General features: G+C 38.7%; 2 protein-coding genes and 1 long non-coding RNA gene across 5 annotated transcripts; 1 reads left to right on the top strand and 2 right to left on the bottom strand.

Moving 5' to 3' along the window:
* Positions 1 to 9,052: 9,052 nt before the first annotated feature.
* MNT (MAX network transcriptional repressor) lies at positions 9,053 to 60,536 on the bottom strand. Of its 2 annotated transcripts, XM_072429813.1 has the most exons (6): positions 60,243 to 60,536; positions 40,995 to 41,598; positions 38,656 to 38,697; positions 37,414 to 37,525; positions 10,797 to 10,989; positions 9,053 to 10,274 (listed from the first exon to the last, which is right to left on the bottom strand). In XM_072429813.1, the coding sequence occupies exons 1-6, from the start codon at positions 60,316 to 60,318 to the stop codon at positions 9,562 to 9,564; spliced, it is 1,740 nt and encodes a 579-aa protein (XP_072285914.1). In that variant the 5' UTR covers positions 60,319 to 60,536; the 3' UTR covers positions 9,053 to 9,561. The 2 variants fall into 2 exon arrangements, with proteins under 2 accessions (XP_072285914.1, XP_072285921.1); XM_072429820.1 differs by lacking the exon at positions 38,656 to 38,697.
* A 19,881-nt stretch (positions 60,537 to 80,417) lies between these two features.
* On the bottom strand, positions 80,418 to 121,552 carry METTL16 (methyltransferase 16, RNA N6-adenosine). 2 transcript variants are annotated; one of them, XM_072429842.1, is made up of 10 exons: positions 121,447 to 121,552; positions 119,014 to 119,148; positions 117,324 to 117,523; positions 104,715 to 104,855; positions 99,919 to 100,034; positions 99,044 to 99,186; positions 94,884 to 94,953; positions 93,175 to 93,264; positions 87,217 to 87,390; positions 80,418 to 83,198 (listed from the first exon to the last, which is right to left on the bottom strand). In XM_072429842.1, exons 2-10 carry the CDS (start codon positions 119,139 to 119,141, stop codon positions 82,593 to 82,595), a joined length of 1,668 nt encoding a protein of 555 aa, XP_072285943.1. In that variant the 5' UTR covers positions 119,142 to 119,148; positions 121,447 to 121,552; the 3' UTR covers positions 80,418 to 82,592. The 2 variants fall into 2 exon arrangements, with proteins under 2 accessions (XP_072285943.1, XP_072285936.1); XM_072429835.1 differs by having other exon boundaries at positions 121,393 to 121,502.
* Positions 121,553 to 127,395: 5,843 nt separating this feature from the next.
* Positions 127,396 to 136,093, top strand: LOC140322666 (uncharacterized). The gene is made up of 3 exons (XR_011919227.1): positions 127,396 to 127,455; positions 129,277 to 129,494; positions 135,764 to 136,093. It is a non-coding gene; the product is annotated as an uncharacterized lncRNA (long non-coding RNA).
* Positions 136,094 to 137,327: the final 1,234 nt, after the last annotated feature.

The following is a 137,327-nucleotide window of genomic DNA, read 5'->3' on the forward strand; positions in this document are numbered from 1 at the left end:
ATTACAGAAGCATAAATGTAAATCGTGGACTTGAAATAAAAGGTCTTTTCAAAAAGATGGTCCAAAATATTATCATTGGCACTATAACAATAAAAAAGTCTCCAAGTGACATTGCCATCAGCACGAGGATTGCTTGTCTAAAAAGGCTCTGACTGTACATTATTATGAGAATGTTACAAGCTGATTGCTTTTAAAGCTGGGCTTGGCCATGTCTGGATTTCACCATTTGGTTTGTTTTTTGGAGGTTATCATAACACTGCGTACTTGCCAACATTGACTGATTTGCCAGGACACTCTTGGGCTCTGATGACCAAATGAGGAGAAAATAAGCGGGTAAAGTTATTAAAACTGAATAAAATTAGGGTTGATGGATGGAGATGGAGACAAGGCCTGAGCTACGCCATAGTCAGCCATGTTGGATAGAATGTTTCTAGTACAGAATCAGTACCAGCAGTGAATGTAATGAATACATTACTTCCATGACTATTTTACCTCTAAATATGTACATTCTATACCACATGCATTCTATCAGTTCATTTAGTGCTCACACCAAGGTTAACTTCACTCACAGGACTTACAAATATACCTATAGAAAACTAAATTAGAACATCCTACAGTGAACATTAAATTGGTACTAAATATATTTGCTATTTATTTCATAAAAATGACATTTTAATTTGTATTTCTATTTTTTTTTTGGCAGAACATGCCAATACTCTTACATATGTCACATAGCTTTAGCAGCAGTTTTAGGTTCAGCATTAATGTAAACATTTTTCAGTGCTTAGTAATATATCAAAATGTCACAGTTGTTTAGAACATATGTTGACTCATATCTAATGTATTAAAAAAAAATTGCATCATGATTTCAGAATTGGGCGGGGGGGTATACAGTGAAGCTTATTGAGTACAGAGAGGGCACATTTTTTATACATATATATACAAAATTAGGGAGTGCTTTTAGATTGAAAAAGAAAAATGTAGTCACCGTATAATAAAATAGCACCACTATTGTGTTGCGATACCAATCAAGGCATCAATTACATTGATAAGATTACGTTCATACCATATTGACCTGTCATTTACATTATTCCCTTACAGTGTGATAAGGATACTTTAAAAAGAAAATAACATTTTTTCATCATTTTTTCTAATTGAAATATGCCATAATCCTCTTAATGGCTATGGGTCAGCAATCAGCTTATTTAAAACAAAAAATCTAATTTGCAGTTGTGTATTAGTGAGTGATTAGTTTTTTTTATATATACCTTTTTTTGAACCATGTAAGGTTTTAAAAAAATGTTTAAATTTAAATAACTTAAATATTTAGTCTTGGAATCTTAACTTTATTACCAATCTTCTAATGCTAACCCATAACCTAATCATTTTTTATAACCCCCACCTTGACCCTTATCTTGAAATCCATCTGTAAATCCAACCATTTACAAAACTATAGACAAGAATGGGGGGCAGGAATTATAAAAAATAACTTGTAATTAGATGTTAAGGCACAGCAGCGGGTTTGTTTTTAAAGCTAACTACATGCCCACCTTTCTATCACTCTGCCACCCCTCCATTCAGCCACTGTGAGTAGTGGACAATTACTACTGGGTATTGAGAAATCAGATGTGTTCCATGGGGGTCATATCAGCTCTTGGTACATCCTGCATTTTGTACAGCCTACACAGAGAAGTCTTTCTTTATGCCCCACAGCTGAATGGAGTAGTGGATGAGTAAAAGGAAGAGATGCTCGGGAAACAAGATCTAAAGTGAATCTGTTGCTACATTTTAGGGTTACATTAAGGGTTAGAAGAGACTAAGGGGTAAGTGTCAGCATCAGGTTAGGTGTTCAGGACTAAGTTTTAGTTCTTGGCTGAGGTTCAGGTTAACTGCTGACGACTAAATTAGGGAATCCTGCAAGAAGACACTTCAGTCCATTGCAAGAGTGTCTTCTCCTGAGGTTTGTTCTGCTCTGCATTACCTAGGATCCTGCCAGAAGGAGCCTGACATCACTCTGGCCAAGGCGCTGCAAGCGGAAGACAAAGGTAAGGATAGAGGTAAATAAAAAATCTTTAATTTTTTTGTTTATACAGGTTCCTTTTGTAAATCTGATCAGCAGAATACTTTCACAAGGGGAAGCTGTCAGAACATTGCAAGCAAACCTTGCATTTTAATACAACTCTTTGGAACTAAGGATAGGAGGAATCTTTATTTCTCCACTTGTACTCTGTGCTGAAAAACCCCATTTCAGAGAACTACCCGGTGCCAAGATTTTGATCATTAAATTGTACTTCTGTTGTTTTTAATTATTTAAATAGTGAGCTGTCAACTGCCTGCAAAAGCTATTTTAACAAGCACAGGCTTTCTGCATTTTAACAGCTTTGAAATGACAATTTTTTGTAACATATGTTATTTTTATAAAAATACCTAATGTGGAAGTGTCAGATTTTGTGCACTAAAAAGATGAATCCACCAATATGTAAAATGGAAATGGATGTTGATACAAAACACAAAAAAAAATTATTAATGTCAAAATAAATACAGACTGTAAATAAATGGTTCATTTTTTAAGTAAGCATAATAATCTACGGCATTTTGACAATCCGTGGAATAGAAAACATTTGGAAAATGCATGAAAGAGATCAGCTTTCCCTTTCTTCTAAAAATGTACCTAGATTTTTAGCAATAATACGTAACATTGCAATGAACAAACATTCACAGTAAATATACCAAACGGCAAGAATGATTTACAATTAAAAAAATATTTACTAATTATTTTCCTATTAGACACTGAGTACTATGTATGTATACACACATATGTAAATGGATAGTACGACTATATATCTAAATCTATATATCTAAATGAGAATCAATCAAAACCGAGCTCATGAAATAATTTTAACATCCAGTCCTAAATCATTATTAATATGTAGCTTACCCACTTCAGAACCAACATATTGAACCCCCCTTTTCACCAGATCGCTTTGTGATGTGATTGACCTTAAATAACTCCATGGGCTGTTTTTAATAAAACAGGGAATCTGACATTCCCTGGTTGGAATCAACCATTGAAACATGTACCTGGAAGATTTCCATGAGGGAATGTCGGAGTCCCCGTTTTATAAAATGAGCCACGTTTTAAAAGCAGCAACTGACTCTCCAACAGAGAATTTTTAAATTAAAGTCAAATTCACTTTATAAATAGACCTCGGTTTATATTTTTTTTTTTTTTTTTTAAGAACAGATTTTGAAACTTTTAGGTTACAAATATATAACTATATATAATTTTAACTAAAATGTGTACAAATTACACATTTGACTATACATAAATATGTACAGCTTTACATCTAAATGTAAACTACTTTTTACATACATATATGAAAAAAAAATATAGATCACCCTAATCACTAGAGTGAAAAAAAAGTTCAAAAACATATAGGCTATGTAGCTCTAGTTAATACTGGTGGTAAACATTAAAATCGTGGATCATATATTTAGATAATTTGTTTTGACTAATAAGAAAAGAACTAATTTAGTTGAGTTGGGTTGGGTTGTCCAGTTCCCCAATGACGGTCTCCTCCCTTGATGATAAAACCAGTCCTTTATGGCTCATAATGATCTTAAATTATTAAACCCTGGAACATGGTTTAGCTTAAAACAAAAATTATTTTGAATTATTGTGTAATTGAGTGTATTGTCATCATTGCCAATGAACAAGTTACTATCTTTATGTGTTTTTTACACTTTGGCATTTGTTGGATTCAGAAGCCACCAAACACCTGAGGATGCCCTCTGAACAGAATAGTTGATGCTATTAAAAATAAAAATGCTGAACCTTTTATTAGTATGAACTCACAATATTAAAAATAAAGGGATATTTAGACTGCAAACACACAGTTATGACTGATTCTCTAACTCATTTTTGACTGTTGGTGCTATAGTGTTACAAGAGTGAAATCTTATTAAAATGGACCTTCTTGATAGCTAGACTGATAATTCTTAAATATAAACTTATATATCTATTACTTCTAGAAATCATTTTGTTATGACACACGGAGTGCCTCTTGCTGAAAATTATGTCACTGATAAATAGCTATTTGTTAGTAAAATGCTGGTTTACGAAGAAGACATTCTCTGTGTATGGGTGACAAATCCGTCCAAAGACCAAGTTCTCGTGGCACTTTTTCAATTTTCATCAGTAGCCTAATGGTAAAAACACTAACCAGCAATTAATTTCCTTTAGCTTGGTATTGTTAATAATAAACAGTATTTATAGAGCGCCAACATATTATGCAGCGCTACATTAAATATGAGTTTGCAAAAACAGACAGTGACACAGGAGAAGAAGACCCTGCCTCGAAGAGCTTAAAATTTAGGAGGTATCTACCAAATACTGCCATATCACCTATAACGAACTTGGTTTATACTGCAGAAACCTGTAACCTGAAAAGCCGTGTTAAACACAGTGGTAACATACATGTGATATATGACTATAGTACACATTAGAATGTGAGCCCCTTTGAGGGACAGCTAGTGACATGACTATGTGTGATATGTCTGTGGTATATAAACTGAAGATTGAATAATTCTGCAATATAGCTGTAGACTAATATATTGTAAAACATGATTGCTCAACCCAAACTAGTATAACATGATTGTAAAAAAACATAATTGCTAAATTTACAATAGAAGCATGCTTAATAAAAAAACAAACAATGTCACCTGAAATCTAAATATGCCACAAACTGAAAATAAAAATTAAAAAATGCAGAGACAAGAGGGAACCAGAGCCAAGATTCAGACCTGGATCCATAGAATAGAATTTAGAAGTGGATAATATATCTAAATAATGGAGACCTTTCTGGCTTTAGCAGAAGCAGTTCTTTGATATTTGGAGATTACGGATGGTATTATATGGTTACTTTGCATAAATATTGTTTGGATACATAAAAAGTTCTGGCTTTAATGAAGCGAGTCAGGCTCATTTGTACACGTCAGAACTTCATGGTCATTTTCCCAGCTCACAGCATGTGGAAAACACTTTACACAATACCATAGACATGAAGGTGGCTAAACAGTCCATGTAGAGAAAGCCTTAAGGCATAATTTGCAAAAAAAAAAAAATTGTTTTACTGCAGACCAAACCATACCAATATTAATACAATATATATTACAATCCGTAATATTATATATATATATACACATATTTTTATGTGTTTGTGAATATTTGAAACCCAATGTTTTAAAATGAAGAACAGACAAAAAGGACCCACTAAATGTGACCAGCTGAAAAACATCAAAAACATTGCTAGTATGGTAAAGATAAAGAATAAGAGAAGGGTCAAGCTTACCATCGATAGAGAAAATGCTCCCTAGTGCTGCTTACATAACTAAGCGTTGGCACTAAATTGTGTGATCTCTGTATGACCTCTATATGAGCAACACAATGTAACCTGAAGCAAAATATTTTCCAACAGGGAGGCAAGTATTTCATGCTTTGCAACTTTGTTGCTTTTGTTTGTTTTTTCCAACATCCATTGCAGAATGATTTCAATAATAGTTCACTTTAATAGACTGCCCTTTCATCACCCTCAAAATGGCATAGTATTTGCAACTATGCCTGCACTATTCCTTAACTTTATCATGCATTCCATTACAGTTTAGACCTGCAATTGACAATTTACCCAATTGTTGGTAATCACCCTAATTTTATCACATAATTTCAACATAATGCAGATAGATGAATTTTAAAAAGAATAAAAAAAAAAAAAATAAAATAAATAAAAAATAGGTGCTTAGTGGCATGTTGGAAACCAGGTAAACAATCAATATCTGAAAGATCACCATCATTTACCTGCTTGAGCATCTATTGACCAAAATATGATCAGCATTAGGTACCTCAGTAACCCTAATGCCTATTTCGTGTTTGTAGCCTCTGTGGCATAAGTCCTTTTTAAAATAAATTTCCATAAAAATCTATTTGAGCACCCAGTGCAGACACAGCTTGCAGTAATGTGGATTTCTGCTGGAGAGGCTGTAACAATGGAGAAGGCTCTGGTAAACTGAGGCGAGAAGGTTTGTTGCACATTAGTTCACAAGGTATGATGGGTTAATTTTCATTTTACAATTACAAATAGTTTAGATACCAGCTCCAGAGCAGTTGAAATTCCTCCTAAATATGGTGCTATTTTTTTATACAATGAGACTTTCTATGGCCAATTTAAATCCACACAATTTGACTTTTCAGGTTCAGTGACATAATAAATTGGCCTCCAAAAACATTTGACTGCCCCATTTGAGAAATCTTGATGCATCAAAAAAAGAAAAGCCTCTATAAAATAGATAATATGTATGAATTCAAATTATCTGTATTTGGTATAATAAAACCAAAAGAAAACACATTTCTCACATTTAACACATTTCAGATAAAATAATTTGCAGTGCATTAATTTGTAATACACTATCATGCCTTGACACAAAGCCTGAAATTAATCAAAAAAAATTTTTTTTTACAACATTTCCAGAGAATAATGCCTTTATGTACATAGTTTAATATTCTAACATCTCAAGGCAGGTTCAAGATGACACATCTGAACCCGAGTGAGCTTTATATAAAATTTGGAGATAAATCTATTAACATGAGTTTAAAATGGTTTAGTTGTCAAATGAAAAAATAATACAAATAAATAAGTTACAAAGAACGTAATGGCACAAACTCCATGGTACAGGTCTTCCACATTAAAAAAAAAAAGGAATTTTCAGTGCTTGTAGTTAAAATTCATATGCTGATTTAGGATGCTGAATAAGATTTTCAGCGTCACTGTGTTATCATGATACGCTTTATGCGGTATGCATATTTTTCTTGGGGTGAGTATGCTGCATTAGTACTTCACTTATCTTAAAATTATATATATATATATATATATATATATATATATATATATATATTAAAAGAGGATGCAGAGCAAAGCAACAGGTTCTGTTTTTCTGTTGTTCCCTAGCGGCACATATTCACCTTTCTTTCACTCCTCTGTAGTTCCATTAAGCCACTGGGAGTGATGGATATACCAGTTTTATCCAGGCGTAGAGGAGTACGTGCCCACTATGATGTTTGGCCAGCAAAGTTACATGGGCAAGTGGTGACAGTCGACCATGTATAGGTAAGGAGTGAAAAGCAAGGTAAGTATATGTTCCTAAGGGTAGGCAAGAGGTGTTGACTGTTGAACCTGTTGCCCTGAAAAGGTTTTAAAACAAGCTGCTCTCCAACATATGGAGGATTACTGCTAATGCATATCACACCTATGTACAGTGTGATTGAGGTAAAAAAAATGTCTTTTAGGTATTTTCAATACATAATATGCTGGTAAAATACAGACAGTCGTTTTGAGCAGACTGTGAGACAAAACAAATTGGGCTTATTCAATAGCTCAGAAAACAGAACAGTGACAAAGTGCCATATGGTAAGATACCTCATCAATGTTGCCGTTTCTGTTTTTTTTTTAGGACAATCTGGCTAAACAAGACTGTCATAAAATTAAAACTTTTTTGTAGGCCGATTGGTGTAGCAATCTCTTTCTGTGTGATGTAAATGTAGCTGTGAATCACATGAATTGCACCTGTTACTGATGGAAGACATTCATTCATTGTTCCATGTGTTAGGAATAACAATGTAGCACTGAGACCATTCCAGGTAATCACCAATATCCCAACAGCCAAGCCATTTACTTTTTTCAGTTATGGGACATTGACTCTACAATTAACCAACAATGGTAAGAGAAAAGTAAAACGTGGACAGAGGACACTGGAACAACAGTGATCAACCTGAATGAGTGCAAAGTCTAAAGGATGCCTAAAAGATTTCAGCCTCATGTTATTGACTCCACTATTGTGAGCACAAATCTGCTTCCACAAATGGATGTCACTGTACTGTGTATAGGACAACATATACCATATATAATTATTAGGACAAAATTTAACAATTTTGACATTCTACTTGGTAAATTGTTACATTATTGGAGAAAAATAATAAAATCAAAAACAGTAAATTTAAACCATTTTGTAATAAAAATGTATTTTGCTTTTGCTTCCCATGCTAGTTACTAGCTGTAAACATCCTAATACATTGCTGTATTTTACAATACATTTCTACTGCAAAATCAATCAGGAAAAAAGCAACAGAACATTGACATTCCAAGTTATGAAAACCGGCTCAAAGGGAAAGCACTGTTCTTTAGTAACACTAGTACAAAAACCCAAAGAAGCAGTCAGGACTGAGTGCTGCTTGGCATGGTTACACTAACAAGCTGACTGACCGACATGGGTAAGTGCACTTTAATGCTTCTACCAACATGTTAGCAGATAAATCCCAATGGCATTACACAAATCAACAATTCACAGGTCTACTTTTTTTTTAATGAAAACCTATTTGTTGATATGAGAAGTACCCTGCTTTTTGTCTGAGCTAGCTTTAAACCCGTCCCTTAAAATAAAAAAAATATTTAGCAAACAAAAATCAGAAAATGAAACATTCAGCAACTATGAATCCTAAATGGTTGATATAAAGAAGAAAAGCTGAATTGAATTTAAACCTTAGGTTTCAGTTTTCTATAGTAATCATTCCTAAAGTGTGGCTTTAAAGGCCTTAAGAAGGGCCGGAAACATAGTTTTAGTCGTGGACGATACTTTTTAAAAAGTTAATTTTAAGTGTTAAATAGAAGGCACTAATCCAACAGAAATTTAAATACCAAATGTTTATAAATAAGATAGTAATTGATTTCCCTCCCCAAGTTTGACTTGGAGGCTGGAAAATAAATTACAATGGATTATTTTTTTATCGTTGTTTACTTTGTTCTTTTTAAAAGTCTTTTTTTTAATTCCATTAGTGTATACTTCCTGCAGCTATCCCCTCAGTGAAGTTATAAACCGACATTATGCTTACTTTAGAACCATTTCTTATATTAGAAAGAGATCATTGATTTGTATGTTACAAAGGTACACAAAAAGACAACACAATAAAAAATTGATTAAAAAAAATGTAAGTGAAGTAGCTGATAGAAATTAAGAGTCTTGTTTAATGTTCTCTGATTACTGGTAGAGAGGACAAAATGAAAAAAGTCTTTATGAGCAGCGGCCACGGAGACAATGAACATGGTTGAAATCCAGGGCACTGGGCCCTTTGTGGTAAGACAGAGGCCTATACAATGAAGCCTGACACTTTTTCAAAAGCCAATGAAGATCAACACCTTGTGACTACGCAGCTCTTCCTTGGAAAATGACTTGGTAGGAATGTATGGAGTTTTCACTGTCCAATGGATAAATTAATTTATGTAACTAAAGGGAACCTTTCAGGGAGGCCGTAACCTAGCACAACCAAAGCTTCCTTCCATTACGTAAGGCTGCCACCACCCAACTCCCAGGCAAGTCCCTGGTATGATACTATAGATGGATCCCCTGCCTCAGGAGTCAAAGAATGGCTGTCCCCATCGCTGGATAGGAGTTGTGGCTGTGACATAGAACAAGACGGTTTCCTTTTTTTAAAAAAAATATTTTTCTAGTTGAGCATTAAGCTAGCTTTAAAGTGCTGACAGGGAACGATGGCATAGTTACCATAGTCACCGGATTCAGGACTGTTTGCCCAACTAACTGGGGATGGTGGACCACCTGGGTTCCCACAGCTGGCTTTGCCATGACAGCAGGCTGGCCAAGGTTTGTGGTTCCATTGACTTGTGGGTGGGAGATGGTGTGAGCAATGTGGCTCACCATGGGCTGACTGACTGCAACAGACTGCGGGTAAATGGGTAGCTGCTGGCCAAGATGGGTCATGTGATTAATGGCAGCTGGGTGCACAGTGATGTGGCCAATTGGCTGAGCAGCAGTGGTTAGCTGTACAGGGCTTGACGTGGAAGGTGCAATATGAGCAATGTGCTTGGTCTGAGGCCCTGGGATGACATGGTTTAGAGTCTGAATAACGGACGCATGAGTGGTGGCTGTGTGGGCTATCACAGTTGACTGCACTGTGGAAGCAGCCACAAGATGAGTCTGTGCTGGCACTATGGCCTGAGGCGGGACCAGTGCTTGGCTGGAGAGGGTCTGTGCGTGGGGAGAGGGAACTTGTTTCTGCTGAATGGAGACATGTTGAGGCAGTACAGTGGAATGGTGATTGTGGGAAGCTGCGTTGGACGGTACCATCTTGAGAAGTTCAGGATTCTGACGTTTTGGTAATGCATTTACAGGTCTGTCGTCATCCATGTCTTCATCTATGTTATCTTCCCCCTCTGAAAAGTAGAAAAAAAGTTCAAAGTTTAGGCAACCACAACTATAAAATAAATATATATCAAAAACTTTCCATTTAAAGGCATATTTCTAGGCAAAATGTTTTTCTTTTAGTGTTGGCTAAAAGTTTTAACTATACATACTTTAACATGCAAATAAGAAGCATCTCAGGGGCACTTCAGCTTTTGGGCTTACACACGTTATACAAAAATTACATAATGCAACCTATTTAATTTTTAAAACATTAATGATTGTCTTCACCATTCTAGAGCTCCTGAATGATCATTTTCAGCCAAAGACTGTAAAAACCATGGCAATGGTGAAAGCATAAGGTCCACCTATCCCTTCTCAAACATGAAAAAAATTATAGAGCTCAAACTGTAATAATCAAGAACAGACTGTAGGGGGCAGCATTAGTTATATATTATTTAAACAACAATGCATACAAAATTGATTCTCTTTTATTCTGTAACCTAAAATGAAACAAGACAAAAGACCAATCATATTAAAACCCAAAAAGTTACCTGAGGCTGTGGAGGTTGAGGCTTGGTCGTCCTCTGGCTGAACAGTTTGACGTACAATTCGATCGATCTCCATCACATCCATCCACTGGCTGAGTTCATTCTTCAAGTCGGCTAATCGCTGCTGTGTGGCGATTTTCTCCCTTGCCAAGCGTTCCATTTCGTGCTCATATTCTTTTTCTTTCCGTTTTAGACTCTAAGAAAGAAGGAAAGATTGCTTTTCAGTTTCCACTGACTATGCAGAGCTTGCTTACCTTGGAGAGGATTCACGTTGAACGTTCTGTTCTTATTCCAGAAAAGCTGATGATATAGCTTATACTAACCTAATAAATATGTGTTAAGAGAATGGCATGAAGTGCTCATGGGCATGCCATAGCTTTCTGCTACATTAGTATATAGACAAATGAACTGGCTCCAACTATACGGATGCTAGTCATGTCCTGCAAAAAAAAAACCCCCAGCAGCTCAGTGGTCAGCACTCCGGCTTTTGCAGTGCCAGGTCCCAGGTTTTGAATCTCAGCCAGGACACTATCTGCATGGAGTTTGCGGGCTCTCCTCCCACATTCCAAAAACAAGAAGTTAGGTGAATTAGCTTCCCCCCTAAAATTGACCTTGGACTGTGGTAATGAGATATGACTATGGTAGGGACATTAGATTGTAAGCTCCCTTGAGGGACAGCTAGTGACATGACTATGGACTTTGTACAGCGCTGTGTAATATGTCGGCACTCCATAAATATTGTGTAGTAATATTAATAACAATAACAATATTAAATATTACAGGCAAATGGTTAATCATAACTGGATTGAACAGTGGAAGAAGTGACTCTTGGTCAGCCTGTATAAAAGGATATAACCTCATCTGTTGTATAAGCAGTATGGAAGTCACCCAAGTGGGGTCTGTGGGAGTGACGCTACATGTAGTGCCTGACCTGCAGTCACCCAGGTTCTTTAAAAACCAAGGCAGTGGTGGACACAACAGAGTAGTGTTTTTAAAGGAAAATAAAATCTTGTTTTGCAACCTAATAGTCCAAAGCTGCAGCAGCTGCATTCATTTTATTCCTTTTCGGGCTTTGTTTTCATGTTCTTCTTCTGTCAGTATCCCAATTTATTGTACAGCGCTGCGTAATATGTTGGCACTAAATAAATCCTGTTTAATATTATTATTAATAATAATAATAATAATAATAATAATTACAACAGTTACTATACGAAGAGGAGAAAACACTCTTACCATGCTGTATATCTATGGAAGAGCTGCATTGCCATCCTATGGCATTACACTACTACTACCCTACTACATTTTGTATTCCACAGAACTTTACACAATGCTAACTGACAACAATCATCCAGCAAGGGTCACATAAGTTTTGGAACTTCTCAAATGGATATAAGAAAATGTCTTCAAAAGAATACCAAACTGTGCAAAATGTAGCAAGTTAAGATTTAAAATAAAATCTGGAGTTTCATTTCAGAACTGTTATGCTGCACATAGTTTCTGGGAATGACATAACATTGTTTGGTAGGGATTCTAAGAAGTAAAGTTCAAGTTCAAGGCTGAAGTAAGGCTTCTAACCACAGAGTTCCACATTTTTGCCATGGCGGAGCAGCGCCTTTAAGAAAACCTCCCCCTCCCTGTCTCCTCAGTGGGTCAGACACACGTGTCAGCAAACACGTCACACTTCCCCTCACAACTCCCCACTATTCCCTCCACCTTCTTCTCTTTTTTGCCAGGAAATTAACTGGCCTGGTTCCAGGTTTGAAATCCGCCCCCTGCCAGTGTGCATTCCATTTAAGGCTTACACAAACAGCCTGCTAGCAGCTTTCCTCCATGTGCTCAGAGCAGCATGCTGTGTGTCTGTCTGGGGACATTGCATGTGCACACACACAGGATCCCTGGGATTGTAATCTATTACAGACATAATCTGCCCAGATTGGACAAGTGACCGTGATTTACAGAAACAAAACCAAAGGCTTTGTGCATATCAGACACAATTTATGGTAATACTAAAGGTGCGTACACACTTCCAATTTTTATCGTTCCAATCGAACGACGAACGATCGATTGGGCAAAAAATCGTTTGTAAAAAAGTAACCAACGACGCCGACGAACGAGGAAAGTCGCTGGAAACGAACGACCGGACCGACGGATCGGATTGGACGACGATCGTTGAACATCGTTCGTGTGTACGGTCATTCGTTGATCGTCCATGTTCAGAGCATGCATGATGAACGAATGTCCGTTCACTTTCCTGTCGTGCACATAGTTCCTCTATCGCTCAAACGATCGTATCTATTGTGTGTACAATATCTACGAACGATCGTGTCGTTATCTCTATGTGCAGGATCGGTGCTATATGATCGTTCATATATATCGTGCATGAACGTTCGTCGTTCGTTTTCCAACAATAATAATTGGAAGTGTGTACGTAGCTTTAGTCATAATCGGATGTGGATAGTTCAGGTACAAACTAAAAATAGATTTTAATAGAATGGATAGCTGTTCGGGACCCCAGATTCCAAAGGAAAGAGAGAGGGGTTCAAAGCAAAGTCCTATAAATTCTGCACCGATATAGGAAGTCAATTTTATCTTTGCAGGGGTTCAGACAGATCATCCTATTGTCTGTTCTATCCCCACCTCCTAGATTGTAAGCTCTTTGGGGAAGGGTCCTCTGCTCCTGTGTCACTGTCTGTCATTTGCAAACCAGATGTAATGTACAGCGCCGCGCAATAGGTTGGTGCTATATAAATACCGTTTAATAATAAAAAAAATCTAATTTTGTTTTGATCCCAATGCAAAGGCATTCATACATAAAACACAAATTAAATGTAGCTATGTGTTCATTAACAAACAAGATTCTAGAATTAAACTAGTGTAAGTACTTTGATCTGATATTGGGAAGAACTGGGAGCCAATTGGGCATTCTGCATGCAGATGCATGGACAAGAAACATGCAGATTAAAGGGACAGAATGGGGTGAGAGGAGGGATTTGAGCATTACATTCAGTTTTGAGTCAGAAAGCTGGATGTAGAGTAAGAACATACAAATACAAATCCTATTATAAATATCGTATCTTTGTATTTAGCAAATTGCCTTAAATTTAGATTTAAAATGATCAACAATCATTTACATTTCATATGCACACTTCCTGTACATGGAGCAGGTGTGTAATGATCAGTCACCATCATAGGAGTAATTGGTACAGGCTGTTGCCTTGCAGCAATGGATTCCCAGGTTCAACTCTCAAACAGGGCAGTATCTGTCTGGAGTTTGAAAATTTTCCGTTATTGGGCTGGTCTCCTACCATATCCGAAAAACATACTGGTACATACTGCAAAAGGAATGGTACACTAAGAGTAGGTTAAGGACATTAGATTGTTAGCTCCTCTGAGGGAGTGTATTGAGTAAAGTGCTGGGGAAGGAGTCACCTTTTTGCAACTACATAGGAGTAGTTTTTTGCATGAGATCTTATTCAAAGAGCAAACACAGCTCTCAACACCGACCCTTATGCATGGTCCAATTAAACAAGATGTTGCCCCTGAATTATGTTGGTTTAAAAAGATATGCCATTTCCAAGTTGGTATCCTGAATCGTATATGTATGGTGTCTCCAACAGCCTAGTGCAGTGCTCAACCCCGAATTTTTTTTTAAGCCGGGTGGGAAGAAATCGTAGGTGGGTATTGTGACCAAACTCTTTAGTAACCACCCAAAAACAGCCGGGTGGGTGCTGAAAAGTGCCGGGTGGTGCACCCAGCTAAAAGGGCCTGGGGAGAACTCTGCTAGTGCCCTATTATATTGATACATTTTTATTTTACAAGGAAATGATGTATGACCAAACAGGCTATCGTAGCAAGGAGTATTATTTATACCTTGTAGTCAGGAGTGTACAATGTGGAGGATTATACAGAACCTGAATGCCCTCGGTCATGTCTCTCCCAGCAGCTTACATGGCTTTTAATTAGTGGGGAACACTTCTGATACTGTGCAAATCAATGGACTGTGGTTTTGGGTGCTTACGAGGTGGTGCTGAGAAGTTCCTGGCTTTGCGCCCTTCCAGATGAAATAGAAAAATGAGTGTGGGGCATATGACAGCCTAATATCTTAGTATGTAACTGTGCAAATATCAGGTCTTTGCGATTCTTAAAACTGTTTTTTCTTTTAGTGAGAAGCTGTGATGGCAGAGGCACAAGCAAGTTTCACGTCGTTGTAATTATGTCATGAAGTTTTTGTTTCTCCAGGGAAAGTCAGCAAAGGACATTCACACTGAGATGTCACAAACACTGGGGGAGAAGTGTCCTTCCTACACCACTGTCAAAACCTGGATATCTCGTTTCAAGACTGGGCATTTTATCGTGGAAGATGAGCACCGCAGTGGGGCCCCCCCCCCCAACCTCAACTGACCCGGCAACCTGCGATTATTGGGGACCGGGGAATATCTGCAAAAAAGCCCAGGTACTTGACATCTCACGGGAGCGTGTTGGGTTTGTTATCACCACTATCCTAGACATGCCCAAGCTTTCAGCGAAGTGGGTGCTGAAATGTTTGAACAGTGATAAGAAGAAGGAACGTGTTGAAGCATCCAAAGCCATTTTGGCCCATTTTGAAGCTTCACAGGTCTTTTTGGCTAGGTTAGTGACTGAAGAAGATACCTGGCTCCACATCCATGATGCTGAAACCAAGGAACAGTCAAATTAATGGCGCCACTGCATGTCTCACGGCCGAAGAATTTCTGAACCCAGAAATCAGTCAAAAAAGTCATGGCGTCCGTTTTCTGGGACAAAGACGGTATTCTGTTGGTGAACTACCTACCTCAGGGCTCTAGTATCACCGGACAGTATTATGCTAACCTCCTGGACCAGCTGAAGGAGGCAATTAAGACGAAATGCAGTAGAAAGTTGACCAAAGGGATGGTTTTTATTGCAGGACAATGTACCTGCACACACGTCCAACGTTGTGGCTGCCAAATTGAACACCCTGGGTTTCCTATTGGTCCACCATCCCCCCTACTCACCTGACCCCTTCGGACTATTATCTGTTCCCAAATTTTAGGAAACACCTGAAGGGGCAATGTTTTGAGGACATTTCTGACGTCAAAGATGCTGTTGAAAGCTGGTTTGCGGCCCAAAGGACTTTTATTTGAACAGTCTAGAAAAGCTGCAACTATTGCAGCTGCAACTGAACAGTCTAGAAAAGCTGCAACTAGAAAAGCTGCAACTGATCACTATTAGGTTGGGGTGACAGTGGCAAGTCTTTGCAAACTTATAATAAAAAAAAAAAAAAAAAAATGTATGTTTGCACAGGTGCTCTGCTGGATTCTGGTTGCAGCCTTTGTGAAAAGTTATGAGTAGAGGTTTATGCAATCTGCTACAGCTTTTTTAGTTGTTTTCATTAGCTTTTCCCCAAAGGGTTACTTAAAGCACCAACAGCAATTACCTTTAAACCTTCTAATAAATAAAATGTAATCAAATAATGGTATGGTAATAAAGCATTTACATTCATATACTGTTTAATATATATAGTTAAACATTTATATCCTATTATAATAATTTGCAAGCTAATAAAATCAAAAGGGTTTCACCAACACAAGGCACAGGGCCGGTCTGCATTCCGAACACTGCAGCACGCCAAGCTGCCTATTAGCTGGAGGTATACTAATCCTGCAGCCACGTGAGGGCTCCTCGTTGCAACGTTTTGTAACCCATATTTTGCTAAAGTAATTAGGGTAATCTGGTCTGTACCCGGGGGGATTTAATAAACTTGTTATAACATGCAATATCTGGCAATCAACTTATTATCTATCTGACCCCCTGTCTCCAATACCATACACAAGCCAAGCTTATTAAGTATGACACTTTTCTTTTCTTTGCTTAGGAGAAGTCAACTAAAAAGTGGAAAATGCTACAAAAAAAAAAAAAACAAGGAATATACAGAGAAAGACAATCCAATATTTCTTTTTTTTTCCCTTAAAGAAGTTTCAGAGCACAAAAAAATGTAAATCATTCCAAGAAACAACCAGAATAAAAGAATTGCAATCTAAACTTAATTTAGGGAGTGTTGTGATTTGTAAGGGAAACACATAGCAAACTACAGAAAAGAAAAACTCCTGGTCACATGCAAAACCAGTAAAGCAATTTATAATATCCAGAAATCTTGCAGTACCGCAAACCCAAAAGTCCACTCTATTTCCTATGATTTCAATGTCATAAGCTAATGCAGCTGCGTTTTGAAAGGCTACAGGACAGCAGCCTCCTGCCACATACTCCTAACCCAACATATAAAAGGCCTGATTACTTTTGTTCTGAATTATGCTTTGCTCGATGATCCAAAGGGAACTACCAACTCCTGTGTACAATTATCACTATTATGAGAAACATGAAAATGTTTATAAGAGGAACATGTGTGAAAATAGTGTTCTTGCCATGGCATCAAAACATGGCGACCCTCCACCAAATTATCAATGAAAATCTGTACATGCATTTTTTATAGAACAATCAATATTCATGTTTTATTAAACAATGGCTACAATCACACTGCTATTTATAGAGCCTGAATGAGCTTTCATGGTGCTATCAATAATGTGTGCAAATACTGTAGGCTGTTTCTGGCTATATATGCAGTGGTGTTACAGAGAACAGGGTAATGTAAAGCAATCAACTTTGCAACATGTTTACCAGTCATCGTTAATCTTTTATTCTCAATTCCAACTTGTCATAGGTAACCATGCAATAGTTCAATTTTGTGATTTCATCTGTTTCTGTTAAGGAGCGTGTTCGCCTTTTGGACAAGTTAAAATACAACTTCGGGAAAATAAAACAGAAACAATGATTATGCAAGTTCTTGCAACAGATTAAGGCCTAAAGGGCTGGTCAACCCAAAACTGGTCATTTAAATTTACAGTTTCCAGCTCCACCATGGAGGTGGGGGATCCCAGTTGAAGTTTTTATAACCTATTTGGACCCGATTGTTACGTGACCATACACTTTATTATTAGATGTCAGTAAAGAGGAGTCTTTAAATGTCATCCTTAAACGCCCTGTTGTTCCACATCCCCAGGTGCAGCTTTTATGGTGTGTACAAGGCAGGGAGAGGCAGGTATACCTGTGCTGGTATTATATTTAAGAAGCTTCTGTTTCTCCCTATCAGGTTTACTAACATTTAAGGAGCAGAACGCTTTATAGAGCACGTGCAAACAGGTGTCTAAAGTCTGCACTATAATGTATTCATCCACTGCAAAAGAGGCCTAAAAATTACTGATTTTATTTGAAGGAAGGTGGTCAACTCCCCCCCCCCCCATCTTGTAAACCCCCCCCCCCCCCCCCCCTGTTTTTAACCCCAAGTTTAATTTAGACATATCAAAACCATCATCTGAATGAGAATATGAATTACTATGAAACACCCCCCCCCCCCCCCTTTAGTTATAGAGGTAAATGACCTTCACCTGTTAAATAATGTAAACCATTCTGATGTTTCGACAACTAAGGTATTAACCACAACTATCTGGGAAGTTCAGAAGTTCAAAAAAAAAATTACCAAAAAGAAGTTAGCACATTGTAGCCTTTTTTCTGTTCTCAATCATCCTATAACTTATTCTGTCTCCAAATATAATCACCCATTAGGTATTATATCCAGGAATGACTGCAGAGGAACATTTATGCACCATATAAGTCAATACTGGTTTGTTTCTATTTACATAAAAAAAAAGGTTTTTAAAAAAAATAAAAATAAACAAAAGCATTTTCAGCAGACATTGGTTCTCACACTCCCACACTCCCCCCCCCCCCCCCCCACATCAACTACACCCCCCCCCCCCCCCCCCCTGTTTTTAACCCCAAGTTTAATTTAGACATATCAAAACCATCATCTGAATGAGAATATGAATTACTATGAAACACAGATGAAAAAGGAAAAATTCTATATCAATGAATAAAAAAATACTGCACAAGAATTTGATACTATCTAGGAGTACAATACCAGGCTTTGAATTCGGTCGTTTCAAAGTCAGACACTTTTTTTTTTATTATTTATACACTGCAATGATGATGTAATGTACATGTCTGATAACTTGCAAATGCTTTCATATTACAACACAATGCAATGGCATTTAAGGTCACTCCATGTCTTTACCGGTTTCTGTATGCTGAACTTTCAGCAAGCTACTCTGGGCTAATGTTAAATGTACTGTCTGCACTGTAACATTGCATACACTGCACGGACAGAACTCCAACATTGTTCAGGAAGAAGGTGATGATTCCAGAGCGATCAGAAACAGTGGGGAACGCTGGCTACAGGGGCAATGAAAAATAAGGTTAAGGTTTGTTGCTTTCTTTCCAGTGTAGGGGAGACCTCACTGTATGCGTAAATTTAGCCATAGGACAAAGTGGGAATTTGAAAGAGGACTACCTGCTCTTAAAATATTTAAGCTGCTACCTAGACATCCTCCTTCTGAAAATGCTTGTTCAGTGTTCAACCAAGAAATTTATTTTAGGCTGGTTGGGAAAAGTTGTAGGTGGGTGGCAGCCCCTGTATTGTGACCAACCTAAGTCCCGGATGCTGCGCCCGGCTAAAAGGGGCTGGGGAGAACACTGTAGTTGCTTGATTGTCATGCTAGTTCAATGGTTTCAATAAGTTTGCCAATCAGTGGTTATGATTTCATGCCCTACCTGATTGTTGCAGAACGCGACCCAAAGGACTATATTAATAATTGTTTAAATCATAATCTCAGCTATTAATAAAATGACAGGCGAGGGCTGATCACAAAGGCAAAAAATCCACAATAAAGTCAATGGTACAGAAATGATTTGCAAAATAGTACCAAACGGCATCACTTAGAATACGTAAAGCCAACAAGTACAGAAAAATAAATGGTATGACAGGAATGCACCAAGCCCCAAAGCTTTGTTATGGTTTGACAAAACACATTTTTGTGGACCTAAGTGTTAGCAACCCTTCCCAGCATCTTTTTACTGTACTACCGTATTACTCTCAGACTCACGTCTCTATAAAGTAAGGGGGAAAAAGGGGGGGGGGTTCTTTAAGTTTTGTCCACCTTATGCTTATTAAAAGCCACATTCCAGGTTGACTTCTTCTCAGCAAGATTTAGGCTTAACTGGATGCTGCAATGCAAAGTTATCCCATTCATGAGCTGGTTTAGCATATTTTTTTTCTATATTTAATGTGAAATATGATTTTGCCCTCCAAAGCAAACAGCATGATTAATGAGGAGAGGAAATCTGCTTTAGGCTCTGTGTTTATGGAGGAGAGGATATTTCAGTAGTATTCCATTAACATAACTACACCTGACAAACCATCGCCTTATACAATCTTGCATCATAAAGCTGTAAAAATAACCCATCATCTCAGACACATGCGTCTGCTCTAGATACATCTTGTCTATGTGGCGTTTTCACTGCTAATATATGTCTGGCTTCAAAATGTCTGGTGTAAAAATTATCTTTGTACGTTTTATATGGCAGTGAAATATTTTAATTAAGAAACTGATCAATTACATTTACATGAAGGTTACTGCTCATAACATATAAAACATTTTTTAAAGGAAAACATCACATTTCATTTATTGGTTCAAAATACCTCTTCTACACTTTAAACATTCATCCTATTACAAGATTCAGGTCATCTGCACAGGTATCACAAACATCTCCTTGTGTGTCATGGTCATGCTAGCTCTACATTTCACTACTGATAGTTTCAGTAGTTGCCATAATATTGTTTAATAATATTAAACTGTGTTTATATAGCGCCAACATATTACACAGGGCTGTACATTAAATAGGGGTTGCAAATGACAGACAGATACAGACAGTGACACAGAAGGAGGAGAGAAAGCTGCACAGAAGAGATTACAATCTAACAGGTGGGGAAGCAGCACACAATAGGAGGGGGAAATGGATTGGTGGGTGAGTAGTGAGGGTTTAAGAGACAAAAGAAGAGGGGTAGGCAAGTTTGAAAAGATGGGCTTTGAATACTCTTTTCAATTAGCAGAGAGAAGGAACAGAATGGGACGAGGAAAACCTTTAAGAGAGTTGGGGCAGCTCTAGAAAAGTCTTGTATCCGTGCGTGTGATGAGGTTATGAGTGAGGAAGTCATTAGTCGATTATTGCAGAAGCGAAGAGAGTGGCTAGGGGTGTTTTTGTTTTTTACCAGGTCAGAAATGTAAGTGGGACAAGAACTGTGGAGGGATTTGAAGGCAAAGCACAGGAGCTGGATTTTGATTCTAAGGTGAAATGGAAGCCAATGAAGAGAAGTACAAAGAGATGTAGCGGAAGAGGAGCGGAGGGAAGGATGGATGAGTCTGGCTGCAGCATTCATAATAGATTGTAGAGGAGAGAGTCGGGTTAGTGGAATACTAGAGAGGAGGAGGTTACAGTAGCCCAGACGAGAGATGATAAGAGCATGTACAAGGAGTTTGGTGGTCTATGGGGACAGGTAGGGGCGGATTTTGGAGATGTTGGACAGGTGACAGGACCTGGAAATGTTCTGAATATGGGGGGGAGGAGAGGGCAGAATCAAAGGTGACACCAAGACAACGCTCCTGAGGGTATGTGAATCTGTAAATGGGCTAGTCCTCTACAGATCACAAGTCACGTTGGAAAATTTTGGAAATGGGAAAAGTAGCGATTTGTTGATTTGTTAAAAAAAAAAATCATCAGGTTTTCCTAATATGCAGGATAATTCACTCCTCTTATATTTTAATAAACAGAACTAAAGCAAAGCTGTATTTGTATAGTTGATAAATTGACACCTTCATGTTCACTCGTATGTGCAAAAAGTAAACAAAATACTGATATTCCAGACCTAGAGAAATATCTGTGCTATCAATTGCTTCTTGTTTTCAGCTAACGACTTTGTGTGCAGAAATGTAAATCCTCACAATGCGTCTATAGAGACCATGAAGTTGTATTATATATTCCATTGGAGGAATCCCAGCGTGTTTCCAGGGAGACAGAAACGAGATATCGCCTTGGAAACTGCCTCGGCTGACTTATTTCTTACAGATAGTGCATCAGTTTGGGTTTCCTTGGACCATCATTGCAGGAAAATAAAAGGACCCTTCTTCCCTAGACAAGCTATGGAGAGACCTTCAGGTAAACCAAATGACAAATAAACCAAAATGACAAAACAGTCATATTTGGCTAGTTTATAAAAAGAGGATTTAATAATATTTCTGACCAAATATGTCAGTGTTTTAGAAACAAAAGATATTATAAACTAAAGTCTCATAGCAGGGGAATAATATTTTCCAAAAAACAACTAATGTCATAGCCTGGTAACCCCCTAGAATCAACCATCGTTCCACTTTTGCTTGCAATGCTTACTTACATAACACACAAACAAATTGGATAGAAAATGTGTTTAAGGTTTGCGGTTTTGCAAGCACAGTTGGAAATGTTATGAACCTATTTTATTCTATCAGCTTGATTTTCAATCTCTTTCATAAAATGGAATTAGTTTGTGATACAGAACCACTTTAAAGCAGTCCTAAACTGGCAAGTTCCTTTATAAATAATAAAAGCCGTCATTAGTGATGGTGCAAACAAGAACACAAAAATGGCTCCCTGAACAACCAAAAAAGTGCAAAAGTACCCATTATGGGTCACGTGATTTGAAATGCCGCAAAGATAAAAAAACATTCAATCAAAACAAATGATGATGGTGATGAAAAGCTGTAGGCATGCTGTGCGTGTTGTATACCACATGACTTTTTTTTTTTACAATGGTTGAGTTTGTTTTTTCCTTTACACCTGTTTGTTTGCTTGAAGAGGAAGCCATGGCCCTAGAATAAATTCTAACATCAGGTCATAAGATCATGTGTATATATTTAAAAAGAGCCTTAGGAGAGGGATTACTACAGGGGTCCACGCTGGTACCAAATGATATAGCAACATGTTCTGTTCTGCAAATCAGTCGCATTGATTATGTATTATAAGATACAAGATGAACTGTACTGTCGGTCAGATTTTTGTGAATGAATGGAGAAGGTAACATTATTGGAGGGGTTTCCATTCTAAGCTTTGATGGCAATGGAAGTGACAAAATATCCGCCATTTAACTGTTGTGCCACCACTACAGCCAAAAGAAAATGATACCATGCTCACACAAACCAGATTTAATTCCTGGGAAATACAGAATGATGGCAGATGAAAAATAATGCAATCTTAAGCTGCGTACACACTGCCAATTTTTGTCGTTGGAAAGGATCTTTCACGATCCTTTCCAACGACAAGGGAGTGCACGATGCATGAACGGTGCTGTGGAGAGGGGAGGGGGAGAGCGACGGAGCGGCACCCTGCTGCGCGCTCTCCCCTTCACTTTCATTACGATCGGCTGTCGTCCATCGTCCGTGGATCCGGCAGGTCGGTCGTCCGGACGATGGACGACACCGACTGTACACACGGCAGATTTTCGCCCGATAATTGGCCGATGCCGATTATCGGGCGATAAAAATCTGACGTGTGTACGTAGCTTTACATTTCACTATTCAGTAACTATTCAAGTCTGCATGAATACAATGCAAACATGTAATATAATATGCAGCAAAGTATATATTTTATTGAATACAATCCTAGAGATCTCAACAGGTGACTTCTACACCAGTGATTACTCTAAATGCAACATTGTAGCAAGTCAAAAGAAGAGGGGAAGTACAAAGGTTTATCTGTGTCACAGAGTAGGTCACAGCTGATGAATCTGTGATTCAACACAATGGACTAAAGTGAACCCGTGCTTGGCCTGTGAAGGTTTAACTTCCCCCTTCCCTAGAAGCACACCTTCATTCCATTACACAACCCACTAGACAGAAAGCGCTTTATAAGCTTCAAGTGATAACATGGAGCTTACACAGGGCTGAGAATTCTCCCTGCTTTATGACAGTACTGGGTCAATCTTGAGTCACATGTAAAAAAAAAAAAAAAAAAAAAAAAAAAAAAAAAAAAAAAAAAAAAAAAAAGAACTGACAAGGAAACAAAACACAAATATTGCATCCGAGGACTGGTAAACTGAAACGGTTTTGTCCCTGGATTTAGATATCTTTTAAGGAGATCTCTGGTTGAAAAAGGACATTGTTTGCATTCTAGAAAAACAGGAACAGCATTCATGAGACAATACAATATATTAGGACAATATTGTACAAAATGTGCCAAGCATGTGTGCAAGTATTGCATGGGAGAAATTAACATTTGACTTCTAATTAATGTGGGGGGCCGATCAGCAGCACAACCACTATTATTGGTATGGAAGACAGTTGAGCTGCAAATTAAAGCAAATTTTACAGTTACCTGTGCAATTGATTTTAAAAACAATGTAGTGCTTCAGGGAAAAAATAAAAGTGCCAAAGTCAGCCGGCGGATTAATCATTCCGTTGCTAAGCATCTGAACAAATACTGTGAGCTCCCTGACTTGAGATGGCCTACATTAAAGACCGATAGCTACACTCCTGTGCCTGGAATAGCAGCACTTTTACCACACTTGTGGTGCTAAAAACTGCTGCTCCTTACTCAGAGTATACTTACCAACTCAAGATAAATCTTACCTGTAAGGTAAGTGCACCTATTTATCACCTGAGAACCTTCATGTCCATGTCTGTACTCACTAAAGCTGTGTACACACTTCCAATTATAATCGTTGGAAAGGATCTTTCAGGATCCTTTCAAATGACTTAAGCACTGCATGATGAAGAGGGGTGAGCGACAGAGCAGCACCCCGCTGCGCGCTCCCCTCCTTCCCTTAAATTAAGATCGTTCGTTGTTCATCATCCGTGGACCCGCCAGGACGGTCGTTCCGATGATGAACAACGTGCGCTGTACACACTCCAGACACACTCAGGGCTGATATCGGGCGAGAACCATTGGAAGTGTGTACCTAGCTTTAGTTTAAAAAACAGATACAGGCCAGACTGACTGATTATATATGCTCAGACTTTGACAGGTGAATATACTGGGTTAAAATTAGCCAGAAAACAGAAGGAATAAACACTGCACATGTTCAGAGAACTATAAAGTCTTTTTTTCCCCATGGAGGTATATACCGTGTATACAGCAGAAGAAAGCTTGCCATCATTTGAGCTTTATTAATCCTTACACACGCCAACATAAGACAAAAATATTGCACAAGCTGACCATGCTTTTCAAAACAAGAAAGTGCATTGTTTGTATGAATGGACCATCAATTTGAAGAATGATTTACCTGTTGGAATGTTCTCATGATGGAGTGTCAACAGATCAATAAAGGTCAAGTTTGTCTGATGGTGGAGAGTGTGGATTCTATTATTTTCCTACAATATATTAAAATGTTTATACTATTGGAGTGGGGAAATTCATAAAAGCTCGTAACTACCACCTAGAACATTTTATTTTATTTTATTTGGTAGAAGCTGGAAGACTCTGTTTTTTTTCTGAAACTGAATATTTTGTACAAGGTGAAATGAAACAGGACGCTGAATTACTAAACACTACATGCTGCTTTGGTATCGTTCAATAGAGATGACTACAGCCTTGCCAGTTAAATGAGAATAGATCTTGGCTTTGAGATGTATAACTAGGCCACTTGCAGCCAGGGAGAGCTTTTGTGTACTACCTATTGTAGTATACGGTTACAGCAATGCCCTCTTTTTTCCGTCATGGACTGGGTACTATAAAACCATGTCTCTGCAATGTTTTACCCTACAAGGACACAAACTGAACAATCAAAGCAGGAAAATATTATAAAGGTTACGCTCTAATGAATAGAAGAAAAATAATGCTGCTGTAATGTAAAACATTTTTTCTTTCTCAGTTTGGAAGAGCTAAAGATTATCAATTAATTGTTAGACTCTGTTAAAGGGTCCAACAAGACATTGTTGCAACTCCCACAATTCTTGTTGTAAGAAACAGCTTTCATTGCTCCCTGTGGTATTATACCCTGGCTTGTAAAATTCATCCCGAGACATTTGCTATGGGGTCACTACCTTCAGATTCAGAAACGCCCAATGAAGGGCAGCTTCCTACACACATTGTCTATGGGCAGGCTCCTGGAAGTCAAGGCAGTAGCATGGTTTTGCTAGTTAGGAAATCAAAGTGAGAATCTGCAGAACAGTGGAAAGGTGTGTTGATAGGCAAAGTTCCATAGTCCAAAGCCAGGTGTAGTGCTGGGTAGAGCAGCAAATAGAGAAGGGATACAGTTTCCAAACTAAAAATCAAAAAACAAAAAAATGTCTTGTAACTATAAAAGCCTAAAACAGCCTATAAAAAAAAAATCTCTTCCCTTGTAATAAACAATAAAATGGAGACAGCAAAAAAGGAAAATATTTAACTGCAGGAACTCTCTGTTGTAACTGCAGTGACCCAATTATTCCCTGCCCAATGTGCTGATCACATACAATCAATAGAACATCATGCTGTCTGTAAACACAAGGCACATGATCTGTGCAGTGCAGCTCTGAGCAAAACCACTGAGAAACAGCAGGTTATCACAGCCATCCTACAGTGCTACCTTAGGCTGAAAAGTATATGTAAACACTGGATGGTCACCGATAGCAATGCCAATGGATTGGTTCTGAAACCAGTACACACCTCAGACCAACCCCGACTACAGAAGAGGAATGGGCATGTTAGGCTACGTACACACATGAGATATTACTCGTTTGATATTCGGACTATTGGACTAATTGGAATATCGGACGAGAAACTGGCGTGTGTACCCTGTGGTTCACGGATCCGTCTTTGCAAATCCACAAACAAATGATCGCAGGGGAAGTGAAGGGATGAGAGCGCACCGGGGTGTGTCATTCTCCCCTTCTCCATAGAGCAGAACGGCGCTGAATGTACATTGCTTGTTCAGTCTTTTGTCATTGAAAAGGATAGTGAAAGATCCTTGGCAATGACAAATATTGAACGTGTGCATGCAGTTTTAAAAATTAAAAAGTTTACTTCTTCTAACTAAAAAACAGAGCTATAAAAGCCTTATACAGTACATAAACATGATTACTCATTAGATAGTATCAAGCAATCACAGTCTGGTCCTAAAGCGTAATCAAAGTTCCACATTTAAATTCTAATGATCAGGCAGGTCATTACTGCAGAAAGGGACAGGTGATGTCCCATCTGCAACAATCTGTCTTATCTGCCTGATTGCTCTGGGTTTCTGGCAACAAAACTGAGCTGCACATGGGCAATATCAGCAGTGGATGCCAGGGAATCCCAGCAATCCCGCTTCCCTTGCGTGTGACCAGGATGAAGGAACCCCGGGTGCCAGGAAAGGAGTTATGTCATCCTAGTATGACCAAAAAAAAGCAAGTGGTTTTGAGTGCTAAAACTGCTAATAAAAGCTTCCAGTTTGAGCGTGTCCCTCAATTGTCCCATACCTACCTCTTCCATTCATTGAATTTTAAGTCCTTTCAATCATGGAAGCTCAGCATAACATGCAGGACTTACCTAGAGTGATCTGCATGAGGTAGGGTGATCTTTTAATAAGGAGGAAAAAGGAGCCAGGGGAAGTGAATTTTTAGCTGAATAAACTTTTGCATTAAAGAATATCCAAAGTTATTACATATATCTAAAGCATATCCTGCCTATGTCCTAGCTAGTGAGATTCATTCAAGTGATTACGGTTCTGGGAGGCTTTATCCATCACAATGGCACCAACAATTTATTGACTGTCAAACTTATGACATGCTAATTGTATAAATGGTTCCATTCTGTGGATCTGACTGAAACTCAATAGCCATTTGTGTTTTCTCTGACCTGTGGATTGACAAAAGCAATCCTAAATCTGTAGATTAGAAGATTTTTAAATAGCGGTGACAGGCTAAAGGTTTTGGTTGACACCCCGCACTAGAAAAAAAAGAGACCTTGAATATTTCTGACATGTAAGCTATATCAGGTGGGTAATGAGAGTTCCAGATTTATTATTTATTTCCCCCTACTGTAATAAAAAGTTCGAAGTCTTCCTGTGCCTGATCATTCCGAAGACTCTGTGGTGTAAGGAGAGAAGAAGAGGCCTGGCAGATCACCAGATATTTAATACAGCCACCCACGCGTGCAATGAAACTTTTTACTGTTTATGCAAACAGAACTCTGACGCCATATTACACTGGGATCGGATTTTCTACTAGTAAACAGAAAGCTGAACGCCAACTTCCATGGCACATGCTGCAACACTGCAGACCACACACATTCAGATACACAGCCGCTGCTGCACTTTAACAGTTATCAGAGGAATCCCATCTATGTAAGAAGGAAAAAACAAACAAACTGGGATTTCACAACACTCACTGTGAGATCTACTCATAAATGCCTATAGGAAAATAAGAGTAAAAAATAAATAATTGAAAAAAGGTGTTTGCCTCAATTTCTCAATCCATACCAAAAAGATTCCTGTTTGGACTGCAATATTTGGTGTATATTGCAGGATGTAAACTTTAAGGCCTGAAGAATATCTAAACCAAGGAGCTAAAACATAATATATTACAGATTACTCGTCCGTAGATGTGGTGGCTGCATTTGCAGCAAGTACTGTATACATATACCAGTTAATTTAACCAGAATCGCTATTTCAGTTCAAAGAAAAGGAATACTGCAGTTTAATCAGCCTTCCCAGCTGATCTACAGGACTACCCCAAGCCCCAAAGAAAGCAAATGCAGCCTCCCCATCCAATAAATGATAGGCAGCAATATAGTTAAAGTTTTGTTTTTGAGTTTTAATACTCTGTAAAGGAGATCTAACGAATATACATGTGGGCTGCCACTGAACACCCACGTGTAAAATGTTAGGCTACATACACACGTCAGATGATTCTTGTCCAATATTCGTCTAAGGGGTGATATTGCATGAGTAGCTGGCGTGATTACAGCTATCGTCCTCCGAACAATGGTCCTAGCAGATCCCCGGGAGACAGACGATCATAATAAAAGTGAAGGAGGGGGGGGGGGGGGGGGGGGGGGGGGGGGGGGGGGGGGGGGGGGGCGCCATTCCGTTGTTCCCCTCTCCATAGAGCAGAACAGTACTGTATGTACAGCACTTGTTCATGTATCGTGCAGTCATTTATTGTTGGAAAGGATCGTGAATTATTGCACATGTGTATGCAGCCTTAGTGACATGGATCTAAACATATTAAGACTCCGACCCAGAGCAAGCATGTAGCTAGTAAAAAAAATCCTTTAACATTCTCCATTGTATTGTCATTTGATCAGCATGATAGCCAAGTAACTAGGCTTTTCACAAGACAAGGTCACCAGTGGAGAAACCTGTATTTCTAAACAGTTCCAGTATTCTTTATGGACAATGTAAAAGCTGAAATTCATGGCAACCATTCCATCTTTAAGTTACTAGAACCAGAACTAGTGAAAGATGAATGCCACAAGTCAACTAAAACAATATTTCATGTATTCAAAAAATGCTAGGATGTAGAGATATGCAAAGCTTATTCTGCCTTTACTGCTAGTAAGCTTTTATTTTGTGTAATCTTCACATACACCGTGTACAACAGTATACTTCTATGATATGCATATAAAGAATGTAGCCAGGTGTCGGGATATCGTAACTCCAACGCATGTATACAGGAATTACATATTTAGTGGTTTTTAGCGGACCAGGAAGACAAAATAACCAGACCAGGAAAAAATGAAAGTGGGATGTGGACTCTGCATTGCAGTACGGGGCCACACTAGAATATTGCAAGTGTGCCATACTGTGCAACCAAATACCTGCTTGAATATTATGGCAAGAAGCCACCTTACTCCGTGACTACAGCAACAAGTAAGGCTTTTTTTTTTTTTCAAACTTGCCTACCCATCATCTCCTGTCTTTTGAAACGGTCACTACTTCCCATCATTTCATATCTCTCTTACTACTGTGTGTTACTTCCCTCACCTCTTAGATTGTAAGCTCTTCAGGGCAGGGTCATCTCCCTCCTGTGTCATTGTCTGTATTCGTCTGTCATTTGCAAACCTTATTGAATGTACAGCACTGCTTAATATGTTGGTGCTTTATAAATCCTGTTTATTAATAGGAATAAAAATAATAATATTAATAAGGCTACGTACAAAAGTCAGACGATTCTCATCCAATAATCGGCTCAGGGCTGATATCATACGAGAATATGGCATGTGTACAGCGCTCTTCGTCAGTTGTTTTGACAACAGTCTTGGAGGACTCATGGATGACGAACGAAGAACAAATGCAATGAAAGTAAAGTGGAGAGAGCACAGTGGGGTGCCGTTCTGTTGTTCTCCCCCCTACCCTCTTCATTGTATGTACAGCACTTTTTCATGCATCATGCAGTCTTTTGTTATTGGAAAGGATCGTCAAAGATCCTTTCGAACGACAATAATTGCACGTACGTACCCAGCCTACCTAGAGCAGCTGTAACCAAAACTACATGAACATCAGTCCAGAAGAGCAACTGCAACAAACAAGATTGGGATGCAGCACTTTTCTTACTTCACTAAGCTGATCATTTTTACTTTAAAAAAATATACATTTCTGTTAGGGGTTTACACAGAAAATGCTTCTAAAGCATACCCCGGAACACATCAGAGGTGTTACATATCTGCATCAGCCAAGGAACAACATAGCAGCACCACCACAGCACACGGATTGCTGGAAATGTCATATATGACATCTTCCTAAACAGGCTGGGCCCATAATGGCGGCTCACCTGACTACAGCTACACCATGACCCCAATACATTTATTACATGAGGCCAGGTTGCTATTGATGTGTCTGTGATTGAGATCCAATATGCACAGTGGAGAGGCACAAAAAGTAGTCTTTAAAAAAAAAACAATTCAATTCTAAAAAAAAACAAACTGAAACAGATGGCTCTATAACAATGCCAGAATGAAAATCAGTGAAAAGGGAAATACAATCACCTCTACCAATTCAGTCTAAGCATAGTTATACTTTTTTATACGTTTTTTTTAAATATTACCATCATCAACTTTATTGTAATATGTAAAGCTGCCTCCTTTTCAGGAAAATACAGAAGACTATGGTAGAAATAGGCCAGGTGGTAATCCTTCCTGTGTGTACTACCAGAAGAGGTTTACTTAGCACCATGTGAATCTTATATTAAAACGTTTGTGATTATAGTTTAATAATAATTAAATCTCATTTTATTTGCACACATGACATCAGAATAGTATTACAGCTTCCAGATCCTTGTTCATCCTCTAGGTGGCAGCACTACATCTATGCCAAAGCAGAGAGAATGAGTAGCCCCGCCTACACACTGACCTCAAACACAGCAGCACGCGCTGCGGATCTCATGCAGCCGCTCGCGCCGAATCCCCCTCCCCCCTCCTCGCACCAGAGAAACTCTCAGACTCACAGGGCGGGGCTCGGAGCCTGAAGACGTCACGGGCTCGGAGTAGCCATGTGCTCTACTCGCACGTGGACTTGGGCGGAGATCGCGCACGCGCTGCAGTCCACTCCTCGCCTCCCATTCTCGGGAGCGCGCACTCGCGTGATAATGGGGCGGGTCAGGCCTGAAAGACATCCAGGAATCAGAGTGGCGGGAGAGGAGGGGGCGTGGCGTCTAGCGCAGTGTAACGTGGAAACACAACACGCACTGTCACAGCACATACACACCGAGGGGGAGGGGGGATTAACTCTTCGTGTGCCTGCCAGACCGTCCTGAGGAGACGGGAACAGGGAATGGAAGCTTTTATTTCACGAGAGAAGCCAATTCCTCTAATGGGTTCTGTCTCTGCTGCTGTGCAAATAAACCCTGCCTGGAAGTGCTGGGACTTGTAGTTCGACAATGGCTGCTCAGCCACAATAAATAAAAATAGTTGGAACCCTTTATAGTAACTAATCGCTGCAAATTGCTCAGGCTGGATATACATTGTGCTGAATAATCAGAGGCCCCGTTTATTATCATTGGTGTACAAGGGGTGATAATGGAACAAACTGCAAGAAAATCTGTGACCTGCATTGTACATTACATGCAGAATACAGCAAGTCCCCGGGTTACATACAGGATAGGGACTGTAGGTTTGTACTTAAGTTGAATTTGTATGTAAGGCAGGAACAAGCACATTATTTTAATAAATGCAATTAGGACAGATGTTTGTCTTAGCATATTATTAGGCAGTGTGGTGTCAGTTACTGTATAAAATCCTCACTGAGTTATAATTACAAAGCAAAAAAATAAACTTTATGGAGCCTAGACATTCATTAACTTCTGGAGCAAGTTGTGCTTTGACTTGGTCATTAAAGATTACAAGATGTTACAGATCAGATCACCTCTTAAGATCACCACAACCTCAGCTGTGTTGTAAAAGGCAGGTTAAATATTGCAGAAAGGGGCATGCAATGTCCATTCTGCAATGTCCTGCCTGTCTGATCGCACCAGCTTTAATATTGGCATTAATACTGAGCTGTGCATTATTATTATTAATAAACTGGATTTATATAGCACCAACATATTACACAGTGCTGTACATTAAATAGGGGTTGCAAATGACAGATATTGGAGGAGGAGAGAACCCTGCCCACAAAAGCTTACAATCTAGCAAAACCAGGCAAATCTGACTTCCTTTATATGTGATTGTAAGCTCTTCTGGGCAGGGTTATTATTAATATTAAACAGGATTTATATAGCGCCAACATATTACGCAGCGCTGTACATTAAATAGGGATTGCAAATGACAGACTAATACAGACAGTGATACAGGAGGAGAGAACCCTGCCCTGAAGAGCTTACAATCTAGTAGGTAGGGTTCTCTTGTCTCCCTGTGTACACTGTCTGTATCTGTCAATTGCAGCCCCTATTTAATATACAGCGTGCTGCATAATATGTTGGTACTATATAAATCCAGTTTATTAATATTAATAATGCACTATTATGAACAAATATACCATTATCATTATTATGCATTGGGATAAATGAATGAATGAATGCTCATGCGGGTGTTAAGTCATCTCAAGATCATCTGTAGGAGAAAGAAGAGAAGAAAGATGGCATTGCCCTGCATTGGAACGCAGATAGGCAAGTTGGGCAGATTTAGTTCTGCTTGAAGTGCTGTAGGTGAAGCATACACCCAAGCATTACACTTTCCACTCCCAAATAACAAATGTCTAGCCCGCTGTGATCACTTGGCCCAGAAATAATCACTTTGAGTATCTTTCCCTTAAAGGACCGATGAATCCAGGACTGATGGTTTATGTTTTTGGAGGATTCTGCAGAGTCAAAAGCTTTCCATTAGAAAGTTTTTAGGAGTTGGCCAGGGCCATTAGGTTGGCCAGGGCCTCTAGGAAAATATGCAAACTCCATGCAGATAGTATGCTGGTCAAGATTCACACCGGGTATCTTAGCACTGCAATACCACAGAGCGACCGTGCAGTGTTGAACCAAGAAATGTTTTTAAACTGGATAGGATGGAATTATATAGGTGGGTGGCAGTCCCCTGTATTATGACCCAACTCATCAGTAACCACCCTAAAATAGCCAGGTGGTTGCTACTGAAAAGTGCTGGCTGGTGCGCCAAGCTAAAAGTGGCTGGGGGAGACCAATATTGTGCATACTAAGATATCTGAAAAGGAGATGGCAAGTGGCAAACTGGCCCTCCTTTTCACTGAGCTACAACATATGGAGAACACCATCTCTTCTCAGATAGATAACCCCCTTGCTTTAGTCCTAGTGAATGTTAGTGGTTAGCAGAGCCCCACTCCCATTAAGTATAGGAGAGGGATGTTATTCATCTAAGAGGAGAAGGTGTCCCAATTCAGATGTAACCCATCCCTGCCGCATGATCTTTCATATTTATCCCCATTGTCCCAATTCTAGTCATACACAACTTGGGAAGCTCCATATTTGCACTTTATTCCTGTTGGTAACTTTACTTCAAGATCAAATAAACCCAACACACCCTCTTTATACTCTGCCAAGCTTATAATCCAAAAACAAGAGAAGAATTGCTGAAGTTATATTGATCCCATTTAGGTCTATTTCTTTTTACATTTATACAGACCTCTAACAGAAGACAGTATTTATTACCTTGATAAAGCGTGACTCAGAAAGCATCCTTGGATAATTAATTTCTACCCCCGCATAGCTGTGTATTCAGAGAAACATGACAACTGTCAGCGTGTAACACAGTGCTAGGTTAGCTATTTATTTTCTTCCGAATTAAAAAAAGGAACATATAGTTCACCACAATAATGGAGAAATGACCGTCCAGGGCTCAATTACACTGCAACAAGCATTTTCATTAAACCTCACTGTACGGGCCAGTATATGTGCGTGTTGTACGGAGATGTGATTACACCGACATAAAAACACAACCTGATCTTTCGCCTTAAAATCCCACACTATAAATTAACATAATAAACACCACATAACTATATCTGCATCAAGAAAAAGGGAGGCAACGCATTTACAATTTTTGGGATATTTGGTAAATTGGCAGGAAGTAAACGGATGCCTTTCATAGCAAGCAAACTAAGGCCACCAGAACAGGAAATGAAAGCAAACAATGGACAAACAAGGGCAAAGCCTCCACGTCTCATTTCCTTTTTTTTTTTTTTTTTTTTTTTTTTTTAAATAGAAGAAACTAAACATCTGTCTTCCAACACCAGACAGGCCTGTCAGAAGAGATAGAAAGCATCAAGTGTTTCCATTTATTGTATTGTAAAGCCATTCCCCTTTAAACTATGCACCCAACAAAAGGCAGAAAAGTAATAGCCGAATACACTCTCACATACTATTGTGGCCAAAAAGTCTGCTGCATTTACTAATTCTCGCATGAATGGGAGGAAGTGAAAAATCTATTTTATTACAGTAAACCACACCAGTTTATGGATCTGATTTTTCTTCAGCATTTTCATATTAAAAAAACAAAAGTATTTTCTTTTTTTTTTATATAGCCCACATCTATCTTAAAAGGCGTTCACCATTACAAGATGTTGATGTACTTGGCCAACAATGTTAAACTCAAATGAAACACACAATGTCAAGTTAAAGACCTAAACCCAGACAGTTTGTTCCATTTCAGTTGGAGCAAGAAAAAGTTTTTGTTTTTTTTCACTGTACATGATGTCATTTAGATTGTCTCCTAATTCCCGTCTCTGTGACACCTGGGAATAGGGTAAAGCTATCGCTGGAACAGGAAGACAAAGCTATAAAACATCGACAGACGTCCATTCTTAAAGTGAGGAAAATATACAAATATTCATAATAAAACCATGTGGTGCTAAACCATTGTAAGCGCCCTGCTGCAGCAGTGCATGGAGGCCGGATCAGATCTCTCCTGACACTCTCTAGTCCCCACTCCCCTATTAATGAGGAAAAATAAATGAAGCCACATTAAATAAAATCATATTAAGATTAATTATTAACCACAGATCCAAGTCTCAACAAAATTGGTGGATGCTCTGGGTGACAATAGCTTTTTTTACTGTGTGAGTGTCAAACACTTACATAAGCAAGCATCTTACCAAAAAAACCCTGTGAAAATGGCGCCATTATGGGAGCCCACCGCATTTACTGGCTGATGAACATTCTCTAGCCCTTTCCGTCCCAGCCAAGCCCCTTTCTTTGATTGGATTTCAGTCCTCTCATGGAGGCTCAGCATCACATTAGGGGTAACACAGCTACCCATTTTAGGAAGTTATGTACTGCACTCTATTAAGCTTCTCAACCTGTGTTGAACTGTGCATTGCAAATACTTAGTGATGTCACTGGATTTAAAGTTGGGTATGTAAGGGCAGAACAAAGTTTTTTTTTTTTTTTTTTAGTACATTCATTAGCATTCTTTTGAGAATAGAAAGAGGAACCAGTTATGGTTGAACTTCAGCTTTAAATTAAACCTTTGAACACATACAAAGCACCTCAAGTCCAAAGAAATATTTACCAAATTTCATTAAACTCAGAAACAACAGATATAGTTGGGATGATCAAAGCAAAACTAGATTTGCAGCTGTAACCGTATCACATCCAAGCATCCTGAAAAGGCAGCAACAGACATTTTAGAAGGCAGAGCGAGCGCTTACTAAAGAAACACAACCTCACACCGTTGTCACAATTCAAGATTGAGAAGCCAGAACAAGGACAGGCCTATATACAGCTACTAGAGCATAGCCTACTCTTTTATGGCCACAGAATCCAAGCTAGATGTTGTTACTTTGTATGATATATACAATATAAAATATGTCTTTTTGCCGTTTCCTTGTGGTTACACATTAACGCTGGAACAATTCCAAACTGGTCATGAACTTCTAAATTCTAGATTTCTGGGTTATGTACCCTACCCTCCTGTTAGACGTACTGTTGTTTCTAAAGCATGTGATTGCTGTGCCAGAGGCTTCGTCTCACAAGACTATTGAAAGGTTGTGAGAGAGCAGCAGGAGACATGGAGAAGCAAAGAACTGGTGAAGGTGAATTCAGAACACACTACCACAGTTAAGAGTTAGTTAATAATAAAAAATGCCAGCAGCATTGGCAGTTGAAGCTTTGCCAGATTTCTGGGTGATTGTGTGTTTAGCTATTGTATATTCTGATACAGTTCTGCATACCTTCAAAATCAATTAGCTGGGGAAAAAAAAGTAAACTTCAGACAAAAAACTGAATACACAATTTAATGCATGCAGGTGAATTTTTATACTGCCAGAGGAATTCAAATACTGTTCTGATGGTCTTACGATCAAACTACCACTGCCAAACAGCACAGCCAGATAAAATGAGCAGATTACACTGAAGTTAAAATAACCCTTAATGAAAGAACATGGATGATTAAGCTCCTTCTGAAAATGTTAGGTTCCTGGCAGGCAAACTGGCCCTCTGTATTTTAAAATCACTGACCCAGAACGGGTGCCCCCTGCAGAATATAATTCTAAATAGATATTGAGATGATCCTGCACTGCATACTTGGAACATGAGCATGGCATTACCTACATTTCTCTATGGATAGGTTTCATTGAAGCATAAATATTTTGAAGCATATTGAAACAAATATATTTTAAAATGCAATATTGTATCTGCAAGTACAGAAATCTAGATGGCGAGTTCTGATATTCATGGACATAATTAGTGGAGTAATAAAGAAGAATACACACATTCTATTGATCTCTTCCTAAAATAATGGCATGCATGGCACTGGCATGTCAATTTTATTAAAAATAGAAACTGTACACAATACACCCAATTTCACCCTCACACAAATATTCGCCTGTAACACCATCTTACATCAGAATATGACTACCCTGCTATGTAATGGGTAGGATTTAACACTCATGTTAAAATACAATTAGAAGCATGAAAAGAACCAGTGAGGTCAGAAAGTACTGGAGCTGCCAAAACCGCTTTGCAGGCTCCAAGGTTGCCTCCCTGATCTCAGCTTCTTTATCTAAGTGAATCAATGACCTGGAAAAACATGCTCATGCTAGGGAAGTCTAAAAAGTCTAAAGTCAAAACCTTCACCAGTCCAAGTGACTCAATAGCACATAAAGCCAGAATGAAGAAGATGACAGCCATAAAGCCTGACTTTACAGAAAGTGCCCCCTCGGCTATCCTTTCTCTCCCCCTTTAGGTTACCACACTGGCATACTTTGATTCAGTGCAGTAAAGTGAGATCTTTGTACAGTAAAATGTTCATTGAGTGTCAATAGAACTGTCAACTATAGCCATACCTGGATGAATCTCAGAGCGCTTCTTAATACACTGAGGTTTGATGTCTTCTTGTCATCTACGTTTGGGATGTTCTTCTTTAATGTTTCAAAGCATTCCTTCAAGTGTGCCCGTCTGCAAGAGTTAAAGGCACACTTTAGTTGGTCAGTAATAAAGTATACACTATATACTCAATACTAAACAAAGCCCTATGTACAATGTGAAATTCAATGCTACACAAAATGCTAAACAAAAGTTGGCACATCATACTACTAACTTGCAAGCATACAAGATACAAATAGAATCAACATGGTTTGTTATTATTAAATTCCAAACAGACCTTGTGTGCTAATGCCGCATAGCAAACTACAGTTTAAAGACATTGCAAACAAACAGATTTTTTTTTTTTTACTACACCCACAAGTGCGTTCTAACTAAGGTTAATTGATCTAACCCCCTTCCACCATGCTCAACTACTGCCAATGTGTACATGTCAACCTGACCAGTCTTCCCCCATACATTAGATCATGATGGCGATTGCCCAACAGCCATTCTAAGAAATGTATGCACTTCATGCACTGTTGTAGTGTGATGAAAGGTCTTTACACTTGGATTTGTTACTGTAGATAACTTTATGTAGGGGGTTGGTAATCTAAATATTCAATGATAATTAACATCTTTGCAGTATGTTAACACAGAAACCTCATGGTAACATGCACTGCAATATGGCTGCCTAAGTATTTTATTATTTTTACACACAAACAGGTTCATATGCTGTTTTTACGACACCGTAATGCAGCCCATACATATATGGTGCCCTTCAATGCAGGTGTGTTGGATAAGGTGCCATTTTGAATGAATGAATCTGCATGGCACCAAGTTGGGGGGAAATTAGAACAAGGCTGTTGCTCCATTATTTCCTATCCTGCTGACTGGGGCGGATACTGGACTGGGTTGCATGGTTCAACCACAGTATAGCATACAGTGAAGTCTCAGACCTGTCATTGCTGTTTGGCACCTAAAATCACATGACACGTTGACCAAAATTAAAATACTTACAATTTTAAGTATTACAAATAACATATAAGCATTTCAGCTGTTTATGTAAAACATCCAATTAATTGTAGTTCAGTCTTTTTATACACAATTCTCATTCAACATACAACGAGTGCTGCATATAGCCAAAACACAAACTACACAGACCTCCGAGAAATTCATTAGGGGCAAAGTTATTGAAAGAAACAGTGCCTGGATTACATACATACCTGTTCTTCTCCAGCTTATTATGGACTTCTCTGGTACCAGCCCTACACGCAACAGAAAGAGAAAGCAAACAGGATGCTATTAATACAACAGAGTAAGATCTTATTAATGGAAAAATCTAATATAACTAAAGCTTCTACAACCTAAAAGCACTCTGTTGTAAAGTTAGAAGGTTAATACACATGGACGCAAGACTGTCCATGTGGGAAACTTGCTTATGTCTAAAAAATGTATGCTTTCATATATTAAACACAAGCAGGCTATAGCACAAGGTGACATAATTCCTCTTTCTCACAGCTAGCTCTTCACCCTGGTTATAATGCATATGCTTAATGCACCTATATTCATACACACTGCATATGGCAATTTACAACTGCCAGCAGTGGCTAGAGTATTCGTCATCTCTCATCGTGTATTAAAACCAGCAAGTCACGAGTAGACCCTGAACAGAGATGGCTATGCTTGGTGCTCAGCAAACACAGAAGAAAAAGAATGTGAACAAAACTAATGCAATGCCACTGTGTTTGCAAGAAAATTCTGCAAGGTGATACAGTATCACTTTCAGGAAATTTCTATTATCCATAAAATGCTTTTTTTTTTTTTTCCCAGGAAGTTACCTGTGCCTTGAAAAAATGTCTTTCCATACCTTTAGTATGCAAAGGCCAAGGCCATTTACCTTAAAGGTAAGCTGAGCTGTAATGGCATTCATGTGTGGATTTTAGGTAGTAAATTATATTTCAGTGATCACAGAAACATTTCTGTTTTAGCTGTGGGACACTTGTTTGCTGACTGTCTCTGTATATGCATGAGAACCTGCAGCTTGCAAGATCAATTGAGGCTGTTCTATAGCATCAGATATGTCAGGGTTGTAGGGGGGTTAATGGGTCCTAAGATGCAGGCATCTTTCCAAGAGCTCTGCATAGTCAAAGTCTGCATAGCTGAAGATGTTATTATGATACATCTTTTCTGCACTATATTAAAAGCATATATCAAATATATTGAACAATAGGCAGTTTCTAAAAATATTCTATTTTTAGTTCTAATTATGCCCAAAATGCTTTCTCAATTTTTTTAAGGTGTTTTTTGTGCATCAAAACTAGATTTTTTGGTCAAATTTTATACAATGGTCTGATCCAATGTGGGGAAAAAGGAAACCGTGGATTGCACATTTTGCTTTTGGTATCTGTACAAAAACTGATACTGGAAACTGACGAAACTTTGTTTTATAGCCCACTGCTCTCTTAGCTTCCATAGCAAACAAAAGGGATGCATCAAAATCACAGAAGGTGTTTTTCATGAGATTACACTACAATAATGTACATGTACTCTGCTGTACATAAAAGTAAAAATACCCTTTATTTTAAAAAACCAATCTCTGCCAGCTCCTCCTACCCTAGCTGACCTCACTTTTGCCTTTAAAAAGCATTGAAGTACTATTTCTAACAAGTGATGATATGGGGAAAGGGTCATATCATGGGATTAATATTTCTCTAATTTAAAGTGGTGATGACCATCTGGCAAGTGTTATGAAAGCCTTTTGCTTGGTCTGTCAGAGACTTGGCTTGACAGCTAGCATGGACAAGAATGTATTTATTCAAACACTGCCTTTCATTGTAATGTGCAAAAAATAATGTCAAGTAAAGCACTGCAACGTACAGAGCAAAGGGCAACACACAAAGCAATACTGCAGCATCCCTAGGATCACATCTAACATATTCTCCTAAATCCGAGTCGGTCTCTTCAGTGTACATCAGTATGTAGTATAATGCTGTGTTTAAATACTACATGACACTATTGACACGTTCCTAATCAGTATAAGAGCTTTAAACACAGCGGTCTTGACCTATGTAGCTGCTTTTAGTGTTATGTCTTCTCAAAGATTATCAAAGATTACAACAATCTAAAGATTGTTACAGTTGGCTTCTAACCATTAGAAACATGTGCTCTTTGATTACATTAAAGGAATGCAGCCTGCCAGGATTCTGTCCCTATAGGAAAACTAGTAACACCTCAGTGATCTCAAACCAATTGTTTGCAATGCTTACAGATAGAGACACTAGACAGTTAGAGCTGTTTTTAAAATGATTTTACTATTTGTTCATAATACATTTATAGGTATGTAGATCTGTTCACCGTATTACTTACAGTCTGCCTTGTTAGGAGGGATTTTTTCTATATAAGCCATCTAACTGGAGATGACAAGCTTGACCTGTCCATTCAAGAATCTAAAGTCATCCGAAATAATAAATCAAGCCTTTTGTGTTATGCAGAAAAAGGTAATAAAGTTATACATAAATATTTAGTGGCAATCCTTAAGAGAGCTTATTATAAACATTCTTACCCTCCAGGCCGCCTCCTCTGCTCATTAGGCCTTCCATCGTCTGGAGTCGACAATCTCAGAGCACCAATTGGCTGTGGTGGAGGCTGCTGCGCGTGTGGTAGGGCTGTTGGCTGGGGTTGTATAGGCTGTTGTGGTGGCTGTTGGTGTGGTTGATGTTGCTGTTGCACGAGGTGGTGGTGTGCTATTGTCAGAACAGGGGTTGAATAATGGTGCAGCTGCTTTGGACTTCCAACACTCAGAGGTGCAGTTTTAATTTCTTGAAGTCCTGGGGCTAGCGGTCGCTGGATAACAGGAGCCAGGGAAATATCTTTGCTGATAATAGGTGGGTTAACAACAGGTGGTTGACGTGAAACAACAGGAGGTGACAAAGATGTTGGAACTATTGGTTGAGGGGCGCTGGTTACCACTGGGAGAGGAATGACAGCTACTGGAGTTGGTAAGGGAGGAGGTGGGGGTGGAGGAGGTGCAGGTGCTGGTGGAGAAGCAGGATCTGCTTTGACCTGGTTTGGTGGCTCTTCTATTTTAACTATGATTTTCTTGTCGTCCTCTTCTTCCTCCTCTTCTTCCTCTTCCTCCTGTTTCACCAAAACCTTGTCATTTTCCTCTGTAACAGAAAGAGGAAAGAAAAAAAAAAAAAAGACTGAATGAGATCAATGCAACCTTTTCAATGTTACTCCTAATCAGCCGTGTGCTTTTAACCTTTTAATAATTCAAAGCAAGTACCCACCAATTATTACCTCCTATTGTTTTGTTTTTAGAACAAATTGGTAACTGTGATAGCCATTCTGAATAAAATAAAATTATTTTTAATCTATTAACACACTTATTTTGGTGGTGCAGATTTTAGTATATATTTCTTATATTTTTAAATAAAAATAGCTTTATATAGGGTTTTAATATGTATTCAGCAAACTTAGGACTTTGCTACATGAGCAGTTCTTGCCATGTTTCCTTTTATCAGAGATTTTTCCTCTAACTTGAAGAGATAACCTACAAGTGATGGTTTCTTGCAAATTAGACATTTATTTGCAGTATCTTTGTTCATAGGGACACAGGGTATATACTAAAGTGAGTTATTTATATTAATAGTAAACAGGATTTATATAGCGCCAACATATTACGCAGTGCTGTACATTAAATGGGGGTAGTAAATGACAGACAGATACAGACAGTGACACAGGAGGAGAGGACCCTGCCCCGAAGAGCTTACAATCTAAGTGGTATTAGGTGAATCTGCAATGCCCTTTTCTCGTCAAGGTCATAAACTATATTAAAAAAAGAACTTTTCAGCCACACTAACCATCCTAACACGATCTGGCCATGACTGGTCTAACACATTATATACTATATTTGTAATTGTATGGGTCTTAGTACTTAGGGACCAAGCACTACATTTTGTAAGGCTAAGGTGTTGTCAGAAAGTAATAGGCTATGGTTCAGATTTAATTTTTTTTCAATGTCAGATCATGGAAATATGAATTTAATTTGATAGATGTTTGCAGCTTGGTCTTTACCTTTTTAAATCAAATGAGGTGGACACAAAGAAGACATTGTAATCTGGATGTTTGGCTACCACAAAGGTCAATAAAGTGACTTCTTGTTTAGCATATGCTGTAGGATTCCCCATACAGTTTGCCAACTGATCACAGAGCAAGAATATTATAACTACAGCTACAAACACTTCTTCTTGAAGTCTTGATAAACTGCTTTAGTCAAATAAGTGGAAATTCTCAAAGGTTTTATCCATTCAAATAAAGTTTTGGAAAGATGCCAGCCAATTTGAATCACCCATTGATTTCTTGTAAAGCCCTGATATTTCTAGTACTGAGATCCCTGCACCTGCAGTGGTGTCTAGGCCTCATATATAGAGGAATAAAAAGAGGAAGTTTTTAAGCAGGCTGATCAGACCAGAAAAAAAAAACAGATTAGGAACACACCACATCACAGAAATTATGCCAAGCCACACATGCACCAAGTGCAGGCGTGCTGTGCATTTGGCTTTGCCAGGTCAGATATTCAGAGCAGAGTGGAAAAATTTTCTCTACCCGTTTCAATAAACGTTGTCCTACACATTTCTCAATGAAGAAGGCAGAACCGCAATGTCAGTAGTAATGGTAGAAATATCCCATCAGTCCAGTTCCTCGCTCCTCTAACAGTTAATACACGGGTTTATTTATATAGGCTGTGCTCCACTTCAGCAAGCACTTAGTCATTGGCATAGTAACCATGATGTGGTGGGAGGACTAGTTTCAGAGATTCCCTTCTGTCTCTGCTAATGCATAACACATGCTTCTCTCAAAGAAAAATGGAGCGGTTTGCCAGCAAAGCCATTTGTAGTTGTTCTTTCACATGCAATCTGTAAATGGTTTGTGCACGTGGAAGAAGCATGAACCGGCATTGCCAGCATGGGCGGCTTTCTAGCGCAATAGTATTTCCGCAAAGGGTTACCTAGTGATTCTGAACAACGAGGGTGATATATATCTGGGCGCCTTTACAAATCTACCTACACGCCAGCATTCTAATTACAGTCATGTAAAAAAGAAAACTCCCAATACAATTCTAATGTTTTATATGTCATGCCATAGCCGGGGGAAAAAAGTCATCTTGTCCTTAGCAGGTCATAAAATTTGGCAAATACAACCTCTGATTAACAACATTGCATATTACACGGTGTTACGATTTACTTAACAAATAGCAAGTCAAAATGCAGAAGCATTTGTAAAACTTTAGCACACCTTTACCTTTCTATAGGAAATTAGTGGGTACTGCTAATCAAATGCCATTGACTAATTTATAAATCGGCAGAGGTTCTGGTGGTTTGCTGCTCAGGAGCATTCAGATGTGGTTAACACAATGCCAAGGAAGAAAGACATCAGCAACAATCTTAGGAAACAATAGTTGCTGCCTATCAATCTAAAACGATCAGCAGGATATTTTTGTTCCTGTGAGCATTTGTGCATTTTTTAAATATACATAATCCCCATCAGGATTTTTTTAAGTAAGTGATCATGCTGACCCCTCTTGCTTTTTCTTTGTACTTTGTTTTGAAATTTTTGATTTACACCAAAAAATTAAACACACCACATTTTTAGTGCAGCACCGCTGAAATGGAAATAAAGATAGAAGTATAGAGCCCAGTCATGTTTCTTGTCAAAGTCAAGTGACCAGCCTCTCCTCCAATCACAGCAACTTTAGCAAAGATAACTCAATGGGGCATTATAGATTTTACATGGGACATCAGGATCTGTATCATGCCAAATACTCCCAATGTCTCTACACTGTGGGCATGATTTTCTTCGATTCAGATTCATCGACTTTCAAAAGACAATATAAATATATTTTTTTACAAAGCTTCACAAGTGTAGAAATATCTCTTGCCCTTAATGACTGCAATATAAAACAAGCTACAATCCAAGATATTTTCATCTACCATTGTACTGTGGAAAAACTTAGACAGTACAATATAAAATAAAAAGAAACGTAACATGAAAACATTGGCTTCACAGATATCATGTATCGCTGGCAATAGTTTCCCACCTTGGACCATTACAAGCTACAAGGGAGCAAACTCCAATGTCAGTTAAGTCATATTTGGGGTGTTTTCCCAAAGTTAGTCTTCCCCATAGTGGTTCACACCCTGACAGACCATATAACTCTGAATTCAATGTATTATTACATCTTGCATTTTAAAGGTTGTAAGGAAAGATGTAAGAAAAGATGAAACCTCCCAGATAAGGACATTTACCTTTAAAGTTAAGCTGCATTGATGTCTTCTGCTTCACTCACCCCCCTTATCAAACACATAGCTTAAAAAAACAACTGACCAATAAAGACAATAAAGGCATTTGAGTAGTTTTGATGGGCGCAGTCAATGGGAAATAGTCATCACCCAAATGGGTGGCAATGGGAGAGATGCTATAGGAGTGAGAGCACTGTTGGTGGTAAGTAATCTCCCTAGCCATCCTTAAAAGCCTAAGGCTGGGTACATATGTGCAAAAATTGTCATTGGAAAGGTTCTCTCACGATCCATTCAATGACTAAAGACTGCACGATACACATACAGCACCATTCTGCTCTATGGAGAGGGGAGGGGTGAGGATGACAGAGCTGCACCCCGCTGCACTCTCTCCCCTTCACTTTCATTACGGCCGTTCGTCGTCGGTGGATCCACCAGGGCAGTCGTCACAACAATGGACGACAAGCGCTGTACACACGGCAGGTTCTCGTCCGATATCATCCCTGAGGCGATTTTCCACTGGGAATCATCTGACCTGTGTACGTAGCCTAAGTGGAAACCCAATATGGGAGAAACATTGCTTTTTCTACAAATGTTAATTGCTTAAACCTCTGTGTGACTCTCCAGCTTCAGTACTATGAGTCAGCAACCCAGAACAAGCATTAATAGGGACTCCTTTTCCTCCAGCTTTCCTGGATATACTTGTTTCAGGTCAGTCTCAAAAGTAATAAAGCCAGAGAATCAGTATAAAAACCAAATAACAATTTTCAGGATACCAACATTGTCCGCTGATATTTTTTTCATGATAGGACACAAATAAAATACTCAATAACTTGTCTGTAGGTAATGAAGTATAGTCCGATTCCCTTCAGTAGGGTTTACATGAAATCAATGACCTAGTAGGTCATTCAACCTTCATTTTCTGTTTTCATTGGACTGTACTTCCTATTAACCAGAATAACAATGGGGCAATTCATCTGAAACCATCCATGCTGACTCATTTGATCTATTTGTATAACTAACTATTGAGGTTCTCCACCCAAACCCCAACCTGTGTACCATAACCTTTTATTTGTATTTTTATACGTTTTTCCTTCCTCCTCTTTCCCTGCATTATAAACCATGGCCTTTTGCTCCTCCAGAATTGGCAAAGAGCTCTGTAAAGTCACACAAATTCGGTGAGTCACTGACTTGGCACATAAGAGTCAGTCATGGTCTGAACAGGGAACAGGGTACACATTCTTATAAGATTTAAAGAGCAACTATAAATTGGTAACACAAGAACTGGTGATGAAACAAACCAAAGTTTACTCATTTACATATAAATATAAAAAAAGGCAACATCTTAAACAGGATTATGGGTAGGGAGAAAATAGCAGCTGTGCTCTTGTTTCTCACTTACATCGTCATTCACTTGTCTGCCATTTTCCAATGTGAAGTATATGTCCCCGCCATAAATATAATGAGGTACAGTGAAAGAAATAGATCACATTATTTTCCTAAAGTGCAAACAATCTGTCCTCACATTCAATGCACACATTCAACCCCTGTTGCATGTTTTAACACTTCTGAAGCATGGAAAGGTCAAAATGTGAAAAGAAACACAAAGTAAAAAACACCTGCAGCTCTTATAAGTTGTTTAAAGTATTACATTGATACACATTGGCTCAGAGGTTAGCACTCTGTCCTTTGTAGCGCTAGTTCCCAGGTTCAAATTTCGGTCACGGCACTATCTGCATGGAGTTTGCAGGTTCCCCCTGTGTTCTTTCCTCCGGGTTTTCTAATTTACTCCCACATTCCAAAAACATGCAGTTAGCTTAATTATCTTTCCCCCATCTTAGACTGTATTAAAGACATATGACTATGGTAGGGACATTAGATTGTGAGCTCTTTTGAGACAGCTAGTGACAGGACTATGAAGTTTGTACAGCGCTGCGTAATATGTCTACGCTATATAAATAATGTGTAATATTAACACTTCCAGCACAGGATGGAAGTTTCTACTTTATCGTTACGTTAAGTATCCACCTAACCACCCTGTCATTACAAAGGCAGCCTATGCAGTAAAGTGGGCCGGGTTTCAATTGAATTGTGGGGGGAAAAAGCTTTATTGAATCCTGCATAGGCCTACTCATCTAAAATATGGCAAGGAAGAGGAGCAGATAAAGAAAGCTACAAATGCTGTATCTAGCATTGCATGGGTCACCTGTGTTGGGAGAAAATAAGACGCGGTCATTGCTATGTTCCTTTTGAAATTGCAAATCCAAGGGCCAAAACTAAACAGATGGAAAAGGAGCACCTTGGCCACCCAGTGAAGAAGGGATTTTGTTGGTAAAACTGCAGGCAAAATAGCGTTTACCTCTGTATTGCAGGGTAACCCCGATGCAGAGGTAATTTTCGATTTAAATGAAAAGCTTTCTTTATGTTCCTAGTAATAAAATCAGACAACACTCATACAAGGGATTTCAGATTACCAGCTCATGACCTACATGGTGTCAACAATTGGCAAACCAGACTGATTAGATAAGCACAGTCCAATACAAAGAGCTGTGGAGTCACTGTATGCACAAAGCTGGGCCAAGAAAGTGATAATAGGCTGAATTCACAAATTTACATTTTAGACTTTATCTGGCCTAGGCAAAATAAAATAACCCAGCCAAATACAGCGTAGAAAGATGTGCTTAGTGGAGCCCATTGTACTGAACAAGGTCAACGGAATACAACAGATATTTGACAAGTACATTGCCACAGCTGAAGGATGGAGTGCAATGCTTTGTACAATTAGTGTCTGTACATATGATTATGACATTAATTACTACACAAACATATTTCATTATATCCTGTCCTGACCTTTCCCATCACTGTACTAAGGATCATGCAACAAATATGCTGTACCTCCGCATTATTCAGCACTTCTGCAACTTGTAATCCTCACTTGGAATACTTCACTTATACGATCTCAAAACTTGTGCAGCATTAGCAGGTAATTTCCAGGAGCCAAGCTAACTGCTAAACTTCATCACCCATGATTGTCATTGTGCACACTCTTTGAAAGGAGCCGTTGTCTTCAGCAATCAATGCAACTTAAAAGGCAACTTGCAGGCATTCAGTGAAAAGCAACAGATGCAGTCTGCTTACTTCTTTACACACACATTCATCAATCAATGCAATTTGGTATTTGCATAATTCCTCCTAATAGTCAGGGCATTGCTTGCATCAAGTCTGAGTACTCTTGAGAGAAGTACCGGGGAAGGGTGCTGTGATGTTTTCAGGAAGCTATGAACAGCCCCCTGCCAACCAGCCAAGTAATGCCCATGTTGATTAGAGAAACTCAGTAGTTCCAGTTAAAAAAAAGCATGTATTGCAATCAGAAAGGTTTGTTTCTAAAAACGAAAGAATGTTGATGAGGTGCGTAGGTAGAAAAAAATGCAGGGTAAAGTGGCCATAAATCATATACTTTATGTTTTCTGTTTCTCTGTCCCATGAGATGCAATTGTACAACAAACCAACCAATCACTAAAACCACCAGAACTTTGCCTAATATTATTTTTACACAGTATTTATATAGCGCTGACATATTACGCAGCGTCCTAATACTGGCTGTCCTTTAAAGGGGCTAAAAATCTAATGTCCCTACCATAGTCATATGTCTTTAATATAGTCTAAGGTCAATTTGGGAGGAAGCCAATAACCGTAACCAAAGCACATGTTCGTTAATGAAGGTAGGAGGAATCAAGCACTACAGAAGCAAGAGTGCTAACCTATAAGATTTTCTGATGTGGATATTGTGTGCAAAAGGGATCTTACTCAATGGAAGAAATACGGTGCTTCTTTATTGACTCCAATTGCTATACTTTTCACAATCTAATAATAGCAAATGTGTAATACTACTGATTATGAAATTCTAGGTGTAGTAAAATGATTGTGTGTTTCAGAGTCTTCAGATTACTTAACGCAGAGCAATGTACCAATAAATACAACACGCCCAATGCATTCTGTCAGAACATAGCGTTATAGTGTGTATGATCGGCTTTGTGCAAGTTAGCGACAGCCTGATAACAAAAGCAGAGAGACAGGTTACTTAGGGTTCCTCTTAATTGCTTTGACCTAGTTGGCTATATGCTGCCCAAACAGGGAAGTGGATGCATCTTCCTCCTAAGGCAGACCCCACCTTCACCTTTCAGGCTGGATTTATTACAACCAAACTAGGCCACATCACTAGAACAGGAGGTGTGCGGCTTTCTAAACAACCACACCTAAGGGTTGCCTTTGCCCAGGAAAACAAACACAGCAAGTCTGTAAATGTAAAAATCCGTTACGAAAACCTAATGAATTCTTTCATTTATATTTTCCTCTGAAAGCCAAACTAGGTAAGGGTGTGAATGTATGCAGGGCATATGCATGTATGAAATACTAGGAGATCGACAGGTGGATATCAAACAAGCTAGGACAAACTGAAAGACCACACACGGTTAAATTTTTTTATCCCAATATTCTTCTTTACTAGGGGTAAAGAAGACATATGCACCTTTTAACCACAATTCATATAAAGAACATGGTTCGGTGGCTAGCACTCTTGCCTTTACTACTTTAGAATCTGTATTCGAATCCTAGCCAAGACACTATTTGAAGGGAAACGTATGTTGTACTCTTATTTGCGTGGGTTTCCTCCTCTGGGCATTCCGGCTTTCTCCCACATCCCAAAAACATGCAGGTAAATGAATTGGCAAAAAAATTGGCCAATCACATATGGCTATGAGACGTTAAAATTGTGGGCCCTTTTGAGGGACAGTTAGTGAAGGAACTATATAATATGTTGGCGCTATATAAATACAAAATATTATATATATATATATATAAAATTGTATGTATGTATATATGTGTTCCACCATCACTCGAAAACGCATGGAGACATTTCAACCAAACTTGCTATACATATGACTGAGACTCACGTGAGTGCCCCTGTCATATTTGTACAGCGCTGTGCTATGTCAGAGCTATATTTGGGTGAAACGCATGGGGACAGTTCAACCAAACTTGCTATGTTCCACTATCACTAGGAAACGCATCACCAAACTGCTAGACAAATGACTCAGACTCATGTGAGTGCACCAGACATCTTTGCACAGCGCTGTGGTATATGTCAGAGGTAAATTTGGATGTATGTAAATGTATATATAACACAGATGTGTGTGTGTGTGTAGGTGATCACTAGGAAATGCATGAAGGCATTTAAACCAAACTGCTAGACATATGGCTGAGACTCATGTGAGTGCACGGATCTTTGTACAGAGCTGTGGTATATGTCAGAGGTATATTTGCATCTATGTACGTATGTATGTATGTATGTATGTATGTATTGCTCAGCACAGTGTGCCCTATATGCTTATATTTTTACATACTTTTTTTTGGACTATAATATAAAATTGCAATAAATAAATAGCCATGCAATGCCGGGTAATCAGCTAGTAATATTGTTAATAATGCTCAAGTCCAGCCAAAAGTTTTTTTGTTTTGTTTTTTTGGAATGGTTAGAACTTCTTGCAGGTCTGTATCCTCCCGTGTGACCTCACAGAGAGGTGTCTCTTCTTTTTCTGCCAGATGATGAGAAAAGAAATGAAGGGAACAGAATTCCCAGTTGTACTGAGAAACTTCCCATCACGCCTTGTACCCAGAATGTCTTGTTATCATAAAAGGAAGTGATGTAAAATCTCCCTAGTGGCAATGAAAATCTATTAGAGGCTTTAAAACTTTCCAACTCAATCCAAAATAAAGTTAGGCATTATGCCAATGTCATATTGCCATAGTACAGTAACAGACTTTGGATTGAAGCAGCACATTTGGACTTACATAGTTACACAGTTGGTCAGATTGAAAAAATCCATCTGATATTCCTTGAGTTTTTATGTATCTTTTCTTCCAACACAATACACCACAACACATGCAGTGTTTTGTGCATTCTGTGCATTGCTGTATGCTATGAACATGTGATGGGGTAGGAATCACATGTAGGGCCATGTATCTAGACCTGAGCACTAACCTATATTGCGGTAATGTAAATGGGACACAAAAGTAAACTTCTACGATACAAACTCTATTTGCTGGCAGATAATCACTGGTGTAGCCAATATCTCAGTGTTCCCATGCTGTTGGACAGATTGACCACTTGGCATACATCCCTGTGCTGTGTACTAGGACAGCCCAAATAAACAGAATCCAAGTATGACACTGCATAGTCCTTGCCAGACCAAGTTGTAATCTATTCAGGTCAGCAATCAATGCTCATTCACAAAAAACATTCTAATGTGACCCCCTTCATACATTCTGAATAGACTGTAGGGGGCTGTGGCCTTAGTTACCTAAAGTTGTAACTCCCTGCTGGTGTGAGGTTAGAGAATGTGCTTAAAGATGGACATCCATACTCAATATGGTTAGTACTCAGGGGAACCCAAGTTTTTTTTTAATAAGGATTTCAACAGCAGCGGTATCAAATCTAACATCTGCAGAAAGTACACTCGGTGTCTCCATATTACCACTAAGTAACCTACTTAAGGAAAGAATCAGTTTATCCCCTGAAATAATCAAGAAACAATCGTACAGCATTAGGAAAATATATAATCAATAGAAAGAGCAGCAGGAAATATTTTACCAAGTAATTACTAGGAGGAAGTGAGACTGACTTAGCCTTGCTTTGAAAATGTCTAAAACTACAATTGTCTGCTGTGACAATAATGCTAAACACAGAATCATTTTTTGGGATCTTTTTGCAACAAAGACACTTTTAAAAAATGTCCTCCTGCATTAAAGGGCAACTCCAGGAAGGCAACTAAATTCTGGAGATAATTTAAAAAAAATTTGTGACCACCTTTAGAATCGCTAGTGTTCATGGCTGTTCTCATCTACTGCCATTAAAGCAAAACCAAATCCTGGAGATACTCACTTGTCCCCTGTCCCGACGCAGCTCCACTTTAAGTACAGTATTCAAGGAAATCAATATAGAGAATACTGCAAAATTCTTTCATAATTGTGAATTGAGAATAAAGGCTGGGTACAAACGTGCAATAATTGTCGTTGGAAAGGATCCTGAAAGTCCTAACGAGCTCTGTACTCGGTGGCTCAAAGGGAAGCACTCTTGCCTATGCAGCGCTAGGCCCCAGGTTCGAATCTTGCAGGTTTTCCCCGTGTCCACGTGGGTTTCCTCCCACATCCCAAAAAACATGCAGTTAGGTTAATTGACTTCCCCCGCAAAATTGACCTTAGATTGTAAAAATGACAGATGACCATGATAGGAACATTAGATTGGGAACCCCTTTGAGGGACAGTTAGTGGCACGACATACAGTGCTGTGTAATATGATGGCGCTATATAAATACTGTGTAATAATAATAATAATAATATGGAGAGGGGAGGGGGGAGAGAAAGATGGAGCGGCACCTCACTGTCCGTTCTCCCCTTCACTTTCATTATGATCATTCATGGATCCACCAGGACAAATCAATAAACGAGGAACAACGAGCACTTTACACACGCCTGATTCTCGTCCGTTATTAGCCCTGAGGCGATTATCAGACAAGAATCATCTGACATCTGCATGTAGCCTAACAGTATTTAACAATATGGTCAGTTGACAGTCAGGCAAGCAAAACGAGGAGGGGGGTAAAAAAAAAAAAAAAAAATAGATATGAGATCTGGATAGTTCTGCCCTCCCAAGTAGTGGGGCTTCAATGCTTATACGTTGTAAATGATCTTTCATGATTGCTTCCTGTGAGCACTGTACACATCATGCCATTCAGTTCTATGGGAAAAAAGGTGATGGACAAACAAGCGTTGGTTGTCCCCAATAAAGAAGCACAGCAGTCATTCTGAATAGATTTTTTTAATAAACCGTAATAGTAGATTGATGGACGACCACTGGTACATATGTCATATTTTCATGAGTACAACTGTTTGCCACGGGTGAGAATACCAGTGTTCTCCCCGACCCCTTTAGCCAGGTGCACTTTTAAGTAACCACTCTGCTGTTTTTTGGTGGTTACTGATGGGTTGTGTCACAATACAGGGGCTGTCACCCACCTTCAATTTCTTCCCACCCAGCTTTAAAAAATCCTGGGTTGAACACTGGGTGACAATCATCTGATGTGAAGCCCATTCATTTGGGTTACCCAAAAGCGAACACAGCACCAAAAATTAAGCATGCTGCACTGCAGTGCATTGGGATGTCAATAGGAATGAATCGCAAAGCAGCACAAAATGACCTGCGCATAGTCATGTGCTTGTTCACACAACACACTAGTGGGCCCTTAAAACATTACTAAATTGCATTTTTTGTGCATGAAACATAATTGAAACAACTGTTCTTTATTAAAATACCAAGGATTTAATGTATTTTGTACAATCAGCTTCATTGTATCTAATGTAAAAGATGCCTAAAGACAAAGAAAGATTTGTAATGCTGGTTTTGGATGAAAGTTGCAGCCATGAAGGTATCAGACACCAGTGAGCCAGAAGCACAGCCAAAAATCCAATACATACTGTATATCTGAATAACTAAAATTCATCTGCTCCTTTTTTTTCAGAGACTTATCACATTCTCCTCCCCTAAAATTCACTGCAAGTCTACGTTCTGTGAAAGATCATTCAACACAGCTTACATTAACAGAAAACTTTTTTTTAGATGTAAATTCCAAAAACGTTCCAACTCTACCGACTGACTTTTGTGCCGATATCCGCTAATAGAATCTAACTGTTGTTTGAGAACTTTTGCCATCTAATACATTTGTTTTGGCCAGCTTTTCTCCAACATCCATGAACACCATCCAAGGAATTCACACAAGACCCCTGCTGACCTGTCAGAAACAAGTGAACTAAGTGGAAGTAAAAGGACTCCAATCAATGGTTGGAAATAGCTGCAGGGCATGACCCAAGTGAACTGATACAGACTGTAGCAAATGATCTGCTCCCAGACAGCAAGGGTTATCAGTGTCATCAGAAAAGCCATACAACAGAACTTGTGAAGTAGGCACTTCAAGGACATCCTGATCTGTGTGAAATCAGAATGCAACACATTCACTTGGTAAACACCCTTCTTGTTCCTTGATCATGTTCGCTACAAAAATGAAGAAGCACTACTGGGATTCTACTGCAAAGTCGTGTCCATGTTGACCTTAAACAAATGTAATAAATTTGAGGAAATTTTGTAAAGCTGTGCAACTGTTTGTATCACTTTGTAGGAATTTGTCCTGTTGTCCAACATAAAAAATGCAATGAAGCTCATGTCAAGAATGGCGGCGAGGCTGCAGTGTGGTTACCATTTTCAGATGCCCCTGAACCTTTTTCTCAAATCCAACTCTGAATGTTGCGCTTCACTTTTGGTACCATATTGAAATTGGGAGCAGCACAATGGCTGAAGTTAGCTCTGGGTCCCAAGTTCCAAAGGAGTTTGCAGGTTCTCTGTGTTTGTGTGGGTTTCCTCCAGGTACTCCGGTTTCCTCCCACATTCCAAAAAACATGCAAATAGGTTAATTGGCTACCCCCCAAAACTGACCTTAGACTGTTTTAAAGTCATATGACTATGGTAGGGACATTAGATTGTTAAGCCCCTTTGAGGGACAGCTAATGACATGACTTTGGGCTTTGTACAGCGCTGTGTAATGTCAGCACTATATACAGTGTAATATTAATAATTGAGTAGTTCAGTACAGACTACTCCATAATGTACGAAGATTCCAGGTGTAGGAAGCGGCATTATAGCCATGAGCATGCCAAAGGATCAGAAATCAGGTATTTCAAGTAGCAAATTTCTGCCTGGATTATTACTTTCCTGATGGACAGAAGTACACATAAGGGCAGTTGGATAAAGGGGCCCGATTGTCCATAAAGGATTCAATATACACATTCATATGGCAAGCATAAATCACAGACTTGCAGCCTAAAGCTACGTACACACGTCAGATTTTTATCGCCCGATAATCGGCATCGGCCGAAAATCTGCCGTGTGTACAGTCGGTGTCGTCCATCATCCGGACGACCGACCTGCCGGATCCACGGACGATGGACGACAGCCGATCGTAATGAAAGTGAAGGGGAGAGCGCGCAGCAGGGTGCCGCTCCGTCGCTCTCCCCCTCCCCTCTCCATAGAGCATGAACGGTGCTGTATGTACAGCACCGTTCATGCATCGTGTAGTCCCTTGTCGTTGGAAAGGATCATGAAAGATCCTTTCCAACGACAAAAATTGGCAGTGTGTACGCAGCTTTAGCACATTAAAAAGATCCAAACACAGCACAACGGCTAATATAATCCAAGTCAGCCATAAGTTTCCACCACAGACAAGGAAAGGGAAGACATTGTAACATAGCTGTGGACTTCCTGGTCATTGTCCAATCTGGAAGCAACTAAAAGGATTGTGAAAAATCCCCACACAACAAAAATGAAACAGATCAAAAGCAGCCAAACATGCCTGCTTTCAGTTTTACTTCGAGACACAACACAAAGCAAATTTGGTACCTGAAAACCATAAGATCTTAAGATATACAAACCGATATGCAGAATTAAACACAAATAACTTTGGGCTAGTTTACATTGTGAGGTCGCAGTGCAGGTAACCGCAGTCACGCGCTTCAAGCATCGCCCCACCCGCAGAACCCCAAAAAGGATTATTGGGGGAGTCTAACAAATGCTAACTGCACATCAAACTCCAGTGTGAAAATGCAAGCAACCCGGTGTTGTCTGATAAAGATATTTTTATATACGGTGTTTATTGCACAGTAATACTAAAACCACTTCTACACAGTTGTATCAAACACAGAATGGCGGGCTCTAACGCCTTAACAGTATTTTCAATCAGTTTAACAATTAAGTATTATTTATAAACAGGATTTATATAGCGCCAACATATTATGCAGCGCTGTACATTAAATAGAGATTGCAAATGACAAATAGTGGCACGGGAGTTGGATAGGACCCTGCCCCAAACAGCTTACAATCTAGGAGTATCCAAGTGGCCAAAAACAAACAACCAAATATTGATTAAAGCACTTCCATTGTCATTCATATTTTTGATTGAAATTTGGCCAAAATGTTGAATGAAACTACCATTCTGAATTGAAAGCCACTTTGTGTGTTCCAATCTATATACAAAGTAAAACAGATCACAATTAAGAGAAATTGTTGAATAAGTGCAGTGTTCTTGCCAGATCCTTTTAGCTGGGAGCACCACCCAGCACTTTTCAGTAACCACCTTGCTGTTTTTGGGTAGTTACTGAAAAGGTGGGGCACAATATACCCAGCTGCTGCGCGCTCACCTCCTTCACTTCAATTAAGACCGTTTGTCACCCATCGTCCGTGGATCCGCCGGGACAGTCATTCAGACGATGGACGCTGTACACACACCAGATTCTCGTACGATATCGGCCCTGAGCCGATTATCGAACGAGAACCATTGCAAGTGTGTACGTAGCCTAAGTTTGATGCAGATTTTGATTTTCTTGTAGAAGTTTTGTTCTGGACATCAACAAACTTAGTGATAAACCATTAGAGCTCCAGAGCTTTGACCTTGAGGGTGGCCTAAACAAACCAGGTTATCACTTATCTCAGAAAGGTCAGACAGACAATTATTCTTCTACAAAACTTCTAGGTCTGAACCGGATGTACCTTTATTATATAAATCAATACCTATCTATTTACCTATCTATTTAATAATATAAGGGTTGCTGAAGATCATCACCTTAAAACCAAATTCTAATTGCACAAGCTGAAAAAGGAAATCTTTTCTAGGGAAACCTGAATGCTGCCATTTCCAACGGCTCCTACAAATGCTAATTACCTGGGTGTATCTAGCTGTATAGCCTAGGTTCCCTTCACAACGTGGTGTATACTTGTCTTACCACATGCACCTTAATGTCTGTTGCATTAAGGCAGCCCCTTCATTTTCATATGTGCATTGTGGTGTGCTGCACCCTTTGCCTTTATAGTGTGCACAAACACCTATCCCCAAACCACTGATACTTGTATACATCAGAGCTGGGAATCTGTGCAAAGTGCTAGACCTGACCATGTCACATTTTGCATTAGGTTGGTTATCTTCCCAAGTGTTCAGGCTTACGTAAATTGCATTCTGGGAGGTGGTCATGTGCTCCCCCATACCCTGAAGAACTTGGTATTTTTTCGTGGTATGCAATGGAGAAGTATGGGCATGTCTAATTGGGTCAAAAAGGGGCTGCTAATCGTGTGATAGATAGTTATTGCCAACTTTCTAAAAGGTGCAAGTTTCTTCTGTCATGCTGACATCACTAGTTACAAAGTCACTGACCTGAAACAAACATTCTGATTAGCATTTCTCACTTCACTGACCCGGATGCTTAAAGTGTACCTAAACTCAGCCTTTTCACTTTACATAAAAGGGTAGACGAAAGAAGACCACGGAAGAATAGAGAGAAGATGGCGACGCCTAGGGCGCCAGCCCGAAGATGGATGGCGGGACAACGTGGGACCCGATGGAAGACCCCATCAATTGAATGCTCTGCGGGATTGAAGTTAACTGTATTTTTTTTTAGTTTACTTTCTCTTTAACTGCTTTAAAGTGGTCATAAGAAACTAGGGAGTTGTACAGACACCGGAGCTCACCCCAGCCCTTTTTAGCTGGGTGCACCACCCAGTACTTTTCAGTAACTACAGGTCAAATGAACCTATTGGTTTGAGAATATTCCAAATTGATGAAATTGTTACAAATCCAAAAGCTTATTGACACCAGACAAGTCTGAAGTTCATATTTAAAAGCCAACAGTGCTGAATTCGAAGTAAGCGTAAACAGAAAATATAGATATAAGGAAGCCAAGTTTGAAGTGGTCTGTGGCTTTACACTACTATTTATAAATACATTTTGAAAGGTAAGCATGGTGGGGAAGTCCAAAGAACTGGGATCAGGCTCAGCTCACAGTTGCGTTCGGGGAGAGTTGGGCTACGTACACACATGAAAGAATTGTCATTAGAAAACAAAAGATTAACAACTGATCAATGATTATTCATGATTATTTTGAACAGTCATATTGTGCACGTCTTTGTACATGCTGTAACGATACCATCTTTCAAATATAATCCACCAAAAATGTACACAAACTAGATACGATTGTTTGAACGATGCAGGAAGTGACATGTACAGGAGAAAGTGTCTTACAGTACAATCCACGATCACTGAACGACCATACACACAATAGATAGCAGACGATCGTCCCCCAATCAGATCCGCCAGGACGGTCGTTCGTATCCAGCGACATTCTTCGCTCATCAGCATCATTGTGCACTTCTTTTGTTAACAGTTATCGACTGACAATCGGTCGTTAGTCATTCGTTTCCAACAATAATTATTGCACGTGTATGTAGCCTTAAACATTGCAGTCACATGGCTAAAAGGTGTTGAAGCAATGCGAATCCTTTGAATGACTGCTAGGTAAATCAAAATACAAAATCTTTTGTGTGGGATTGTAGTGAATGGTCCTATATTGGTTCTAGCTATTAATAAGGGAAAGTAAGTGAAAGCAGACAACTATTTCCAGAGCTGCCCTCACTATGGATAGGTCTTATTTTTACCTAAAACACCCATTACTTTATTTTTAGGATATCGCAGCCTGCTGATATAGCTTGGGCCTTTGTGGAAGGTATTCCTTGATGATAGCTGCACATTAAAAGTTGAATGTAGCTTGCAAAATATTCAAAGCTTTTAAAGGATATTAGGTTATTGGGAATAAAATATATTCCTACCATCAATGCAAATTTTTAGATAACACCTATTGCATGGAACCCCTGAGGAGAACTTTCCAGGTATTCAAACACAAATGTGTTGTGTAAACAGCCTGTAAAGCTGGCACAGGTAAGCCCTGGCCTGACCATGCAGCAATGGACATGGAAAACTCTCTGGTTTAATCACCTGGTGGCAAACATGGAACAATCTCTAATCCAGCTTTTCTAATCCTTTGTAACATGAGGGGAGACTTCTATAATTACTGTGTTCACAGCTTGCAGTAGATTAGCATAGTGATCAGTAGGAAGAATGTCTCTGTCTGCTGGTCAATGGGAACAATAGCCTTGCAGCACCCACAGGGGAGCCCCCCAGTCTGATCGGCCTTGCAGCACCCACAGGGGAGCCCCCCAATCTGATCGGCCTTGCAGCACCCACGGGGAGCCCCCTAGTCTGATCAGCCTTGCAGCACCCACGGGGGCACCCTTCAGACTGATACGCTTTGCAGCACACATTGGGGACGCAAACCGGTCTGATCGGCCTTGCAGCACCCACAGGGGAGCCCCCCGTCTGATCGGCCTTGCAGCACTAACAGAGGAGCGCCCCCCAGTCTGATTGGCCTTGCAGCACCCACGGCAGTGCCCTTCAGACCGATACGCCTTGCAGCACACACTGGGGGCGCAACCCGGTCTGATCGGCCTTGCAGCACCGACAGGGGAGCCCCCCAGTCTGATCGGCCTGCTGCAGACAGTGAATCTCTGTTCTTGCACATAAGCAGGAAGTTGGATAAGAAGGATTGCCCTGTAGCAGTCGCCCATCCCCCACCCCTGTGCACTGAGCAGGGTTCTCCCAAGCATCAGACGGGGGGAGGGGTGTTCATGCACACTCCGCCCTCTTCTCTCCACCCCCCGCCTCCATCAACCCTGGAAGGCGCAAATAAACAGCAGAGACATCATCACTGCAATACGGGGCCTCTGCACCATGACAGGGACACACCGAGCAGCCCATCAGGCCGATCCCAGGCTCAGCGCACTGCAGCACCGGATAATGTCAGAGCCCGGCACCCATGACGGGTGTATACAGGGGGAGGGGATTTACACGATGGTTCTGTCCACACTACACAGCATTTGCTGCATTGTCACCTCGGAGGGAAATACCTAATATAAAAATAGACAGCAAAGCGCAGACCGTCACTGAGCGGGACAGGCTGCCGTGACAACAATACAGCGGCGCCGGGTATAATGGAAGGAGAGCCGCGCGCCGGGCCGCCTCTGACTGGGAGGATGTGAATCACGTGATTCATGCTGCGTGCGTGCTGTCCGGCTTAGCTCCGCCCCCTTTGTCTGTCTCCATGTCCCGCTCAGAGTCGCCCCGCCCCTCCCTTTCTAAGGGCGTGTCCCCGATGCACGTGGGGAGAGAGGCGGAGCCTGACACGTCATTAGACACGTGTAACCCGTTCCGTCCCGTCAGCCCCCACCCAAGCTGTCTGAACCGGGCGGGTTTGGTGTGGGGGGGCAGGGATGGCTGTCACTGGCATAGATAAGACATAGACACGGGAAGAATATTACATGTACGTGGTGATAGAGCGAGGGGGAGGAATGGAGGGGCAGCTAAAGGGTTACAGGCGGGGGAGTCATATGACAAGCCCATGTCAGGGTATTAAGCAAAGTGCTGCTGGAGCCATGCCACCGCCCTGCCATACCGACCACCGCAATAATACCCCCGGTACACAGTCACACCCCAGCCTGCTCAGCGCCCGGTGATCCCCGGCACACTTACCGGGCGTCCTCTGCTGCTGCTGCTGGGCTTGCCATTCCAAGAAGAGGGCTGCTTGTAGCAGAGTCTCCAGGCTCATGTCTCCGGCAATGCACAGATCAATCACACACCGGGGGTCCGTCTTCCGCTACTGGCCGAGATGATCCCAAATCAGACATACAGGGAAACCAGGGAAAATATAAAGCTGTCACCCCGATCCCCCCCACGGATCTTCCAGACAAGAAAAGGGCTGCAACAAGATGGCGATGAGTAACAGAAACACAACAAGAAAAAAAGGGACTCACAGGGCTGTGAGCTACTACACGGGCGGAGACAAAGCCCGGACACTGGAGGCCGGCTCTACGGAACGGAGTCAGGAGGGAGGGGCGGGGTTTGGGGGCGGAGCGCTGTCTCTAAGGCTTCAAAACAGCCTGCCCTGGTAACGTCCTCATTACTCAGCCTGTCACCGCACGTGTCTGCTGTGTTATCACTGGAGAGCCGGGAGCCCCGCCCATCTAAAGCAGCCATACATCCACCTATAGGGGCCATACACGGGCATAGTGGGCGGAGTCATACCGAGCGGAGGATGTGCAGTGTTCTGTATATAAATGGGGCTATGAAAGAGCAGATGCTGTGCAGTGTTCTGTGTATATGGAGGGTGGGAGGAGGGTAGGGAATATAAGATTCGGATGTTCTGTGTATATAGGGGGATGAAGGATGGCAGCGTGTCCATGAATGTTGGATGACTGGTCACCAGTAAATAGCTCTTTTGTGTTTGCAGTGCTGTCCTTATGTCCTGGTAATCTGTTGTGTGAGTGTCGATTTGTTAAAAGCTTTTATTATCCCTGATCTCCACAACTTACATGGTAATGTCCTCAATCTCATACAGGTAGAACTGCAGTCTTTATCTGTCTTGAAGGACAGTCCTAGACCATTTTTTGTAGCAAGGCTATGTACACATGTGCAATCATTGTTGGAAAGGATCTTTCACGATCCTTTCCAACGACTAACGACTGCACGATGCATGAACGAGTGCTGTACATACAGCATCATTCTGCTCTATGGAGAGGGGAGAGGGGAGGGGGGGAACAAGGGAGCAGCACCCCGCTGCACTCCCTTCACTTTCATTACCATCGTTCGTCGTCCATCGTCTGTGGATCCGCCAGGGCGGTCATTCAGACGATGGATGACGAGCGCTGTACACACACAAGATTCTCGTCCGATATTGGCCCTGCGCCGATTATCAGGCAAGAACTATTGCACATGTGTACTCAGCCTAAGTCTTCCATCCATAATCTTTTTCTGCAAGGTGATTTATAAAGGATGTTTTGTGCAGACCTTTGATAATGTCTGGAGCCCCAAGCTGTTCTAAAAAAAAAAAAACTAAAGGCTCCTGTATGATAATCTATACAAATACTACATCCAGATACTAGGTGCTGCATGAGCCACATAAGCCAAGACTCCCCCTCCCAGACACTGCAGATCACAGTGGGAGGGTTTTCCGGCTTTCAATGCAGACAGTGATGGGTGGGGCTGGGGTGTGGCTAGGCACTGATTGACAGGTCACAGGCATATGAATCAAGCTGATAGCAGCCACCCCTGAAACATATCTATAGGAGAAGCCAGCACAGGCAATGCAGATGGCCCTATAATGACGTCCTGCAGCATATAATATATATTTTTGTATCCCTCAACATACATGATTCCCATGTTAACTCTTGAAAAAGCCAGTAAAACACACCAATCAGAAGTCAGATAAAATGTGAAATATACTACATGTGCTGTCATGTAGTGCACTTTGTACCCTGCAGTATAAAATATATCTGTAATCAATAGGTTGCAGCAACCAATCAGGTTTTACGTTTCATTGCTGTAGAAGAGGGAACAATGAATGGTCGTTTCGGATTGGTTGCTGCACTGTGCCTGTTGCTTGTAGTAGTGATATTAAAAGTGACCAATCAAACCTCTGGAAATCGTCCCAGCCGGCAGTTAAAGGGTTAGCAGCCAAAGATCTGCACTGCACGTCCCACTGTCACAGCACCGGGTTAACCATTTAATGTTAGGGCGATGCTGTTGCTCTACTAGAAAATGGATATATTCCCCCGGTTTCCAGTGTTCTCTTCCCCGCCTACATATCGCTGCCACCGCATAGAGATTAGTAATTCTGGAACGCGGCACGTCCTCTCCTCCCCTCCCTCACTATTACTCTCACCTCAGCACATTCCGAACTCATCCAGTCCGGGTTCTCCATAAGCCACGCCCCCCTGCAGTGCGTTTGCATCTCATTAAAATATGTCATTGGCAGTCTAGCCAATCAGCGGACGGGACAACAAGGCATGGAGCAGCTCCACATGGACACCCTGCTCTATCTGACGCCGACAGCCAGCCATTTAAAGAGACAGAGCACCTTTCTGGCAGACAGACCACACTGAATAGGCACTGATTTTTTTTTATTTAGAGTTGTATAGTGATGTGGTTTTATTTGTGATTTTTAAACTGATGCAGAGAAATCTTTACACTGTTATATTTAATGATTATTATATATTAATATAATGTATAAAAGAAGAAATAGAATGAGGTTTCTTTTTTTTACATTATATATGATTGCTTAATGAGGTGGCCTATATTTAAAGTTATTGATGAAGAGAGGGTAACACCCTTAATCAACCTACTTTATATTAATAATTACATTAAAGATTAATAAGCATTAAGTCATCCCAGGAGTGATCAGATCTAATATTTTATATTCTAGCTATACTGCAGTGCCATGTACTGAAATCAGTGCAGGTGTTGTATTTCATGATCTGATTGTTGCGTATGAAATGTGTTTATATCCAGTGATCTGAATGTTTTATTATAAATGGTCATCAACTGTCCAGATCTGCAGAGAGATGAGAATAAATAAAACACTTCGGATAGAGAAAAATCTATCTTTATTCCTCACTCTAAATAATGAATCCGTCATTCCGTTCAATAATCCCATTCGTGTGTTATTTCCCCCACCTCCTAGATTGTAACTCTGTCTGTATCTGTCTGTCATTTGCAATCCCTATTTAATGTACAGCACTGGGTAATATGTTGGTGCTATATAAATTCTGTTTAATAATTATTCTTAATTAAAAATAATTAGGTGCACTGATGTAGACAATCCTTGTGAACTAATTAACTGAAGGCATTCTAGAATTTTATTATCAGGTACAAATATCAGTAAGTAAACCAAATGACTAAGATCTCAGATATGTTTTAATCTGCTTATGTAAGTTTGAAAGTTTTGGAATTTTTCATTTCATGTCTGCAGCTTGGAGGTCCTTGTAAAGGCACTTTGTGTTATAAAGTGACAATAATCTGTCCCTGTCTTCCAGTTGTCCTTCTGTGTTGTCAACCTGTCACAGAGTCTCCTAAAGCAGACCTATTACCAAATATTTAACATCACAGGTAGTCCCCGGGTTACATACGAGATAGGGACTGTAGGTTTGTTTTTAAGTTGAATTTGTATGTAAGTCGGAACAGGTACATTGTTTGAATAAATGCAATTAGGATAGATGTTTGTCTCAACATATTATTAGGCAGTGTGGTGGCAGTTACTGTATAAAATCCTCACGGTAAATAACAAACAAAGAAAAAAAAATCTTTATGGAGCCTAGACATTCACTAACTTCTGGAGCAAGCTGTGCTTTGATAAGCAAAAAAAAAAAACTGCAGTTTTTCTAGGTCATTAAAGAGTTACAAGAGGCTGCAGAAAGAGCTTAGTCTTTAAGATCACACATAACCTCTGCCTTGTTTAGCAAAAGATTTCTTCTCCAAGTCATGCAAACTGCCCCACCCCCCCATCAAGCTTCTGTCCTGCACAGGAGCGAGCAGGGAAGCGCCATTCGTATCTAGGAGTTGTCTGTCCATATGTCAGATGTCCTTAACCTGGGGACTAACAGTATATAAAAGGTGGCTAAACCCTTATAAAATGTAAAAAACGGTTTTTAGCCCTCAGCCTCCTGGGATACAAACGTTGCGTATCCCAGGAAGCTGTGGGCAAAAAATTGTCGATCAGACACATGTGCAGTGAAATGGGCACTTTTTTGTTTTACATTTTCTGGAAGACATGTCACTCGATCGCACTCCTGTGCAACATGAGATTAGGTGATGTGAGCCCAAAGCCGGAAAGACAAAGATGGCCGCATCCATTAATATTATTTTTATTTTTATTAAACAGCACCATCACATTACGCAGCGTTGTACAATAAATTGGGGTTGCAATTGACAAGACACAAACAGTGACACAGAAGGAGGGGAAGACCCTGCTCCAAAGGGCTTACAATCAAAGAGGTGGGGGAAGTATCACCCCATTGTCCTGTCTGCACCAGAAAAAAAAAGAAGAAGACAGAATGGGGTGAGTCCTGCTAGACTCTGGAGGGCTCAAGAGCTTTTCACCAGATTACAAGGGCCACCAGATTAGCTGGCAATGGCCTACTGTTGTCACCATCAGGAAATCTACCTTGAGAAATACAATTCAACCATACTTAGAGTATAAGCAATGAAGATGGGTAGGGACTGTGCAACAAATGAAAATGTGGGAAAAAAACATAATATGTTTTCATTTTAGCATACATGCCCTACAATTGGAGTTTTAAGGATGTGATTAGTTTCCATTGCTCGTGCCACCACACACTACTTTTTTCAGTCTTGCACACTGGAGGTATACCCCTGCTATAGTGTTGTAGTCAACATAATTTCCCTGATCAAAAAAATGGTTTTCCTGTATATATAATAACAAAATGCAGCAAAAGTCCAAGAGGCACTTAGATCTGCCCAGACCTTGTGGTGCATTATTGTACCTGTATGAGGGTCCATTTAAAGCATGTGTATTGTGACCTTCTATTTTAAATCATTCAATACACACCACAATGCAAATATAAGTTACTACACATTTACAGCATGCATTGCAATCAAAGTTAAATTACGTGACTGCAAATTTACAGGTTGACATGCATATCTGTTAATTCAATTGTAAAAAAAAGTCCCCAGTTTTTTTTTGTCCAATTACTTTCTGTCTTTGTAACAATGGTCACCAGTTCATATAAGAGAATTTATCCCCCCACCAAGGGGGGAAAAGAAAGACTTTTTATTTGAAGTATTACCAGGGGGTTTACAGTCTAAGCCTACCTGCATTATATACTGCACCCATATGCCTCACTTTGTGCACCCCAAAAGTTTTTTGTGTCAATACTTTGCTACAGACACACTGCCAGGATCTGCAGTAATCCCTCTATTGTGAATATTCCTTCCATTCGAGCAGTATTTTGTACTTAAATAATTAAAACCCCAAATTACAGCCTACAATCCAGATAGCTTTACCCCTAAGAAGCAATATACCACCTAAACCAAGGCTCTTCCAAGTACCCCCATAACCTACCTGCCCCAGGTAGGATTGGTGCATTGACACTTCCTGGCCTGAGCCTGCTCCACAAGCACAAAGCAGTGCTATAGGTTTTCCTGCCCCTTCTTCTGTTACTGCTGATCCCCTGTGCTGTGTTTCCACCACCCTCCTTTTCCAGCCCTGCTCATACAGATGTGCAGATGAATGGAAGCACCACGGTAGTCCAGGAAGTGATGTCATTTTCTGAATGCTAAAAGCTTGCATGGTGCAGCATCTTAGTAAATGCAATTGTTGCTGCCAACAAAGGCCCTGTCAACACATAGCAGGTGAATGTTTTTGTGGCGTATCAGCTGAGCTCATTGGGCATTTTATGGCCTCCTGAAGGGCCGGTCTAAACCTGTTGGATATAAAACAAATTGTTTCAAGTCTCTTCATAAATCTGCAAATGTGTCACTGGTACCCAAAAACCTTAAGCACCCTGATCAGCCTATTTTCCTAATAGCATTTCAGGCTGGAAAGCTTCTTCCCACTTTCCTATTTCCATGAAAGGCCCCCCTACCAGAATGATCGGTAAGTAGTCAAGCACATCGTTTGGACACCTGTACATGGCGCCTTTAGGTACCTATCCTACAGTGCCCTCTGCAAGCATATCTAGGACCTGGCCTGTCTGTAGTGGGTGCCTGGACCAAAACTACACTGATATACAAATAGTTTGGCAGATAAACCAATTATATGTGTAGTGATTGTGTTTTTAGCTACCGTATACCACATAGGGTTCAGTTTTAACATGCTGAATGAGATCAACACGTATGGCTCCAAGGAAGACTGTTCCTTCCGCAAACCGGGATGGGTCTGAGTGGAACCCTGTCTGTAAAGGTCAAATACACATCTGTGATTCTGTGTGAACTAATTTGAATAGATCACAATTGTGCGAGTTGTATGAAGACAAGTCCGTGTGTTTTTGATATTGCTTCTGCTTTATATTTCACACGTGGTAATGATTAAATATACCAATACAAGTGTTTTTCTTATAATATTTATTTGGTGCAAAAATACCCAATGATCCTAACAGAAGTCCAGATCTGTCCCGCATTCTGGGCACTCTGCAGTATAATCAGCCCTAGAGTTCTCTTTGCATTATAGAACTTCCCCTCCTTATGTTAATAGGATTGGGGGAAGATGTGTTCTGTAGTACTAGCACTTTCCTAGAGTAATCTTGTGCTACAGGAAGATACACCAGAAAAAAGGAAAGCTAAAAAATAACCAAATCTTAGGGCTTGTGAGCTGCATTATTTAAACTTTGTAACCCTTAGGTAGAGATGCACTTTAAAGTGAGTCACAGAACTAATCTCAGGGACACAAATGGCAATGAAAAGACTTTTTATTGCTATCTGTGTCCCTGCTGGGAAGATTTGTCCTGTGACTATTTTACCTTTACTGAAGGATAAAAAGAATTTAACATCTTAGGTTGTCACTCAAGGAGTTTCAGGAATATCTTCCAATGGGGGACACTCATTCCACTGAAATTGGGATATCTACAGCACAGCAAATAAAGGAATATTTGAACACACGTCAAAAATACCAATTCATAGGGGGTTCATCTATTCTCTGATCTGTCCCAAAGAAAAAGAAACTGTTTTAGATACAAATAAATGATCGTCAGCTGATGCAAGAATGGTCGGAAATACATTTTAACACTGTGATCTATATATTTTTAGAATTATATATTTTATCAGAATATTAAAATGAAGCCGCTGGAAGAATCTTAGCAAAGCTTCCTGATGAAACCACTGCTTCAGTATATTGAACGTTCTTCAGTACTGTCACATGGTGCATATAATATGTTCCACATTTCATTGTGAAGGGACCACGGCGCTCACTAAACATTACGATAATTATACAGTTTATTTTACATTCCAACCCCCCACTGGTTACATTTGGCTGTCTGACCCTGCACATAGGGATATTTAGTGGATGCAACAAACCAACCAAACAGAAGGTGGCCATAAATGAAGAAAAGATGGAAATTGTTTAATTAGTTGGTGGAAAAGTTTGGTCAACTCTTTTATCATCCAGATTTATGCATTTCAAAATTTTACAGCCATGTAAATACCAAGGAATTCTCCTCAAGGGCCAAGGATCCTATGGCAAGAGTGTTATACAAAGTTATAGTTTACATTCTCAAATAATGAACAAAGCTCTTTTTTTCTTTATTTGCACAGGAGGCCCCTAATGGCCTCCACAAAGAATAGGGGATGGGTACTGTTAGTTCTTGTTCCCCACCCTTTTATACTGATGCACTGTAGAGAGGGGCTGACACAGATTTCCAATCATGCGATATTTAATTAATGAGTCTTACCAGTCTATGTTATAATATGTTATGATAAATAAATTATAGTTATTAATGTCAAGATATATTTTAGATGTATGATGCTTAGAGACACCATGGGGACACCATAACACTTATTTACTGCACATACCTCATCACCAAATATGTTTGCTCTTATTTTAGCAAACAATCCAACACCATTGTGGGCGCTTACTATTGGGGACACCCCAGCACCATTGTGTGGTCCTACTACTAGAGACACCCCAGCACTATTTATTGGTGTTCTTACTACTGGAAATCTACAGAACCATTGTGCGCTCCTATTATTATTATTGATAAACAGTATTATATAGCACCAACATATTATGTAGCACTGTACATTAAATAGGGGTTGCAAATGACAGACAGATACAGACAGTGACAAAGGAAGAGAGGACCCTGCCCCGAAGAGCTTGCAATCTAAGAGGTGGGGAAGCAGCATATATTTTGTATGTCCATTTACCTTTCCACCTAGTAATATTAGTCAGGGAATCTATAAATCAGTGTGTGTATGTCACCCAAGCCATGAATAGGCCCCATAGACACAGGTGGGGGTGCTTTGCTTGTGTACTGTGGAACTACAAATCTCAGCAAGTTTCCTGGCCCATGCAGGCAGCACTTCTGAGCCTACCAAATCTATAAACATTTATACTTCTCCTGTAAAGGATGTGAGATGTGAGAATTGACTTCCCTTCACTTCTTTAGCACAGTAAAAACATGGAAGCTCCCTCATTAGTGTAGTGAGAACTCTCCCAGGTCACTGTATCACGTCCCTCCGGCAGTGAAGGGGTTACAGGGTGTGTCCCTGTCCTGTGATCGGTGTGTTGTCCCCATGCTGGGCAGGGGAGGTTCCCGGCTACGTTTCACAATCATCAGACCTGCAAAGGGGGGGGGAACAACGTGGAGGGGGAGGAGCCCAGCCTGGGGATTACACAAACGCGTGATAGAAGGCGTGGTCTCCTCGGGAATTAGGGCGGGAGAGTAAGTGAATGTGGGCGGTGTTTATATGGAGATGGGCGAGGTCTGGGAAGGACCATCCTGACTGACTGCACGAGACGTTGCTTAAAGGGACTCCCCGCCCTGCTCCGGGCTGCCATTGTTTGTCAGGTCAGTGTGCTCTCCTAGTAAAAGCCATACAAATATCTATTTATACCTATCATTCACTATGCTCTCCACACTGAACCTAATACGTGTTGCTGGTAAAATTTAAACACAACACTGCTTATAAAATAATAAAGCTGATGCTCCTGAGAAGCAAGGTTACTGCTCATAATTTCCTGGTTCACATAGAAGTAACATAATAATAAAACTATTCAACTTGTACCCCAATAAAACCGTCCTTCCCTCCTGTGCTGCTCAGTGCAATGCAGGCCGGGTCAGGGGGGCTGTGCATTGCTGTGCTGAAACCCAAATGTGGTCCCATGGCTGGAAGAACTAAAATCCAATGGATGACGGGCAGGCAGGGATAAGGGAATGCAGGAAATGCAGGAATGCTTGTACAGTAAGCAGCAGGTACATGTGAGGCAGCAATGCAGGCACTTATTTCACTGCTACCACCAGTGCAGGGGTATTGGTGCAGTACTGGTGGCCAATCCCCCCGGACATGTCGACTGTTATTCGGCCCTCCCCTCAGGCACGTTGTCTTGGCGTCACCTTTGATTCTGCCCTCTCCTTCACCCCCATATTCAGAACATTTCCAGGTCCTGTTACTTTTACCTGCGCAACATTTTCAAAATCCACCCCTACCTGTCCCCAGAGACCACCAAACTCCTTGTACACGCTCCTATCATATCCCGTTTGGACTACTGTAACATCCTCCGCTTTGGTATTCCACTAACCCGACTCTTTCCTCTACAATCTATTATGAATGCTGCAGCCAGACTCATCCATCCTTCCCTCCGCTCCTCTTCTGCTGCATCTCTTTGCAGAACTCTTCATTGGCTTCCATTTCATCTTAGAATCAAATTCAAGCTCCTGTGCTTTGCCTTCAAATCCCTCCACAGTTCTTGTCCCACTTACATTTCTAACCTGAAAAATACTCCCCTAGCCATTCCTCTAATGACCTACTACTGATTTCCTTCCTCATAACCTCATCACATGCATGGCTCCAAGACTTTTCTAGAGCTGCCCCAACTCTCTGGAATGGTCTTCCTCGTCCCATTCGGCTAGCTTACTTTCTGCTCATTTAAAAGAGCACTCAAAACCCATTTTTTCAAACTTGCCTACCCTGGCCATCCTCTTCTGTATCTTAATCCCCCTATCAATCAAATTCTGTCCATATTTCCACGCAAAAAGCATTACATTTTTTTGCATGGAAATTTATTTTACATTGTAGGCCTATGATTCTTAGGCATAACCCACCGAAATATGTCCAATATTTAATACACTTACTATTAAACTTTAAATAAAAAAAAACACAAAAACCCATTATAAAAAAATAGTGAAACGTAATATACAGTACAGTAGCATGTATTATATATATATTATAAAGATTTCTTTGTATTGGACTCAATATAGTTATTTTGCGTTGAATCCAATACAAAATTGTTTGAATTTCCCGCCACGCCTCTCACTCGGGATTACCGCTTTTTGCATGGGATAACTGCTTGGGGGTTAAACCCTCACTACTTCGCTCCATTCCATATCTTCCCTCTTATTGTGGTACACTTCCCCCACCTCCTAGATTGTAAGCTTTTCAGGGCAGGGTCCTCTCCTCCTCCTATGTCTGTATCTGTCTGTTATTTGCAACCCCTATTTAATGTACAGCTTTGCGTAGTATGTTGGAACTATAAATCCCATTGTGTGCTACTTCCCCCACCACTTACATTCTAAGCTCCTTGGAGCAGGGTCCTGTCTTCCCTCCTATATCTTTATCTGTCTGTCATTTGCAACCCCTATTTAATGTACAGCGCTGCATAATGTGTTGGCGCTATATCAACTTTGTTTATAATCATAACATCGTGTAATACTTCTCCAAATTCTTCTAATGTGTTTTACTATTCATCTGGGCAAGTCCCTTCTGGTCATAGTAAGGCTCATGAATCTGGAAAAGATCCCAGCGTGCAATAAATGTAAAGAAACATCTATTATAAAGAAACAATAAAATAAGTAGTGCAGGCAAAGTAAAAAGTTTACTTTTAATTTAGAAAACAGCAGCTCAAACTTCCCTTCACTCCCCTGTAACTGCATTTATCATTAGGAGTAAGGAGAAAAATCCCTGTGTAAGCTCCAAATATTAGATACGGTCTGAATGCCCATCAACTACCGTATTGTCAAGCACCAATGTTGTCCCAGGGAAGTCAGTGAGTCACATGATCTGCTATCCATAGATATATCAAGTGTGAACAAGAAGTGTCTGTAGGGATAGCAATTTAAGCAACTTATTGCTTTAACCTGTATGGGAATTACACATGATGAGATTTACTCAGAGTTCTGTTTAAACCATTGATGATAAATACAATTCATCTTCAATGTATCTAGATCAGTGTTTCTCAACCAGGGTTCCATAGAAGCCTAGGGTTCCTCCAGAAGTTGCTAGGGGTTTTATAGATACCAGTGATCTTTTTGGTTATCTGTAAGGGTGACATTCTACCCAATGACCAGCAATGTAAGAGGCATTCCTCCTAATGACCACCACACTATGTACTGTGAATTGTGGATATGGTAATTATAGCGGGGGTCCCTGAAGACCTGAAAGTTGTTTTAAGGGTTCCTGAATAATATAAAGGTTGAGAAACACTGATCTACAGAAATAAAATATTTGTTAAATCCAGTTAGGAATGATTATACCAGGCAAAGACTAAAGGCAGCCACAGACACATTCTGCCAGTTGTTCTCTGGGGAAACCAGTGATCAGCTAAAATGGATTCTTTTCAGCTCATTTCTTTTGTTTTCCCAATATAAAGCCAGGGCAGTAAATGTCCAGCTGCACATTCAATCAATACAGGTTTCAGTCAGTACCTTTCCCATCTGCACAGTCGTGTAGTAAAAGATATACATAGCAAGGCAAAGAAATAAAAAAGGCAGCAGATGTTGAAGGACCAAATGATGATGGGATTGTGGAAATACTGTCCTAAAAACGAAAGAAAAACAAAATGAAGAACTAACTGATAATGGGAGACATGAAATGAAGACAGTGGTGCTTCAGGGGCTTATTATTTCCATCCAACTATGATTAACATCTTTTATTCATGCCACAACTGATATCCCACCATCTGCATCCCCAGCAACTTTTTTTCCTATCCCATCAAGTAATGGAATCATAGCTTTACCAGCCACTAGTTACGCCAGATGTTTGCAGCCATTAACAAATCTGCCACCTAAGTAAAATCTCTTGCAGTGATATTGCTTACGATGTATAAGACAAACAGGTATAACGTCCTTCCTGAGTACAAAAAGGTACAAATCACAGAGTTAAAGACATTATTTTATATAATATTAATATTATTATTATTATTATTATTATTATTAATAATAATAAACTATATTGATAAAGTGCAAATATGTTACACAGTGCTGTACATAAGGGATGCAAATGACGGACAGATACAAAGACACAGGCGGAGGGGAGGACAATGCCTACAAAGCTTACAATTTAAGAGGTATTGACAGCAGAATATGAAAAAATGGTCTCCATAAATCCCACAAGCAAGTTTTTCTAAATGCATATATGAAATATCTAAGAATGATTATTACTCCAACTGCTATTGCATATGTCCTACTATCTAAATATTATGACATAATATAACCTAGACAATAGGGGTGGGTGAGGCTGATTGAAACCAGAAAGGTAGGATCTCTATAAGTATGCTGTTCTTTGCCAAATGCTGCCGTTGGTTGCTTGGTATGCACTCACACTTTACTACAGTGTTTCCCAACCAGGGTTCCTCCAGAGGTTGCTAGGGGTTTCTTGAGCAATGAGCAATCTGTGGCTTCCAGGTCAGTTTAGGAAACCCCCAATTATATTTTTGGCTAACTACAAAGGTGGCACCCTTCACCAACCCTTTTTATGTGTGTTTTTTATAAAGTTTAGGTCCGTGGAGCAAAATATGAACAAGGGCCCAAATCATTTTTCAAAAGAAGACATCTGACAGCACTGAACAACCCTTTAGTTGTTAATTTTAGCAATCTTCTTTTTAATATTTTTGCTAAAAATTTAAAAATATAGCGATTATATTTGCACCCCAAAACTCCCTATCAGCATAGACTCCCCAGTGCCCAAAGTTATCGGCATCAAGCTGCTGTCCTTACATGTGAGGCTTTAATACTATAATAAATGTGGTGTTTGCCTGGATGTGTGGTGTGACGTAGCTTTGTAAATCTTTTTTAAGTGCAATGAACTTTTACCATTAGCAATTCAAAAACAAATATTGATATAAACTGATCTATTGGGTTACAGCATTTTGCATATCAAAATATCGATATCAATAGTATTTTTTATTGGGTTTTTCCAAAGAAACAGAAACATAACAAATCATAAGAACAGAATGGAAAAAAGTGACAACAAATCAAATGAGATTAACAGGAAGAACAGGGAAATTTAAGGTAAAACAATGTGCAAACATAACAACTAGAGCATTACCCTTAAAAAAATAGTATAATGACCCTCACAAGTCTTGCACTTGCTTGAATAACATACAAACACAAATGCTATCCATCAGAAAACATTGGCGTCGAAGAACATCATATTTTAACACATGGTGTAAGTCAATGACCTAAAAAGTATTAAAGGTATTGGGTAGGCAAGACATGGTAGCTACCATTTATCCCCCACTACAGGTTTCCTTTAAAAGAAAACTATTATTTAAAGCTTCATCATGCCCATAGTGTAGCCAACATAGCTTTACCTTTCTTACCTTTAGTATCATTTCAGAGAGCTTTATAGTGCGGCCCTGTCTGGTGTCAAACATCCTGTGGGTCCTATGGTTGGGGGCAATAGCCATATAGATGGCCACCATCCTTATGGAGTATTTCTCTTCTTACAATCATAGCAGCGATACCCATCTTGTACATAGTGTTTCCTAAATTCCTTGGCACTCCGTGTTAATGTTTCACTGCTTTGTCTAAAAGCTGCACAGAGCTTAAAGCCAAAATCCAGGCATAGCCTAGAGTTTACTGCAAAGGACTGCATGCCTCAACTACACTTAAGATTTGGAACACTAGTTAATATAAAATCAGGCCCCTGGTTAACTGCTGCATCCGAAATCAGTGTTTTGCAAATAGGATATCTGCCAACAAAATGTTTAAACTCAGGCTTACAAGCCATTTAAATCTTGATTATAGTTAAGCACTAATTAAGGCAAGGGGGGAGGGGGGAGTCATGATACAACACTGGGATTGATCACATAATTATAATAAATGCACTGCAATATTTTAGCAAGATCAGCAAGTACTATGCTGTAGTCTTTCTCAAAGTAGACTGGGTGGGGGGTCTATAAAAGAGAAAACATATTCTAAAATTCTTTTTGGGAATGGTGCTTAGAGTATAACTGTCAGGATTTCCCTGTTATGTACCTAATCAGCCTTCTTTCTAATTCACTAATTCCTTTTAATAAAGCCACCTGTTCTATGCTAACAAAATGTTAAACTCATATGAGTCTCATCCTGCACTCCAGCCTGACACCATCACATTTATTCATTGTGTTATTGCAGGAGAGAGAGGTGTCATGTAGGAAGGATGAACAAAAATAGACTTCATAGATCAGATTCTTTTGAAAGATTCAGCTTCGAAAAAAGTCATTCTGGCATACAAAAAGTGAAAATGAAAATGCTATTGTGGTGTCATGGTGGCTCTGAGGCTGGTACCAGGTTTGAATCTTGGCCCAGACATTATCTGCAGAGTTTATATCCGTATATATACAATGGTAGGGGGTTTAGATTGTAATCTGTTCAGTGGGGAGTGGCATAAGCTGTAAATTGCAGTATATATATGTTGGAGCTATTTAAATACATAATATCTGTATCAAACTAATAAATACATTATTTCATGCACTTTTAGAATATCCATGAGACACCAGTTTTACAAAGCATCCTAAAGTGGAGTCTGAACATTAGACGTCTAAAGCCAACAAAGTGTAAAGTACATCACTGCTTCTTAAAGCGGGACTAAACCCTGGGGATAGTTACCTGTCTATGTTCTGTTGTGGGCGCTGCCATCTTCTTCCTTCTTCTCTTTCCCATTCTGATTTTGAATTGGCAAGTATTGCTGGCAATCAACGCATGCACTGCTCCGCAAATTTCGACTAATGAGCGACGATCAGGCAGGTAAGAATACTTATTGCAGAAGGAACATTTCCCTTTCTACAATATAGACCTACCTAATGCTAAATGTTTCCACATTAAATGTACCCCTTCTTGCCATTAGCCAGTATTAGAGACCTATGGAACTATAACTAATTTGAAATATAAACAATTTCAGCCACATTTGTTTGCAGGAGCTATATGTCATGCCGAGGTGCCTTTCTAGTGTACGGGGTCTGATTGGAGTATAGAAAAGCTTTGGATAAAGTGGTAATAGGTTCAACCCGCAGTCACTGTCTATGTCCCTGCTGGTGAGATTCATATTCACTCTGTCGTTTTTACCATTGTCACAGACACAAAAAAACTGAGGAAATACAAAATGTTTCTAGTTGTCTAGTTAGGGTAATCATCCAACTGGGGCACAAGTTTCATTGACAAATGTCAGTAATAACAATAATGCTCACTTTGGGAAGAATGCCTCAAATTTACTGTTGTGTCTCCATCACAGGAAGGGAATTAATTTTTAGCAGTACAGATTCAGAAACAGTTAACCTGATAAGGGTTACAAATTATAAAAAAGGAAGGTAAAAGCACAGGAAAATCAAGTAAAAGTTGAACCTTTTGATGTCTACCCAACAACAGGGAAATGACTTTTTTGAGTTTTTAGGGTTGAAATGAATGATCTGGTGTTCCCAATCACTTCCTCATTATATCATGGAGGGCCATCCTTACGTCAGCAGAACCCCTGTAAATGACGGAAAGAGGCTTTCCAGTATAGCAGCCTGTCATCTGAGAGTTCAATATCTGACTTGCAATCAGAGGGTGGAATAGATCTGAATCCCGATCGGAACTACCCAGCCATCACTTCTCAGATCCTTATTGCTAGACACGTTAAAAGCCTAACTAAACAAAAGCAAAGCAATAAAAAATGATAAGTAAATACAGCAATGTATAGAAGCAAAGTAGGCATAATATCTGTTTTTATGGGATCAATGTGCATGCACACTGCATTACAATTTTGTCTCATTTTTAAATTCAGCCAGTGGAAAGTCATTAAGATGCCACCTTGTAACACCCAAAGAACAAGAGATGCCAGACTACATTTGGAGAAATAAAGTTTTTAGCATTCCCTGGGTTCTCATTGACAGGAGGATTACATTGCTCCCAGCACATAGAACGATAAGTATAATATCTTCTTCCTCTTTTAGGCCTGTTTTTAAACATTATTTCACCGATTTTACCAAGGGGCTATTTAAAAAGCTGACCTTGCATAGGTGGCACATATTTTACTTTAAACAAAAAATATAAAAAAATCGCATGATCAGATTTTTGTATGACATATTGGTGTCCTGTGCCCATTCTCTTCACCAGGACCTGATTGTCATCAGTTAAACCTCTCTGAATATTAATGTTTTTCTTTTCCAAGTCCAATAAATTCTCCTTTTCATTCGCTGGCTGTTTTTGATGCCTCCCGTCTTGGAAAGGAGAGGGCAGATGTAACCTATTCTACAGATGTACATATTTAGGGAATGAGGTTGGAGATCAGATGGGAGCTCGGCTTCAGGCTGAGGATCTGTGACGCATACAGCAAAGTAGGAAAAAGCTTTGTGAGTCACACCTCACTGAAATCAGTGCTGCTGGTACTCCTGTTCTTTTTCCTATACACACAGGGTCTACAGATTTTTGGAGGACTGAATTGTTTTAGAGTGCCAACAGAAATCCTTTTCCTGTGAAGATCGCACAATCCATTTCCAGTGTCCATTGGAGCAGGAGTCAGGATATATCTCCAGTGGCACTACCTTTTGTACCTACATATTTATAATCTTCTAAAATTTTATTTAAAGCAGAAATCGTTCAAAAGCTGAAGACAGTATTACCATATAACTACATTGTTATATGTTATTGACCGGGGGGGGGTTAGGCTATGTTCACAATGGCTGAGGTTGCAGTGCGCTTATTGCTTCCTCATGGCAGGAAATTCAGCCTCTGGGGAAAAACTACAGGTAGCATCTCCCAGCTCCATAGAGAGCTGTATTTGTATCTCACTGCCATCAGCTGTCAAATGTGCAGACGCTGGTTCTTCAAGTACCAGCACTGTAATGTGAGCAACTGAGTGGGTAGTAAGGTGCCAGCTGCAGGGAGCCACGCCGAATTGCTCAATCCTGAAGTAGGTATGGACTTGCCCTTCACCTGCATATAATGTCAGGTAAAGCCTAATGAAACCCAAAACTGAACAAGTCTAATCCTTGCAATCATGTTGATTAGCATAAATTATAAGTATTACTTTTGAAACTGTACCTATCTAGCCATGACCTCTAGTGCATTTTATCTGCCAGTTAACAGGTTATAACCATCTAAATCCTGCCTTCTTATATAGACACATTTTTACTGTAATGCAGGGATGCAGAGAAATGTAGTATGACATCTATTGTTCACCATTCTTTTAGTGTCACATGATCACATCTGTTAGACTCTCCCACTGTATGAATTCAGAGATGATAGCAAAATGCAGTGTGCAAGCACATTTCCTCATAAGTCAAGTACTCTCTGCACCACATCTTCTGAACTCTGTTTGTATTTAACCTGTTTATATGTCAGCCTCGTTCCTACTAGAATCAGCCATGTTAAATTTTGGGTTTAGTTAAGCTTCAAAGCAACATATATATGTATAACTTTGTTATCTTGAGTAATTAAAAAAATTATTCCAGGCCCACAGTACAAATGTTTAATTGCTCTGCATAAGGGTGTACATGTAATGAATACAGAGCTGGATTCATTTGTGTCTTTTATACCTAAGTATATTCCTATTATGGGACTGTGATGTCAATCATTTCTTTGACAAATTAAAAGCCTGATGGGAATCATTGTATAGTACAGGATTGTCTATAAAGAGAGCCATCACGCACTGGCATCAGACTGACTTTGCCAGTACATATATATTCCACTTACTAAAAGATCTTTCTGTAAAGATACAGAGTGTTTATGGAAGAGAAGGGCCCATTCATACCACACCAAATGCTTTAACTTTGGCTTGCTGTACTATTCACTGTGAAACTTCAGAATGTTTGCAGCACAATGCGTTGGGGTCTATTTATAAAGCTGTCATACAATGAGATGCGTTTAATTTTAAATGGGCTGTTCATTGCAGTGGACTGTAGAAGAAGGCAACTTGGTATTAAAATGACCAAAAAATAGCAATCTATCACAAATGCAACTATTCTCTAAAGAAAAAGCAAATTATATACAAACCTGATGTCATTTTATCATTTGACTGATGGGTCACTTTTATGTCTGTGAGCACTTTATTCAGGAATCCTCCAAAAGGTATAGCTTTTCCAATGACAACTGTCAGAGGAAATTTACCTACTTGGAGAAATTTTCCCTCTATTCCTGTTGTGTGTTTGGGGACAGCACATGTATGAGAGTCTCCTCATTTGTTATAGAGACAGAAGTTTTGATTATTCCCCAGCTTAAGACATACTTTAACATGCATGTCACACTAATGATCTGCTGGTAAGGCAGCTCACCCTTGGCACTTCTCCCTGGTCACTCCTTTTCTAGTAATGGGGATCTTGCAGCATTCAGGACAGGAAAGCAGCGACATCGATAGGGAAGGTAGTAGCTTAATATCAGTGATTCTGCTGCTGGAAAGGTGTCGCCAATGTTGGAATGGCCCAAGTATTATGTCAGTTAGACTGATCATTCCATAATTGCACAACATGTTGTGTTCTAGTATTTAGAGACACATTTAATCATCACATTCTTGGACTATATTCAGATTGGGTTAGGACATCATGTTCATCAGTGATTGTAAAAATTATCAGCCACTAGCTACACCCCATTTTTTTTCTTTTACCTGAAATATGTCAATTTACATGGAAAATGGATACAACTTTCAAACACATTCTCATGTTAAGAAATGTGAGCTGTATGAGACGTAAAGTCCACAACACAGATCCAGTGCTCCAGCCATGTTCCATCTGCTGGTACTCCTGTTCTTTTTCCTATACACACAGGGTCTACAGATTTTTGGAGGACTGAATTGTTTTAGAGTGCCAACAGAAATCCTTTTCCTGTGAAGATCGCACAATCCATTTCCAGTGTCCATTGGAGCAGGAGTCAGGATATATCTCCAGTGGCACTACCTTTTGTACCTACATATTTATAATCTTCTAAAATTTTATTTAAAGCAGAAATCTGTCATATGCCCCCACACTTATTTTTCTATTTCATCTGGAAGGGGGCAAAGCTAGGAACTTCTCAGCACCCCTTTGTATGTAGAATGTTTTTTTTGCTGAGGAAGCAGCCATAACTACAAAACACGTAACCAATATGAGCTGAATAAGAAAGTTATCCAATCTTCCATTGTCTATATTGCCATATATAATGTAAACAGTGAAAACATCTGATGTAAAACTATATTTGAGGAACTGTAAATTCTATTTTATTATATATTGGTTGTATAATACTAATACAACATTTTTTATTGTTGATGATTAAAGCCTATTTTTAATATAGGAAGGATGTTTAATGCGCCAAACTAAAAACCTCAGAGAAATAAACATCACTGGAGTCTCTGCCTTAGATATTAAAATATTCTGTAGTAATCAAGAGTTAAATGATGGCAGACACTACAAAAACACTGAAACTTTGACTTAATATGAAGTACTTGGTACACTGTGACCTCTTCTGTTTCCTAAACAGACCTATTTTTTATGTTTTTTGATGTGGTATGCAATAAATTATAAATGTTATATTTAATTGTGGTGTGTATTATATATATATATATATATATATATATATATATATATACACACACCAATTCTTTGGTGCCAATTGAATGAATATTTGTAGAAGTGTATACCCCAATTAATAGAATCATGATGCCATCTCTGTATGTTGATATGTTGGCTGTGGAATAAAATCAAGTATACTCTATGTATAAGTCAATAATATTTTTTTTTGGCTTCCTTCTTCAGTTCTAAATGTGATTTAGATCAATACATTTATCATTGGAATATTAGTCAATGCTGACCCTATGTCTATCTGTGAGCTACAGTTCCATACATTGCCTTATTTTATTATTGTACGTGTTTTTTTATTGTTCATTATTTGGACTTTGCACAATCTGTTCATTCTGTGTATTTGATCTTTTTATGGCTTTGTTAGTTGCCATTAAAAATAGATACACTTAAAAAATAAGATGTAACACAATTACAAATGCTTTGGTAATGTCATGTTTATTTTTGTTGCCACTCATGTTATTAAAAATGCTGATTACATGTTTACTGATATTCATATGAAAGTTTCCTTATTTAACAGCAATATAAAAACTCCATTCGTTTAACAGACCTAGAACAACCATATAGGTCTCCGGTATTATAAGGGGCCTGGTTGTTTAGGTATATATTGGCTCAGATGTTTGGAAGGTAATTCTCTCATTTCCACAAACTTCTTTGTATCAAAAAATTTGACTTTTTACACGCTCAAACCACCTTGGCCTGTTGCTCCTGATGGTAAATCGACCCTTCTATATTGTAATACCATCACAGAACACACATTTATTAGTTAGCTATGCTAAGTCTTTTATTAAAATAAGACAAAGATGATAAAAAAAAAGAAAAAACGAAGAAACTAAAGAACATTATGTAGTCCCAGAGACGTATGTGGAAATACAAAGATGACATGAACCAATTGAAACACAGACAAAATGTCAAGTGTGAATACTGTTTCAATCATAATTAGCTAAAAAGCTTTTCATAATTGACTATTGGCAATGCTGATGCCCCAATGAATACCTAAACATTTCTAAAACTTAAAAAATGAAAAATGACCATAAAATATATTGTAACATGTTCTCCAATGCATCACTCAGTATCCCAGCAGTCAATTGCTGACCGAGAGTTGTTACATAGAGGTTGGTGAAGTGTGCACAGCTCTCTGTATAAGAGATCTTTTATCAGGAAGTTTACACAGTAATCTAGGAGGTATATCTCTATGTATCATATTGGGACAGGTAAGTATATGCTGAATTGGTTCACCACACAAAATGGATCATATTAGTATACTTAGCATATGCAAAGCTGAAGTGGCTGATGACATTTTAAAGAATAGTTCTGAACAGAAGAAGTAACAGAAGAAGTAGTGCATATGACCTGACATAGCATTTCTGCCATTCAAGATACAGCTGTCAATACAATGTTACAAAGCAAACAGCCAAGACATCTTTTATCCAGACCATTGTAAGAGATCAGACCTCTGTTTTTGGAATATTGGGCCATGAAAATCTGTTGTGTTATTACTTTTAGGAGGTCTTTGGACAACCCCTTCAAATTATTTGCAGAATGCTCAGACTTTGGAATTTTTTTAGGAGAACCTCCACTGCCCTTCTATTTTACCAGACAGAATATAAAGATAAACCTGACAACATAAACCGGTTAAGTGCAATTATGTAGATGACATGAACAAATGATTTTATTGTTCATATTCAAACCTGAAATATGAATTCTATCACAACACACAGCAATGTACCCTTTATCTATGTGTTGTATGTTTTGGTAAGATTTATTGTGATGGGCATCTCAATGCAATATACATAAGAGGCAATGCCCAACACAAAGTAGATCATCAGTCAATTTTCCTTGAAAGAGATGTATAGATATGTTTAGTATAGTTAGCATAAATCTGCTAGGTATGATATAATTACCTTTTAAATGTGGACTTCTTCATAAAGGTTTGTGTACACCACAGCACGAGCACAGCCAAACTCTGCTGGTAAGCCAACCTGAATAGCAATAACTTGTTTGCTGTGTGAGCTGAACCCTACAGGCAGTGTGTCTGCATAAACTTTACAGATGCTGCAGGAAGTAGCAGGAGGCAATAGTAATCAGCAAGTTTGTGGAGAGGTTTTCCTCAAAAAGTGTAATCAGTGAGTTGTTGTTACCTTTAATGAAATACAATGTTAAACGGAGTATCCGTCCATTATAATCCTAAACCTGGGAAATGCATATATATATAAAAAATAAGAAATATTTCCTTAAAATGAATGATTATCACTTGTACTGGGCATAGGTCTCAATCACAACTCTGGTAACCCCAATACTAATATTTTAAATACTCTATACTCCTGGTGACAATTTTTTTGAACACATTTTTACTGCTTCCATGGGCCTAAATGAGGCAAATCACATAAATATATGAAGTGATGCTTGATTCCTTTGCTAAAATCACATAGCATATGGCAAAAAATGAACTTTGGCCCAGACAAGCCGAAGAACATGGGAAGTGTAATAGTGCTGTGAATGACTCAATGGAATTTAATAACTGCTTTAAAAATGTCACAGATATAGAAAATTTACATTTGCTGCTCTGTCTGGATTGATTATGGGAAAAAAAGCTAGCTGCTTGCAAGTCTACAGAGTTGATTGCGAAGGTAGGTGCAAAGCTGGTTCATTAGGTCCCTGTTTTGTCCCTCTACCCAGTGCATCTCAACCAACACATTGGGAGCCTCTTCTTTCACATTCAGCAAGCATTTGAAAAGGAAAGGAGAACCATTTCCATGCCCTGGCTTTGACCCCTCTCTTGTGACCTGGTTCAGTTCTTCAGTGGAGTCATGATCATCATTTTCGGGATTCTGAAAAGAGGTGTCCCTGGCTTTGTCAGATAATGCCAAGGTCTCTTCCTCCATAGACTCTGGATTGGTATCTTCTGGATGTGTAGTGGGAACTGGCTCTGAGGATGCAGAAGCTGCATTGCTGGTGTCTGGAGTAGATTTAACTTTCTGATTGGGTGCTCCTTGTTCCTCTTGCCGCAAGTCTTCCTTTAGCGCTGGCTTCTCCATTGAACTCATTTGCATGAAATCCTCCTCAGGAGCACGAGGCAACTCTCTAAGCTGTCTCGTTCGGTCCCTTTTCTTTCTGCGGATATGGACCCAGGAGTTCTCAATCGCTGTAAGAAATAGGCTCTCTTCTTCATTCCCACAAGGCACTGGTTTATGCTGAACCTGTCCAATAAACCAAATGATTAAATATCCTAAAATATCATATTGTAACATATCCCCCCCCCCATCCTATTGTATGCTGCTTCCCCACCTCTTAGATTGCAAGCTCTTCTGGGCAGTTCATCTCCTCCTCCTGTGTCACTGTCTGTGTCTGTCATTTGCAACCCCTATTTAATGTACAGCACTGTGTAATATGTTGGTGCAATATAAATACTGTTTATTATTATTATTATTATTATTATTACTAATAATATGTGAAGGTAAAATGCAAAAATGGGGCCATGTTTCTCTGTTTCCTAACATTTTGGGCCCTTAATTCTAAAAGTACTGTAAATACCTAGTGATCCTGTCAGTACCTTACTAGTTTCTTGTCTCAGACGGAGCACACTAGCACAGATGTGGATTATGTCCTTTATTGCTAATGCAAAGCATGCCTGTATTCCTCTACTAAGTTGGTAACATTACAGGCTGACATCTAATGGCAGTCAGTAAGCACAAAGAAAGAGGAAACATGAAGGGGAATTAATTACCCCGCTTACAGAAAAGTCATGGCAGTGGTCAATTTTTTTTTTTTTTGTTGTCCCTCACCGCCCACTCACTGCCCAGCAGAACAGAGGTGAAAGGGGTACTTGGGGTCATTTAACAACTGGATTTAAATACAATTTCAGATTTTTGCCAGTTTTTCCACACCTCATAATGTTTTTAAAAATGAAATGTGTGATAGCTTGGTTGTTCCTTGTTAGCAGACTTCAAAAGGACTTTAATTTGATTCTTTGTCAACCCTTAAATAAGCCGTACGAGGCAGCTAAACTGACAGTCATCAATAAGATATTCTTCCCACAGCTGTGAGAACACAGTGATTGTTGTCTCACCAGGGTTTATTTAGCGAAAGTAGATTTTATAGAATTTGGCACAGCCTCTATTGTTCCTGTATTTAATCCTTTTAGTAAATGTTGTTACTACCTAAAATGCTTGCAGTACAACTTACAGGAAAACAAACGTTCTTGCTCTTATTTGTTCTTTATAAAGTTTATACATTTTTAAACTTTTTCTTTAAATTTTATTTTTTATAAAGATTACAGTTTTTGTTTTGCAAATAAACATTTACTGCATGACAAAAGGGGTTCAGAGTCCAATAGTTTATTGATTCTTAAAAGGAGAGAACAGCAGAAGCTTCCTGGTCAAAATACCAACTAAAGAGAATGCCAAGGCTGCTTGCCTAGAAGCTTGCATTACCTAATGGAAACTGGAGATGGAGCTGCCCAATATGGGTTAAGTCAGGCCTGTGATAAAGTCTATGTACACACCTCAGATGATATTATTCCAATAATCGGCTCAGGGATGATATCGAACGAGAATCTGGCGGGTGTACCACGCTCATTGTCCGTTCTGGCAGATCCACAGACGACAAATGACCATAATGAAAATGAAGGGGATAGAAAGCCCCCCCTCAATAGAGCAGAGGGGCACTGTATGTATAGCGCTCATTAATGCATGGTGCAGTCTTTTGTTGTTGAAAAAGATCAATTATTACACTCATGTACCTAGCCTTAGTCATATGCCCTGTAATCTAAAGCATGAGCTACGAAGTTCTGTATACACGGGCATAACAAGACTATGAAAATATGTGATAACCAGCCAAAAGCTTCTATGCCCCTTAAACTCCCTACCTTAAGAATATTCAGTTTGGCAAATACTCCAATAATGGTAAGTTCTCCAGTAGATCAAGTAAATAATATAATGCAAAATTGGGAGGAAGGCAACAAGCCTCCACTTGATTCAATACAGTCATAGGGGAACTGAAAATACTGAGAATGGATCCAATACCAATATTGTACAGTGAAAAGTTTTAAACACCACTAACACAGTACTGTATTACTGCAAGGGAGGCTGTTAGCAAAGTGTAGTCTAAGTCAGGGGCATTACTTTGGGGAGCACAAAAACATTTCAGATCATCAAAAGAATTCAGCCCAGTAGTCTGTCCTAAGAAATCAGGTGGAAGAACTTTCATTTAATTGTAATTGTTGGCAAACAAATCCCAAGAAGTCGTAATGAGCTACTAAGCCTTCCCCAAAAAGAAGCTGCACCAAGGAAATATCCATAACTTCTATAGGCCACGCCCAAGGAATCATAGGATTATGCTTAACCCTGACACTCAAAAGCAAAAGCTTGAACTGGCAAAATCTTAGCAAGAGCAAGTCCATGTGAAAAGAAAACATTCTCAGGTGAGCACTGGTGGTTCAAGGGCTTTACACTGATCAGTGGGATATGAAACTTCCACAGTCCCAAGTCTTCCAAGAGTCAGAGACACCTTATCACTATAGTGAATGTGATCTGGGTAAAATGTTAGTGATGCCAAGTTGGTGCATCTTCAGTACTCTTGGGCCTATGGTAAACCTCCTAATGCACTAATAATCATATAAGGGTAAATGCGTGCCACAGGATTGTCCAGTTTCTCTACTTGAAAATTGGCAAACCTGTATGCAGAGGAAAGGCCTTTGGAAGACAGAGAAACGTAAGTCCCCTAATTTTAAATCTAATTTTTGGAGGTATGGATGACACACAGGTGTGTGAAGATGGAAACAGGTAGAATAAAGAACCAAGCTGAGTCAATAAAACCATTTGCCTAGTTGTGGCATATTGGATGATGATACTAATGGTCGATGTGATGTCTGGTGTTGCAGTAATAATGCTATGATCTTGCGAATAAAATGTCTTAGAAGAGCAGGTAACAGATCTTCAGTGTAGAGCACCCTGCAAGAAGTGTTGGACTTTTGCTGGAAACAACTGCCAGACAATGGTCCTTAACTGCACACATTCGGGGAGCCACTGACAATAGAGAGAAACGAGGTATAGTACAAACATAGCAGGCAAGGGAAGCCTAGTAAAAGCCTGAAGTTAGAGGTAGAGTAAAGCACACAGACAGCAGAACACACGGTAACAGGTGCACAGGAGTATTTGAAGACAAGGATTATCTGGTACAACAAGGGCAGGACAGGGATTTTTGAAGAAACTTTGAGGATTCTCAGAAGATGCTGGAACTTGGGAAGGCACAGGGTCAGGGTCTGCAGAATGAAGTCAAACTGATTTTCAGACAAGAAGTGTTGGGTCTGAGCACAGATGAATAGCGATGTTGATTGACAAACTGGGCAGTGTCTCAGGGGGTGCTACTATATTGGCAGGTGAAACTGGCTGACAACTATGCCTCCCAACATCTTGAACAAAGCAAGCTGTAAGAAGGTAGGAAAAACCAAATGCTGATAGGACTACAAGTACCAGATTAGCAGCAGCTTTGCTACATGTTGGTAAGATTACAAGTTGCAAATCAGAATCAGCTTTGTGCTGATCTGTGACATAATTAGCAGAACCATCCAAGAAATGAGGCAAGAAGAATTCACAAAACAATCAGAAAACATTGAATTTAAATAAACTACCAAGGACTCTTGTTCTTTGTTAAGAGATTTAACCCCCACATCTCCACAGTCTTAGACAGCAACATAAAACGAGAAGTGGTGTGGGACAGCCAGCTGGAACTGGGATTTAGGGAGAGCCTCTAACTACTCCTCAGCAGAGTCGTCCCTACATGCTGAAACTTTGTAGAAACAAGCCTTTTTACGCCTGGGTCGGGTCGGATGACGTAGGATGAAGAACCAGGAAGAGGAGGAGAAGATGGGGGCACCCGGAGCTCTGGCTCCGGGACGAAGCAGGACCTGATGCAAAAAACCCCCGGATGGATCAGACTACCCTGCAGGATTGAAGGTAAGTGGATTTTTTTTTTTGGCAAGTTTTCAGTTTAGTTCCTCTTCAAATAGCTGGTATTAATAGTTTTTTGCCAGTATCCAATGCTTCTGTAGGTGGCAGCATAACACCAAAGTTATCAGTTTTCTAGGTAATCTCAATAGATGACAGAGAAAGCGTTGTTTATAATTGGAAAACGTTAGAGGAGGAAGCAATAGAAAAAAAGGTGCAGTGGAAGTGGGTCCCATTCATTTCAATGATAAGTATAAACTGAGCTTCTCACCTTCAGATCTGTAAGAATCTTCTTCAAAAAGAATATGACTACTGCCACGTAGCTAGTTGCTGGGTCATGGGAGCCATTTGATTTCTCCTTCAGCATGAGCAATGTTGTCTCTAGCACTGTAAACATCATGGGCTTGCGTGGCTTTTCTAATTTTCTTTTTTTGGAGGGTGGATTCTAGGAACGAAATTCAGAAAAACAAAAACATTTAAACAAACAGGCTTTAATTAATATATCAATCAGATAACAACCTGAAACCCTAAATGAATGTAGGAAGAATTTACTTTTTAACCAAAGTATTGAAGTATGAAAACCTCTAAATATAACAGGATAGTTCCTTGTTGTGAGTGTACAGTTATAAATGGGCCACTGAATGGTGCCAGAGAAAAGCATTTCATTCACATTTGTCGCTCTCTACACCCATTTCTTGCTACACACAACATGCTGTTTAAGCTGCAAAGACATTTCACATATGCATGCAAAGCAGAATAGCAGGCCATAAATGTGTAATCCAACAACAAATGGGAAATATATATTTTGTATTTTTAGAAGCTTTTTCAAAAAGGATGTTATGATCATTTCTTGTGGAAGAGAATTCAATAAATATATATATATTATTTTTCTCTTTTTTATCCTAGCCAGCTTCAAGACATATTTTATCAGAACCGCTAACCAAGATTTAAATATGTACTGTAGACGAGATCTTACTATTGCTATGTAAAAGGGCAAAATGATGCTTTTCTTCATGTGGAGCTTATGGCTCTGTCTATGAAAGGGTTTCTTATGATGTTTAGAAGCTGCAGATCAGAATTGTATGCCATCATTTGATACATATCTATTGTCTATGGGGACATCTAGATCTTTCCAGTTTCACACATCTCCCCCTGACCTATTATACATCCTTGTTGGTAGCCCAAACTGCATAACTTTACATTAGATAAATGTAAAAAGACAAAAAAAGGTTTTTAGTATAGTAAAGGAGAAGCTAAAACCTCTGTTCATTTCTATCTCACTTACAGGCAGTTTGGGTAAATCTCATTTAACGGACCCCCGTATAGCAGTAAAAAGCTAACAGAGATTTTAATCGTTACCTACTTCATTTAAACCCAGAAAAAAAAAAGTTTTGGGCTGGCATACATTTTAACGCATTCTTCCTGTGTGTTTAGCTCATCAAATAACAACTTTGCTAAAGGGTGAAAATATGTATCTTTCTTTCTTAGTGAAGATGCTTCTGGTCATCGATTGTCATTCAAGCTCCTGTGCTTCGCCGAATCCCTCCACAGTTCTTGTCCCACTTACCTTTCCAACCTGGTAGAAAAATACTCCCCCAGCCACATTTTCCTCCAATTACCTACTAATGGCTTCCTCACTCATAACCTCATTACACGCACGGCTACAAGATTTTTCTAGAGCTGCCCCGACTCTCTTGAATGGTCTTTCTCATCCTATTCGGCTTGCTCCTACTTTCTGCTCATTTAACCCCCCTAGCCGAAATCCCGAGTGTGACTCGGTGTGGATTTTCCATGCAAAAAGCGGTAATCCCGAGTCACACTCGGGGCCGCTTAAAACATAAAAAAAAAAAACACCTTATTCCGTTGGCATCCCCCGGCGTCCTGCTGGTCCCGGCAGCTCCTCCGGACATATCTTCTTTCTTCGATCTTCTCCTGGCGTGTGCAGAGACGAACTCCGGTGACGTTGGTGCGGGCAGGAGGAGCGGAAGGAAATAATTTTGTATTAGATTCAACACAAATAGCTTTATTGAGTCCAATACAAGGAAATCTTTATATAATATATATACATAACTATATTATATATATATATATATATATATATTATACAAGCTACTGTACAGTTATTTTACATGTTTACTTTCTTTTTATTTATTTTCACAGATTTTTGTGTTTTTCTATTTAAAGGTTAATATTACATATACCGGTAATAAATATTGGACATATTTCAGTGAGTTAAACCTAAGAATTATAGGCCTACAATGTAAAATAAATTTCCATGCAAAAAAAATGTAATGCTTTTTGCATGGAAATATGGACAGAATTAGAAAGCCAGGGGGTTAAAAGAGCACTCAAAATCCATCTTTTCAAACTAGCTGATCCATCTTCTTCTGTCTCCTAAAACCCTCACCACTTCCCACCACTACAACATATCCCCCCTCCTATTGTGTGATACTTCCCCCACCTCCTAGATTGTAAGCTCTTTGGGGCAGGGTCCTCCCCTCCTCCTGTGTTTGTATCTGTCTGTCATGTTTGTATCTGTCTGTCATTTGCAACCTCTATTTAATGTACAGTGCAATATATGTAGCTGTTTATTATTAATAATAATAATTATTATTATTATCTGTAGGGGAGAATAAGGCAATCTGATCTCCGATTCCATTTTTACAATCTCATGAATAAATACCTAGGATTGTAGATATGTGAACAGAAGAATTTTGATGCTCTTTATCCACCACAGCAAGACTGCTTGGAAAGGATATCATTTGAGGACAATCCTGAATTAAATAGACCCTATGTAAAGCAGCAGTTGTCTGTTAGATTTTTTTCTTTATTGAATAATCATTATCTTACTGATAAAGCAATGACAAAGTTGCTGATAACACAATTATATCTACACATTAAGAAGACACCCTTCTAATACTGTACAGCGATAAAACAAGCAAGAAAAGATGACAAATCAAAAAATAAATGTGTGACTTTTGCGCTTTTCCTTAAGCAGAAAACAGCCTTCAGCATGGAACAGTCAATACTTTGGGTCTGGGTAATCCAGCACACCTGGAATGAACCTGGTCCAGAAATGAAAACATTTGCTAGCAAGAAGCCAGTGACTTCGAAGAAATCCATTGCAGGTTTTGCCAGCTCACCCAGTTTCACTGATGAAAGTGTATCCTCTCCAGACTTAGAGATTTACCAAATCAGGCCTTTTGGGAGAAGTAAGAATTTTACTCAGTTTCTTTATGAGCTATTGTTAGAAAACCATGTTAGTTTACAAAATGTTCATGCTGCTTTTAATTTTACAGGAATGTCCAGGAGGAAATGGGCTCGGCAGAGTAAGAACACAATTGTATATTTTTGCTCTTCCCTCTCGTCAGCTGTTCAGACAAGAATGTTTGCTTTTAGTTGGTTTTGGTCCTGTTATGTTGTAGCTACATTTTGTGGTATAATGGAATGAAGCAGATCTCAGCACTCCGAGTAATTTGCTGTTGTAGCGAATTGTACCACAGAAGCAGGAGTTGATCCCACGAATACCAGGTACATTGAATTAGAGATCTGCTTCTGTATATGGAGACTACAACACTACTTAAACATGCAGTCATCCCAAGTTACTTTTTTGCTTTATTACTGCTGCCATATATAAAGAGGTTACTGCACGGCTTCCAGAAATTACAAGAAGAGAATGCTGGGAAATACAAAATACCTAATTGGTTAATTCTCTTACAGTTCCTGTCCCATCCTTTTCACTAAAAACTAATAAGGAAAAGTTATCTGAGCGCTAAAATGCGTTTCCATAATTAAGAATTAATATTTTTGTCAGGGAATGCACGTCTCTGTTCCTAAAAGATAACCCTGGCACCAGCATGAAACCATTGCAACATTTCAAAATAATTTGACATATTTGGGAGATTAGTAGGCCAGGGGGTCTCAGCAAAGGCTATTTAAATAGACTCCATAGATTTACAAGAATTTGTTGATCAAGCTGTTAATGGCAAAATCCATGCAGATGATCATCTTATGTCTATGAGTAGACTAAAGCTGAGCAGATAAGATGCAGGCTCAGATATTTATGCAAGGATTGCCCCCTGGACCAATCTTATTGGTTGATTTTGGAAAATGCTTGTACCAGCTTCTTTAGAAGCTTCACTTTCCTTTATAAATGCTGGGCCCTCTGGTAATTGTTACACATAACCCCAACTAGAACTTATCATATGCAGCATGCCAATGTTCTGCCACCATTCTCGCCGGACTATAGTAGTAACATAGTGGACAGTGGAAGGAACAAAAGGGTACAGCCGGAAGGTAAGAATCCAATACAGCTAGAGGAGTTTTGCTAAAAGTATCCAGGTAAATTCCTTCCTTCCAGCTTTTAACTGGACAGTGGAAGAAGAAACAGCACACTAAGGAGCTCATCTCTCTATCCCTCTGCTCACACCTCCTATTATCAGACCCCTTTTTAGGCACTAGCTCATTGTGCTTCCCCTCCCCTTCTCATTTTAGGCTCTGCTGAACAGGAATTACAAGAGGCTCAAACCCATTTAAATGCAGGTACTTACACTGTTTGGTTAAATTTACATTAAATTATGTATTAATAATACAGCAGTGAATTCATTTTTTATCTGCCCTATATTACACTAAAAATACATAATTAAATGTTCACTCGTTCCACTATAGTATTCCAGTTTCAGTCATTCTAGTATTTTGTTGCTTTGTAACCTTTCCTACTTATTTCATTGTCCCAGAAATCTATGCCTAAAATTGCTAGAAAAAAAACTCCAATGGCCCTTTTTTGTATGTGCACAATGGAAAGCATTAGCTGAAAGATAACAGGTGCACATTTTAAGGAACACCTTTTAACATCTAAATTATGCTGAAAACCTCCAGTATTACTGTGCGTCTTTTACTGATCCCTGTAGGGGTGCAGCTTGCAGACTGCAACCAATAACTATTTTATCGACAGCCTATATGCATTGACGCTACACAGCTAGCTTGTTATTATTCAAGTGGTCTCGAACGGTGTTTTAATATCCATTCTGTGCCACGTCTACAAAAGCCAGAGAGAGGGGGAAAAATAAATACAGCACTGCAGCTTTAAATGGCGAGACTGGCTGTAAAAACAATCAATTCTATCACGCCACGCTCGGCTTGAAATCACAGTTAGTCATCCTTTAAGACCTTTCACTGGCTGCTTACAATCATACCAATTTAATGCCAACTCTCTGAATTGTAATTGCCAGGCTAGACATCTGCAGTTAACCCCCAACCCACGTGAAGAAAATAAAAAAAGGCTTGAAATCGATAGACAACATAGTCTCTTAGCCTAGGCTACAAAAGAAGGTCTGACAGGTCGCCCTGGCCACGATCTTACTTTCATTGTTTCACACCAGCCCATGATTATGCTGATAGTTTGATAGAAGCTGTCAGTTAATGCCTTTTTAATTTGTTAAGCCCACAAAAATCAGTGTGCATGTCTAATCCTTAAGACAAATGGGCATTAGCAGGCTGGTCTGTCACAAGACAGCTCTACAAAAAGGTATTTATCAGACATAGGGCAGGAAGCATGCTCACCCACAGGCTACGGATAAGGACTTTTGTGCCTCCAAAACTCCAACACTGATGATATCATACAGGGCAAAGAGCACCGGCCTGTATAACCCCAATAACAAAGCAGAGAATTACAGATATAGCATCACAGTATGATGCTTTGTTTGAAAATATTCAAAGCCTTCAAGGGTGTTGTATATTATTTGTACAGCATTCACACCAAGGGACATAGCTATGTCAGGTGCATTAATAAGGACTGAAAATTATTACACTATTTATACTGTATGACATCTGAATGTGATACCTTTTTAGGGCTTTCAATATGTAGTACAAATATATTAATCTTATTGATTCCAATTAATTTATATTCAGTTACAAGTATGAAACACAATTGAAAATGATGCAATAATTATTAATATACTTTCACACATGTAACCTGTATGTGTGTTGTATTAGGAACTAGTGGTGATCACTGTTACATGACATTTGAACACATTTCTTCATAGGAACGGCTGGTTGTTCACAAGAATGGAATAAAGCATTTGAGCAGTATACAAAGACTACAATAAAGTACTGCAAAGTGAAAAATACTGCTCATAGTGACCAATCATGTCAGAAAAAAGCAAGAGATTTTATGCCAAGAGCAAACCTAAAAAAATGATTATTTTGTTAGTTTCAGCTCTTTACTTACAGGAATGATCACATCGTCATAAAAGCTCCATGCCAGTGCCCAACGCATTGTTTTCCCCTGATAAAATTCAGTATGAGCAACTTTTGGTACCTATAATACATATTAGACATAATTAAATATAGATAATAAATTGATGAATACTGCAGCAAGCATTTCTATGTGAAGTACTACAATCAGACATTACATTTCCAATACCTACAGAACAGTCACTGATAATCATTATTACATTTAAGTAATGTGTTTAGTGTTAGTTTTGTTCTAAACATACACAGAATTTATTGTCTAGCAGGCTTTGGGGCTGTTGTAGGATGTTGTAGGAAGAGAATTATATGTGCGCGGCTTTTACCGTCAGCTAGGAATTAAGGCTAGGTACACAGGTGCAATGGTTCTTGTCCGATATCCGCCCTGAGCTCAGGGTTCTCCCCAGCCACTTTTAGCTGGGCGCACCACCGGGCACTTTTCAGCACCCACCCGGCTGTTTTTGGGTGGTTACCAAAGAGTTTGGTCACAATACAGGGGCTGCCACCCACCTAAAATTTCTGCCCACCCGGCTTAAAAAAAGTTCTGGGTTGAGCACTGCCTGAGCCGATTATCAGACGAGAACCATATTGCATGTGTACAGTGCTTGTTGTCCATCGACAAAACGACGGTCCTGGCAGATCCACAGACAATGGACAACGAACGATTGTACTGGAAGTAAAGGGGGAGAGAGAGCAGTGGGGTGCCTCTCCGTCGTTCTCCACCTCCCCTCTACATAGAACAGAAGGGTGCTGTATGTACAGAGCTGATCCATGCATCGTGCAGTCGTTGGAAAGGATTGTGAAAGATTCGAACAACAATTATTGTAGGTGTGTACATAGCCTAAGAGTACCACCTGCAGCAACTAAGAGGGTGGGTAGTTCTCTTCATGACCATCATCACCAAATATTTGACTTTCTATGTCCAGCATTTTATTAACACTACATACCTAAAATGCCTAATTTCCTTCTGCAGATGCGCAAGATGGGGCAATTAATATTTTACATTTGTGTAATACTCATGGTGATGCCTGATTTTGGGGACTGGGAGCTTCGGCTAGCACCTTGTGTAGAATCCTGTTAATCCAGCAGAATTACCTGTTAATCCTTCCTGCCACTGCAGAAACCTCGAAAGTGTGGGGATTATTTATTTTTTTATAGAAGTATTTAAAAGAAGCGCAAAAATAATAAAATTACATTTCAACAATGTCAAGGAGCAAGCAGACCTATCACCCAAAATTACATTTGGAGTTATAGTTCTGTTTTATGGAGCATGTACTAGAGAGTTGTTAATTCACCAAATTCTTTAGATTTAGAACATTGTCTGTTAATATTATAAAAGTATGTGGCATAATGCAGTAGGGATGGGCCATCCCTGAGAGGCATCACTTTAATACAGCTGATCAGTTTGAACACAATATATGTTCTGGTATTTGATTGAATTTCATTTGTATTGTAATACAAATATAGGATTACATTTAGATATTATTTTGTATGTGTGAAGAGCTAACAAATTAGACAGAACTGCAAAAGAAAAGCCTACATGCATAACAAGTACAAACTATAGGGACCCTGTCCTACCATGCTCCCATTTATTTTACTATGGGGGGGAAAAAATTGTCCCTTTTGCTGTTAAACTAATCACTAGCTTTAAAAAAAAAAAAAAAAAAAAAAGAATAGCAATAAACATACCCCTTGTATTCGCAACTCTTCCTTCAATGGCGCCAAACTGCACTTCTTACCCAGCATGCAGCTGTACCATCTAAAAAGAAAGAACCCACAGGGTACATAATTGGTGAGCTTTATTTCACTGCAGGAAAATACACAAGCCAAGGGCAGCCTAACATTCCCTTGTATTATAAAGAAATGATCAGGTACTGATTCAGACATCTTGACATTTTTCGCCATAACAGCATGAACATGGGGAACACAATTTCTGATTTGCATTAATTAATCAGCGCTGAATCACTTCATTGTGGCTCAATTGCTCCATGGAAATCGAACAAAGGGTGATAACTGATTACAAGTTTTGTCAGAAAAAACCCAGGTAACATAAAAGAGCTTCAAAAAAAGACAAAGTCTAGGGTAAAGGAAATAGCTACAATTTAGAACAAGCGTGATAATGTCGTCTGCATCTGCTTTAACAGAATATCCTAAATCCCTGATTAATGCTGTGGTAGTATACACCAGACATGATATGTACTACCACCACACATGCCGGTTGTCTTGTGTTGCATTAAGCAGTCTATTCATTTAAATAGGTTGCCAGATGTACCAAAATGCTGCATAGACCATTTCCTGTGTACTTATGTCATGCAGAGCAACACACAGTAGTATATTGTGCTGGGAAGGGGTGTTAATATGAATAGCAATGCAATGCCATGTCTTCACATGCAAACATATAAAATATTAGAATACACTAGTACAAATGAGCCCTGCCTGCCAAAATATACTTAAGTATAATGTATGACAAAACTGAAGAAAGGAAGAATGTTGATTTTTTTTTTAATATTTAAAAAAAAAATACAATAGAACATATACAGATATACACCAAGTATAGCTCTCCACAGAGTAAATCAGAGATCCAAGGACTGTGGGTGCAATGCTTCAGAGAGTATAGCAAAAATATTAAAAGGTACATAAGATGGCTCTAGAGGGACAAAGACATAAAAAAGAAAAACAAAAGAGGAGAAGGGTGATGGGTATCGGGAAAAAGGAGATCGGTTAATAAAGGGGACCGAAGAAAAGTTCATGCCTAAACCACTGAGGCCCCAGCAATATCTTAACCAGAAAAGACAGGGAGGTGTAAAGTATGAAACAATCGGATTCAAGTGGCTATGTGAATGTTGGAAACCTTTCTCCAAACATATCTAGTAAAATGTCCTTCTGTTTCTTACATACAGAAGGCCAGGCACTGTCAATATTAAGACATTTCTCATAGTCACAAATCAGATTCAAGCGTACGTTGGAATTTCTTTAACTGCATTATGAATGGAGCAAGCAGAAAGACAGATAATTACACTGTACAGGTTTATAGAGTAAAGTCTAACATTGTACATACTGTGGGCTCTGTGAAGTCCAGTATACAAAGAATGTGGAAGAGAGAGAGAGAGGGGGGGGGAGAGGGAGAGAGAGAGGAGAGAGGGAGAGAGAGAGGAGAGAGGGAGAGAGAGAGGGAGAGAGAGAGGGAGAGAGAGAGTGTTCTGAACCCTCACCTGGGCACCATTAAGTTTGCTTTTCTTAAAGCCATGTAATTACTTTTTGTTGATTATATTTCTCATTATTACTCATCATCCCATCCACAAGCACTTCCTTCAGTGTCAGCTGCTGTAGGTCAGCTATTAGGGGTGGACCATGCCTGTGTAATGTATGACAATATGGACTCTTGTAGCCTCTACCAGGGGTGCATGTGACAAGATAACAATGCTGGGGCAAAAACTAGTATACAATTGTCGCCTCAAACCAGCAAGTGCCTAAACAAGGACCTTCATGGCAGGATCACCAGGGATTTAGAAAAAATAAAAAAGCATTTTCAAGATAATTTCATGTTTTGTAAAGAATGGCACATAAATTAAAAAAATGTAAACAGACACATTAGTAGTTACTCCTGACAACCAAATTACTTTGCAAATTAATTTTCTTCTGGGGTTTAAAGCTGGAGAGCTGATTTGAATAATTAACCTTTTAAAACTTATCTCCTTATGCTTTTCAGAAGAGAGCTATAATGCCTTCTCAATCAAACACTTGACAGCTCAGTGTACATACACAAGCAGAGTGTGCTGAGCTCTTGCCATAAGAACAAACCACTGGTGGGTTTAGCTCCGTGCGCAGAGAATCTCAGGATTATAGCCCTCATCTGCTAATCACAAAACATCAGAGTCTGTTGTGCTTACCATCAGTTTAGTGCCAGTGTCAGGAACATGACAGCCTTTTCAATTCATACTTAATACCACATTTGACTGTTACAAGAAAAGATAGACTAGGGGATCACACAGGGTCTTTGGTTTACCAGTAAGCAGAGAAAATTGTCACAGTGGTTGGGCCAAATCAGCTGCCAGTCTGCAGAATTCTATTAGTAATTAAGCAAAATACCACATGCAGACACACTGTGTGCCTGACACAACATATTACACATTTATTGTCAAGCATGAATCAGTACCTTACCATGGCAAAAAGCTGGAAAGAAATCAGAGTGCTTCAAGCACTAAAAGATACATTTGCCCACATAGAAAGCAAGCAGACACATTTATTTAAATAGTAATGGATACTGTGATTTAGATAATAATTTTTTAATTCTTTTTAACAAGCTTGAGAAGAAAATTTTCAAACATCTCCATAACCAATCAGTGTACATCAAAGTACCACTATGAGTGAGACAAGTGCAACATATTAAAAGTGAAGCATGCAACATTCAAAACATTGTGGTGTAGGTTCTTAAGGTGTTTAGGAAAAATAAAAAAATGTGAAGTACATATCTGCAATAAATGTGCATTAACTCGTGTTTAGGCTTATCAATGACCCTGCCAGTAACACAACATTACCTTTAGATCTGACAGAAATGCATGCAGCCCTCAATTACTCGACAATGCAGAGTGGTATCAACTCAGTGAAACTCAAACTCACCCTCTATCCTAGTCTTCACAACACAGACTAATTCAATAGTCTCAAGATAACCAAAAAAGGGGTTTATATGACTCCTTGAGTCCAGGAAGTATGCATAAAACAGCTTTTCATTTCTGATGTAGAGGCAACACTGCCTCTCCGCTCCCTGTACGTCACACTTCTCTACTGGCAGTGTCCAAGTAATCACTGTGCTGGTCCAGCTATTCTAATCCTCCCCTTACCTTCCTACATAACCTTTAATATAGCTGCTGGGAAAGAAGTAAAAAGAAGTGCTACAAAGTGTCAATTGACAGCTTTGAGTCTGATCAGGTTGCTAAAAATCACATCCATGATGGCAGCACACAGTAGCAGCCTCCAGTCCTTTAGATGTCTGAAGAGTGGTAAATATTATGCATAAAATACATTGGCATATATAATCTCTTGAAAATAATTTTGTTGAAATATTCTGGCAACAGGGTCTCTTTAACAAACCAAAAAGGAAGCAGTTCTTTGCTAAAATTAACATATGTTTTTTTTTGTGTATTGTTGATTACAGTTCTGCTGAGGATTACAGCACAAATTCTGCTTCCAAAGCAGTAACAAGTATCATTAAATAGGGATTTTGCTAGCTGTAACCAAAATAAATTGCTTCAAGCAACATGAAAGGATGGATACCCTTCTGCCCCAGCAATGTCACCTACAATCTGGCACTGCGGTCATTTACACCTCAGTTTTGTGCTACTACCTTAGAAAAAGTTTTGTAGGAATTTGCATAGAAAACCCAAAAATACCAGTAGAGATAGACTTTTGTTTAAATATAGGGAACACTTTACGTTAAGAGCGAGAAGTTGTTTTTTTTTTTTTGTAAAGGTTTAATGTTTAAAAATGGTCAGCCATAGTTTACAGTTTTTACTATAAATTAAAAAACAGACTCCAGTATTGCGTTCCAGGGCCTTTAATGTATGGATAAAGTTCTTTACACGGTTGGTTTTCTCTTTCAAAACTTAACTGACATCTTAACTCTGTATAGAGAAATCCATACAATAAACTGATCCCAGCGTCACTCCTTTATTGTTAGTGTTATACATGTAGGCATCTATGGGTCTGTGTGACTGCAGTAAGAATACATTAATTATAAACACCCATTTATTGGTTGATTTTAGAGGTTGTGAAACAAGTGATGGTACAGACATGAGTATACAAATAATAAAATATAATATTGTAATATAGTGCATAAAAAGCCCACTCACCTTAACCTTTTCTTTAGCTGAAGGCTGTCATGGATGATTCTCTTCACAAACTCCAACTCTCCCCCTTCTGCCATAATCTCGGTAATACCACCGGTGTTCACAGAACTTGGAGGGGGCCGACGAGGGTTTCGGGAGTTCACTCCCTGTGAGGACGGCGGAGGATATCAATGTAGAAACACAGCTATTCATACGGCCTAACAGTTTCCATGGTTATAGTGATTTTTTATGATACAAGGCCTCAGGCAAGCTGTCAGTTACAGGACTTTTATCAGAATCTGTAACCTTACATGACTCTGAGATCAGACATCTACTGCATACAAGAGTTTGCAGTGTGTGTTATACTGAAGTAAACTTATCACTATGTTCAACATAGAAATCCTGCAACACAGAATGTTTGACTGGTTATGTATACATTTTTATATTATACTTCCACAGAATGATAAAAATATGACCCATAGTGAAAGTGTAAAACAAAAGCTGGACCTGTCCTTGATGTAAGCAAACAAGATAAAGAATCAAGCTAAGTACATCATTGTCCCATTTCTATAAAGGTGAAGTCGGTGAAGCACATCAGCAATCTATTTACATATAAATTAGGATCCATCCAAGTACACTTGCTAAAATCCTTCACAACAAACTCTAAAATGAGGATTTTTTTTTTTCTATGAACACATAATTAGTAATAATATTAATACTAAAAAAAAATCTCTCCCAACACCCTTTTAGGCTAATAACAATCTTATGAAGATTGTATTACTGCCTGATATTAAAAACTAAAATTACCAGGGACGACTAATCTTAGGCTCATCGCAGAGGAATGAAAAGATCAATAGACAGAAAGATTGACATTGAAGAATAACTAGAGATTATCGTACCTGAGCTTCCATCTGGTTGGCAAAAAACGGAGGATTGCACATGCAAAAATCATAGATAATACCCGATTCTTCTTTTAACGCATCCATTAAAAGTGTTTTCTGGGGAACTTTAACCACTGAAAAAGAAAAATGAAATATACTATGGGGTTAATTTAAATTTACAAAGATTTAGGATGGTTTAAAGCTACCCAAAACGATATAACCAATGTAATTTTAAAGCCCCAGCAGAGTTTATAAACAGTAACTGCTACCCAGAGCGAGACACAAATCTAATGGCAGAAATGCTAAACACACATCACTATCTTCACATATTTCTCTTCCATTACCAAAAGTCTACTTCCTGCCACCCTGACCCCCACAAAAGTCATACCCCAAGCACTCATCACCTGAAAGCATTACCTGCTAGCATACATTACTTTCTTATTCTCCCGCATCTAGTGCCCCTCTTTATAACAACCTTCATACCCCTGCAGAAACTGTCCACACTCTCTACACTCCTCCTCTGCCCATAATGCCCCCCCCTCGCATCAAAATGTACTGCCCACTGTCATGCCCTCTGTATATCACTCCTGCACATAATACCTGCTGTCATACTCCCTGCACTCCTATCCGACACATACTGCTTACCATTATATCCTTCACACTTCTCGCCTGCACATACTGCCCAATATCTGTTAAACCCTCTGCAATCCTGTTCTGCACATACTGCTTGCCATCTTACCCTCTACACTCTTCTACTGCATGCATTGCCCTTCACATTCCACTCCTGCAAAAGCTGCTTGCTAAATCACGGTGTTGTACCATTCTTTTAAATAGAATTACAAGGAAATTTAAATTAGTTTCTTAGCCATGTAATATTATTTACTATTCTTATTGGAACCAGTACATGTGACTTCATCCTGCCTTAGACAAACCTCCTAAACGTTATTTGTTTATAGGATTAAACACTCTGCTTGCCCATTTTTCTGTTTTAATGCTGATTTATTTTTTTAGTGTGGTTGTTTTTATTATAGTATTCTACCAATACAAATAAACACAAAACATTACATTTTGTCATATTTTTTAGAGCTGAAGAATTAAAAGAAACGCATAATAAAATGAAGAAATGTAGGACATTGCGATGACATCCATTTACTCCCATCAGATCCCTATATTAACAGCAGATACATTAATTATACATGTAAACTCAAAGAATGAGAGAAGAATAGAATGACTCTGTGAAGTGTCACCAGGGACTACTCTGATGAAGCTTTGGGGCAGGGAGCTGTTTCAGGTTGATACGTAAAGAAATGAACAATGACAAATTTGATTTCCTTTTTGTTAATAGAGCATGGTTTAACCTCATGTGTGGTCCCCTTCTGCTTTGTCATCTCTGAACTCTCATGTGATGGCTGTTATGTGATGGCAAGCAGCCAGTGAAATCAAAGGATAGTTGTGTGTCCACATCTGTCATACTTTACATTGCAGGTTTACAAGGCCAACACTGATGTCTGTGTAATGTTATGTTTTTTTAAAGGAGCAGCAGGAGCTGGACTGAAGAGAGATGAAAAAGGAGCCATGTCGTCATCTAAAGACTCGTAGAAAAAATAATATATACTTACCAACAACTTTACACAGTTCCAGTTTATGTATAGCTGATAATTAAATGAAAAACAACTCCAGAAGTCCATATATTGGATTTTTCATATATTTCCCCGAGACTATAGAAATTCGGATTTGTTTATTGCTGGATGAGATCACATAGCTTGCACTGTCTAAAAACCCATCCTGAATACCTTGACCTTGCTGCCCTCTAATGTTATGGGGGTTGTAATATTACAAGATCTGATGTGGGTCAACATTTGTTTAGGGCTGTAACTAGCTATAAAACTAAATAAAAAATATTGTATTTTTTAAAATGTATTCAGGTAATACAATGAATGCATTAAGTATTGATATGATTTTAATTTCACATGCCCCTATTTTGGTTCACATAGATGTTTAACCAGTAGAAGGAGAAAACAAATGAATGAAAAGCCCTCCTATTATAATGGAAATAAATGGGAGCTTTTCAAGCATTTGTGCAGAGAAGTGCTTCAATCCCGGTTTTGTAATGCTTCATGTTGTCGCTCACGGTTGGTTTTCCTGTTAACCGCCTCCAAAGATTTAAAGGAGAAAGCTTTTTAAACACCCAGAAAGTCCCATTTATGTGGCTGAAAAGTAAAATGCTGAGAGAAAGATGTACGAAACAGATTATGTGTTTTCTTCTTCTTATACATCTCCTATAATGATGGATAAACGCTCTTACAGCAGTTTAGTCAGTGTGTAAATCCATGTAAATATCTGTCAACCTAACAGCAAATCTACCAGTCTTGTGAACAAGCCCTAATATTCTGCTCCACATTTAAATGCAGTTTGTCCCCAGACCTATAAATTGGTCTGCAGATAAGGAATTACTTTTCCACCGTTGTCATATTACAGTTTTTGGTAATAGTGATTCTTGTGAGCTAGCCATACTTAGAAAAAAAAAAGTCTCTCTAGGAACTATGGGAAGTTAAAAACCCCATCCATCAAATGGAGCTGCCACTGTTTCATGTGTGACTTACCAAATAGGCTGAAGCTGCACATGTGTAATATGAATGTACACCCACCCTTATTATTGGGAAGAGCGAAATTATTTTTAAATACTTCCATGAGTAATAGCATTTTCTATTGTCCCCTAGGAATGTCCTAAATGGATGTATCCTCCTCTGAATAAAATACTAAGCATCAAACTAAGAAATAATGAGCACCCTAATTTTTTAATTGCCAAGATTTAGTCAAAATGCATCAAGCATTTGTCTTACTGCTTTAGGATAAAACTCAACAAACAATCTAATACTTTACTGAACCCTGCTGCGCACCCCGAATACCAGTCTCAGTCTTCTGCCCATCTCTTTAAAATTACTGAAACATCACATTTACTTAACCTTGGTACAATATTTCTATATTTATCCCTCTTTAGTCACCTTCAATCTAGTTTCTGCCAGTGAGCAGTTGCTTATTACCTCCCCTGCTAAATCTTAAGGCAATATTCTTTATTGATAGTACTACAAGAACCAGACCCCTTCTCTTCTCCATTAATACATATAATCTTCATTCACTTACCAGTTCATATGACTTCCATTATTACCATCTCTCTGCTTCTGATGATTTGGCTACATTAATTTCTAATGACCCAATTGTCTTTATTTAATCATCTCCTTCATATACTCTCCCCCTTCTCTTCCTCTCCCCTTCTTAAACTTAATATAGATGAAACAGAAATTTCCATTATTACGCACGATTCAACTCCCCTTCCTTACATAACAATTAACATTGCTCCTGCCCCTTTTACCTGTTACTTGGCTGTAATATTTGATTCACCATTTTTATTTATGCTGTGCACCGACAGACTGACCACCTCCTCTAGTCTTCATCTAAAAAACATCTCTCACATTTGCTCCTTTTAGGTCAGCTGTGTATGCCCTCATTATATCCCAACTAGATAACTGTATAGCCTTCTTTGTGGCCTACCTGCAAACTAACTGACTCCTAAAAACTCATCCAACCGCATTAGTTTTTCTAATGCTGCCTCTCCATTGGCTCACATACAACATATATATTTTAAGTTTCTTCTCACTTACAAAGATATTTACAATCTGTCTCCCCCCTACATAACTAAATTTATTTCCAGATAACACCTTAAAAACAATCTCCACTCTTTGCTAACAACATTCTCCCCTCATCCTCTTTTGTCAACCCCTTAACCTTCTTGCATACAGGATTTTTCCATTGTTTTTTTCGCCTCTGGAACTTTCTCCTACATTCTGTTCATCACTCACCCATCATTGCTAATGACAAGCATATACTCTGATAAAGGGCATTTTAACCGGTTACCAACCCGCCATTATATCAGCCTGTGTTAAGACATGTTTCCACCCCATATACAGCTTATGATTCCCCCCACTTATCCTTAAAACTCAGAAGTGGAGGGCTACTTCTAGCATTTCAATGACTGCAGTGTATTCTTATATCTCTACTTCATGATTATTACAAATGTTTGTGCTAGCTTTCCTCTATTGTACCAAGGAAGACATTATTATTAATAATAATAATAATAATAATAATAATAATAATACCAACAAACCGTCACTTTAAAAAAAAATCAGAATTCATTTGATTAAAACCAGAATGTCTGATTTGATTTGGTTGCCAGGATTCCCAGCAATCCCACTTACCAGGACTGTAAACTTGCCAGGACTGAATGAATTCCCATACGCCAGCATGGGAGTTATGTCATCCCAGCCCAGCCAAACAGGATGGCTAAAGATTGCAAGGAGGAAGTGAAAAATGAAGAATGTCACTCAATATTAAGTCACTCAAGAACCTAAAGTACTGATTAGCCACATATGTGCATTAGACGAGATATTGACCAGTGAGGTTTTTCCTCTGCTAAAACCAGGTAAATCAGCAAAGAGCCACCATGCACTACTTAAGTTGAAAAAAAAATTTTGGAATACACAGCACAGCATGAATACCTGTTAAAACTGACCTCATTGGAAACACGTATTAGGAAGCCATTTTACCTGCAAAAGGCTCTATGTACCCATTTCTAAGATAGCTAGAGTACAGCCATCTCAGCCAAAGATGGAGACCTTACTTCTCAATCAAACAGTAATATATTTGATGTATTAAATAACATTGAATATTAGGCTGTATGTGGCAATACTGCACTGCCATCAATGTAAAGAGAGAACACATACCTCAAACACATTACCAGCGTAAATAATAAATACCTTTAATCAGATCAGCCAAGTTATTCTGCTCTACGTTTTTCTTTGCATAATTGAAGCAGATGTCATCCACTTCGGTTGCAAGGAAATACCAGCCATTTAGCGTGGCCCCCAGCAATGGATAGATGCAGGATGCTCCAGTACCTGTAAACAACAGAAGGCCCATGAAACAACGTCAGTATGGACACCATAGGCAGTATAATATGACAGAAATTGTAAGAATGTGAAACTATGGCCTTTTTATTGGATATAGATGTGACCAACATCCAGACATATTTTTTACCTTGTCAGTTTTTACTAGATTTCCTATCACTTTTAAAACAGGTGACCACACAGAGAATCTTTCCAAAAGGAATACAGATGACAAAAAATAAAAAGCAGATTTTCTTTATCTTTCTTAAAGTTTGATATTTAGGAGAATCTGGTTTATGATATACAAAGTACAGTCAAAGCGTATCAATACTAAGAATTTTCACTTTACATAAAAGGGTACACAACCTTTTGATTTAAAGTAAAAATTCTGAGGTGCAGCACTGCCTCCTTACTTCTTGATTTAGGCGATCATGAATAAATGGGAGCACAGAGCCACCCGGGATACCTATGTCACGCATCTCAGGCATGCACAGGAGGAGAAAAAAAAATTGCTGATTCCGCGCATGCGAAGTGAGATCGGCAAGTTTTTTCACGCGATCTCGTGCCTGCATCAGGTGACTTAGGAAGCAGAACTCGGAAGAAGAGAGGAGAAGATGGAGGCGCCTGGTGCTCTCTCTGCTTGGGGCTCAAGACGGATATCGGGACGACGTAGGATGCGATGGAAGAAACCTCCCGACGGACAGACTGATCTGCGGGTTTAAAGGTAAGAGATTTTTTTTGGGTATGGGTAGTTTTAGGTTTACTTCCTCTTTAACACATAAAACAGCTGACAAATATTAATATGAAAGATGTATAAAATTATTTTTAACTAAATATTATATTATTAATGTTCAGTTCAAAATAAAATTCTATTCATTGGGGGAAACCATATTTTCTGGTATGTCTCTTGCTAAAATGTAGTAAACCCTGCATTAAAAATTCTGTAGACCACCAAAAGAAGTTTGGTAAGGACTTTAACATAATTAGAGCCCAGCAATTGCATTCACTTTAAGATTTATGGTCCCCAAATCTTCAGCATCATAAGCAAAGTTTCTGGATATTCATTTTTTCTCTAAACCTAATAGAACATTATGCGCTTGATAATAACAGAACAAAAAAAAATAAAACAAATATATACAGATAAAGATCCCTTTATTACTAAAAGCTTAATTCGGGTTATCTCTGGATAGTTCCTAAAAGTCCAAAATACTCACCTAATTGTGTGGTCACGTGAGGTGCCAGATTCCATGTCTTCATTTGTGATTGCTGTAGGTCAGCAAACTTTTTTGGCTACTAGGCCATTTTAGGAGGTCAGGAATGCACACTAGGCCGGACTCTCTCTCTCAAGTCCTGCGCTGATGGCTCTGCCCGACGCCAGGAATGTCCCTGAAGAGAAATCCCTCTCCTCCACAATGCATACGGAGGAGAGGGAATGTCCCCTTACCCCTTATCCCCGCATGTGGCTCTGGAGCTGCGGGTTGTCGTTCCCTGCCAGCCGGGATAAGGCCGGACCGACCAGGGGGGCATTAGGCCGGTACAGATTACTGGCTAGGCCATATCTGTCCTAAAGGCCTGAGTTTGCCTACCCCTGGTGTAGAAGAAAAGGTGTTTACGTAGCGGCAGATGTGACCTGAACATTTTCTATAGGTTCTCCAGCAGCAGGGTCCTCTCAGACTGTACAACATCAATAAGTCACAAGGAAGCCACTTTATGGTCCACTGCTGGACCCACCAGCCACGATGACAAGCGAAACAGAAGGCAGAATGAGACAAAAAGTAAAAGAAAGCTGAGCAAGGCATTTCTTTTGAATTGTGGTAAATGCATGGAGGAAGGAAGGGAAAAGGGGGATCTGGATCTTCCTGAAAAGGGGTTTCAAAGATATATTCTGCTCATAACTGAAACAGAAAGCAAATTGTATCTGCTTATATTTAGCAACACACCGAAATGCTCCTGTTATGTTTTATGTTTAATGAAAACAACTACATTATTGTTCTGTTTTTAATCTTACTAAAGCCTAGCCTAAAATAATCTCATAAATTTTCCACAGGAAAAAAAAAAGTTTTGTCTTGAATTATAAGAATTAAATGTATTAAATCTCGGAAAATGAAAGTGTTCCCACAATTAGTAAGAAAAATCAATGCACAGCTAGGAAACTAAAATATTAAACATATGGATGGGAATCAAAGCCAGCAATAGACATGTCCTTGGAAAACCGAAAGGAGATCTCATTAGCAAATACAGCTTTATATTATTCATTTACCCAGCTGCCTAATAGAAAGTAACAATAATACCCCTTCTATATTGTCTATACTATGCATTTAGGTAATAAGACAAAGACAATAAAAGACAAAGGATTAGTGTGCCTAATTTTCAAGGAAAACTTTTATAAAGCCCAATAAAATAAAGGATCCATTTTACAGATTTCTAAAGTGACCCTGACCCTAGACTCTAGATGTTTCATTCATAAATGACCCTGTGGCTACAGGATATAGATTGTAAGCTCTTCAGGGCAGGGTCCTCTCCTCTTCCTGTGTCACTGTCTGTCATTTGCAACCCCTATTTAATGTACAGCGCTGTGTAATATGTTGGCTCTATAAAAATTCTGTTTATTAATAATAAGAACAGTATTATGATTTTTAATGAGAACATACGTGGATTAAATAGAAATCTGACTATAGGTACACTCAAAGACACCTTGTTTAAAAAACAAAACAAAAAAACACAGCATCATCCTCAGCTGTAAATTCTTCCATACTGCGTGCAATATCACAAATATTGTGGCACTGTTATTCCCAACAAGCCCATCCAGTGAACACTGGAACAGGTTCAAAGAGTTGAAACCTGAGGCACACCAACTAAAAGCAAAAACTCCCCGTTTCTACTCCTTGTTCTCTTGCTAGGACACGAGCCACTAAGTAGGTCATGCCCATCAACTAAAAAAGAAATAAGCACATCACAAGAAATGTGCACAGCCTGGAACATGTAAAAACAGTTCCAGCCAGGACCATTCACAGATGCCTTATTAAAGTTCTGACATTACCCTAAATTGAATCTGCAGTAATTACCCGTGTAAAGTACTTGATGAACATGTAACACATTTGCATAAAACAAAATGAATCCTGTTCAGTCTACAGCAACAACTGTGTGTGAGAGGAAGGTGCACACTACTGTTTTATATACAGTCAATGGGTTCTCTGCTCATTGAAGAAGAGACATTAACCCGGTTTGTCACTCATACCAAATAAATAATTGTCATCCCACTTAGATCCATCCAAAAGTATTAAATGAATAATTACACACATTTGTCTGAAGAATGCACTGAATCAAACAGCCCAGTTTTAAAAACTTCCATAGAATAATCCAGCTAAATATTTTACTTGGATAAGATGCCTGTGGTGGAGGATATCCTGCTTGACTAGTCATCCCCTACACCACTAATCAGATTGACTACATTAAAACTTAATCAGTGGGGCTGGCACACATCCTACAACCTCATGTCAAGCCAAGAACTATGGTTCATCAAGTAACATGCAGACTTCAACACACAAGACTAAAGTGAGCAAAAACAAAACCAAACAAATAAAATAACTGTATTGACCCCCTACAATCTAGCTGCCAGCTGAAGGAAATATTTTAGCCTTTGCATCACAAGAAAGTAGTTTTCGTTGCTGATACGGATTTGTGCTCTTTCCCTCTGTTTGCAAGGAGACCTATAATTCTGGTCTAATGATATCTGGTTGGATGGTGTGAGGCTGCACAGGAGAAGCTTCAGAGACTAAATGGGAAGGATAGAAATTTCTTTTTTTTGGTATGGGGTCTTGCTTTTGCTATTCTTATCCTTGTCAAATAAGTTGAGTTTAGTGTGGAGCATTCCTTCTTTAGTGCAGTCAGGTAGCAATGGCCAATACTGTTGTTATGGGCTGTACCTGAAGCAAATTGTTAAATGGTTCCCGAGACTGTATGATGTGGCTTGGAATCATATAATTTTTTACTGCATACGTCCAAAACCAGATGTGTCTTTAAAGACCTCACACCGGATATGTTTTGGTTATGGGGTTTTTAAGTAATGTGGTTATTTAGTTTGTAATAGAAGCTATTAGGGATAATTTTAACAGAGATTTCCATAGACCTCAGATGATTCTTGTCCGATAATCACCTCAGGGCTGATATCGGATGAGAATATGGCGTGTGTACAACGTTAGTCGTTCATGGATCCGTCCTGGCAGATCCAGGAACGATGAAGGATTGTAATGTTGCTTGTTCTCCCCATCCCCTCTCCATAGAGCAGAAAAGTGCTATATGTACATCGCTCATTCATGCATCATTCAGTCTTTGTCGTTGGAAAGGATCACACATGATCCTAACAACAAATTATTGCACGTGTGTACCCAGACTTCTTCAGGTGCTGGATGATGTTGCTGTCTCCTTCCATCCCCATTGGACAGTGTTTGGGTCTTTATTGGCTGCTCATGTTCTGCTGACAGGGATTACGTTAGAAAGAAAGTAATGTCATGCTAATAGTCAAATTTTTTGCTGTGATCAGATTTAGCTATTCTTTAAATTCTTGGATTAATCCTTGCTATTACAAAAACAAAAATGAATGAGAAGAGGGTGCATCTCCCTTTAATAAAGGTTATTTACACTGAACTCTTTAGACAGTGTTCCTGAGGTGTAAATCTTAGCAGTAGGGCATGCGTATTATAGTAGTCAAAAACCAACCTTGGCAACCAAATTTAATTGTGATATGCACACAATCAAATGCCTTCTCTCCATCTAAAGGAAGGCAGTCATAGTGATCAAATCAAGCTTAAGTCTCATCCCAGTTGATGCTTGTCTTCCCTTTGTAAATCATGCCAGGTCTGCTTTAAATTGAGAAATATTAGTAGCAGTCTAGTCTACAAGTTATAAGGTTTTGAAAAGAATGGGAGAGGTAAAGCTTTTGTCCCCCTCCTTTGCTGCAAAACCTGTAAAATGAGATGATATACTCACCTTTACCCATTTCTATCTGTTCCTGTAAGCACCTTTTAGGAAAGTGTTTCTCAACCTTTTAAACATGGGGGAAACCCTTGTAATAACTTTCAAGTATTCAGGGAACCCTTTTATAATTACTATATCCATAATTCTCAGTACATTAGTGTGGTGGTCAGTGGAAGTAACGTATTTTTAGAGAGCCAAAACAATTATTGGTATCTAATAAACTGACCTAAGAGTTACAAACTGCTCATTGCTCAAGGGACTTCTGGAGGAACCCTGGTTCACTGATCCAGGGTGATCCTCCTGCCAGGAAGACCTGGAAAACACAGTTCTCCTAATGTTGCAAGTAAGACGCTCCCAGCATTCTGCTGCCACCCTTCTCATGTGACTGGGTGTTTTTTTAACACCCTATAAAGATATGGTGAATATAATTTAATTCTTTACAGGTGGATTTTTTTTTTTTGCTACGTTTTAGCAAGCTGGAAATGAGAGGTCACCATAAACTAAAAATCATAGGCTTCTTCCAACTTTCTGGTTGAAAGCACATTTCCATACTACTAAAAACAAGTATTGTAACTGTTCTCTATAGAAAAAGTCAGATTATGTCTTGGGGACTATTCAGGTCTTTGAGGTTTGTCACAAACAGGAGTTCAAGTGTGACAGATGGTTTTAACCTGTCCATACCGTGAAAATATTTTGCATGAAATCATATCCCATTTATTTTACAAGCAATTATTTTTTTAAAAAGCATTAATGAAAAGTTGTATGCTTATTTAGAAAGCCCAAAGAAATAAGCAGAGCCATATTGAGGTGCAATAAACATGTGTTTAGTAGGAAAGAGGTGGGAGAACATCGGTCTGATGGCAGACCCCATTATGTCTCATCACATGCTGACATTCAGTTTAATTTCTAACTTGGAAGAAATGACTGCAGGAAGCAGCAGGCAGGGAGCCAAACGGAATAGACACGGAAGAAAAGGAGGAAATCTATGCCAAATGCATTATGAGAAGATTTCAGCCATAACGCAAAAATAGATCATGGAGACAAAAACCTACAGCTACATTCCTAGAAGGAGACTGAACTGCAAATCAATACACAGACACTAACACCAATTTTTTTGAAAGGAAAACTCGTTTCTAATTAAAATACTGATATAACAAAAGTATAAAATCTGCACAAGCTATTTGTATTTTGTATGTAAAAGGAACAGGTTCCCCGAAGCTAATATTTGATTAATGGCTATTTAACCACCACCATATTAAGGAATTTGAAGCCAATAATAAGGCATTTGTTGTTAATAAAGATGCCTTTCATTTTAAAAATTGTAGTGTTAGTTTCATTTTAAGTATACTTTCATCCTGTTTATATGCACTGCCTAGTATAGTGCAACAATGCTTAGCCCCTGCTCCCTGTTCGTCTCCTGTCTTCAGTCCTTCTGATGGAGACTACAAGTGGCTGATTCAAAACACATTAGACAAACAAGGAGCTCTGTTTTCACCAGTAGGAAGCCCACCATTAGAAATGCCATGCACTAATTAATGGAGTAATTCATGCAGAAATGAAGTGGCTTGAAAGAGGCTGTAGGGAAATGGGCATAACTGAAATGCTACAAACACATGAAACAAGTATTTTATTGTGAATATGATACACAGTGCTTTGGCAATGGATGGATGGGTCTACTTTATGTTAAAATTTACATACACAAGTAAAAAAAAAAATCAGATCAAAATCCCATCCCTCGTGAATCTACCATATCCAAGGTTTAAATAAAATGCAGTAGCCTGAAAGGAGAGAACCACTGCTATGCTGGGTTTTTGGCTAACCCATAGTGCCCTGGAAAGCCTTTATCATATGTAGAGTGTGTGTATGCATATGACAATTCTAAAATGTAAAGTGTTCTATCTATTTCTGTCTTAGTAACACTTGCATGGAGTTTGCAAGTTCTCCTAGTGTGTGTGTGGGTTTCCTCCGGGTACTTCAGTTTCCTCCGACATCCCAAAAACATTCAGTTAGGTTAATTGGCTGCCCCAAAAAGACTTTAATAAAAAGACATATGACTGAGGTAGAGGCATTAGATTGTGAGCTCCTTTGGGGGACAGTTAGTGACATGACTAAGGACTTTGTGCAGCGCTGCGTAATATGATGGCGCTAGATAAATACTGTATACTGTGTGGAAACAGGCAGCAATAAAAAACTGACATAAGGTCTAACCCTCAACTATTTTATTCTGTGTTCAATTATATGCACATATTTTGCATTTAAAATAAATGTGTAAATTAAAAAAAATGAAGCCTAAGACATTACATTTTCTATTTAATAATAAAATCCATATATAAATATAATTATATTCCTCTCTAATTACAACAAAATGCTGAAAATAAAATAGAGTTGGTCTGTGAGAAGAAATCAATGATATTAGAATTGTTAATTGCTCAGTGAGAGTGTTCAATAGACAAGCTTTCAGCAATATGTGGTGATGCAGCACTTCTGACACAACAAATGGAATGAGACAGGGAACCTCGCACACCACAGACACACAACCTGGATAGTCTTCACACATGGCTGCCTGTGCTAGAGGGAATCACGGATGTTCCTATTGCCTGATTCCAGGGGCACTGAACTGTGATTTTCAAGGTTTGAAAGCCAAAAGCAATATGTAACTGAACATTAGAGCAGACTGGTATGATTATGGAAATGAGACCTGTGCTGTGGATATTCACATCTCTAATGCTTGAAAATAATGCTTAAATCAGCAAAAATGTGATTATAATGGACAAGTGAACACATTAGCATAAAATACCACAAAAATATTAAAGGAACCTTGTGCACTTTAGAGTTAGGCTGGTGCTGTAGTAGGTGGGTGAGATGCACAGAAGCATGGTCTTCATGAAAACTAATTGTTTGACTGCATTATGTGCAAATGTCAAGATTTGCCCCTGGTTTTGCTACCAGAAACATGAAAAAAGATGTAAAACAAAAAGTTGATATTGTCTATGTATGATATCGTCCAGTAATACTAATATGCCACCTAGGAGTGTTAAGCACCTCAATAATGCCAATTTGATAAATCAGGCCTATGGTAATACATTTCAATTTGACCGCTTTCACATTTTTTATTTTTATTTTTTTAAGCTCAATGCTGCCGATTCACACCATTATATCAGCCGCTTCTAGTCTACATGCATGCACTCCACCATTGGTTGTACATTTTTGCTCTGCAGCAGCTTCTTAGAAGTGCAATCAGGAGGCCAAAAAATTGGTTCCCCAGAAGCTCCAGATGCAGCTGAAAACAATCTTTTGTGATCATTTCTAGCAACAAAGAGTGGCAGATGAACCAACGAGCACTGTACACACAATGCCCGTTCTGTTCTACGGAGAGGAGAAAGGGGAGAACAAGTAAGCACCCCCCAGCTGTATTCTTCTCGCTTGACTTGTATTGCAGTCATTCCCCATCGGTCGCTCATGGATCCATAAACAACGCTGGGTGACCACTGTTCACGTCAGACTCTCACCCAAGATCAGCACATGAATTCGTATTAGGCGAGAATCCTCGGAGGTGTGTACATAGCCTTACTCTCTTGCACTGTTTACCACAGTCTCACCCAATCACTAATCTAGCACTACCTCCCCTTTCAGGATGAATGTCATCCAGCATAATTTAATTCATGTAAACTTACATTATTATGCCACCAACACCACCACCTATAAGTACTGCATAAAGTCTTCTTTTCAAGCTTTCGGTTTGCCATTGTAGAATGAAGAGGGTAAAGAGAAGCTGATGATGTGACTGGACAAAAACAGAGCAGAACAGTGCTGTATATACAGCACTCGTTCAGTCTTTTGTTGTTGGAAAGGATCGTGAAAGGATCCTTTCCAACGACAAAAGACTAATGTGTGTGCATAGCCCTATGCTTTTAAACAAACTAACTTCGATATTACTTTAACATGTTAAAGCTTCTATAGGAATTTAGAAACCAACCTGATCACTAATCATAGCAAATAAATAACAGTAAGGAAGATCACTCTCCAAGAGCTACATGCTCTAAATGACACTACTGAATCTGTTGAAGCCTGTTGTTCTTTTCATTTATATTTAGTGAAAGGACACAAGTGCGACTAAGGGACACAACTGCGAGGAAGTCAGGAATCATAGCGCCCAGCAGGGGAGAGACTATTTCTCACACATGGAAATGTTAGACAGCAATAGCATCTGTAGTGGTAGTAATAGCACAGAGAGAGAGAAAGAATTTCTCATTTTATTTATTACCAGACATTAGTTTTTATACTAGAATTAAAATAAATATCTTTATTCCATTTAACGGAAGGCACATTCAGACTATTAAATGCAGATACAAATTCAGTGCCCTTCAGCATTTTCCCAAGGATTCAGGAAGACTGACCAAAGGGAGTAACAGAGGGAAAAAAAAGCGGCTGTGATAATATTGCAGAAAAAGCTGGACTGAAAGCACATTTTAAAACAAACAAAACCGAGTGCCTTTACACTTTTCCACAAAGCCTTATTTGTATTTACAAACTGTAATTTTGTTAATGCACGTATATTTTACTTAAGTACAAGGCTGTGGAGCATGGTAATGAAACCAAGGAAAATGTGTCATTGCTAAAATCCTAAGATTAAAAAGCCCTTAAAAACAAATCAGGATTTGTAAATGTATGCCCTAAAAATTCTTTGACCTTCAGCTTTCAGACAAATCCAAACGTTTGCAAAGTGAACATTACTGGGTTCAAGGAAGACACTGGAGCAGCCACATCATCAATTAGAAGACTTGGAACAACTGCCGACTCTACAAAGCAGCAGAGATCTGGAGGTTCCTCTTTTGCAGCAGATGGTGAGCAAGAAGAAGGGGTAGCAGCTCAGCATGGAGGAGCCCAGCAGGAAGTGACATGTGAGCGAGACGGTCAACACTATGTAAAGAGGGCAAACATCTAAGTTGTGGGGGCATATGGGCAAACCATTATATTAGCCATGAATAAACGATCAAAGGCACAGACAAAACACTGCAGCTAGTAGAAGATTTATTTTAGAACAGGACAATCCACATGTCTTAAAATCTGATGTTATCTGATGTTTAGTTGTTATATTTCATCTCACTTTAGAGGGTAAGAAAACAAAAAATCAAAATAAAGCGTGCATTTACGCATATGTTAGAAGCACTTCTAAAAAAAACTCCGGAAAATATTTTAAAAAATGTGGCCTGATATGTTTCATTTACCAAACTATGAATAGAGTGTCTAAGAAAACAGCATTAAAAATGAAGAAGTCAGGTACTTCAATGAGCAAAGTGTTTGTTAAACACGTTGAATTATAATATTTTAATGGCTTGGCTTGTGTTACTGTATTAAAAACGTTAGATTTTTGGATGCCCTTGTCTTCTTAAGAGATTGCGGAAGTGCAGCAATCTGTTGTGAGGGGAAGGAACCTAAACATTACCCTTCTGATGATAGGCTCCCCAAAACAAGAGATATTTAAACCTGTCAGAAAATACTGACTTAGGAGAGTTGGGTGAATTCTGTTCAAAACAAAAATGATATTGTAAAGAGATTGTATATCGCCACCAATATGAAGGATGTTCACTTTATGAACACTTTTCTAGTGTTTGACGTGAAGGTCAAAATCAAAATAAAACAAACATGTAAATTCTGTTTTAAAAAGCATACACATATTAAAGCCTTAAAACCTCATAAGGTTTTATAAAAGAGTAAACAAAGAATACCTAAACATTGTTTGCAAAGAATTGAAAGATATGTTGTTATAACAAAATAATACTTCTTTCCTTCTAATTTCTTCTAATTTCCATTCCTTCTTGTCAGACTCACTTTCTTTGCATGCATTGACCACCTGTGTTTATATATCTAGTGAACCACATACCATATATCATAAGGCAAAATTTATGGCAACTAATTATAAAAAAGTTACATTACCAGTGTTTATCCAGGCCCCTTTTAGCCAGGAGCACCACCGAGCACTTTTCAGTAGCCACCCGGCTGTCATCAGACAACTTCTTAGGCTGAGCATGTGTAAGGACATAGGTCAACCTCTCTATATCTTTTCTGGTAACATAGCAATCCTTACATATTAGGGTATCCATTTTTTATGTGATACATCGATGACTTAATTTTTGCAGTCAACAAAGTTTAAGTAATTTTTCAGTTCAGTTATTTGAACTGCAACATTTTCCATTATTGCACCACCTAATAGAGAATGGGTGCATGTGCACTTATACTAAAAACCTAAAAAAAACTTAAAATGTGCAGAAAATCTATCCTTCATACTAGATGTCACAAAAGCTTGATTCCAAGAGGATGAATTAAATGAATTCAGACAAAACATGAATACTATTTGATTGACAGGAGAAATGGAAAATACTGATTATTATAATACTGATTATCTTTGTAAGTAGGAAAACAATGGCAAGCAGAGCAATCAAAAGGGTCAAATTGTGCTAAATAGCTAAATATACGTAAGCAAAACTAGACAAGAAAGGAGACACAGGGGCTTAATTAGACATAAATCTTTGGATTAATAAACAAAGATGTATGTATACAAAAGATACAAATTAGGTCCACACCCCATTGCACTTGTCAAGGGATCTGGACTTTCAAACTAGACAAGATTTTTTCTATACTAGTATAAGTGTACAAAAATGAAAAACGTTTTTTTATCCTGACACAATTCGCCACTTGGCTTCTTCAGGGGTAAGTGAAAGACATTATACTACTGGACAATGACAACATATTACTTACTATTAGGCATATGCATGAACATACACCTATTAGAAAAAAAATAACAACACAAGTAATATTTACTATTAGGTATATATATATATATATATATATATATATACAGCTATTACATAACTAATATAGTACACATATGATATAGCATCATAGTTCAACTACAAAATGCAGACCATTTTGAACAAACCTGTATAACCAGCATATATTTACAATGTCAGTTTGGACAACCTCATGTAAAAGAAGATGTGTGCTATGTCCATGTGTGCTTCCTTGTGCACAGTTTCTTTGTTGTGTGGCAACTTAGGCTTTTTTTTTTTTTTTAAATCCTTTGCATTACCCAGTCTGGGGAGCATATCTTTAAATTCCTTCATGACCTGATGGGCCATACCACTTAGCCTGGATGCTTATGTCTTGGGTATTGTCAGCACCTTACCTTGTACTGCTTCACAATGTAATGTACCCTTTAACATTTAATATTTTTGGATAGGAAAGCTGTACTACAATACTAATTGGCCAAAGGTGATATTTTAAAAACCTTTACAGCTATTCACTTTGGAGTTACCTTTAGTAGCCCTAGAAAATATTCCTCCTATTCTGTTGTGGGTAGTGATCCCTAATATGTGTTATCAGAAAATATGATGTATACAAAACCAGATATACACAGTTTGAAGTGACTTCTACCTTTACTACAGGTCTCACGTAACACATATAGCCTATTTCAAAGTAGTTGTGACAATAAAGTTACTGTACCTATGTCAATCCCATGTCGCACTGTAGATTTGTCGGAGCTGTGGTAATCGATGAGATCTTCCACCCAGTGGATATAGTTGAGTCTTAGGGGCACAGTAGGAATAAGCCTTTCCAGGGGAATGTCAATGGTCAGTCCAAAGTCTTCCTTTAGGAGAGTACAAGTCAAGGCTCTGACAGCTTCAGGGTCTTTAAAGTTCAAGCTAAAAAAAAATGAGTACATTAGGAATAAATGGAAACCATAGCTGAATTATTTCATTTGCTAAACATTGTGTATCACAAACACTTGCCATTTTTTTAAGAAGTATAAAAAAAGTTGTGCTTTAGCGATGACTTTATGACATTTCTCAGGGAAGTTTTCCTAACAGTGATCACAATGTACCACCATGCCTTTGAAATGTGCACTGACGTGACAACTTATAGGGCCCGATTTATTAAAGCTCTCTAAGGCTGGAGAGAATACACTTCATCATCATTCACTTCGTCATCAGTGAAGCTGGGTGATCAAGCAAACCTGGAATAGATTTCTCCAAAGTAATTTGCTATTTGCTAGCAAATGTTTAAAATCCTGGACCAGATCCATTCCAGGTTTGCTGGATCGCCCAACTTCATTGATTTAAATGTATCCTCTCCAGTCTTTAATCTTCCTGGCGGTATTCCCGAGTGTGGCTTGGAGGATAATTTTCAGTGCCAAAAGCGGTAACCCTGAGCCACACTTGGAGTGGAATTGCCAGGGAGTTTTAAAGTATTACCTGGTTCCCACGTTCCAGCGGCGTCCTCCAGCAGCAACCTCGAGCGTTGCCTGGCACCTGCTTCCCCCGGCGATCCCGGCAGAGCATCACCAGACTATACAAATGCCAGCCGGCATCTGTGTCTCCGGTGTGTGAACATTGGGGACGCGAGGCTGGGGGAAGCAGATGCCGGCCAAGCATCTGCTCGCAAGCCTTAGCCTGGAGGGCAGGACCAGGCAGAAAATTTTTAAATAATGCGTAATTTTAAATGTACCGCTTTTACATTTACAAATACTCATTATTCATACCGCCAGGGAGGTTAACAAAGCAGGCCCATAGTGTCCATTGAAATCGAGGATGGCAATGAAATAGAATAAGAGATGGGGATAGCACAAATCATAAATACTACAGATTTTAAAATATTATTATTATTATACAGTATTTATATAGCGCCATCATATTACGCAGCGCTGTACAAAGTCCATAGATGTGTCACTAACTGTCCCTCAAAGGAGCTCACAATCTAATTTCCCTACCATAGTCATATGTGATTAATGTAGTCTAAGGTCAATTGTTAGGGAGAAGCCAGTTAACCTAACTGCATGTTTTTTTGGGATGTGGGAGGAAACCCACGCAGACACGGGGAGAACCTGCAAACTCCATGCAGATAATGTCCTAGCTGGGAATCGAACCTGGGACCTAGTGCTGCAAAGGCCGGAGTGCTAACCCCTGAGCCACTGTGCTGCCCAAAATATCTTTTGAAATAACATTAACATGATAAAGCTTCCATTACACTTTTATGAATACATTTACTATGTTTTCAACAAGCATTTCTAGTGACCCAGAGCAGAGAAGTGATAAAAAGCAGGCTGTGTGCTTTAGGTGTACATTTGTAAAGTTGTTGGGAGTTAAGAAAGTAGCTCACATTGAATTAAATTCAAAGTAAAGGAAGAGTAACATACCTCACTTTCCCAGTCAAGTTCACACTGATATGCTGCTTAAACTCTGGATACTTGGAAGCCAAGTAGGCAAAGTCTGGAGGACGGTCCTTATATCTGTTTCTTGGGTGCATGGACTTATTAAGAGCCATTTTGTATCTGTAAAGAAAATAGGTTACAGGTAGTTATTATTCTTGTACTTGGGAAAAGAAAGAACAATAATGACAGATTTATTAACCTTGTAACTACTGAAGAACAAAGCCGTCAGACTACAGAGTATCCTAAATTTCATGTAGCCCTATGGTGGCTAGCAAAATTGTGTTTAAGGTAGTGCCTGTGCAGTATGTGCTTTCACTTATCATCCCCAAAGTCACATGGGTGAAGCAAGTGTATCAACAGTTACTTGTATTTTAGTATTATTGACCAGGATGCTGGTGGGATCACCACCCACAACAATCACTCACTCCTTATTCTATCATAAAACTTTTAGGAAAGGTTCTAGCTATTTAGATACCATGCTGATCTTCTTGCTGCAATCCTCAAAGTGGGACTAAAAAAAAAAAAAACAGGCGACATTCCTTTTGCAATAGGACACATTTATCTCTTTGCAATCTTTTTTTAAAATGCATGCACAGGCTGCATGGAGTGAATAAACTCTTGCCTGATCAAACAAAATGGGCAAAAAGGACCTGGTGAAAAGGGTGGTGAATCAAAAGGTATTGGAGCCACACAGGGAGCACAGCAAGGAGGCATTACTAGCATTAATAGCAAGTGGTCATGCAACAACAGACACATTTGTATTGGGAAAGCTTTAATTTAAAGCACACCTAAACTCAAAATGTTTACTTTATTTAAAAGGGTAGACAACCATATTATATAAAATAAAAATCTGATTTTTTTTTCTATAAGTGCAACACCTTTTTTAAAAAAAACAAAAAACAAAAAAAAGTGAAGCACCTTCTCGATCTTTCACCTCCTCCTCTTGATCGCCGACAGGATGGATGCTTAGAGCATACCGGGATACTTACGTCATACGTCATGCATTCCGAGAGGCTCTTGGCTGCTTCTTCTGCACATGTCCGATCTCAGGCATGTGCAGAAGGGGCATTTTCTTCACTAAGGAGAAAGAGATGCCGATCTCACGTTTGCAGTGAAATCAACTCTCTTTTCGGGCTACATCACCAGATCTCGTGCCTGTGCAGTGTGAGATCAAGTGACGTAGCAAGAAGACCGAAAAAGAAGAGTAAAGATGGCGGCGCTCCGTCACTTCCTCTGCGCCAGGACGAAGAAGATTCGCAGAACGGCGCAGGACTGAATAGAGGAAAGGTGATGGGCCAGGCTAAATGGAGCTGCAGAGAACACTAAAAAAATGTGCAGTATATTAAAGTGTACCTAAACTCACAATTTTCACTTTACATAAAAGGGATGACAACCCTTTTTTTTTTAAAGTAAAAAAGCTGTCAGTGTTTTTTGCACTGTGCAACACCCCTTTTGCAGCATCTCGAGCATGCGCAGAAGGAGCCCTTTCATCAATAGGGTAAAAAACTTGCCAATCTCACGCTTGCACAGTGTGAGATCGGGTGATAAAGGACCCAATGGAAGAAACCTCCTAGACAGATAGACTGATCTGCAGGATTGAAGGTATGTGTGGTTTAATTATTTTAGGTTTATTTCCTCTTTAAATTATATTATCCCAGGTACATCCTGCTAAGGTCAGCCCAGTGCACAATGTGTGACCTAGGAAGGTTCTATTATATTAGTTAATAAAGAAAAGTGACAACTGATTGGACAGAGGTTAACACTCCGGCCTTTGCAGTGCTGGGTCCCAGGTTTGAGTATCAGCGAGGACACTATCTGCATGGAGTTTGGATGTTCTCCAGGTGTTTACATGGGTTTCCTCCAGGTACTCTCCTGGAGGAGAGTTAGGTTAATTGGCTTCCCCCCAACATTGACCTTAGACTGTATTGAAGACATATGACTATAGTAGGGACATTAGACTGTGAGCCTCTTTGAGGGACACCTAGTGACATGACTATGGACTTTTGGACTTTGTACAGCGCTGCATAATGTCAGCACTTTATAAATATTGTGTAATAATAATATTAAATTGGACAAAGGCAGTAAAGTGCTGTGTAGGCCCTATGGGAACACATGGAATGTGAATTTTTTAAAGTTTCCAATAGCAACCTCTGATTTCATTTAGGAAAAAAAAACTTAAAATGTATAAAAATGCATTATAAGCGAATGTCAACATACACATGAACAGGGGAGAAGCCTTATACTGTACATGAGCAGCACAGCATACATGTGTGCAATGTGTCACCTATGAAACTTCCACTATATAACATGTTGTCAGTACATAATAGAGTGTGGCAGCTGTCTTGCAGGGTGTCCGGTCCTCACCCCGAGCACTGCACACACCGTCTGATATACATGCGCAGCCCTCATATCACTCACTCGGCTGCCGCTCAGCTCCTTCACGATCCCCGCACTCCTCATGCGATACAACTTCGGTCACGTGATGTCAGCCAGCTACGGGGCGATGCGAGGGACAAAAGGCGTGTAGCCTAGAAAGAGTTGCATCAGCACAGTGATTTGTGAAGGGGAAGTTTGCACGTGTTGCTAGGAGCAGAGCAGTCAGTGCCAGATGTGCTCCTGTATTGCCATGTTAAAGACAGAACATATAAATCTAGCTAAGGCTCTAGGTGCCAATGTAAACTATGTGCAGCCTTCCTGAAAATGGAAGCCTGCAGGACTCACACATTAGTGAAAAGAAGCCACCTACTTACATTATTATTATTAACAATAACTGTGTACTGTAGTCTTCTTCATGGGTAAATAAGGCATCCCCCTGAAAATAAGCCCTAGAGCATATTTTGGCCTTCCAAAAAAAATAAGACAGTGTCTTATCATCGGGGAAACAGGGTAGTGACAGACTGCATCATACATTTTGTTTTGCCCAAAAACGTATCTATACCCAAAACTTTTTTTCTCCATTTTGGTAAAAAGTTTGTTGCACCACAGGGGAAAGCATCACAGGCATTTCTTATGTTAAGTAGGGGAAAGGTAAAACATCAATCAACTTTTTGCTTGCTTTTCTATGTTGCAGATTTTCTCCTTATTCCTGTCTGATAACATGTGTTCACCAGAAAAGGAAGTGAGGGAAAAACGGTCCGAGCCCTGGATAGCATTTTCACCCACAGGGTTCTAAAATTTGCCATTCTATACAAAACTAAAGTTGTCTCATCTAAAAGCTTTAGAAATCTCAAAATTCCCGGGTAGTTTAGTTCACTTTCTGCATATTGCAAACAGATCATTTTAGAGAAATTAACATACAGGACAAGAACAAAGGTGTCTTCATAATAAAATAAACCCTGTTTTGGTTTCCTAACTCCATCTTTGATATTGTGTAAGGAATTGGACCTCAGATGCAGTTTCACTGCACTTTTCACAGTGTCCTGGTGAAATAGCCTTCATTGTGCTTAACCTTAAATATGGTTTAACCTATACAGAACCTCCCCCCTAACCCTACAGATAAATGCCTATCATTGATCCTCCAGGTAGGACATTTTGACAGGTAGGCTGTTTTGATGTAGGGTCAGTGTTTATTGATGACTTTCTTCCAGAACCTGTGCACAGGTAAATCTAAAATTATTAAAAAGTAATTAATATGAGAGTCTAACAAACACAGCAAAGACATGGGGCCATATACCACACCGCATCTGAGCTTTAATTCTTGATTCTTTTTTTTTTAATTACACTTGTACTTTCAGTGCAAGTTTCAATGTTACATCTTGAAATATCCCTTCTGACTGCAAAATGTAAATTGCATTTATAGTTCCTCCTCCCCAATATATTCACCAGAAATTAGTCATTTACCAAGAAAGACCCAGTTTTCTTATGCCTGATGTCAGCTCATTTATCTAAAACATAAAGCGAATTCCAAATTTAAAGCATATTATTATTTTCTAATATTTCACATTAGGCAGCAAAAGTCTGTTTTACTAGCTAGCAATCATTCTGTGCCTTACAAAACAAAAGCACTGATGGGTTTTGCTGCCAAATCAGGTTTTGTTTTTTTCATGCATTTCTCAATTTTGCCTCCAGGTGGCAGCCAGGTCACTTTATTGACCACACACTGCACAAATCTGAACCAATATTGGCTACACTGATTTTAGAACAAGAATTATCTTCCAACAACCAGCTATGAATTATTCACATTCCAACTGTCATTTTTAGGATGAGATAATGCCTGGTGGCTGTAGGGAGGTGTTACTTTTGTTCTTTGTACTCTCTCCTCTACAATCTGAATGCTGCAGCCAGACTCATCCACCCTTCCCTCCTAATAATAATAAACAGGATTTATATAGCGCCAACATATTACGCAGCGCTGAACATTAAATAGGGGTTGCAAATGACAAACAAATACAGACAGCGACACTGGAGGAAGTATATATTAGCAGTAAAAGAACCCATAGCAATGGGTAATGACTCACACAAAGCTTGCTGGCCACTCGAATATTATACAGCAATCATCTGAGAAACCCCGGAACCCCCTGGCTTCATTTTGTATAATCTCATAACCTAAGGCTTAGTCTACGCGGACGTTTTCCCCAGCGTTTAACCTGAGGCTTTAAAAGCCCGTGTTTAAAATTCCTATGCATTCCAATGTGCTAATCTACACCAGGACGTTTGCTTCAGGTACACTTTTGAACATTATAGATAACGCTCCTTGCAACGTTATAAAAATTAAAACTCACGGTTAACGCGGGTAAACACGTCCATTGATTTAAATGGGGGTGTTTTTCGCATTCATAGGTGCTTGAAACGTAAATGTGGTGAAAATGCAGCATAGACTTTTTCCAGCGGTTTAAAGGCAAGCTTTAAAATGCTAGTAAAAGTGCATAAAAACACAGTAGGAACATTTACATGCATTTTTAAAACAGTCCATAGAGACCCAGCCTTAGGGGCCCAATTATACTTCTGTGTTTTGGAAAAACAGACCTATCATGACCTATCATGACCTATCATTATTTTGGGGAGGGCCCCCCCTTTCCTTCTTTACCGCCACTGTGGTAAAGACTGAAGGGGAACCCCAGAGCCTCTTGACTTACTTGTGTCACATATCCCAGGAGACTTCAGACTGACTACTGCATGCACATAAGAGGATTTTTATCAGAATGTGCAGTGAGAGCGGCACTTTTTTTTTTCTTTAGTAGGAAACATCACTGGATCTAGCGTCTTTGCAGATCGGGTGATGTAAGCATAAGGAGGATATTTATCCTTATTCCTTTACTTTATCCTTTTGAAAATTTCTATTGTTACTTTTTTTTTTACTTTAATCTTTTCTAACTTTCTCACCATTTTGTTCTCATGTAAATTGGTCTCTTTTTATTATTATTATTGCACAGTATTTCTATAGCGCCATCATAATACGCAGTGCTGTACAAAGTCCATAGTCATGTCACTAGCTATCCCTCAAAGGGGCCCACAGTCCCTACCTTGTCATATGTCTGTAATACAGTCTAGGGTAAATTTTGGGGGGTAGCCAATTAACCTAACTGCATATTTTTTGTAATGTGGGAGGAAACCCATGCAAACACAGGAAGAACCTGCAAACTCCATGCTGATGGGGCTCTGGCCAAAATTCAAACCTGGGATCTAACGCTGCAAAGGTCAGAGCACTTATCTAGTTTTCTTTTTTACTTCCACTTTCTTTTACTTCTAGTTTTCTTTATTAAAAATCATTTATTTTGTTACTAGATGACATTATTATTATAGATGACAGGAATATTTTATATTATTATATCTTTATTTTACAATAATATATTCTCATCTACTTAGAAGTTTATGAGAGAGTTGGGACTCATTTGCAGCTGACTTCAAGGACAGTGTCCAGTGGTTTCTGTTTTTCAAGTGAATATTTATAACTGTAAAAAGATTAGGAAGAGAGTTTTTGTTTTTATATATAAACATCCTTTAACACAGGCAATGCGTCCATTTGTACATGTAAAATAATAAACATGTATGATAGAGAGGCTTGATAGCTCACTAAAGACTTGCAAACCATATATTTTCTGAAAGCAACCTATAAAATTACTACAAAAGGGCATATCTATAAAGTGAGTGTGACATTTACAAAATATTTATAGGAGGACATATTTTAAATATCAATAAATTAATATGTACATGTGAGCTAGGTGTTAGTTAGTGTTAGTCACGTTTTGCATATGTAAAGGTTTTTGGGTGGCTTTCCAAGAAAGTCTGACTCCAAATATAATTTTAACTTGTTTTCAGGCTTTGACAGCCCTAATGTAATGTAGAACAGTGACTAGAAACCTGCAACCAAGGAAAAACCTGCCTTTGCTGACCTTTTCTTCTAAAATGTTACTTGCCTGGCTTCCATGCCAAGCCAGTAACTATAGGTATTTTCAAGTAAATTGACATAATGACATATGACTATGGTAAGGACATTAGATTGTGAGCTCCTTTGAGGGACAGCTAGTGACATGACTATGGTTTATGTACAGAGCTCCGTAATTTGATGGCGCTATATAAATACTGTATATTAATAATAGATCATGAGTTTTGCCTTTACACTCATAAAAAGCTACATGCTTGTTATGGAACAATGGCTTAGAATGTATTAAAAACTTGCATTTTCTTTGATGAATTAGCAATGGCAGCCTCCATGCTTCCATGTTTGCAGATTTTCATTTTAGTTATTGCTAAAATTTATAAAAAGAATAATACATTTCATTATTTACTATTTAATGTCAATAAACTCAGGGTTGTAAGAATTACTATACAACTCCAAGGCTGAAAATAGCCACAGGTTCCCTTTTAAAGTGAAACTATTATTTAACCAAGGTATGCAAAATAAACACATAAACATATTACTATAGACAGAAAGTTATATATCCTATACCTCCTTTCCCTGCACTATCCCACCTCTACAGTACTCTTCATACTCTCTGGGAAAGTTGAAAATTACATAGGCCTATGTGAATTGTTCCTGCACTCTAAACTGCTCATGGGCTATGCATTTAGCTGCCTAAGAAATGTATTTTGGAAGCCAGGTGCCAGATGTTTTTCCATATCCAAAACCAATAGCTAATTCTCAGGGCTTTGGCAATGCATAAAGAGCAAGGGGTATTATGACAAAGGTAAGTATAGGATGCTTACTGAGCCTGGTATAGGTAAAGGTAGTATTTGCTTTAAGGTTAATTGGTTAATTCCTGATTTAACTCCCACAGACTGCCTACTCAGCACTTTTGTTATGATCTGTCTTTCTTTTGTCTTAGAGCTAGACATTCATACTTTTAATTAAGAAAGCAGACTAAGAAACTAGGATGAGGTCAAACTAGAGTTGCCATTAAAGTGATAAAGGGTAAAGAAGAGTAAAATGATAATGGTTATATGAATCAAGAGTAATTGGTATGAAGGGATAATCTCAAGCATAATCAGGGGTTAGTGGCAGGAGATACAGAAACGTACATGAAAGATCAAGGCAGGTGAAATTCTAATCAGGGCAGAAAGGAAGGCCAACACTACAAGTGCCAGCCAGACTTCAGAATATGGTGCCTTTTAAGAAACAAACATATGCTTCAAAAAATGGTTACCCATGCACAGCACACCTAAGGGTGTAAATGGTCTTCATGTCTGGATACTGGAAAGCTAGAAAGAAACAGCTGAGTAGAGAGACTTGTTTTCCCACAAGATGCACAAAACTTTCACCCAATTAATTTGGCAAAGGTGTGCAAATTATGGGTGAAGTTTGCATAATTCTTCAATGAAAACTTTTATTATTGGACCTTTAATTGTCTCTAACATGAAGTAGAAACTGTTTTTTTTAGTAATGTTTGCACATTGTATGCCATATGCATGGATCTATATATATTTTCTAACTTACTGCCATAGAATGAATATCTTGACAATTTTGAAGTGTTAGAAACAAAGCTTACTGATCCATGATTGTACTTGACAGCAGGTTTCTACTACACCACAGATTCTATTCAGGACTCATCTTGTCAGTCATTGTTGCCGTAAGTAAAAATTTTCTGCAGGTTATTGAAGCAGAGCAGTGGTTTGTATATGTGTATGTGGAATTTGTGCTTCTACATTAGACTGATGGGTGAAACATCTCAGATCAGAATGTGGCAAGTACCAGCTTCATACAATGATCTTTTACTTAAATAAACAGAATTTATAGATTCATTGAAACCTTTGATAATAAAATCCTGTCTAGACTTGCAACTAAACTGGTAAAAAAAAACACGTGGATAATTTCCCCTACACAAAGGATATACCTCATCAGACCCTCTCATGTCCGTCTGCTAGTCACATAAAGCTGCTTAACATTCTGTTAATAAAACCCCTGGTGCTGAACTTCTGTTGCAACGTCTGCCACTCTCAGCTTGACCAGTGGCTATTGCATTGCTGACTGCTACCGCCAATTAAACCTGGGTAAGCAAATTAATCTATCCCATTTTGATTTCAATATATAATATATGCTGTATTGCCAGTGTCTACCATAAGGAATTTTAAAATTTATGAAAAACAATATTAAATATTCATGGTAAAAGAAAATTTCTCTAATATTACAAAATGTTTTTTTCTTAGCAGTCCTTTATTGATTTTACCATTGTATCTTCTTTAGCTCCTAAAGTGTCCTCACCAAATTCTGCCTCCACATATATAAATCTTCTAGTTGATTATATCCAAGTGTCCTCACCAAATTTTGCCTCCACATATATAAATCTTCTTTCTGATTATATGTTTCCATTACCTCCAGGCTCAGGAGCTATTGCATGGTCTGCTTTGGTTACCACTACATCCTTGATTGGGTCTATTTTAGGTCGATAAGCTCAGAACAAATTTTTTTACATGAGTGCTAGATTTGCATCTACATGCAGTCAATATTGAATAACAATATAAAAATGATATATGTTTCTCCGTAGAAATACAGCTTCTAAAGGTCCACAACCTTCTCCACAACTTTAGCCCAATCAAACGTCGCCTTGGGGGCTGCCACTGTTAACCTTCCTCTGAAAATGCTACCTGTCTGGTTTGTTATGCAGACTCTCCGGCCCAAATACTTTTACTCTGATCTGGAACAAGTATACAATTTAGGAAAGTTTGAGAGGAGTCACCAAGGATCAGATGACGGAAAGACATAAAGCATTTTAAGAGAGAATGGCATGCTGTATTCCTCAGTACAGGTTTTCTTTAATCTCCCTCCACAGGCTGCTAAAAAGCTGTCCAACTCCAGTCTTTAAAGGCCAGGATCCCCACACATTTTTATACATCAGTAAGTGGAGATAATTTTAATTTACAGTCAGGGATTTGCTTAGTTTTTATAAAAATCCTGGCATGTATGTGGAACTTGAAGAGTGGAGATGGAAACCAATATTAGGCCCCAATAACACTTGACCACTGCTGTTATAATGTGATAATGCTATGGGTGTAGCACAACACAGCCTATACATGTTCATTTGCAGGACAACAATACAATTTAACATGCTACAGTGTATTTCGTGCATTACATCAGATAAAATATTAAATATAGTATGTCAAATCATTTATCTGCTAGGGTGCCCCATTTAAATAGGCTGTCCTAACACAGTGCATGGTAATGTGCTACATAATGTGTGTTAGTGGAGTTACCACAACACACCGACCACATGTCCTATATCAGCATTTTACTTCTTTTGTTTTAATTTAACACATGCTTCATGGTTTCCAGCAGACTAGTGGCAAGGATATACATTTAGCCCAATTTATATCCAGTCAGGTAAGCCTTACAAGCTTTCCCTATTACTCCTGTTTTCTCTCTTTTCTACCAATGGATACACTTTTCTTTCAATTTCTCTCTCTTTTCTTGTACAGAACAAGTTGTCTCTTAACTGTCATCCAACATTTTACAGTTTTAGAAGCAAACGCCTGGGCACAATATTTCCTATATGTTATTTAAAGAAAAAAAGAGGCAGCAGTACAATATGTATACAAATGTAGCATCCGTGACCTGTATCCTTCAGATGAAATCCATTTGGAACACAGAGAAGGAAGAATGACAGAGACAGGGTTATAAGTGGTACTTTCCTTTGATTATTGGCAGATGGATTTGTATAGACATGTAATAGTACATATTTCTTTTATTCCTTTTGAAATACAAAAAGTCTGCATTCTTGTCTTCATTTCTTGCATTGCATACAGTCTTTTATTTTGATGTGAAACAGTAAAAACTAACAATAAATTGTCATGCTGATCTCATCCATCCTCTTGCAGTAAGAGATGCTGAACATCTGAACAGAACAGGTGGGGGCTGAAGGTTGGCCAACTACTCACTCTGCTCAGTGTCTCCCAGAAGAATGATGTTTGGCAATCTGTAGTGGGAGATCCAAAACAAGTCATTTGAATCAGCACTCAGGCTAATGCACCTCAAGCCATCGTGCCCCATTGTACCAGCCAGATATCAGAGAACCAGATGTTACTAATTCTACCAGGTATGTTGGCTGGGATGATGCATCCAGATATTGGAAGCGGGTTTACATCAAAAGATAGACTTGTAGCAAATACAGTAAACCTCATCCAGATAATTTTTTTCTGTAAAACTGTAGAAGGATTTTTAATTAAATTTATCATAAAACTATATATTTATTCATTTATTACAAGCTAATATTAAAATCAAGTCTGTGATGGGGTCAATGTTCTGCTTGCGTATTATTCAGGAGAGTTTACAGGAGGAAGAGAGAGCAAATAATTGGAACTACTAGTAAGGTACTCACTGGGAGTACAAAATATAGGCTAAGGGTGAGGCAGTGGGATAGATACTGAAAAGGATTGTCTACCTTGCAAATGGATTAGAAATGGGTAGTTCACAGGAGTGTGCATTATCTTAACCATGGTGAGAGGTTGGGCGTACAATGCAAATATGTTTCCCCAATATGTTTTACATTCTATCTTGAGCTGATTTTTAATACAGTTGACAATCGAAAATCTGATCGATCCTGGATAATCGATAAGCAATCGATAATCCGGATTTTTCAGTTTTCCCGCATTTTCAATACAGGGACTGCAGTACACTGTTTGGCCACTAATGTTTTGATGGCACTGTTCTGCAGAAACAGCTGTTAGGTCTTGTTTGCCATGGTGCTGCGAGAGGAAGGCTGGCCTGTGTGTGCCAGGGAGGGAAGTATAAAAAAAAATCTGGAATTTTGGAATTTCGACAATTTTGATTGTCAACTGTACATGGGAAGTTTTCAAACACATAGAGATATTTTGTATATTTGAGTGCATTGCAGAGCATTTCACAATGTAGTTGGTGTTTAATAAATAATAATAATAATATATTATATATTAATATTATATAATATTATATTATAATAATATATTTAATAATAATATTATTTAAATATATTTCTAGAACACACCAGTGAGCGCAGGACAGAAAACCGTAACTGGAAAATCTTTGTCTCGGTCCTCTGTGTTGCTGACTGGGTGTAATATGTCTTATGTACCATATGCCAGTGGAAACCCCTTCAATGATCAGCTATTTAAATATCACTGCTGAGCTGTTCTTCCAGATTTTGCACAGACAATACAACCTGACCTTGGAAACTCATTTGACAGGTTTTTAAGATCTGACTGTGTCATTAAATTATGCAGAAGATATTTCAAGTGCTGTAAGGACCTGATAAAAACCAGGACTGCATGAAGATGCAGCCACTTTTCGGCTATGTATTGTGGGTTAGCAGAGTAAACAAGTGAAATTAACATGACCTTATTATATTACCTTTCAGTTCCATTAAAAAAAAAATTAAGTTTGAATTTTAAATCGCTTACAATTTCCCCTTGAATAATCCCCTAGGGGTTAAAATGGTGTATCCCCAACATGCATCCCTAAATAGGCATGACCACTGTATTTCCTTAAATCTCTTCCCAGAAGAATGTCTCACTCCCTTGACATTAGAAAATTGTTGACCAAAAAATGAAGTCAGTAAAAGGCAAACATGGTAATGACATTTTCAGAAAATAAATGCCAGTCCAGTTGCATTACATGGCATTTTATAAATGCCTACAGTTTAACTTTCATTTACCTAGTGCCAGCACAGATTCACACACTGGGCTTTATAATTGGTTTCTAGCCAGGACTGCAGCTCTCCTTTGGGATTGTGCTGTTCAAGCCAATTATTGATGTAGGAGCAGGTGTTTGCCATCACTCTGATTGATTGCAAAGTGGCAGGATAGGCATGGGTGCAGAGAGCTAAACTGTGGAGGGTCCTAATCAGAAACGTAAAATACAGGAAAAACTGGCGTTCCAAAAAAACCAAGATAATGATGCAGTGAGCTTTTTAAAGGTGGCTTAGACTTTCAGGGCATAAGAATGACAAATGCATTAAAGGAAAGTTTTGTTAAAAAGATTTAGCTTCCTTATTAATGTCAGGACATCAATGGTGGTACAAGTACAGAGTACCTTTTAATAAACCTTTTATTTACCTTTTATTAAACATGTAATTTATGTGTTTTATTATTTACACATATAATAATTGTACACATTTGTTTTAAAGCATTTAAAGATTAGGACAATTGCTATGGTTTAGTATTGCTTAACATATCTGATTCCTTAAATCAAACTTAGCTCTTATAAATCTGTATTTTTCCAACTGACTGTCAAGCATTTTCTACATAAATTCTGCTGTGTATCAATCCCCTACAATCACTTAATCAAAATTAAAAAATATTCAAGATGGACGGTGATGGGCAGATTTCTCTGTTCAGATAATAATTAAGCTCAGCATGTGTCTCATCCTAAATGGCAGGGTTGGGGCACCTCTGCACATCAGAGCTGTCATTTCCAGCACTTTTACCACTTTTTGACATTGCTTAGTCGTCATTAATAATTAATGTCTTATTATCTGGATGAGTGAAGCAGAATTGCACCAAGAAAAAAATGAAAGGGGAAAAAAGCTATTTTATTTTGGCAAGTAGCTTGTTTATAGGGGTTCAAATGGTTCAAGAACAAAAATATATTCTGGAAAATATTTTGTTTTTACCCAATGAGGTAGTGAAATCTGTAAAAAGTCAGCGGTTAAGTATGTTGCCAAGAATATCAAATACAATTGATTGGGAGGTTGTAAAAACACTGCCCTTACCATACTATAGGCTTAGTAAACAAATAGATACCCAGATCTGTGATAAAATGACCGTGGTACAAAAGAAAATAAAATACTAACAAGTTATAAAGAAAACTACAAAGAAATATATATTTTTTTTATTTTATCATGCTTTTATAATTTTATATTTTTTTTTCTTTAGAAATACAAAAAAAACAATTAAATAATAATACATTATACAAATTCTGGTTGATGTATTTATTTGAAATATTTAAATTATATAAATCCATTTTTTGTGAAGTGTCTGTAAAGCTAAAACACATAAATAAGAGGTTGAGCTTGGCGGGAATTTTTATCCTGAATGTCCAAACCCACCCCAGACGACTTTCCATTCTCTCTATTACAACATTAATGCTGGCTGAAATAATACAAGCAGACAGACAGCTAATGGTTATTCACCATACTCACCAGTATCACTTTTGGTTTCCCTGCAGCTGATCATTTCCCCATCACTAATTTACCATATCTTGGTCTGCGCTATGTCTGTGTGTGGAGGTGACTATCTTGGCTTCCTAATTTCAGAGCCTCCAGCAAAAATAACAGTGAGCAGAACAGTGATGACAAATCACACTAGATATTTAACAAGATTTGGCAGTCACATTTAGAGAAATGAAAGTTTTTTCTCAGGTTTTTTTTCACTTTTGGAAATATGTTCACCATTTTTAGAATGCCTTATTTATAAGTGTCCACAAGTTTTGTTCAGGGTTTCAAAAGGAAAGAATTGGGGTAAAGTAATACTTCTGGCAATCAAAAGCTCTGTCCAAAGTGCCATAAGCAGCAATAGTCTTACATGGGGGCAGGCTATTGAAACTTTTGAGACTTGCAATAGGCTCAAGAGTTACCATTAGGTTGGAGAACAAACACCACTGTTCTGTATTGTTTCTTATGGCATTCTCTACTGGCAAAAGCTAAGTTAGTTAGTTAGTTAGTCTAGTTATGTTTTTTTTAGATCCATGGTAAACTACAGCATTTTACCAACACTCAACTGTGCAGTTGAGCAATTTTGTGCATACAATTTCACACAGTTGCATTTGTGGTAAAGTTTGTGGCATTGTTCCTGGATGTGACATTTACCTTTTGGCTGCCCTTAAGTGACCCATTGACTTGAATGGGAATATGTTCCAGTTGCAGTAAGCTGCAGTTGAATGCAGTTGTTTTGCAGAAGTGTTGCTCTAGTTGCTGGAGGTCTAGAGATGGCCCATTATACCTTGCAGTTCTATAATGCACATTCAACCGTATGACACTGTGTTCATCAAATGCTGTGATTACCTCTAACTCTAACTAAACCACATGATTTTAGACCTCATGTCTGAAAGAGGATTACAGCACAAAAGCAGCACACTAAAAAGTGGTGATCTTTTAAGCTGATTGTCACTTCATAATTTTTTTTAAAAATTTAAAATTCAAATTACATTTGCGAACTGCAGTGAAAAAATTGAGAACAAGATGATTTGACTCAAAGAAGACGGGCTTGTATGAGGAAGTGGAGCAGAGATGACAAACAAACGACTGGCCTGGAAAGGTCCTCACACTCCTCGGGGTACCACAACTTTATGGCACAGGAGGCACAGATTTATTGAAGTACAAAAATAACTGTATAGGTAGGTAATGCTACTAGTAATGACTTTTTGCCTGAAGCTTTTAGATTCCCAGAAAGATATTTCTTATATTCGGTGACCTGCATGTGGTACTATTGCAAATTCTCTGCAAAGATAAACTGCATAATAAATTGAAGAATAAAAAGTATTCAAGTTGGTGCTTTGCCTAACCACAGTGAAATTGTTTGCTGACAAATGAAATGATAATCACTTTAGAACCAAATGCATTCTTTCCATAATTAAAAACAGGCATTTTATAGGGTAACTGGCTTCAAATCTGATCCCTGTAGAGTTTTATAAATCATTTTGTGCGATAACTGACTGGGAAGTGTCTGCACAGCAGCTTGAATACCAGAATCTGATTGCAGCGATACCATTATCTATATACATTCTTCACAATTTTTTGTTAGTTTGAAAATTTAAACAGGTACTACAATGTGCCCAATACAAAGTAATGTGGGTTGTATTAACGGCCAGTAGTTAAGCTAGGTACACACTTGCAATAAATATTGTTAGAAAACGAACGACTAACGATTATGCATGATTATGCACAAATATTTTAATCTCATCTGGACCTTTATAAAATTTTATCAGAAATCTTTCTTTATATTTAACCATGAGTAATGTCTGACTATCCCAATATCTAAATAGGCAAAGCCACAAAGCCAGAATCAAATCTTGAAATATCATTAAGGAACTATGGCTAACCAATAAAAACATTTCCCATAGGTGGCCATGGGGCCATGGGTAGGGTGCTGCCAAAATACAGGAGTGTGTAATGGTAAACACACCAAAAACTCCCCACCTATTTGAACTCATGCAAATAGTGTACTTATTGAAAACAGTGCTTTGCCTTCATTGCTTCTTGTATCACCAGTTACCTCCAAACTTCTATGGCAGGTTGGAAATAAATTGGTGGCTGTTAGAAACTTCTTAATAATGCCACTAAAGTGCTGAGCAGGTGTCTCACTTGTATGCATGTCAGGACTTCATTTTTAAATATGAATTATCACCATGATCATATATGCTAGTAACAGTAATATTAATGATTTTGTTGGAAGTTAGGCTATGTTTATATGCTAATGATACACCATTATTCTTTGATAACTCTTAATACATCTATAATCCATGCAATAGTTACAATCTACACACAAAAGACAATACAGGCCTGGAAATGCACCAGTCCACATTTTTAATTCTCCTTCTAGAAAATTACTTTTGCACTCCTTATCAGCTACAATAAATATTACTTATTGTATCTCATTTCAAAGTATGAGGCATCCACATTTCAGACAAATTTAGGGCACTAACTGTCAAGCCATTAATACAATATGCTATTAGTTTGAATTCAAAATTTCCAATTAGTGTCACTGGAAAAATATATGTTTTTAAGACCTTATATTGATTTTGTTACTAAAAGTATTATATGTCTTGCAACATTTCTCTTATATTTTGGTGAAAATGAGATTTCAGTGCAATCTTACCATTTTGGGGAAATTTATTGAATTGAGAGGTTGAGAAGTTGATTGGATTTTTATTTTTTTTTAAGTATGCAGTGAAAAAGTTAGAAAAGTGAAAGTACCCAAATACAGGTAGTCCCCGAGTTAAGGACATCCGACATACAGACAACTCCTAGATACAAACGAGGTGTGCAGGAGCATGGCTTTATGGGGGAAGGAGGGTGGTTTGCATGACTTGCAGAAGTCTTTTGGTTGTAACTCTTTAATGACCAAGACAAACTCTGCAGTTGTTTCTTTTTGCATATTTAAGCACAGCTTGCTCCAGAAGTTATTGAATGTCTAGGCTCTATAAAGTTTTTTTTTTTTTTTGCTTTGTTTGGGATTAGCTCACAGTGACGGTTTTATACAATAACTGACACTATGCTGCCTAATATTATGTTGAGAAAAACATGTGTCCTAATTGCATTAATTACAATAATGTACCTGTACCTACTTACATTCAACTTACAAACTTACAATCCCTATCTTGAATGTAACCCAGGGACTACCTGTAATGAAGAAAAACTATTTTCAATCCAGTGATGCATCATTCTTAAGATTCCTTGCTGGCATCTTTTTCCTGGATTCTTCTTGGTGTGGAATCTTCGGTTATCCTAATTACTCACTGGGGTATGATGGAACTCCAACACATGAAGGAAATTCATCCTTAAAAAGAAAACAGAAGATGGCAGGAGAAAAGTAAAAATCTATCTGTAATAAAATAAAAAGAAAACTTCCTGGTTGCAATTGTTTTAGGTTAATTTTTTGTATTTTCTTCTTTAGCATTTCCATACACAAAATGTACAAAAATAATGAATATACAAATACAACATTAAACTAATTTTTACAAATACCAACAAAGCCCTCTTTATAGTTAAGAAAAAAAAAATATGTGATTGTATTATTATTTGATTATTTAGGACTTTTCTATTCTCTGTTTATTGTGTATCTCTAAAAATATAATGTGTAATACAAAAAATCCCTGTATTCTGACCTCATTTATATGGCACAATAAGCATCCAAATTGAAAATGAAGTACATTTCAGAGACCATGAAACACAGGATAGGTATCTCTCCCAAATTTCCATTTATATTATGCAGCTGTGCAGTTATATCATCTATCCTCTCGGATTAACAGGCAGCATTTTACAGAGAATTCCCTTTTACCAGGTAATAGGGATATAAATCATTACAAAATTGGACTTTTTATAGCTATGATTGAAGGGATACAAAGGCCCTCTAGTAAGTAATTCTTTGCTTAAACAAGCATTACAAATCTGAATGTTACTCAACACTTAATTTGCAAGAACAAGATAGTCCCATTTACACCTTGAACAATCACCTATGAACCAATCGCTCTTTGCCAGGATTTCTGAACCATAAAACAAGCATTTTCTCGATAAACCACAGTATTATTCATATATACCAAATTACTGTGTTTTTAGTTTATAACAATTGAGGGGTCACTGATGCCTACAAAATAAGTTATTGTTCAGATATATTCAATACATGTGATTTTTTTAACAAGTATTTAAACATCAGTAGTAAGTTTGTAAAGGAAAATGGCTGTCTGACCATATATACCACAAGTTCCTATGCTTGTACAATTTGGATGGATTCAAATCAAAAGGGGCGCATTCACACTAGTGTGATCCCTTCTGGTTTATTAACACATTCTACAGCATGAGTACTTTGAGTTAAAGCAGCCTATTCATTATAAATGGAATGAAAACACACCACAATTATATGCACTGCACTGTTCTTGATAAGCTGTCTCTGACTGCAACCTGTAGCAGTACTCTCAGGAAGAGAAGGGCAAGAGGTACTGATCTAATCTGTATTGTATCTAGCCAGTATTAAAACATATACAGAATAACATACAATGTTTACACAAAAAATGTTGTAAATAGACCTTTACCTTTTTAACCACCTGAGCGTTACACTGAGGTGTAGATTTCTGTACCAAAAGTAATCCACTGCTTTTCATGAAATTTTTTTTTTAAATTGTAGACCTGTAACTTACAGAAATATGTCCGAACAGGGGTTCTAGTAGATAATATGAATAT

The sequence above is a fragment of the Pyxicephalus adspersus genome, chromosome 1, assembly GCF_032062135.1.
Source record: "Pyxicephalus adspersus chromosome 1, UCB_Pads_2.0, whole genome shotgun sequence".
Taxonomy (NCBI): domain Eukaryota; kingdom Metazoa; phylum Chordata; class Amphibia; order Anura; family Pyxicephalidae; genus Pyxicephalus; species Pyxicephalus adspersus.

Excerpts from the sequence above, each read along its gene's own strand:
- METTL16 (XM_072429835.1), bottom strand. The coding sequence starts at position 121,424 with ATGTATATCAGACGGTGTGTGCAGTGCTCGGG. Across the intron at positions 99,187-99,918 it reads CCAACCAGATGGAAGCTCAG|GGAGTGAACTCCCGAAACCC; the intron begins GTACGATAATCT and ends CCGTCCTCACAG. Across the intron at positions 94,954-99,043 it reads CAGCTAAAGAAAAGGTTAAG|ATGGTACAGCTGCATGCTGG; the intron begins GTGAGTGGGCTT and ends CTTTCTTTTTAG.
- MNT (XM_072429813.1), bottom strand. The coding sequence starts at position 60,318 with ATGAGCCTGGAGACTCTGCTACAAGCAGCCCTCTTCTTGGAATGGCAA. Across the intron at positions 10,990-37,413 it reads GCGCTCTGAGATTCATCCAG|AGTCTAAAACGGAAAGAAAA; the intron begins GTATGGCTATAG and ends CTTCTTTCTTAG. Across the intron at positions 10,275-10,796 it reads CTCAACCTCCACAGCCTCAG|AGGGGGAAGATAACATAGAT; the intron begins GTAACTTTTTGG and ends TCTACTTTTCAG.